General features: G+C 36.9%; 5 protein-coding genes and 2 long non-coding RNA genes across 10 annotated transcripts in view; 3 read left to right on the top strand and 4 right to left on the bottom strand.

Moving 5' to 3' along the window:
* LOC149658821 (uncharacterized) overlaps positions 1-1,070 on the top strand; it is a 2,299-nt gene extending 1,229 nt beyond the window's left edge. Inside the window, exons 2-3 of the long non-coding RNA XR_016369948.1 lie at positions 1-140; positions 214-1,070. The exon at positions 1-140 is cut by the window's left edge and continues 536 nt beyond it. This is a non-coding gene — a long non-coding RNA (uncharacterized LOC149658821). The remainder of the gene's footprint in view (positions 141-213) is intronic.
* Positions 1,071-33,661: 32,591 nt separating this feature from the next.
* LOC149658819 (chymotrypsin B-like) lies at positions 33,662-68,152 on the bottom strand. Of its 2 annotated transcripts, XM_089844456.1 has the most exons (11): positions 68,012-68,152; positions 67,889-67,932; positions 66,060-67,818; positions 65,779-65,951; positions 63,906-64,143; positions 62,160-62,276; positions 53,094-53,313; positions 42,727-42,856; positions 37,850-38,003; positions 35,780-35,925; positions 33,662-33,979 (listed from the first exon to the last, which is right to left on the bottom strand). In XM_089844456.1, exons 3-11 carry the CDS (start codon positions 66,100-66,102, stop codon positions 33,809-33,811), a joined length of 1,392 nt encoding a protein of 463 aa, XP_089700582.1. In that variant the 5' UTR covers positions 66,103-67,818; positions 67,889-67,932; positions 68,012-68,152; the 3' UTR covers positions 33,662-33,808. The 2 variants fall into 2 exon arrangements, with proteins under 2 accessions (XP_089700582.1, XP_089700581.1); XM_089844455.1 differs by having other exon boundaries at positions 66,060-68,114.
* Positions 50,945-52,011, bottom strand: LOC149658820 (uncharacterized). 2 transcript variants are annotated; one of them, XR_016369950.1, is made up of 2 exons: positions 51,940-52,011; positions 50,945-51,859 (listed from the first exon to the last, which is right to left on the bottom strand). It is a non-coding gene; the product is annotated as an uncharacterized LOC149658820 (long non-coding RNA). The 2 variants fall into 2 exon arrangements; XR_016369949.1 differs by having other exon boundaries at positions 50,945-51,854; positions 51,940-52,001.
* Positions 56,199-75,819, top strand: LOC149658818 (fatty-acid amide hydrolase 2-A-like). Its single transcript, XM_089844452.1, has 8 exons — positions 56,199-56,245; positions 68,108-68,336; positions 69,860-70,079; positions 72,542-72,751; positions 72,821-72,940; positions 74,138-74,295; positions 74,488-74,586; positions 75,174-75,819. Exons 2-8 carry the CDS (start codon positions 68,151-68,153, stop codon positions 75,759-75,761), a joined length of 1,581 nt encoding a protein of 526 aa, XP_089700578.1. The 5' UTR covers positions 56,199-56,245; positions 68,108-68,150; the 3' UTR covers positions 75,762-75,819.
* A 2,648-nt stretch (positions 75,820-78,467) lies between these two features.
* Positions 78,468-89,794, bottom strand: LOC149658817 (dehydrogenase/reductase SDR family member 7-like). Its single transcript, XM_089844473.1, has 8 exons — positions 89,375-89,794; positions 82,769-82,918; positions 81,935-82,044; positions 80,053-80,245; positions 79,935-79,981; positions 79,741-79,860; positions 78,934-79,100; positions 78,468-78,869 (listed from the first exon to the last, which is right to left on the bottom strand). Exons 1-8 carry the CDS (start codon positions 89,499-89,501, stop codon positions 78,806-78,808), a joined length of 978 nt encoding a protein of 325 aa, XP_089700599.1. The 5' UTR covers positions 89,502-89,794; the 3' UTR covers positions 78,468-78,805.
* A 5,263-nt stretch (positions 89,795-95,057) lies between these two features.
* Positions 95,058-96,853, top strand: mRpL49 (mitochondrial ribosomal protein L49). Its single transcript, XM_089844445.1, has 4 exons — positions 95,058-95,206; positions 95,314-95,545; positions 95,605-95,732; positions 96,660-96,853. The coding sequence occupies exons 1-4, from the start codon at positions 95,102-95,104 to the stop codon at positions 96,807-96,809; spliced, it is 615 nt and encodes a 204-aa protein (XP_089700571.1). The 5' UTR covers positions 95,058-95,101; the 3' UTR covers positions 96,810-96,853.
* A 14,720-nt stretch (positions 96,854-111,573) lies between these two features.
* On the bottom strand, positions 111,574-132,658 carry LOC149658815 (uncharacterized). Of its 2 annotated transcripts, none has more exons than XM_089844437.1 (8): positions 132,411-132,658; positions 132,263-132,334; positions 131,502-131,633; positions 131,284-131,411; positions 130,033-130,121; positions 129,281-129,937; positions 114,677-117,063; positions 111,574-112,977 (listed from the first exon to the last, which is right to left on the bottom strand). In XM_089844437.1, exons 1-7 carry the CDS (start codon positions 132,474-132,476, stop codon positions 115,877-115,879), a joined length of 2,331 nt encoding a protein of 776 aa, XP_089700563.1. In that variant the 5' UTR covers positions 132,477-132,658; the 3' UTR covers positions 111,574-112,977; positions 114,677-115,876. The 2 variants fall into 2 exon arrangements, with proteins under 2 accessions (XP_089700563.1, XP_089700564.1); XM_089844438.1 differs by lacking the exon at positions 111,574-112,977 and adding an exon at positions 113,052-114,033 and having other exon boundaries at positions 114,422-117,063.
* Between the last annotated feature and the right edge of the window lie 11,521 nt (positions 132,659-144,179).

Here is a 144,179-nt window from a genome sequence, read left to right as displayed (position 1 = left end):
TACGTAATTTAATTAGTCAAATAAATTACGTGTGGAGATCTTTTCAACGTAACCATGTGGGAAACAGAGGGTTACGTTCGCTATTTACACAGTCCTCATTGCCGTTTGTTTATATGTCAGAATTGCTATGAATTGTTTAGGTATTTGATTTAATTACTGGTATTTAAGCGAAACTATGGAATCACATCATTCATTAAATTGTAACCTTTGTAGTGATCCGTTGTAACCGGCTCCCCGGTACAACATATTTTATTGTTAATCTTCACGTTACCGCAAATTTATCACGGGGCTATGTGTTGGAAATAATTAAAAACTCATCTAAACAAGCTCAATTTATAAGCTAAATTAATATTGCCAAACCATAATCCATCATTAATTTCAACTCAATTAAGCCTAAAACCTTTAAATTAAACTTAATCAAGATTAAACCTTTAAATTGAACTTAATCGAGATATACCTTTAAATTAAACTTAATCGAGATATACCTTAAAATTAAACTTAATCGAGATATACCTTCAAATTAAACTTAATCGAGATATACCTTCAAATTAAACTTAATCGAGATATACTTTCAAATTAAACTTAATCGAGATATACCTTTAAATTAAACTTAATCGAGATATACCTTCAAATTAAACTTAATCGAGATATACTTTCAAATTGAACTTAATCGAGATATACCTTTAAATTAAACTTAATCGAGATATACTTTTAAATTAAACTTAATCGAGATATACTTTCAAATTGAACTTAATCGAGATATACCTTTAAATTAAACTTAATCGAGATATACCTTAAAATTAAACTTAATCGAGATATACTTTCAAATTGAACTTAATCGAGATATACCTTCAAATTAAACTTAATCGAGATATACCTTCAAATTAAACTTAATCGAGATATACTTTCAAATTGAACTTAATCGAGATATACCTTTAAATTAAACTTAATCGAGATATACCTTAAAATTAAACTTAATCGAGATATACCTTAAAATTAAACTTAATCGAGATATACCTTCAAATTAAACTTAATCGAGATATACTTTCAAATTAAACTTAATCGAGATATACCTTTAAATTAAACTTAATCGAGATATACCTTTAAATTAAATTAAACTTAATCGAGATATACCTTTAAATTAAATTAAACTTAATCGAGATATACCTTTAAATTAAATTAAACTTAATCGAGATATACCTTTAAATTAAATTAAACTTAATCGAGATATACCTTTAAATTAAATTAAACTTAATCGAGATATACCTTTAAATTAAATTAAACTTAATCGAGATATACCTTTAAATTAAATTAAACTTAATCGAGATAAACCTTTAAACTTAAATAAAATTAAGGTGAAATTAACCCAAAACACGATTTTTTGGTTCAATTCATGGATACCTTATTTAATTAAAATTAAAACTAAATTTATCTTTCACCCAGTCTCAATTTTCCATTTTAATCTTTACAATTAAATGAGGATTCAAGTTGATATTTACACCTATTTCAAATCCATATTTACACCCATTTCAAGTCGATATTTACACCCATTTCAAGTCGATATTTACACCCATTTCAAGTCGATATTTACACCCATTTCAAGTCGATATTTACACCCATTTCAAGTCGATATTTACACCCATTTCAAGTCGATATTTACACCCATTTCAAGTCGATATTTACCCCCCATTTCAAGTCCATATTTACCCCCATTTCAAGTCCATATTTACCCCCATTTCAAGTCCATATTTACCCCCATTTCAAGTCCATATTTAGCCCCATTTCAAGTCCATATTTACCCCCATTTCAAGTCCTCATTTACCCCCATTTCAAGTCCATATTTACCCCCATTTCAAGTCCATATTTACCCCCATTTCAAGTCCACATTTACCCCCATTTCAAGTCCACATTTACCCCCATTTCAAGTCCATATTTACCCCCATTTCAAGTCCATATTTACCCCCATTTCAAGTCCATATTTACCCCCATTTCAAGTCCATATTTACCCCCATTTCAAGTCCACATTTACCCCCATTTCAAGTCCATATTTACCCCCATTTCAAGTCCATATTTACCCCCATTTCAAGTCCATATTTACCCCCATTTCAAGTCCATATTTACCCCCATTTCAAGTCCATATTTACCCCCATTTCAAGTCCATATTTAACCCCATTTCAAGTCCATATTTACCCCCATTTCATGTCCCAAATTAAAACCCCTATTTATCTCATATCAAACCCCTGTTCACCCCATTTCAGGACCATACGCATGATTTACAGGATAATTCATAGTCGTGTTCAGTGGGACTTCACTACCTTTCCTATTGTGTATGTACACGTTGAAGGCTTTCTTATTATATCAATCCTGAATGAACACGATTATAAGTTAATGCCGTTAAAATTATCCAAATGAACTCTTTTGGGCAACAACTAATGGAGTCAGATTGGTTTTAATAATGAGCATGTTTTACTTTTTAAAACATCACTTAGAAACCTTTCTGAGTTTTGTATGCACAATTTTTTAAAAATACATGCTTTCAATTATTGCTTATTGGAAAATATTTCATGGCATAAAAATTTTATTTTTATTTTACAAACCGATATTTAATATTAGGTCATTACTAAACAACGCGTGAACGCGGGCCTTTTCCAAAAAAAATCGTTTATTTTTCAAGGTCCTTCAACTAAAAACGTTGAAAATATTGCTTGTTTTATAGGTCGGGTTAGGTAAGGCATATGTTAGTTAGGTTACGTTTCATTGAGACACAAATTTCAAGCATTGTGCCTCTTAATAGGAGAAGTATTTATCCTATAAATGCTATAAATTTAATAAAAAAATAGTTCAATAATAACATACGTTTTATCGTTGACAGCGTTTAAAAATAAAAATATTTGCTTTTAATAATATGTAATAATATAGGCACTATATTACGTTAGAAAATTATTTTTGGGAACTCATTCTATGTTCAAACTTCGTTTAAGTTCGTTACAGTGTTACGTAATTTGACTTAAAAATTAAAATAAGCGAATCGCTTTATAACGGTCCATTTCTGCGACTTAAAAATATTTCATTCTTCTAAACTATAAATTTTGCTTAATGTTTTACAAAATAGATGGGATTTTTGCTCATTTTACGTAACCACTCAATCTTTATAAATTAATCAGACCTAAATGGGTCAATAGGGCCTTAAAACGGGGGAAATAGGGTCTTTAAATGGGTAAACAGGGACTTGAAATGGTGTATTAACGGGTTTGTTTTACACCATAAACGTGGTGCTAAATATGGAAAAAAAATATTTAATAACTATTTTACAGTTTTTCACTTCACTTGGTTTAATAATGTGACATAGGTAGCGTACTTTTTCCCTACTTTTAACACCATTAAACTAAGTAATATTAGAAGTTCAACAGATTGCCTAAAAAAGATGTTAAAAACCACTGTAAATGGTGCATAAATGCCTAATATTTCCTTAATACTTGCAAATAATATTAGAAAATGGCGTCAATTGATCATAAAAATGGGGTTAAAGTACACCATAAATGATGTCTTTTTTGGCACCGGAAAAAACAGCATAAATGGTGTTTGAATGCACCGTTATATTTTAGAGTGCAATGGTATGACGGTAATGCAAACATAATTATTCAAAATTTAATTACATTAAGACTGAAGTGACAGATATTATAAAAAAATGTCTTGGTTTGGACCAAGGCCGAAAAAACAAACGATATGTGTGAGGTTTATCAATTGACTGAAGTTTCAGATATTGAAATTTTTTTCTAGTTATTTCTATCCACTCAATCTTTAATCAATATTTAATTCAATCAACTGATTTTACTGTTAATCGATCTAGTCCCTCTAAATTAATTGAAAAAATTACATATCTACGCTTTTTCAAGAACAATTACATTTTCCGAAAACATTTTATCATGAAATTAATTATTTTGAAGGGATTTCGTGTCGATGCTCACTAACTTGTAAGCACCTTGACCGACATAGTTTTAATTGTTGCTGGCTTGACAAATTTTCAAGTTTGCACCAAAAGAAGTTTAAATCTGTTTTAAATTGTTGATAACTGTCGTTTACAGTGAATGTCGTCTACTTAAGACAAAGCAACAAAGTTTATCCTGTGTGGTAAAGGGTAAAGATCACATAAACAGATATACTTCTCAGTACCAATGACTTGTTATATTCATTTCCCGCGGAAATAATATGGTTAAACAATCCATTCATTACTAGATATGCCAAGAAGGTCACATTTAACTCCGACACCCCTTCCCTTCCTCTATTTTCCCAATATATGGCGTATTATAATAACCAGTGGTTCCAGTGTATGGGTCATATGAGCCGTCGCAACACACTCAGCCAATAGATCGAAACCTTTTCACATTAGTAAACGGTACATGACACTCCGGACTTGCCCACCAACCTTATTAACCCAACACTATAAAACATTCGTGTACATGAATGATTATGGTTATGGCTTGACACTCGCTAGCGCTCGAACGACCGATCACTCAGTGTAATCGGTGTACATTTGTAAGTGAGTAGACCATTTTGGAAATTACATACAGAGAAACTAAAACACAGGTGTGATCCCGCCATTGGGGTGTTTTCTCTCATTCTCTCGCTCGCTTAGAAACACCGCTATAGGCAGTGCTAGTTGACTAGCCTCCTGCCCGTAGTGAACTTTGGCACCGTCTGGCGATGACCCTTGGTGCGAGGGAGAATACACCTCGCCCCTGATCTTTGCGCTTGCTAAAATGATTACGCGTAATACGTAACCGGTGTAAAAGTAGCGCCAACAATGTAGAAAGGGGTGGTGACGTTTCAAATGAAGACTGAGTTATGACCAAGAAAAACTAAAGTACGGAAATGGAAGTTCCAGTGCAACTTTACCTTCATAGAGGCGGCAATAGAAATGAAGAATTTCTATATACGAAATTAAATGTATAAATTCGCGCAACACCCTGGTTTGGCATCTATTAAATATTTACATTTTCCATTCGAGTTATACCAAAGTTCGCTTGCTCTTTTTGGACATCCAGTAGAACATTTCAAATATTCAATACTAATACCTCAACACGTACTCCCTTCAAAATAATTAATTTCATGATAAAATGTTTTCGGAAAATGTAATTGTTCTTGAAAAAGCGTAGATATGTAATTTTTTCAATTAATTTAGAGGGACTAGATCGATTAACAGTAAAATCAGTTGATTGAATTAAATATTGATTAAAGATTGAGTGGATAGAAATAACTAGAAAAAAATTTCAATATCTGAAACTTCAGTCAATTGATAAACCTCACACATATCGTTTGTTTTTTCGGCCTTGGTCCAAACCAAGACATTTTTTTATAATATTACCATGGGATGACTATTTTTTATTAATTTTATGCAGTACTAATTATAGTTTTACATCAACTACCTAATTAAGTTAAGAAACTGTATTTTAATGACACTTTAATAATGGTTCAATAAATTGATGTTTAAGTTAGAACATTTACGTGGAGGCTTGTTTATTACAATTACTAAATTTAACATTTTATCAGAGTTCATTGTTTAGTGTGTAGTATTTCGAGAATTTATTTCTAAATTTAGTTAGGGATTCGGTGTGTTCGTGTCTTTCATTTAATCCTATCCTTACAAAAAGAGGCCACTCATTTTTCTTGTGGTGATTTGAAATTAATTTAGCTATTAAAATTTGGGGAAAATTTAGATTCAAGCTTTGTTGGTACACTAATTAAAAAAGCACCACAAATCATAGACGAAACATTATTGGTATAATGAAAAAATACCTCACTTGTCAACTATGTTTTGTAAGATTATTAAAAGGTATATTTTAATTTTAAAATAGTTATAAATATGCAGAAAAACCTAGTGCTCAAATTTTGTTTTGACCCTTTGATCAAAATATTTTTTCTCGGAATGACAGCTTGTCCACAACACTCTGTCAATTCAATAAACGGTCTCTTCATTGCTGGTAGGTTTTTACATTCGGTTTATTTTAACATCAGTTTATATTGATTTAATCACCCGTTCTCTTTGTCTTTCACAAAGAGGATGTAAGTAGCGTCGTCAATTTGGAACTCGTATTTACTCTATTCCCCAAATCGTTCATCACCATTTATAACGTAGACTCTTTGGACGCTTTCCGTTTTGGAGCAGGCGTCAATATTTGTTCTAACAGAAAGAATATTCAAGCGGAATAACAGAACCTTGCTTTAAACCAAACATCCTGGTTTGTGAAACTTTTCACACATGTACAAAGAGCAAAATATTAAAGTTATTTTCAGGATGTTCAAAGAAAATAGTTACCAGGCATTTAGTTTGCCAGCATCGATCGTTACGCTTCTTCCATATATAATATAGCCCACTTCCTCTTTGGCAGTATTAAGCCAGTCTCGACTTTGTGAAGTTTGTGCCCTTTGCACTCTTCCCTACGTAAACATAAAATTTCATAAACAACACAAACCCTGCAAAATCATTGACTAAATACTGTGTTAAAGCATGATTTTCACTTGACCGAAAAAAACTACTTTGCAGCTGGACGTCAAACTTCAGATTTGTCTTTTACGTAGTCGCCCAGAGTTATAGCGTTGACACTTAGCGTAGTTCCAGCAAATAATGGAACCAAGGCTTACCAGATAAACTGAACATTGCACCAATTGCGGCCCATCTATTGTCTTTCTTCTTTGGCCTTTGTAATCTTTGGTTCCCATATTTAAAAGATATGGATGGTTCCGAACCTATTGAATAAAACTTTCAGCATTGAACTTTGGCATTTTCAGGGATTTTTATTAGTAACTGACTCAATTAGGAACTAAATAAATAAAAGCATGGCGGACCACACACGCGTGGTCGAATATGACGTCACGACTCAATCTTATTGCTCATTGGCTCGTGCTGAGCGTTAACGTTTGAACGCGGCTGAAAAAATAGAAAGCTAATATCGCCACACTCAACGTAATTTCGGTGCAGCGTAACTAGGCTTTTTTTTTTTTTGGTTGTCGCGATAAGTCGTGATATACGCCAAGTGAAAACCATGCTTAAATTGAAGTTTTTCCCTGCTGTTGTTCATTTATAGAAAATCAATCGCGCAATATTGCTTGGCCATTATGAAATAATTAGCTTGTTCTCGTTAAAAACCAATTATTTCGATAATACTTTCTGAAAATAGGAAAAAGCCTTTCAACACCCTGTACACCCTGTGCTTGGGGCTCTTTATGTGTCGGCTAATAGCTCTTAATATAGCATTATACCACGTCGAAGGACTTTGGAGAGAGAGAGAAAACAGGGTCGCGGGAGTTTCGAGAACTCTTGGCACCATACGCAGTTGGGAGCTTGAGAGAGAGAGAGAGAGAGAGAGAGAGGAATGAATACGGCAGCCCACAGTCCGATGGAATCTCGGGCGTAATTATCATAATAATTATATGCCAATTTTGAAATGGGATCATGGCGTGTAAGTAAGGTACGGAAAGCCGCCCCTTCCTTTCGTTCTACCCCCTCTCCTCCCCCTTCTGCGCATAACTGAGAAGTTGGCTCAATTATTTCAATTGAAAGGGGGAAAGAACAATGTACGCGCCTGCAGAGGAAAGGGCCAACGTAATATCTAGTCATTTAAAAGGGGAAAATTACGATGGAAGGGAGGAAAGATCAGAAACATTTTGGGGGAAGATTTCCTATCTTAGTGACAGCGTTTCCGGAAATGAAATGGCCGATTATTGATCTGGGTAAGACATAGAGTGTCATATGAAAGAGTGTGTCACTTTGAAATTATGGAATTAAGTTTTGGTTTTGTTTTACTTGACAAAATACTAAAGATAGCCGTTAGAAATTACAACGTGAACAAAAACACTCTTCGAGACATACCATCAGTCTCTGCATAATACATACAACTGAGCATCTCAAACAACCACCGGCACTCTAACACACTTCATGTAGGGTCGTTTCCAACAAGATATCTACTTTAAGGCCAGTTTACATTAAAGGGACTGTAAAGAAGGCATGGGGGCGAGTAACGTCAGATTCACGTGATTAAAGGAAGGCGTGGTTCAAAGAAACTTAGTTCGTTTTATTTCGAAATGCAGAACTTTGGGTAATTGGCGGTGCAATCTCGCGAAAAACCAAGGACTAAGCGTTCAGTCTCACTTCACGTGGATCGAGTCTTTGGATCATGGTGTCACGTGGTGCCTGTGACGTATTTCAAATAACTTTTAGCCACCCACCGATGCCCTCTTTACAGTCTCTTTAAGGTTTCCAAACTATTTTCATGCCAATTTCCGCTCTTCTAATCGCAGGTAGGTGTGCAATAGACCGATCCATTGATTACATGCCAAGAAACCATAACATAGGGGTTGTTTCCCCTAGCGCCGAAAGGCAACGCCAGACGGAGTCCGAGTTTACTATACGTGCGGGAGGCAGGCGAACTCGCACTGACAACGATGCTAAGATGGGCATGGACTCTCCCTCCTGTTCCTCTTGCTTCTCTAGAGGAATTAACGGAATGTTCTATGTATTCTGTGACTCGGATGACGTGAAGCTTCAATTTGAATCTAATTTTTTCCTGGTGAGCTGATGCGCGTAGGGGCAGTCCGACTTGAGACAACAGTGACAGTGGCAACATGCCCGAAGATGAAGAGGTGAATTTCTTTACCATCTTCTTACTGGTTTTCACCCGTTCTCTAACAAGGCTATAGTCTGTCAAACGAAAGAAGAGCCCTGAGAAATTTGTCCAAATTGGTGTCGCCACCATCGACCCCATAGTTCTTTATCAACTTGTTTTGTTTTGTCAATAGTCGTCTGTAATATAGTCTGCTATTATGTCATTAAAATATATTGCAATGCTAGTTCAACAAAGATAAAACTGGTTTCTTGTCGTTAATTTTGTTTTATATTCTTTAATACTCGATGATCGTAAAAAACCATGAAACATAAACATATTAAATATATATTGCAAAATGTATTGGTTCAATTGCGATTAAGCCTATCTGTTTATAGCAGACTATATTACAGACGACTATTGACAAAACAAAACAAGTTGATAAAGAACTATGGGGTCGATGGTGGCGACACCAATTTGAACAAATTTCTCAGGGCTCTTCTTTCGTTTGACAGACTATAAGACCTTTAAAAAGACGAATGGTAATTGGTCAGCCCGTTGAGAAGAAGTCAAGAACAATGCTGGTGGGGTGAGCCTTTCCTAAAGTTATTTTCAACGACGTTAATTTCAACTCCGATAAATATTTATGAATTACATCTTTGAAAGAAGGATTTCAAACGGCGTCATCAAGATATTAAATAACACAAACAAACTCTTCAATATAAGTTAAGGGTGAGCTGGTCTTAATGAAGTTATATCGTATAGGCAACGGTACAGTACGCCTTTATGTAAACTCACAATAAGCCATCACGTATGCGCGTGATCAAATGCCTGATAGGGTGTTTCTATTTCCTCATCAGTAACGTGTCCTCTTCCATATTCAAAATATAGCCTAACATATTCACGTGTTTTCTAATTGAAACAATTTCATCAGTCGTGCGCTCTTTCCCGTTTGCAGTCTGTATCGATTTGACTCGTCAGCGACTGTTTTCCTCGTTATTTAATTTATACAATCTCTCCGCTCAGTCCGCTGTTCTTCCCTACCGAGCACCGGCTGAAAATGCAAAGCGAGGGACTAGTCATTCGCCAAAATTCTGTACACCTGATTTTTGATTTCTGAATTTTTATACGAATTCCGTTGATTACTGAACGAATTCCTTGATTTCTGTGATTACGATTATTTTAGGTGATTTCCATAATCTTTACACTGATTTCCCGTTATTGCCGCAGATTACTTGTGATTCCTGTTTGAATTCCAGAGATTTTTTGGTGAATGCCGTGATTACCACTGAATTCTTCGTGAATTTCGATGAATGCAATTATTATTTCATTTCTATTTCAACTGATTATGATTTTTATTTTGGATTTTCGAATTTCTCGATTGATTATGTGTGATTATTTCAAGAAATGTGTAATTACCGAGACTTATATTACTAGTAAATAATGTGATTATTTCAGATTTTCTCAAGATTTCATGTGATTTCCAGTGATTATCGGAGATTTCTGATTACCTTTGATCACCCACAAAAATTATTGTGATTACTGATGATTTTCGAAGAATTCTAGAAATCAAGTAATCGATTTCTTCGGTTTTGTACACCTGATTATTCAAGTGACTAACCCCTCGATGCAAAGTGGTACACAGGGTGAAAATCAGTCTGGATACTTCCCCTAATGCGCTGCATGGTGTTACGCGAGGATAATGTGTAAGGGATTTACGCGCTCTTATGGAGCAATTAATATGGGATCATTTCAATTCCGTTCAGTTACACAACACTACACAGATTTAATGTATCTCGTGAAACAATGGGTTACTAATATATGCTTTGTAAGTCCGGTAACCAGCTACTAAAGGTACTTCTCATTTAATTGCTCTACTAGCGTCTGAGAATATCGTTCAAATTATCCCTGAAAAACCGCAATGTTAGTTGAAGAAGTGTGTAGAAATTTTCCACCCTGTACAAAGCTTTTTCTGAAACATTTGGTCACATTCCGGTGATTTATTCTGATAACTTATTCTCTCATTATTTAAAGAGGAAGGAAATTTGGGCTTGGAGTAGAGAGATGAAATCTCCATACGTGTAACGTAGCCTCAGGACCCCCCCTCCCCTCTACGGCAACAAATTCCTCCCAGCATCCTCGGCGTTTTTTTAGGGTTGTAGGTACGAAATTGTCGACAATGCCACCTGTGTTTTAAAAACAGAATCTAGTTCGTGAGAACCAGCTTCAATTTTCAATTGGCGCTACGTGGCAGCGCTTAAAGATGCCCCTCCAAAGGTAGGAACATGCGCAAGGTATACTGGGAGACTCTCATTGACACACGTGAACCACGAACATTGATACTCCGTCTCACCTCTCTCCTCCAAGGTTTGGGTCTAAGGTGGATGTTCTCTCACCATGTTTATCAAATTTTCGGGTACTTACGTACCATAGCATGCGTTTCGACCACAAAATTTTAGTTAATTAGTACACTCTTCAAGGAAACTTTAATATAATATACAAATCATTTCGAGATGATTGTGCGAAAACTTAAAGTTGTTGGATAAGTTTGAGCTTAGATTATGGAGAAGACTCAGAGTTTATCATTCGTTTTAGGACACCATAATTGTTTATATTTTATGTCTGTTTTCCGTTTAAAGGAAACTTTTAGGTAACATAACATTATACCTTAAAAGCACGACCTTTTTCCAAATATAATAGGAAAATTTAAAAAATTATTATCTCTAATTACAAAATAATTAGCATTTAATTGGTCTTGAAAACGAGGGCTACTGTTCCGCCATTGATTTAGTGGCGTCTGCTACCCAAAACCTCTTACCTCTCTCAGCCGGTGAGAATTCAACCAATTCCGCAGGGGTAAGAAGTTCGGTTTAGCAGACGCCAATAAAAACATCTTGACACAGTAGTCCTCGTTTTCAAGACTAATTAAATAGTAATTATTTTTTAATAACAGATATTTTTTTTTGACATTTTTTCTTTTATACTTAGACAAAGACCGTTCTTTTAAGATATAATCTTATGTTACCTGAACTTTTCCTTTAACATAAATTAAACAAGAAAACCAGGATTTGATTCGTTGTGTCGTAAACTTTCATTAGTTCTATTTGATGGTTCTGGCTGGACAAAGGAACCATTTAGTTCTTAAAATTGTACATATAGAAACGCTTGTAGTTTCTAATGGGCATGTAATGTCAAATTTGCTCTGACAATATTAAAATATAACGTAGGTCCCATCCATTGAGCGTCCATAAGATAATGTTAATTTCTGATGAAATTTCCTTAAATTTGAAAAGAAAAAAAAATACTTCATACTCTCCATTAATTCACTCTTTTTCAGGATGGAATACGGTTATGTAAGTAAATGTTCCCCAATTAGGTTAAGGGGTACTTTAAATTATTGGGAACTGGCGCGATGGTTTGTGGCGATAGTGAGACAAACCATTATTATATCTGTTAAAAGGCTCCTCTCACGACATATCGGAGAGAAAGGGGATCGATACGTTTAACTCGGCTTTTCTCCATATTACCTAAGTGCTACGTGACCAATTAGACTCCAAATACATTTCTAGTATACGTTCCGTGCATGATTCTAGAAACGTTTTAAGGGTGATGAAATCTGAAAATCCCAGCACGAAACGTAGTAAGTCGCCTTTTCATAGAATTCAATCCACTTACGCCTATAATTGGATTTCAAATCTACAGTTCCGTAATTTATATTTTAAAATGGAAATCCAATAAGTTTAATGATTTCGTGATTAGAAGTAAGACAGTCTTACATTAAGTCAAATATGTTTAAAGGCTCCTATTCCATCTGAATTTTATCAGAATGGACCGTTCCATTAATAACTTGCAGAGATACCATCACACAGGCAGGAGGCCGTTCACTACACGCGGAAGGCTATAGTCTGTCAAACGAAAGAAGAGCCCTGAGAAATTTGTCCAAATTGGTGTCGCCACCATCGACCCCATAGTTCTTTATCAACTTGTTTTGTTTTGTCAATAGTCGTCTGTAATATAGTCTGCTATTATGTCATTAAAATATATTGCAATGCTAGTTCAACAAAGATAAAACTGGTTTCTTGTCGTTAATTTTGTTTTATATTCTTTAATACTCGATGATCGTAAAAAACCATGAAACATAAACATATTAAATATATATTGCAAAATGTATTGGTTCAATTGCGATTAAGCCTATCTGTTTATAGCAGACTAAATTACAGACGACTATTGACAAAACAAAACAAGTTGATAAAGAACTATGGGGTCGATGGTGGCGACACCAATTTGAACAAATTTCTCAGGGCTCTTCTTTCGTTTGACAGACTATAGTCAACTCGCACTGCCTCTAACAGTGCTTCTTGGCGCTAGGGAAAAACCTAAGATGGCGGCCTCCACTCCTAAGTGTTTGCTTCTCTGTAAGAAGTAATATAGTGGTCTGTTGCACAAAATAAACCAGGATTGTTGATTTTTCAAAAAAAATCAATAAAGTTGATTTTTTTTTTAAATTTAAATCGGATTTTTTTTTATTTTTATAAATTTTATTGATTTTTATTGATTTATTTTATTTTTTTTTATTTTCATTGAATAACTAGTTAGTAAATTACTGAATCTGAAAACCTTTGAGTCAAAATGAACCAAGAGCAAAATAGTCGTCTCAAAGTAGTAAATATTTTTAGTATTTTATTTATTTCCTTTGTTGTTAAAGAACAACTAAGTCGTTTGGAATGTGTTACAACTTCTCAGACACCTCTAATCATCGTCTTTCTTAGACATTTTCTTATTAGGCATGACCAGGAGTTCATAATAGCCCGAAGTACGAAACTGGTCAAAAAGCCCGTAACAACAAAGTTTCGCCGTAAAGCTCAGCGGATTCATACACCGCTTAACTACCAAAGAAATAGTTACCCCATTTTTTAGCGCCCACGCGCATTAACTTACACACTTCCGCTTTAGCACTATTTTTATCTTGTGATTTTGGGAGCGAAAATGGCTCACGTCTGCTTCTGTCGGAACGGTGTAAATTAAGCCTTGGCTAAGAAGTTGGCTTTTAGTCGGGGTTTCTAGTTTTCTACAAAACACTTAAACGATCGTCAATAATGTTTTGTTGTGATATGTGTGAGTGAGAATTCCGTGGTTAAATTAAAACGGTTTTCTACAAATTTATTCCCAGTATCTTTAAAGGGACTGTAAAGAAGGCATCGGCGGGTGGGTACAAAAAAGGAGAGGCGTGGTTCAAAGAAGCTTAGTTCGTTTTATTTCGAAAACCACCACTTCATGGAATTGGCGCTGCAATCTCGCGAAAAACAAGGACTAGATGTCCAGTTCCACTCCATGAGGAGTCTTTGTATCTTGGCATCACGTGATGTCTGTGACTTATTTCAAATAATTTTTACCCACCCGCCGATGACTTCTTTGCAGTCCCTTTAATATAAGAATTGCAACGTGTTTCTACGTCCATCATATCGCCATTTTTCTTTTCGACGGAGGTCCCAGCCAACGGAAGTTTTGGAACGAAAACCTAGCAGCATAGATAGCACTACGATATACTGTAAGGTTACATGTCCATAAACAGGCTAATCCATTCTATGCACAACGACAGAATCTTGTTGTTCGCGACTTTTACCATCAGCTCTATGGCCAGTTTCATACTTCCCCCCGAAGGGGGGTTATTATGAACTCCTGGTATGACTAAGTTATGTTATTTTTTAAATATGTCGCACTTAAGTCACTCATAATTATTTACACGAAATAATGTAGCTTTCATGGAATGTTTTACAATGTATATTTATATTTTGTAGCGTTGTCACTATACTGAAACGATGATATTTTGATAGTTTATATACGTCTGATAGGTAAGGTAGGTTACCGTAAGTGAGCAACGACTTATCCGTTTGCGTCCAGCAAATATTCGATAAGTGCAGTGATGTGATATTACTTCATCAATATATAATCGACGTGTCTCCAGCGCCATAAAGAAATACGAAGAAGAAAGTGCTATTTACTCAAGGTGGGCTTTCAAAGGTGCGTGTTCAAAACTCTGGCTTTTTTCTCGCACCTTCATGATTTAAGCTCTCAGCACGCGCCTTTGAAAACCCACCTTCAGAGTAGCAAAAGTGTAGTGCCGTCTACACGGACTCTAACGTAATAAAATCACAATATAGTAACCTTTGCTAGTGGTAAACGTTTCTCGACTAGCGCAGGTGAGCTTTAATGTTGTTTTATGGAGTTTAATATCGACATTTTTGACATGGTATGCAGGATACAGTTGCTGTCAAAATTGGTAAACATTAGGTCCCTGAAGGTTATTATATGGGGTTAATAAAATACCACTATATTTTGGGCAGTCAACTGCAATGAAAGCTTTTGCCTTCGACCTTATAGAGGCACGCTTTAGGAATGGAGCGTATTCAAAGGGGTTAAGCAAATTAATTCGGTGTAGAACACGGTCATAAAACAAGAACGATATAGGAAGGGAATTCCTTTTTAAAAAGATATAGCCATTTCGAAAAGAGAAGGCCCGTGGAGAATGAGATGCCTGGTGTGTATATACGTAATAACTAAATCAATAATTTAAAATAAGCTTCTGATAAATGGGCCAGAAGATACTTTTCTTCGTGGAGAAAGGGGCGGATTGAGACCTGGCCTTACTCTTGCGGGTCCTCCTTTCTTTACCGTATACAACGTACATACACTGATACCGTGTACCGATGGGTGAAGAAACATTTGTCTGCCGAGTCATTTTTACGTCTTACAAGATGTTAGTAGCCCCGGATGTTTCATTCGTGAAGGGACCGTAACCATAGAAACGCTGTCAATCTTACTATAAGAGGAAAAATAGAAAACAAGCTAAATAAGTCGCGAAACATATCCCTCGAACCATGCACCAAGTTCATTTTAAAATCTCCGAGTGCTGAACTTTGCAAGATTGTTTTCGTGTAGAACGGTACAGGTCTACGAGGGTTTTTAAATGGAGTAATGTTAAACATACCATGGATAGATTTAATTTTAGAAGTAGGAATGGAGGGCAGAGTAATCTGGGCGCGCATCAAAGTCCCGGACCCCCTTCCCCGGGACGGGGGGAGGTATGAAAGAAGAGGCGGTGTCATCCCTTACAAAAATCTTCTTAAGAACTCTTAAGAAAATTCCTTGGGAAATTTCTTTGGAAATCCTTAAGGCGTTCTTTAGGAAATTGGGGAATATTGGCCTCTTTTTCTTTGGAAATTACTTTGGAAATATCTTTGGAATTTTCTTGGGAAATATCTTTGGAATTTCCTTGCGAAATATCTTTGGAATTTTCTTGGGAAATATCTTTGGAATTTTCTTGGGAAATATCTTTGGAATTTTCTTGGGAAATATCTTTGGAATTTTCTTGGGAAATATCTTTGGAATGTTCTTGGGAAATATCTTTGGAATTTCCTTGGGAAATATCTTTGGAATGTTCTTGGGAAATATCTTTGGAATTTCCTTGGGAAATATCTTTGGATTTTTCTTGGGAAATATCTTTGGAATTTCCTTGGGAAATATCTTTGGAATTTTCTTGGGAAATATCTTTGGAATTATCTTGGGAAATATCTTTGGAATTCTCTTGGGAAATATCTTTGGAATGTTCTTGGGTAATATCTTTGGAATTTTCTTGGGAAATATATAGAGAAGTGGGTAAATTAATTTAGCCACTTGAAACGAGGATAGTTCTTACATGCAGAACCATATCCCAATACAGGAAGTGTAGTTCTTTTACGCTGAACTACACCCCTTATAGAGAGGGAAGTTCTCGCATGCAGAGTTGAAGTTGCTTTAAAAGTCAGACATTTAATCGACTTATTAAAAACATCCGTAAACGGCAGAAAGTTTTAAACCTTGTGCAATTGTATGGGGTACTAAGTGGGTTTTGGAGGCTTTAACGGCCAAGCAGTAGATACAGACGTCGTTGTTAAATTTAATAATGTATATTCACTGATAGTTTTTCGAGTATCAGAAACGCGTTTAACCTAATTTCCTCTACAATGTTTTTAAAAAAATATTTATTTTGGACTCTAATTACGCTCGAAATAAAGATAAAACATGCCATAAGAGAATTAAGCAAAAATTCCGACTGACAGCTTAGATTCCCTGTAAATCTAAACATAACGATTTTAATTACTCTTATTTTACTTTTAATCTATTTTATCCTTTACATAAACACCTCACGGATTATTGAAGGCAAAAAAATATAATAAAAAAATAGGTAAATGTAACATTCCATTTCAGCGCTTGCCTAGCCTTAGCTACGGGACAAGCCTTCGTGAAACGTTTTTAATTTTTTTAACCATCAAGTTAATGTCTATCTAGGAAAACTTTAGCTAAACAATTTGGGTAAAAATATTTTGAGATAATTATATGTAAAGCATAATTGCAATATATCTGGCCCTTTGAAATTAATCTCTTGAATTCCAAACGAATTTCGTTGGAAGATAAACCCTAGATCTTCTCTGGAAAACCAACCCTAGAGCTTCATTGGACATTTATCTCAATAATGCTAACGAATTTCTTTTGGAAATAAACCATGGACCTTCTTTGGAAATTGATCTGAAGAATTCTAAAGAATTTCGTTGGAAAATATTCCCTAGACATTCTTTGGAAATTTATCTCAAGCATTTCTAAAGAACTTCTTTGGAAAACAACCCCTAGACCTACTTTGGAAATTTATCCCTAGAATTCCTAAATAATTTCGTTACAAAATAATACCAAGAAATTCTTTGGAAATTTATCTCTAGACTTCCAAAAGAGTTTCTTTAGAAAGTAATCCCAAGACATTCTTTGGAAATTTATCTCTAGAATTCCTAAAGAATTTCTTTCGAAAATAATCCCAAGACCCTCTTAGGAAATTTATCTCTAGAATTCCTAAAGAATTTCTTTAGAAAATAGTCCCTAGACCTTCTTAGGAAATTCATCTTTAGAATTCCTAAAGAATTTCTTTAGAAAATAGTCCCAAGACATTCTTTGGAAATTTCAGAATTCCTAAAGAATTTCTTTAGAAAATAATCCCTAGACCTTCTTAGGAAATTTATCTTTAGAATTCCTAACGAATTTCTTTAGAAAATAATCCCAAGACATTCTTTGGAAATTTATCTCTAGAATACCTAAAGAATTTCTTTAGAAAATAATCCCTAGACCTTCTTAGGAAATTTATCTTTAGAATTCCTAAAGAATTTCTTTAGAAAATAATCCCTAGACCTTCTTAGGAAATTTATCTTTAGAATTCCTAAAGAATTTCTTTAGAAAATAATCCCTAGACCTTCTTAGGAAATTTATCTTTAGAATTCATAAAGATTTTCTTTAGAAAATAATCCCAAGCCATTCTTTGGAAATTTATCTCAAGAATTCTTTAGGAAATTCCATGGAAGTCTTTGGAAATAGTTTCTTTGGAAAATGATCCCAAGGGCTCCGTAGGGTTCCAAAGAAATTCCTTTAGAACTCTTAAGAAGATTTTTGTAAGGGATAGCGACAGAAGCAAAAAGGAATTACGTATTTTTGGCCGTCCCCGTCAGAAACGTCATCAAAACGTAGTTTAAAACTGAGCCAATGAGATAATTTAAACTTTTCGTTACGTGTTGGAGGGAGGGGCTCTATACTGGGCTATGAGTCGGACAGAAGTAAATACTAACCGTTCTCCATTCCTACTTCTAAAGTTAAATCTATCCCTGAACATACTCAAACCCAATTTTACAATCTAAAGAGGCAGGGAGCATTCTGATGAGCAACTAGAAATTTATTGTGCCCATCGACAATTAAACGAAAATTCTGATTTCGATCACGAATTAACTGACTATCTGTGATTCAAATATATTTATGACAAGCTTGACATCATTATATTAATCGCTTTTCTATCTTTTGATATAGAAAAGCCGACCCATGAAAAAACCAGGATTTTCTGCAGCGATTCCTAATCATCTTGTATGCTCTCGTAAGACCTCCTTTTTATTTTGCTCGAGGCAAAGACTGGCTTGTTAATATTAGATCCACTTAAATATCCTTCCTGGTAGGAAAATTCATCCCATGATCTCACTAACCGTTCTAAAAAAAGTACTTACTAAATCATATGGCTGGCTATAGTTTATTTTCCTTAATTGGGAAGACAAACAGGGAAATCTTGATTATGGATACGATCCCCTTACGATAAACAAACTATTTTCTTAGAATTAAATACAAACGCATTGAGACTAAATAAGGAAGACAACCTCGCAATAGGCAAAATGGAAGGCATACACGTGTACCCTAACCGTGAAGGCAGTATTATAACTTAAAGGGACTGCAAAGAAGGCATCGGCGGGTGGGTAAAAATTATTTGAAATACGTCACAGACATCACGTGATGCCAAGATACAAAGACTCCTCATGGAGTGGAACTGGACATCTAGTCCTTGTTTTTCGCGAGATTGCAGCGCCAATTCCATGAAGTGGTGGTTTTCGAAATAAAACGAACTAAGCTTCTTTGAACCACGCCTCTCCTTGGTCACGTGCCTCTGACGTATTTCAAATAATTTTTACCCACCCGCCGATGCCTTCTTTACAGTCCCTTTAATGGGTCTAATAACTGTGCTTAATCTGAATATATCTCATTCACTACTTTGAGTTAAGGGCGGCGATTATCTTCAAAATCTATTAAATATAATTTAAGAAAGGTCAATCTTCGGTAAAGTGACACCTTCCCATTATAGTCCTGGTTCTTTCTGCTACGGTAGGTTTCGAGACAACTGCGATGAACGAAATTGTACCCATTAGCTCCTATGAGACCTTTAACAATATTTACTCATCGATCTCCACATCCAGAATGAGAGTTTGACCATGTGGTAATTATTCCAGCTGTGGATGGGTTTCTTTAGTTCCAAGCTGTGACTCGCTTTTGCCAATCATTAACAATGGTGCGGTCGATAATAATCCGTCCCCGACATGTCCTGCAATGCGAATGCGGTAGTGACACTCTGGGATAGAAGACATCCATACGCTGGGTGTCCAAAGAGATAGGCATATTGCAGGAAAACTACGCCTACGTAGCGCTAGTTCACTAGAAGACACAAGTGTCTGCTTTCTGGGATTTAGCACTACGTAACGTGAAAACCTTTCCATAAATTCGATCACCATGTGTCCGAAGAGGGGTATATTTAAGGTAACACTACCACCACGTAGCGCTGGTTCGAATGAAGGCACAATTGCCTTCTTTTTGTGACCTAGCCCTACGTAACTTGAAAACACTTCCATAGTTTTGAGCGCCATCTGTCCATTTGCTGGGAAGCTACAACTACGTAGCGCCAGTTCACTTGAAGGCACAAGTGTCTTCTTTCTGTGACTTAGGGCAACGTAACCTGGAAACCCCTCCATAAATTCGAGCGCCATGTGTCCAAAGAGAGGTACATTTGCAAGAAAACTACAACTGCGTAATGCTAGTTTACTTGAAGGCACAAGTGTTTTCATTCAGTGACCTAGTACTACTTTGCCTAAAAAATACACTTCAATTCATGATACTGCCAACAGGCATCAGTGCAGAAGATTTCATGAAATCTCGGAGCTTTCAAGACATAAAGGAGTAAAGAAATTTATATATAGGTGGCGCCATTAAAAGCATTTTGCTGTTCAGATACAGAAGGTTTCTTTTGTAAACACGTTCCAAACGCGGAGCAAATAAAAGGCGGCCGTGACGCTCGGAAGCCGCCCACCAGAAGAAAAACGACTCCTTGAATCGAAGCTGCTTTGACGTTTACATCGCTTATTGAAAAAACTCTAGGCCATAAAGTAGGCGTTACATTTTTTAGACACTATGGTATGCCGCTACTGAGCGAGTTATTATTGATACATTTTGATGAATCTATATGGAAAAGAACCTAGAGCAAAACTGATGTTGCTAGCTGATATACGCACCGAAATTGAAGAAAAAATGCATTTTTTTATATATGTTTATATTTTTCCGCCCCTCTTTAAGATCTTGGTATAAAAAGGTCATTTTTATACCATGATCTGAGCAAAAACGATACAGTTTTCTGGCTTCAAGGTGCCGGCGAATGACCGTATGCATGGATTTTCTTTTAAAGCAAATGTTAATTTTAAAGGCCTACTTCTTAGACAACGTTACAGTCCATCGTAGTGCTAAAATGCACAGAGGAGAGAGCTATGCTAGGACTATTACCAAAAGCATATAGATTTTAAAGCGAAAAGTATACTTCGTTGAACCTGCTCACGTCGTGTAATATGAGAAGCCCTTCTTTATCCAATAATAATGTCGACCCCACTCTGCGTATGATTACCTTCCCGACCGAGGCATAGGGAACAAGCTGTTAATAGGCTCATAAAGCAACAGTACCAAAAATTAACGCTTGGATCGTCAGTATCATGTATTACTTTCTATAAACCTGTGACGTCAAGAAGCTCTTCCCTGTGATTGGTTAGTTTTTGTAGGCGGTTGAGCGGAGGGTAGTTTGTTTCACATTTACAGCCAAAGGCAGGGAATTGCTATGAAGAGTACTTTTTGTTTTTATTTCTATATACTTTTGCTATTACTGGATCTTTGAAGAACAAAGGTGTTTCCACAAATCCAGTGTCTAGTACACTACACTACATGGGCCATGTCGCGTTTTGGTTATTTTGCTCATCAAAATGGCTTGCGGACAAATATATAAAATACAAAGACCTGCTATAGAGTATAGCTAACTATTGTGCAAAATTTCAATCGAATCGGTTGGAACGTGGATCTGGGGTGGGTTGGGAATTTTTGCTCGCAGCTTTGTAAAATTTAGTCACGTGACAAACGAACCATGGAACGTCCTAGAATCTTAACCAGAATACTCTCCAACTTGTGGGCCTAAGGACTGTCGGATGAGTAAAGAAAGAACACCCCATTTCCTTAAAGTTTTTCGTCCGTTTTTAGAACCATAAGTTCATATATTATCTTCCATAAGTTTGTCACTGGTTAATGAGAGTTTGTCATGAAGTGACGTAGGAGAAACGTCATAGATTCTCGTAAAGCGACGCCTGGTGAGGATCTGTCAAAGGTTTAATATGGACTAAATAGGAAGATGGGCTGCGTGTAATCAAATCACGCTTGTCGTTCTCGAACTAGCTCTCAGTAAGTCTCAGGCATTACGAAGTATAAGAAGTGTCATACTTATGGAACATATCTTATGAACTTATGTTAGAACATACGCCAGCCACTTTTGAATTTTCCTAAGATAATCAGATTTTGGAACTGTAAGTGAGGCCCTATGGTAAAATTTGTCCAGAGTCTTAAACTGTCAAAAACGTCGTTATAAAACAGTATCAGAGCGAAATACGCATATACTATAGGTTTCTTACGATCTTCTTGCACTATTAAGGAGCTAGGAAAACCTTTCGGATTATTTTCTCATTTTGTTTTTCGCTTTAAAATCTCTAAACTCCTCTTGGGAGTGTAAAAAAAGATGGTAGGAAAAAACCTTTAGCTTAAAGTCTCTCATACGCGGTAGATCTAATTTTCTTTTGTTTCGCCTGTGGGATGTCTTTGCTCTGAATTATAGCTCCCTCTTCCGTAGCTATGTTTCCTTTTTACCCCCATCTAGAAAGAGGTATTGATTGTACACCCACTTAGTAATGCTCTTTGGTAGTATGTTTTTTCTTGGCTGCAACGTCGACTCAAGGATCGCGTAGACATGATCTTTTAACGATTCTAGGGTACGGGGCATTGTATTTGAAGCCGATAAGGGTTTTTCATTCAATTCCCATTTACCCGAGGTTCCTATTATTCGTGGAATCATTGTGAGACTGCGGTTTGCTTTAATGGAAGGTCTTTCATAATAGCAGCAATTGAAATTCAAACTGCGAATCTTTTTTAAATGTACCCAGTGATGGTTTTCGTAATGATAATTTTTGTTTTAATTGCCTTCACTTTTAATGAATTCGAGGAGATGATTATTTTGATTTAATCAGTCATTTTCTGATTATGTAAGGACTAATTATGGTTTTTAAACACTTCATGTCAGATGAATTAATGGCGCCATAACGATGGTGACATAAGTCTGCCTTTTATGGTTGTTTTAATGGTAATATCAGAAGGGGGATAATGGAAGAAGGATGACACCCTGTATCCTCTTAATACTTTAGTTATGTAACGTCATTCTTCTCAGGCTTTCCCGCTCATCAAACTTCAAATGGGCATCGCACCGTGCTAGGGTGAATTCTATAAGTGCTTACCACTAAATCCCCAGCAATCAAGCCACAAACCTTGATTGTCTTGACGTGGGACAAAAATCCACAAGCGCATGCACCTTGCCAAATAGTAAAACGCCAATAGAGTAATGATGGGGGAACTATTTATCGCGTATGTGATTCGGTTTAGTAACCTTGCTCCAAATGGAAAATAATGTCGGTAAGAATCACGTTACAATTACCCCACTTTATGGTACACTTCTCTCGAAGAAAAGTATTATATACTTCTGTATATCTGCCTGAATTTATTTTTTTTTCACCAAGAAGTACCTAACTGACTAACCAATTTGAGGTAGACCAAAAGGTTTTTTTTAAATAATTGCCGATGTTAAATTTTCATCTAATTTAGGAGTTTTTTTACATCTTCCTCATATCAGCTGACGGATAGTAAAACGGTCCATAATTATCCAAGTTATTGGCAAATGGCGTAAAACAGTTATTTGGCAAAAAATATCCTTTGCGGATTACCCCGCATAGACCATGAGATTTCGGAGGTTGCTGGCAGAGAAAGCAATTCCTTCAAGTTTTAAGGTTCGATGATAAAAAATAAAGTACAAGGCAGAGTTTTCAGCTGTAAAACTTTTAAGAAATGGGGAGGGGGTGGAGGGGGGTTGATAGATGGTTATTTCAACTTCCGGCGTCTCTCCTAATTGTTCTTTCGGATATCGTCTGGATGCGAGAAAAAGGAAGAAAAACGTACAGCGTTAACATTTGGCTATTTTGAAAAAAGGTTTCGTAGAAATATTTTTATTTTTACCTCTCCGAGTGACGTATGTCACGGAGAGGTTCTAATTTCGACGTGTCTGTCTGTGTGTGTTGTTATTGACTTACACTCCAGGGGACCGCGTTCGCAGTTTTCAAATCGGAGCAAACGTTTTCCCAAATTCCGGACCGCATTTACAGTTCCCGGAAATTTGGAAAATTGAATTCCACTTACAATGGCTATTATCCATTGCCTATCTAACACCACTATCCTCAGGCCATTTGTTCATCTTACTGACTTCTATAATCCACCTTCATCTGCTCTTTGTCCATCCCACATGAACACCAGTCTGTACACACTGGCTTCTACACACCACCGTTTTCTGGTCTTTGTCCATCCCACTTGGACACCAGTCTGTACACACAGGCTTCTACACACCACCATCTTCTGGTCTTTGTCCATCCCACATGGAACACCAGTCTGTAAACACTCCCCTGTAACAAAATCGACGTTGGACCGACGTAGTCGGGTCGAGGTCCAACCAACACTGACGTAAAAGCGACGGTAAACTTTCATTTCGACCGTCGAAATGTCCTATCCGTTTAAGCGTCGGCCCGACTTCCGGTCATAGAAATTTTGCCAGCACTTTAACCGACTCTAAAAAGTAAGCGTGTCCAGCTCTTACCTTATCAAACAAGAAGCCGGCTTTGTTATCTGGTTCTGGTCGGATTATTAATCTAATTGAGGTCGGATTTATGGCTTGTTTGTGGTCGGATTTATGGCTTGTTTGTGGTCGGATTTATGGCTTGTTTGTGGTCGGCTTTATGGCTTATTTGTGGTTGGCTTTGTGGCTTGTTTGTGGTCGGCTTTATGGCTTGTTTATGGTCGGCTTTACGACTTGATTATGGTAGGCTTTACGACTTGTTTATGGTCGGCTTTACGACTTGTTTATGGTCGGCTTTACGACTTGTTTATGGTCGGCTTTACGACTTGTTTATGGTCGGCTTTATGGATTGTTTATGGGCGGCTTTATGGATTGTTTATGGTTGGCTTTATGGATTGTTTATGGTCGGCTTTATGGATTGTTTATTGTCGGCTTTATGAATTGTTTATGGTCGGCTTTTGGCTTGTTTATGGTCGGATTTTAAGCTTTTTTATGGTCGGCTATAAGGGTTGAAGTTACTGTCTTCTAAACACCACTTTCATTTGGTCTTTTGTCCATCCCACATGGACACCATTGTGAACTTACTGGCTTCTTCTCCTTCATCATCGTTAAGGTTAAGATGTACGCGGCGATCGGCTAGGGTTACAAGAAACTTCCAGCCTCCCAATGGTGCAGTTTCCACCAAAGGTTCACGCAATTGTGCTGTTCTTATCCATTACTAAGATTCGAAACCTTATGTACCGATTTGTGTAAGACAATAGGCGTATGCTTCATTTCAAACGTCAATAATAGTCTAGTATCTTAAACGATGTAACGCGCAATAAGGTTAATAGTTATCGAAGAAAATATATAATATTAATTATATTTATTTTAATGTTTAAGATAATCTTAAACCCTTGATACACTAGTGCACTTTGATAAAAACCCATTTTAGTTGGTAAGGAGTCGAGCAGCCAACATAATCCTTCATTACATTAACCGACTTAAAATGTAACTATCAGACTACTCCATTGTATTGTTCTCAAGGCCACTGCAAAGCGGAGTTAGCAACTGAAGTTGAAGAGTCGGATTTCCGTTGTACGTGCAAACTAGACCATAAACCGACGAATCTACCTCGAACCGACTCAAACGCGGAAGAAGCTTCATTATAACCAGAAGTGAGATGAGACTAGAAGTGAAGGGCTCTAGCATTGATAGTAGATCCTGGCACTAGTGAACAAATTTGAGGATTTTATGCCGCTTCCCACGCGCCTACACTACTGAGAAAAAAGTTGGTCGAGTTCCAAAAACATTTCCTATCCCCTTCCCCTCAAACTAAAGCGGCCGAACACGGACGCAGCTCCTTGTATCTAGTTCGGCCGTTTACCACCGGGAGCGTCTCATGTTTTGGAGGGAAAATTCAGAAACCGCTACTAGAGGGCCAACCGTTCTTGTGTTATCAAGAATATTCACTTTCGCCGAGTGAAGAATTCGGTTAGCTCAGTACTTCTGGTCTCATCTCACTTCTGTTATAACTATTCTTTAGTATGATCGGTAGGTAGTCGGTAATGCCGACCTCTCGTCCCTTGTTGTTATTTTGATAAAAACCCATGTTAGTTGGTAAGGAGTTGAGCAGCCGACCTAATCCTTCCTTACACCAACCGACTTAAAATGTAACTATCAGCCAACTCTATTTGTTTGTTCTCACGTCCGACTTCAAAACGGAGCTGGTATCTGAAGTTGGATAAGAGGCGGACTTTAGTCGTAAGTGCTGACTAGGCCATAAAGCGAAGAATCTACCTCGAACCGACTCAAACGCGGAAGAAGCTTCATTACAACTAAATCTGAAATTTTCAGTGTGATCGGTAGGCCGTCGGATATGTCGACCTCTAGACCCATATTGTTATCTTTTATTTGATAGAAACGCGTGTTAGTTGGTAAGGAGTCGAGCAGCCGACTTAATCCTTCATTACAGTGACCGATTTAAAATACAACTATCAGCCAACTCTATTTAATTGTTCTCACGGCCGACTGCAAAGCGGAGTTGGTAACTGAAGTTGGATAAGAGTCGGATTTTAGTCGTAACTACCGACTAGACCATAAACCGACGAACCTACCTCGAACCGACTCGAACGCGGAACACTCGTGTTACTGGGGCTGGCTTCAAATCCCCACCATCTTCTAGTCTTTGTCCATCCCACATGGACACCAGTCTGCAAACACTGGTTTCTACACACCACCATCTTCTGGTCATTGTTTTAGTCCATCCCACATGGACACCAGTCTGCACACCTGGCTTCTACTCCATCATCATCATTAAGGTTAAGACATACGCGGCGATCGGCCAGGGTTACGAGAAACGTCCGGCCTCCCTAAGGTGGGGCTTCCACCAAAGTTTCACGCAATTGCGCTGTTCTTATCCATAGCTGCGATTCGAAACCCTTCTATACTACCTATTTTAGTAAGGCGAAGCAACCGGCGTATGCTTCATTTCAAACGCCAATATTAGTCAAGTCTCTCAAGAATGTTTAATTGTTCTTTTTTAAAACGATGTAACGTTCAATAAGGCGTATAACTAACGAAGAAAATATTAAATATTTATTATATTTATTTTAATATTTAAGATAATCTTGTTTCTCAATTCAAAATTAATACGGAAAGAGTTAAAAAGCAGTCTATGTTATTGTCTGTGCGTGTCCGTCCGTTATTACACTAGTGCCGCAGTGCGCTGCGTTAGAAGTTCGTTTTGTTTTGATGTGTAAAGAAATCCTACAGAACCATAATATTCCCTTTATCCTTTATATAAAGTGAATATGATGAAATATTTTTCGTAATTATGATGCATTTAGTGCTTTTGTAGCTTTAAAGCTCTGTTTCATTTTGATATTCCAAAGATTTTTTTTAATATTATTATTTGAAATGGCTGTTTATATATTACTTAAGCTATACTACATATGTATATAGAATAATCCTTGGTTTAGTAATTTCATGAAGAAAGCTAAGATCTAGACTCCGGCGGGTATATCTAGTATTACTTGCAATAATATTAGTGAAATATAGAGTAAATAATTGAGGCCTGAGGTGAAGTAAACTTTGGGTTTTGATTTTTGTGTCTGAAATGAAGAGACATCAACGGTTCAGAGTGAGCCGAAAGTTAAATACACTCTCAAATAATCAGGTTAAGATTTTATAATAGAAGAAAAGATCATGGTGGCAGTTAGATTAGTAGGGCTAAGCTACAGAGTTTTTATTCTCTTTATGGTGCGCATTGGCTATCAGTGCGTCTAGCTACAATTTAGCTTTGGTATTATTTAACGTTAACACTCATGTTGGCAAACTAAGAATATTGTTGAGGTGAGACGAGACGATAGTGTTTACACTGCTAACCAGTTGTGAATGTAGCTATCAGAATATAGGGTAAACAGCTGAAGCGTAGACTTCATTTCCTGTTCTTTTTGCCATTAACTGATTTCCATGTGTCCAAGATTTATCCTTATTGGATGTAAAATGGCGTCTGCTTTACTGTATATTCGCTATGCTTGGAATACTGCTTCAATATTTCGTAAATTTTTACTTCAAAAATGAGAAATAATTCCATATCTAGGTAAATAACTTTGTAGTAGTAGACCTCTTGACTCGGAGAGGTAATATTTTGGTTTTCCCAACTTGTTATTATTTACACCAGCTTGACCAGGAAGTAAAGTCCTCAAAACACTTCCAGTTTTGAGGAGAAACGATGGAACTAAGATGGTGCAGTATTATTTTTAATTTTCTCTTGCATGGAGAATCCCCATGTTTATAGTAAAATAACAGGAATCCATTTAATTTTAGAAGCAGGAATGGAGAACAGAGTAATCTGGGCGAGCGTCAAAGTCCCGGACCCCCTTCCCCGGGTGGGAGGGGATATGAAAGAAGAGGCGGGTCATAGCGACAGAGGTAAAATGGATCTACGTATTTTTCGCCGTCCTCGTTAGCCACGTCATTAAAACGTAGTTTAAGTGAGCCAATAAGATAACTTAAAATTTTCGTTACGTGTTGAAGGACGGGCTCTATACTGGGCTATGAGTCGACTGAAGTAAGAACTAACCATTCTCCGTTCTTGCTTCTAAAATTACATGGATCCCTGATAATAATAATATGCATAGTATTTTGTTCCATTAGGTTGTAATGCAAAATATCAAAGCTTATCGAGAATTAAGTAAAAGCTATTAGATCAGATGCAAACTTGGCTAAAACTCCATTCCCCTAAGCAGCACGTTAAAATTGGATGGTTTCATAATCATTAAGGAGAGTTTAGAAATAGAAGTTCGTAAAATTTAAACTAAATCCATCTATACTGTATATATATAGATGAATGTAGTGGATCCGATGGCAATGAATCTTTGTTGAGTTGCGCACGCAACAACTCATCACTACGTTTAGACTATATACAGAATGGTCAAGATCATACCAACACCTTCCTTTGTGGACAACCCCCAATACTGTTAACGGATGTCTTCACTATACTAAATTATGCAGGGTGTAAATAAATATTTGGAATTCATGTTTTTTTATGCAAGTGACAAGGCACAAAAAGAATAAAGCAGAATAAGCTTGAATGCAGCAAAACGATTTAAAGCACAGTCTTAGAACTTAAGCCTCAAATTACAACCTCTAATCTGTTTGGTAAACACCTCAACGTAAATATTAGATGTGTCAACCATTGTGGTGGAGGCACTCTTCAAAACGACTGTCCATGTCTAGCAATACATTTGAAAGCACTAAACTCATGACGCAGGAAGTCCAAGTAAATGTCTCCAGTGAGGTTCTCATCGAAGAAGGGTCCGATAATTCAGTTTCTAAGAATTCCCACCCAATTATTTACCTTCCATCGCATTTGATAGTAATGATGTCGTAATCAGTATAATTTTATTGGGTCCAGTAATGTACGAATATGCCGGTTTACCATGCCATCCCTGAGAAATTTAGCCTCGTCAGAAAATAGTACCTTTCTCAAAAATATGAATCGGCTTCGATTTGTTCACGCATGGTAAGACAAACGTCTTGCCGTCTTAGGTAATTCTCGTGCGTTAAGGCGTGATGTAGGGGGATAGGATAATGCCGGTTGTGATGCCCTTGTAAACTGGCATGAACAGTATAGAATGGCTTAGTGCTATATGTGATATAGCCGGAAGACTAGTGCATCGTGGTTGCTAGAAGTGAAAACGTACAGATAGTGTCAAAGTGGGGTAGACTGTTGAAAAAAGACGAATAATAGACTTAGACATAACCTTATCTAGTGGAATGTTGATAATAGACGAATAATAGAATTAGACATAACCTTATCTAATGTAATATGTTCAGCTTCAGCCCCTATGGCATGTTAGAATCGTCTGCTTTTGGATATGAGTGTGTGAAAAATAATTTATTAATTTTTAGTCTTGATTGAAAATCCGCCTAGGATAGTTATCTTGTTAAACCCAGTAAATTAATCAGTTCGTGCTCTTTTTATAGTTTATAGTTTATACTAATTTGCTAATCAGACTAATAAAGTTACAACAGTTATATATATATATATCTAAATGGACCACAATTTTATTATTAGTGCAACTTCTTGTTCTATGTGATATAGCCGGAAGACTAGTGCATGGTGGTTGCTTGAAGTCAAAATGTACAGATAGTGTCAAAGTGGGGTAGACGATATCCAATGGATGGTAGTATTGCATGATTGCTAGCCTATACAGGGTTTATGGCTTTTTAAGTGAGATAGATTACATAATGAACTTTTTTCGAATTTCTGTGAACTATAAACGTGGTCCGGAAAATGCGAACACGTTTGATCCAATTTGCCAACTGCAAACGCGGTGACGGAGAGGTAAAACCTTGCGTTTTTAATCTATGTTAGATCATGGGAAACACGACAGACCCAATATTTAAAATGGAACTGGTTTCCAGAATTGAAATAGATCCTTTTCAAACTATAGGCAAGCCACCTGTTTCTTTTAATTTAAGGTCATATTTAAAATCTCCGATACTTAAACTTAGTATATTTTATGTGATTCCAGTACAGTACAAGTACAACCTATAGTCTAAATCTTGAAAACACTTGACCAAGTACGGTGCTTATTGTTGGCTTTACTTGAGAAATAAATGTTAAGATTTTCATCCCCCATCTCATACATTCTTGCGTAGTATGTCTTGGACAGGCTGTTTCAACCCAATTATTTTTAAAATTATATTACCAGGAATAGCAACACTTTATTCCTCCTGGCTTTAATTTTGAAGGATTCCTTAACATACATCAGAAGTAAGATGAGACTAGAAGTAAAGAGCTGTAGCATTGGTAGTAGATCCTGGCACTAGTGAACAAATTTGAGGATTTTATGCCGCTTCCATCGCGCCTACACTAAAGAGAAAAAAATTGGTCGAGTTCCAAAAACATTTCCTACCCCCTTCCCCTCAACCTAAAGCCGCGGAACAAAGACGCGGGTGATTGAATATAGTTCGGCCGTCTACCGCCACGAGCGTCTCACGTTTTGGAAACGGAAATTAAGAAACCGCTACCAGAGGGCCAACCGTTGGTGTGTTATCGAGAATATTCACTTTCGCCAAGTGAAGAATTTGGTTACCTCAGTACTTCTAGTCTCATCTTACTTCTGCATACATATATAGGCCTAGAAGCTCGAGAAAATCTGTAGCACTCTTGGAGAAAATTTGAATGAGCTCTTGAAATTATACCATCATGGATGAGTGAAATTCTCGTCTCTAAACACAGTGGGCAAATATTGTAGAAAAATTCCCTGGACGATTAATAAAGGCGTCTCGATAAATTCTCCCCCAAGTATTCTAGCGTGTCATTAATAATATTCAGAGTAAAGGCCGTTTTGATTTAATTAAAATTCTAAAACAAATTATAAAATTTATATCCCATCAAGCTTTGGGAAAGTCGTTCATTATATTACTGTCGAACGGATACGCGTGTACTGAAAGAGAAAGGCGGACATCGGAGAACGAGGAAATCGAATTGTTAATATAACTAATATGCCTATCATTATACGAGAGGACTTACACTGATGAAATAAATATTCGACTATCTTACTGCCAAACAGATGTAACTCCTATTAACGGCCCTAATATTATGAATTTACAATTTGTATCTACATAGAATCGGGGATGTATACAGGTAATAGGAATCAATTGATTTTCTAAACGTATCTAGGCGGATTATGTGGGAAGAGATAGGCTAACAATTATCAGAAGGGGATAATAGAAGAAGGATGACATTCTGTAACGTCATTCTTATCAGGCTCACCCTTTTTGTTTGCTTCCCCGCTCATCAAACTTCAGATGGGCATTGCACCGTGCTAGGGTGAATTCTATAATTCTTTGGCACTAAACCCCCAGCAATCAACCCATAAACCTCGTCTTGGGGTGGGGCAAAAATCCACAAGCACGTCTTGCCAAATAGTTAAACGCTAATAGAGTAATGATGAGGGAACTATTTATCGCGATTGTGATTTGGTTTAGTAACCTTGCTCCAAATGTAAAATTTTGTCGGGAAGAATGACGTTACCCCACTTTGTGGTACACTTCTCTCGGAGAGAATTATTATATGCTTCTGCAATTATGTATAATCTATCTCACTGCACGTTGATACTTGACCACGCGCCTGACCTCGCGTTGCTACCAACCAATGAAATCACGGCTAGAAAGACGTCAGAATAGATCTATCTCAGAAGCCTTAGTGTGACGTCACCCATACTATTTGCGAATAGAACCAAAGCAATACCAAACATGGCCGCCCACTGCCAAAGCTAAGCCCGTGACGTTTTACCTAGGCACTGGTAGCTCTATTATGAGATGTGACGGGTAGTACTCGAGCCCTTCTCACAAACCTGCATAGAAGTTAACAAACGATATCTTTGCATCACAATTATTCCTAATGGCTGTATGTATTCCTGACTGGTTGAATCAATAACTGCCGCTTTCGCAAAATGATTTCGATACAAAAGGATGGATCGTTACTGCTCGTCCTTTGCATCAGCGTAATTGCGAGAAAGGCAATTGGGAAGGGGTCATCATCCTCATCGCTTTAGAACCAGTAAAATAAAAGGCCCGTGTTGAGAAATTTAGGTGTTGTCCAGCTGCTCCATCGAAACACGTCTATGCAACTACCGAATAGTCCATCAGAAAACATTCTTTATACCTGGACGTGACAATTTCTACTACTCATTTTTTGTGTTTTTATTAGAAATCGCTATCTTCTAAAAACCTTTCCTTAAAGGGAGGGTGAAGTGGAAAATGAAGTGATTTTTATCGATATTTCTTCTAATTATAAGACCAGTCTGCATGTAGTGAAACATTCCGGAAATACCTCACAAGGATTTTAAAATTCAAATTAGGCTCAGATCTTAAGGATATTTTTAAATAAGTACCCCCGACCAATTTGTTAAAAAAATTCTCGTGGCACGCTCCATGTCGAATGAAATTTATCGCGAGATTTGATAAAATTTGCGCTCGATGTGACAATCGTGGCGCGAGACATGGAGTGTGCCACGAGAATTTTGTAAACAAAAAGGCGGGGCGTTATGCGATTGGTCGGAGAGGCTTATTTGAAATTGTCCTTAAAGTCTGAACCAAATTTGAATTTTAAAATCATTCGGAGATATTTCCTGGACGTTTCACTATGCAGATTTTCCACTTCACCCTGCCTTTAATTAATTTCGTTTCTATATCTTGGATACTCAAACAAATTGAAAGGCATATTAGAGTCATTATTCTGAATGCCTACTAGCTAATAACATAAGTTCAAAATCTATCATTAAGTTTGCATACATCTTCAGCGAACTGGTCTCACCACATACTGTCTCCTCACCTGGTGTTAGATTTTATAATACCTCTGTGTACGCCTTTCCTTTAGTGTATTCATAGTATGACACGCGAGAGCTGATAAAATACCCCTCTTTAAATGCCTTCTAGGTTTTTGATCTCCACCTAAATGTCCATACAAGAGTTTATAAACCATGGTTTAAAGACTTGTTGACCTTTAGCTGGTGAAAAGGTCCTGTGCCATTCGGGTAGAGATAGAGGGGGGAAAAACCCACCTTGATAAGAAACACCCTAAACTAAAAATACCCCACCTAGGGAGTCAGGCCACCACGATAAATTCTTCTCTTAGCCATGGAAAGATAAATTTGTTGTATTTGAGGTGATTTTTAAAGGGAAAAGAGCACGTTACGTTTCACCAAGACCTAATGATGGAGACTTTGAGAGGGTTATTCGCTTATGCTTATAATATATACTAACGAAAAACGTTTCATGAAAATTTTCCGATCAAAATTGAAAAATATATTTTATATTCAAATATAATCAATTTATCAAGATCAAATTCATCGATCGGTAGAACTTTTCAACACACTCTATTTAGCCTATCTGATACAAAACCAGATTACGATGTGATTCAAGTAAGAATAGAAATAAGCTCCATTAGAGGCCATTAGGTTGAAATAAAGTATGACTGGCCTAATTTCCTAAGGATAAAAATGGATGTAATTTAAAACCAAAAACAAGAAAAACCATAATTGCTCGCAACAGAAATTAGCCTCAAACAAGAGTCGAAAGTCTTTAACAATTATTTAATTTTATTGCAGTTCTTTAATTTTGTACTTAAAATTTAGTTTTCTGATAGGGTTTGCTTTATAAAGTCAGCAAAATCGGCCACTTTAGTGTAAACAGTTGGGCTGTTTGCTTCTCCGCAAACTGAAGGGCCCCACGAGACAACTCCTTGTATAACCCAACGATTCTCAGTCGAATGGATTTTTACCAAAGGTCCACCACTGTCACCCTGAAAATAAATATACGTTCTATTAGTTTATAGGCTACCATTAATAGTATGGCGCTAATGTTTTCTGTGTGATGACTATACAGATGGTATTTCTAGTTTAGCAACATGTGATAGACTATAGAAAATTTTTAAAATCCAAGAAGGGTACCATATCATGCTCTATAGACAATTCAATTAATTTCTGGCAGAAAAACCAACACAAAGTACATTCTTAAAACTCATGGGTTGAATGAATTGGGCTATTTTCAATTTTAACTACAACTTGGTTAAAAATAACCCAGTAGTAGTTGAATAAATATTTCCTGGTAGTTTGGGATGGGGTTGTTTCAAACCCACTTTGGGTCAAAAACAACCCAACATTTTTAAGAGTGTAGGGAGGCAGGCATCTTAGGTTATTTCGCTGGCAACAAAAGGCATCGCCAGACCTAAGACCATTAACAACACCCGGGACTCGCAACGCAATAAGATCCTCCTATTGAAATTTCCGCCTCTAGGAGTTACGGCTGTTTTCGCGACAAGGGTGCCACCAAGCGGCAACGGATAGAAACTTATAGGGTGCACAGAACTTCCGGTTCGGGATATCGCTTAAAAAAAGAAATAAGATCATCTTCTTCTAAATTCGGAGGCCGAGGCCGCAACGGTTTAATGTACAATTATGATAGAATAGCAAAATAATATATCGCTAAATTAGCTTCACATATGCAATATGGTAGTTTAAAAATATGTAAACGTTAACATTTTCATTCTCGTCTTCGTTTTGATCCGCCATTTTTAAATAGCAAAGAGGAACCTGTAAACCGAAAATTCGGTACACCCTAAAAGTTTCCTCAATATACCGCAAGGGTCGCTAGGATAGCGCGTAACAGAAAACCACGAAAAGTAGAAAGCTTGCGTTGCGAGTCCCGGGGGTTGTTAATGGTCTTAGGCCAGACGGAGCCCGAGTTCACTACACGCGGGAGGCTAGCCAGCTCGCACTGCCTCCTGACGCGAGGGAAATAACATAAGATGGTTGCCCCCACCATTGTGTGTTTGCTTCTCTCAAAAGATTAATAGAATGGTCTATTAATCAAAATCCAAATTTTGTGTCACTCGGTGAGTTGAGCGTCAGAGGCTTTTCTACCGCTGGGCAAATAGGGTGATTCGACCTATGAAGTCAAAAAGTTACTGGCCCATGCGAAATTATTTTCTCAGTCTGCCTATTATGCGACCTTAAGGTGGACATCCATATTCAAAGGGTCAATAGACCAGCTACTATTGTTTGTCCCCCCTGAATCCATCAACGAAGACCCTCATTTTCTTGCATTTTTCGCTAAAGGAAAGTTTCCTTAGTATTCGCATTCGTTAACACCTACCTCTTACTTTCTTGTCAGTTTTTTTATGGTTTCCCTTTCTTATTCTTAACTTTTGGCATTTTAGTGTATAGTATTTTGAGATTTCAAGATTTTCAGTAAAATTTCAGATATCTTGTTATATTTTCTAAGATATCCAAATTCTAAAGCCATTTTCGACCTTTTGAATGAGATTTTAACATTTTTAACGAGATTTAGAGGTCAGAAGGAGATTTTGAGATGAGATTTCGGCACTTTGGACGAAAATTATAGCTCAGATTTTGGGAATTTGAGAAATATTTAGAGGTTAAATTTCGGGAATTTGAATGACATTTTTGAGATCCGGTTTCGGGAATTTGAAGGAGATTTTGACACCAGATTTCGGGAATTTGAAGAAGATTTTGCCAATTTTTGAAGTTTTAACTGTTATATCAGAAATCTTGAAATCAAGTCTGTGTTATATAACACTTACGAAGCAAGGGTTCCTTCCTCCTTCGGCATATCCAGTGCACATGGTTTTATCTGCTACGTCTCTGAAGTTACTGAGTTGTTTCTGGCAAATATCGAAAGGCACAAAAGGAGCACTGACTTGACGTAGACGGTCATACACTCCTTTTACTGAAAAAAAAAAAAATAGTTTTCACCTAAGCCCGAAGCAAAGGTAATCGCCTAATCATTAACGAAACCTTGAATGACTTCAGGACGCTACTGCCCAAAGTTTACTAGAATATTTTTGTACCTAAAATTACTAGTTGTATCATTGTTTCACTAAAGCCATAAGTTTATCATGCCTCTAAGTAGAGATATGGCTGCGACTCCTATGGCAAGAGTGTTTGTCTGGCTCCCTTTAAAGAAACCCTATACTCTCTCCGTATCATTTATCACCTCAACTTCAATTCAAAATTGTGCTGCTTGGTCTAGCTATTCTTTTCTCCCCTTAGAATGTTTCAGGACTGAAACCGCCACTATCTCACGAGAGAGAGGGATTTTGGGATTGCTTAAGTAAAATTCGTTCCCCCCAATGCCTGCCTATACGAAACGTAAAAATCTCCATTCTTCCATTGGATGATATTTTTTCATGTGACCCATTTAGTAATCTCGACCGCGACAGATTTTTCAAAATTTTCTCTCTTCGGATCTTAGCGCTATACGAGTTCTGACGTCACAGCAGCCTGCGGAAGATGCCTAGTTGCAACCCATATTTGTGTACTTAGAGGCATGATAAACTTATGCTAAAGCTATTTGCTCTACAACGCGTTTCTGATAAGTCTGCCATAAATTAAAGAGTGTGAACCTTTGGGTCAAACTGAGTGGAAAGCGTCAAAGAACAAGGAGTCTACAATATTTAGTTACGGAGAAATTGGTTCTCAAACATTTTGAAAAATACCGACCAATATTTATACCGACGAATTATTATACTGGGTGCTGTGACACCTTCAAACTTCCAATTAGTTTTGCTTTACCAAAGTGCGCAGAGATAAAGGTTCAGTAACGTTTTTAAATCTTATTCCCATATCTCTGTAACTAAATGTTGGAGACCCATGTTCTTCGAAACTTTCCACTCATTTGACTCAAAGAACACACCCTTTAATTTATGCCAGTCTTATCAGAAACAACCTTGATACACATTTTAAAATCCTAAATCCACTCACATACAGAATAATCATTGTATCTCTAGAACACCCTTGGAATAAATTCCCTAAATTTTATAGAGATGTTAATCTTAAGTTCTAGATGCTCTAAACTGACGCTCTTTAATTTTCCTTGCGCCATAACTGTCGTACCCTATTAGACAAATTACGAAAACTTAATTGCTGCTTTCTTCTATAACACTGCTTTTTCGAACCAAGAAGAAAATATTCTAGTCTGGAAATGTCCTTTAAGAATTATTATATACATTCTGATCGTTTCTTGTTATCTAGCACTAAACAGTAACAATGGGAGTAGATTCTGTTTTTAATAACTTTCATATATACCTTGAACTATTTCATAAGTTTATAATGCCTCTAAGTAGAGAAATGGCTGCTTCTCCTATGGCAATAGTGTTTGTCTGGCTCCCTTTAATGAAACCCTATACTCTCTCCGTATTATTTATCACCTCAACTTCAATACAAAATTGTACTGCCTAGCCCAGCGTTTCTTTTATCCCTTTTAGAATGTTTCAGGACTGAAACCGCCTCTATCTCACGAGAGAGAGAGAGGGATTTGGGGTTGCTTAAGTAAAATTCGTTCCCCCCCCATGCCTGCCTATACGAAACGTAAAAATCTCGACCCATTTAGTAATCGTCTCGACCACTTGGTGGCTGCACCGCGACAGAAATTCCAAAATTTTCTCTCTTCGGATCTTAGCGCTATACGAGTTCTGACGTCACAGTAGCCTGCGGAAGATGCCCAGTTGTAACACGTATTTGTGTACTTAGAGGCATGATAAACTTATGACTATTTATATTATTATTTAGTAAAACTGTCAGAAGAACACGAAGCAGGAAAACCTTGCTACTTTGTTAGTATAAGTGTCAACGTTAAAAATTAAAATAAATACCCATCGTTTCGCCCCAACCAGTGGCAAAAAGTCTTTTAACTTTGGTGTTTTCTACGTTGATTTCTTCCTTTTCAAAATAATGTGGTAAACATGCTGGTTGAATTGTAGAAGAATAGTCAACAGGAGCTGCTAATTGAATCAACGCAAGATCATTCTAAAAATTCAAAATTGAGGCGTTAACAACGAAATTATGTTTCAGGCATGGTCCTATCATTTAGGTGATCCCTGCAAGGAATATGGAGATAGGGAAGTTTCGTGTAACGCTATAACTCCGGTCGCCCAAAAATCCCGTTTTCGGCGTGGATGTGCATGTGTGCACGCGCCGCACTTTTCTCGCGCATCGTGCTGAGGATAGGCGGCACTACCGGTTTCCTGCGCAGTTCAAACTAACGCCGAATATAAGTCACGTGACCTGCTACATTTCGTGAAGAGAGATTCCTATACTGACCAAACTTCCCAATCTCCATGTTTCTTGATCCCTGTTCCCTTTTTCCCTGGTTTATGGGGCGCATATTGCCTCGCACCCCCCCCCCCGGGTGCAAAATTCCTTAATCCGGCCCTGATTAAGTAGAATCGCATTAAACCAAATGACGCCGTAAATCGCATCTTGTTAGACCGATTCCGAGTAAACCTCATTTTTAGTTTTTAGCGCCATCTATTGATGGCTAAAAACTAATGCATTTATACCGAAAATTTACTACCCCCACTTTTACCCCTTTCACCCCCACTTTTTCCCCCTTTCCCCCCTCTTTTCCCCCCATTTCCCCCTTTTTTTAGTGCCTTTCCCCCCTATATTACCCCCTTTTTTCCCCCATTATAGCCTATGTTACGGCTGGTTGGGCGTCTTAACCCCGCCTTTTCGCGTTAATTTATTCAAATTTATTCATAATTCATAAATAATGCTCTAAAACGCTAACAGATGGACCTAGGGTAGCTAAGCTTCATATTATTTTATTTCGTAAATTTCCAAATCCCCAACGGGACTCGAACGCTCCAACGTCAACGCTACGGTTCGGAAACCCGGTACGCTAGAACTGCGCCACAGAATGCTTATATAAACCTTTGCTTTCATGAGATATAAGCTGGGATAGAAATCCATCTCGAGTCTAGGCGCGTTTGCGGCGTTTCGCGCTAAGAGAGAGAAATTAAATAATCGCCCACTACCACGTTAATATGACGTTAAGTCGTCCTCAAAGTCACGTCTGAAGCTTAGAGTTCTTTTCCTAAAACCTTATCAGTCTTGAATGTAGAGAGAAACGAATTAGCAGGCAAAGTTCACCATGAGTTAACCAATGAAATCGTCTCTTGAAAACTCGTCTGCTACTCTACTTAGTTAAGCGAGCAGTCCACGTTTACAAGTGAGATTAATGATAACTTTATAAATAATGATGTTTAAAATTAACCGATTGAGGAAGTTACAATAGTTCAATATATATTATTCTGTAATTTAATTAAGATTAAAATAAATATATATTCACGAGTGAGATTAATGATCATAATGGTAGATAATGATGTTTCAAGTAAGTTAATTGAGGAATTCACTGTAGATTAATTAATATTATACTTTAATTTAATAAATATTATACTTTAATTTAATTAATATTATACTTTAATTTAATTAAAATTGAGGAAGTTACAATAGTTCAATATATATTATTCTGTAATTTAATTAAGATTAAAATAAATATAAATTCACGAGTGAGATTAATGATAATTATAAATAATGATGTTTCAAGTAAGTTAATTGAGGAATTTACTTTAATTTAATTAATATTATACTTTAATTTAATTAATATTATACTTTAATTTAATTAATATTATACTTTAATTTAATTAATATTATACTTTAATTTAATTAATATTATACTTTAATTTAATTAATATTATACTTTAATTTAATTAATATTATACTTTAATTAATATTATCATGATACTATAGTTTATGATAACTTTACAAATAATGATGTAGTTTAGTTAAGTTTAAAACTAACCGATTGAGGAAGTTACTATAGGGTTGGTACTGGTAATTATGGACACTTTTTGCAAATCTTTGAATAACTTCCGTGGAGCTAACGTTAGACACCAGAAACTTTCAGGATATGAAATATGATTCTTTATACACAATTCGCTGTTTTCAGCTTTTTAACTCTCTTAAATTTTGCACAATATCCTATTTCCCAATCCCCTCGGAGGACCCCAATTGTGAACAATCGCTGGTAAATGTAAACACCCTGACCCTAAATACTGAAGGAGGTAGTGAATGAACACTGGACCCAAATGTGAACAACAATGATAATCAAATGGGAGGAATAAAAAAGGCCCTAGGAAAGGACAGGGTTGCCACAGTACCTGGAAATCCTGGAAAATCTGGAAAAGTCAGGGAATTTAAAAATGGGCCGAAAAGGTCAGGGAAAAGTCAGGGAATTTGATTTTAGTGGGTAAAACTTCTGGGAATAAGTCTTTATTGAAAGAGTAATGAAAGTTTCTCCTCATGCTCTCTCAACACAGAAAACTCTAGATTAATCCTTAAAAATGTCTAGAATTGTTTTTGTAAAGTAAATGCTCTCTTAGACTGTTATTTATAGTTAAAATGTTTCTTATTTGTATTGGTGCAACAAATACATGGGAAAATTTAATGTTGAGAGTTTATTTAATTATAACCACTTGAAACGTGCAGTAAACATTCACTTTTTCGGCCTAAAATGTCAGGGAAAATCTGAGAAAAAGGTCAGGGAATTTGGTTCTGAAAATTCCGTGGCAACCCTGAAGGAGCTACCATTACGTAGGGCCTAAATCCATGCACCTAGATTAAAGTTTACGCAGATGTGATAAGTGATAATAGGATAATATAGTTAAATCAATACCCGAGTCAAAATGTTCAATAATTTGTTGAGAAGTCCTATTTATTTCGATACCTCGCATAACAGCTGTCTCATTTTCTCGCTTTCCCGCCCAATAAGTAGTCGTAGCTACCGCCCTCTTACCGCTAAATTGATAAACTTACTAATGGCGCGAAATTTGAGTCTTTTTTGGGTCAATGATGTATTTTAAAGTTAATATTATAACTTTTACTTTTATTTTTTAGTAAAATAGCTTAAAAAGGATTCTAATTAACCTTGAAACAATTGAATTTTTACCTGGTTTTTTCCAACTCTAAAATCGAATTCCGAATCGAAACCACAGATATTAATATCAATTTTATAGTGAAAAACGTGATCTATCTAACGATTAAAGGTTTGTTATCGTGGGATTATTTTAACTCTTCCTAGAGCTTATTCCCCGATGGTATTGTATTAAGCAACACCTAAAATTGGCATCAACTTAAGTTGATTAGTCCGAGTTGGTGTGTATATAGGTTCGTATCTTTCATCCACGTATTCCTACAATGTTCATACCATTTTTATCGTAATCCTCAATATTCAATCTACAAATAGAGCCCTTTTAAAAGGAATTTAAGTTGCCCAAAAATTAGCTACAAAATGTTAAAGCAAAAATAGAATCGTTCACATTTACCAGTACCGACCCTAGTTTAAAAAATATTATTCTGTAATTTAATTAAGATAAAGTTCTGTAGGTTAAGTTTAAAATGAACCTAATGAGTAAGTTACTGTAGTTTATTACTAGATTGATTTTATTCATAATAGGAATGCTATTTTACAAACAATGAAAAAAAAAACCCGAAATGCTAAATTAGCTGGGGTCATCTTATAATGCATATAGTAATACTAATTCTTGTCACTAGAAGGCGGTAAAAACTATATGACTGGGTCATCTTGTTATATAATGTGATTTTTGAAATAAAATCCAATTTGCCGTTTTTGTCTATTGGGAATTAGATTTAAATAATAAAGGCGAATTTGGGAATTTGATTTATAAAAGATCTCTTCTCGCCGTGGCGTCAAGGTAGAATTTCAGATAATCAATCGAGAGATTCTGGAGTCAATCCTCGCAAAGGAAGGTATATTTCTTGGTAATGATATTCATGTAATTATTTATTAATCATTCCAGGACGGATAACATTAAATTAATAGTTAAAAGTATGCAGGTGTATCTAGACGTTCACTAGCCGCTAATTAGATTTAAGGTAGGTTAGTCTAGTTATGGTGAGGTAGGGTTTGGGTTAGGTTAGTTGTATGCACTTCTGTTTCTTAGAAAATTACATGATTTTTAATTCACCCGACAAAAAAGTACATCATTTAACAATGCGGAAATGTTTAATGCGAATTTTATGAAAATTGACCCGCATATTTTGGCGGTATTAGATCTAATGGGATATGGCTCAATGGGGCCCTTGTTTCAACGGAATAAGGTCCAGTGGGACATTCGGTTTAAACGGCCCAATGGGACATTCGGTTTAATGGGATATTGTCCAACGGGACATTCAGTTTAATGGAATACGGACCAATGGAATGGGAGAGTTAGAATTGGGCTGGATTGCGTTACAGATAAACAAAACTAGCAGGCTCCTTGTTTTAGATCTAGCCTTGGAGGAAGAAAGTTTGATTCTGGAGTGAACTGTTCTGGGCATCATTGAATACAGCTAGTGGAAATATTTTAGTACCTTAGTCACGTGTAAATAAAAGTTCTAGTCTTTATAACCAATAACCAACTGGCACCTAAAGCTTATGCCGAACCAAAAACTAGGGTACTAGGCCTGTCGGTATATTTTACTTCCATGCATGGGAAGGGCCCTCTCGTTCTGGAGGGCTGTTATGCTATACTCCAGAATCAAACTTAACTCCTCCAATATCTCATCCCTATGGTTTTTCACAAACCGTTATTCTTTTTCAGACGTTTACTATAGGCGTGCGCTAGGACCATCCAAATAAAATAACCATGGTTGAATATGTTTTAAGACAATTTTTAAGTGTACATACCACACCGGTAAAACGGTTGTATTCTGGGTGAAATACGACGAGTTTGACACTTCTTATGACAGAGGTAGCCTCGGGTTGAAACTGACTATGAAGTCCCAGTCTAACCCGTAAAACTTTCCAAAATGTTCCGCTATTAAATAAAGAAGAAACTCCAGCTTTATAAATGGATACGTGTGTTACGCAATGTCTCAAATGACCCATCTTTCGAAAGTTTGAAAAAATAAAAAAACACTAAGGTTTAAAATATCTTGGATATGTCCTCCTATGACCACCCTTGTTATTTTTCATGACCTCATATCTTTGTATAAAATGGGTCTTTTTCAACCGACACGATGTTATTTGGACGTTTTAAAGACGTATGCTCTACAAGAAGAAATTACGCTATAAAATCTGAGGCGAAAGGATGCTCAGTTGTCTTTGAAGGAAATCAAGGCAAGTATATTTTAAAATATCAGATAAACAAATCTAGAATAATTTTTCTTTAATTTGACCAGAAGTGAGATGAGACTAGAAGTACTGAGCTAACCAAATTCTTCACTCGGCGAAAGTGAATATTCTTGATAACACACCAACGGTTGGCCCTCTGGTAGCGGTTTCTGAATTTTCCCTCCAAAACGTGAGACGCTCGTGGCGGTAGACGGCCGAACTAGATTCAAGCACCCGCGTACGTGTTCCGCGGCTTTAGGTTGAAGGGAAGGGGGTAGGAAATGTTTTTGGAACTCGAACAATTCTTTTCTCTCTAGTGTAGGCGCGATGGAAGCGGCATAAAATCCTCAAATTTGTTCACTAGTGCCAGGATTTACTACCAATGCTAGAGCCCTTCACTTCTAGTCTCATCTTACTTCTGATTTGGCTAATAAAAGAGGAGGAGCTTATAGAAAATGTTTTCCCTCGACGTCATATTCAACGTCATCTCGCTTATGCGAATGAAACCCGTCCGTTTCGTAAAGCATAGCCTATTATATCACGCTGGTTGCTCGAGCAACAAGCTTGATCAAGTGTACTATGCTTAAAATGAATACTTTAATATTTCCGGTTCAGAACTGATGCTAGGCTGCTAGCAGCTTGAAAGAGAGAGGGATGGAGTGGCGTCGTGGCGTCGTGGCCACAACATACTTATAACGTACCTATGTACTCCCACCTACGGCACCGTAGTCCTCAGCGGTTAGGTAGGGTCGTACTGGATGAAATTGTAAAGGACGCGCCCTCTATCTTAAAAATAGAGGCTAGTTCTCATACAAATAAAATGGCGCTACGCGGCAGCACTTAACAATCGCCTATCAAAGGGCAGATACGTGCGCTAGGTACACTGGGAGAGTTACGGTGCCGTGGGTCGCCCATCATCATTTTCAAATTCCAATCCATCTCACCTCACTTATCCCTGCTAGCAGATTGTCTGCATTTGGCGATCGTGCGAAACCGTTAAGCCTTGTCTAGGTAAATTTATTGACATTCTTTTTGAAATTAAAGTACAATAATGAATATAAATCAGTGTTAAATTTAGTATTATAATTAATTTACAAAGATCATCTTTCATGCTTGATAAGGAGCCATCAAATATTCGATGGCTGATCAAAGCGACTGGCCCCTAAATATTTTTTAAAGGGAGGGTGAAGTGGAAAATCAAGTTATTTTTTATCGATTCTTCTTCTAATTATAAGACCAGTCTGCACAGTGAAACATTCAGGAAATATCTCCGAGTGATTTTAAAATTCAAATTAGATTCCGATTTTAAGAATAATTTGAAGTAGCCCCCTCCGACCAATCGCGTAACGCCATGCCTTTTTGTTAACAAAATTCTAGTGGCACGCTCCATGTCTCGCGCCACGATTGTCACATCGCGCGCAAATTTTATCAAATCTCATGATAAATTTCATTCGACACGGAGCGTGCCACGAGAATTTTATTAATAAAAAGGCAGGTGTTACGAGATTGGTCGGAGGGGGATACTTCAAATTATTCTTAAAATCGGAAGCTAATTTGAATTTTAAAATCATTCAGAAGTGTTTCCTGAATGTTTCACTGTGTAGACTGGTCTTATAATTAGTAGAAGAATCGATAAAAAAATCCCTTGATTTTCCACTTCACCCTCCCTTTAAAGTGAAAATGCTACCCTGCAATACATCTAAGTCACATGACTTGGAGACGAAGCAGTATTCCAATAACATGGCCAAGACCATAAGGTTTTTTATAAAAATCTTTAAGTATCGTTGATCACTTGCTCATGAACTTCAGTAGTTCACGCAGTATTAGACGCCCTTGTTTACATGGACAGTAAATGTAATGTAGTATAAGTTTGGAAGACAAGAATGCAGGAAATTTAAATATGAGGGAAAAACGCTTAGAGGATGCGATAAATAAAATTTGCTTCTTTGTAACTACATACCAAATACATCAACTATAGGTTAAAAAAGTAAGATATTTTTACAAACAAAAACTTATTTTTATATTCTAGAGGTCACAGGGAGTCAATATACAGGGTGTTTCTGATAAGTCTGCCATAAATCAAGGGGCGTGTTCTTTGGGTCAAACTGAGTGGAAAGTGTCAAAGAACATGGGGTGTACAAGAATTTGCAACGAAGATATGGCCCCCCAAACATTGGCCCCTAAAACAAGAAAATATTCGAAAATGTAGACTAAAACAAATTCAGCCTTATCAACTTGTTTAGAAATAATGAGACAATTTCAATAGTTTCCCTCTAACATCGTTATTGAACTTTCACCTGGCAGAAGTGTATTAAATGAGTAGAAGTATGCCTACTCTAGTAAAGTAAATTCAAAGTATCATGGACGTTACAGGTATTGTTCAAAATGTCCACCAACGGCGTTAAGACAAACATGAACCCGTCTTTCGAAAGATTCTTGGACATGTTGGAAGATTCCTGGCATGTTCGCCAGTTACTTTATAGCAAACCACCGTTTAGTTTTTACGTTTGCGTCATGACTGTCAGCATTGTTTTTTATTCACAAACGTAAACAATAAACGGTGGTTTGCTAAAAAGTCTTTGGGGTCATCTCAAAGATTTTTTTGACATCGTGTACAAGAATGAAGTCCGTGAATAAAAAACAATGCTGACAGTCATGACGCAAACGTAAAAACTAAACGGTGGTTTGCTATAAAGTAACGCGATGTTGTTGATAACGTCACAGTATCACTTCGAACGAACGTGTGGTAGTACAGTATGGCGTATACCAATGCAGAATATGCAGACATGCATCTCATGTATGGACTGGCGCAGGGCAATTCAGTGGAAGCACAGCGGCGATACCAGGAACAATTTCCGCAACGACGCATACCAAATCGTCGTACGTTCGAGGCTGTTGACAGGCGCTTGAGGGACATCGGACAAGTACAACCCAACAACGTTCGAGAGCGAGACATTCCAGAAGACATGGAGGAAATCGAGGAAGACGTCCTTGCCATGTTCGATGAGGACCCCTCGACAAGTACCAGACAAGTTGGACGACAATTACATGTTAATCACGTTTTGGTCTGGCGAATTCACCCGTATCATATTCAAAAGGTGCAAGCTCTTAACCCGGCAGATTATCCAAGACGCATCGACTTTTGCGAGTGGTTTTTGGCCAGAGTAGAGGACAATCAATTTCCACGGGTCCTTTTAGTAACCGACGAGGCACATTTTTCCCGGGATGGAATTCTGAACTATCACAACCACCACGAATGGCGCCAATTAAACCCACACGCAACTAGTGTTAGAAGTCACCAACAGCAATTTTCTTTAAACGTATGGTGCGGCATTGTCGGTAATCATTTACTAGGTCCGCATTTTCTTCCACCCAGACTAAATGGTGAAGCATATCTCACGTTCTTAAGAGACACTTTACCTGAACTACTCGAGGACATACCGTTAGCATTACTTCGTGACATGTGGTTCATGCACGACGGGGCACCCCCACATTTCAGCCGTGCAGTTAGAGAACATCTTAATGCTACGTTTAATTTGAGGTGGATTGGGCGTGGAGGACCAGTTGCGTGGCCAGCCAGATCTCCGGATTTAAATCCGTGCGATTTCTATCTTTGGGGTCATCTCAAAGACATCGTGTACAAGAATGAAGTCCGTGATGAGGAAGACTTGCGAAGACGAATTATTGAAGGTTGTCAAACAATCAGGAACATGCCAGGAATCTTCCAACATGTCCAAGAATCTTTCGAAAGACGGGTTCATGTTTGTCTTAACGCCGTTGGTGGACATTTTGAACAATACCTGTAACGTCCATGTTAACTTGTTAAGAATAAAAGTAATACCAACCGAAAGGTACCATGATACTTTGAATTTACTTTACTAGAGTAGGCATACTTCTACTCATTTAATACACTTCTGCCAGGTGAAAGTTCAATAACGATGTTAGAGGGAAACTATTGAAATTGTCTCATTATTTCTAAACAAGTTGATAAGGCTGAATTTGTTTTAGTCTACATTTTCGAATATTTTCTTGTTTTAGGGGCCAATGTTTGGGGGGCCATATCTTCGTTGCAAATTCTTGTACACCCCATGTTCTTTGACACTTTCCACTCAGTTTGACCCAAAGAACACGCCCCTTGATTTATGGCAGACTTATCAGAAACACCCTGTATAGACGAAATTTGCAACTTTAGAACAGAAAATTTAAATAAGCGTTCATTTTAGACCCATAGTGTAAATATTACTGAAGTCAGAATGTTTGGTAAGATTTATCGCCAAAATCAGTGAGTACGTATGAGAAGGAGGATCTGAGAAATCAAATTCTCCGTCAGCGTCCCCCCCCCTTTCAAAACCGGTGCCGAGCTGTGGCTCGGTATCAGAGTTTTGCACCTGCACATTCGGCGCAACAGAAAGGAAAAAAAGAGAAGTTCCTTTAGGGCCAATATTCTTAACTGATCACGTGACGTCTGGCTTTTCGGCTGTGCGCCGAGGAAGGTGCGAGTGAGAGAGAGAGAGAGAGAGATCGGGTTGGGCCCTTACAGTTGGTTACCTTCCCCTTTCTATCTTTGATTCTCTTTATAATTGCCAAACTAGACCGAGAGATGATTATTTGATGATTGAAATAGGCCATATCTTATAGCACTTTGCATAACCCCCACGTAGAGTCGAAAAAGAACAATTCTTTCCATTTATGCTCTTTTTCCCGTTCTACTTAAAGAGTTAAGCCAAGAAAGAAAGTAGACTTTATAATATCGTCTGTTGGTATCATCATGAGTTATTTATCGATTAAGTGGAAAAGCAACTATATTATCGAAAGATCATAGATTAAAACCAAAAGTATACTTCGTTGAAGCTTGCTCTCGTCGTGTGATAAGAGAACCCCCTCCACCTTTACCCTCAGAATAGTGTCGACCGCCTATATGTATGATCAACTTCACGACCGTAGCACAGGGAACTCGCGTGAATAGCCTCAATATGATAGCTCTAGTACCAAGAATTAGCCTTGGGATCGCTGCGATAGAATACTACTTTCTATAAACCTTTGATCTCAAAAAATCTCTTATTAGTTGGTTTGTGTAGGGGTTTAGAGGAGGGTCGATTGCTTCCCATTTTTCAAGGCAACCTCAGCCAAATACAGGGAACTGTGAACGAGGTATACTTTTGGTTTTTATCCATGAACTTTTGATAGTATAAGCTATTCTCTCAAAACTCGACTCTTGGTGCTTGTCTACTTTTTATTATAAGAGAATGGAGTTCAATCAGTGTGATATTAAAACATTTAGTAGTCGAAAGGAACTAAGCCTGTGAAAGCCTTTGCAGCTTAACACAAGCAGATGTGGACTAACGGGTATCCGAGACTGAATTATTGACTAGATGGAGATAGAAGCGACTGAAATTAACTATTAAGAGGCAGTTAGTCTTCTCCAAGAAGAAATATACCCATAGAAGAAATAAATTCGCCAGACTTTAGGCTTTTACTCTTAGGCCGGTGTAAGTGGACAAGTAAGCCCCACCCCTTCTACGTCCATCACTGCTCTGCGCTTTCCCATTGGATTCCGTGACAGACGCGAATGACGTATTCCGACTAGAGAAAAAACTCGAGGAAAGTAAACAGAAAATGGAGGCTGCTCGCGGTGCTGAAACGGTACGCTTAAGGTTTTAATTGCTTTTAACCAGCTACTTGAAGATTTTGAACCCAACTTGCTGGATTTGTAATATGTGTCCCTTCGTCAAAACCGTTCTTTAATTATTTCAAAAGTGAATCAAGTTTACTATTTAGTTGGTTCCAAAAACCAAATCAAGGCTTAACGAAAGATTGATGGTCGAAAACATAAGAGTAAGATAAAATACCCTCGGTTTCCGCCCCCCCCATGGGTACTATCACGCGAATACCCGAGGTGCATTTAAGTCTTCTTAATAGGTACACAGAAAAAAATGTGTTAGGAAATTGAACACAATCCCTGAACATCTTCATGCAACACTCTCCTAAACATGTTCAAAAATGAGAACATGTTCAAATAGAAATCTGTTCTTTTTTCTAATGCATTCAAGCCATTTTGTGTTTGATTTTGAACGTGTTTTTATTTAAGTGTTCTGCCTCTGAACATGTTAATTATGTAGAAAATGTGTTCAGGAGCTGAACACAATCCCTGAACACCTTCATGCGACTCTTTCTACTATACATGTTCAAAAATGAGCACATGTTCAAGTGAAAATATGTTCACTTTCTAATGTGTTCAAGACGATTTTTGTTTCGGTTTTGAACGTCTTTTACGTGTTAAGCATACACTCTAAGAAAATGGGGCGCGTTTTAACACCTTTAAAAGTAGTTTGGGGCCAAATTTGACATCATTACAGGTGTTCATTTACACCCCTGAAAGGGTTTAATAACACTTATGGAGCAATTGGTGCTATAAAATGGTGCAACAGAGGTGCAGTTTAACACCTTTTTAACTCTTATATCGAACTAAAACTTAATTTTTACTCTCACATGAGTGTTGTGCAATTCTTTAAAGGGTGCGGCATAGCACCTTTCAGAGTGTCGCATAACACCTTTCAGAGTGTCGCATAACACCTTTCAAAGTGTCGCATATCACCTTTCAGAGTGTCTCATAACACCTTAAAGAGTGGGTGGTTTATTAGCAATCAGTGGTATATTCACAGCAAGGTTCCACTTTGAGTTAAATTAAGAGGAAAGTTCTTACATGCAGAACTATACCGCTTTAAGCAATGCTTGCAGGGCCGGATTAAGAGGGGGGCGAGGGGGCACTGGCCCCCGGGCGCAAGTCTTGTTGGGGGCGCATAGAGTTAAACTATTCCCTCTTAGGGACATTTGCTGTTCTGTTTTTTTCGACTAAAGGGGGCGGCCCCCGGTGCAAAATTGCTTAATCCGGCCCTGAATGCTAGTTCTAGCATTCAGTGTGAAACTGCATAAAAGTTGGTAATTTTTACCGACTTAATAGCCTCTGAAAAAGGCAGAAAGTTTTTAATTACTATAATTTCATCGGGTATTAAGTTGGTTTTGGAGGCCATAATATCCAAGCAGTAGATATAAACGTTCTTGTTAAATTTAATAATCTCTTTTCACTAAGAATTTTTCGAGCACCAGAAACGCGTTTGACCTAATCTACTCTACAATATTTAAAAAAAAATTTCATTTTCTACTCTAATGATTCTCAAAATAAAGATAAGACATGTCACAAAAGTTGGCGTCTGTAGTCGCCCTACTAACATAGTCTCGTTTTTTTGTGTCGCACAATACTTTTAAGAGTATCGCTTAACACTTTCAAGAGTGCAGTAGCGTTGCTAGGGTTTGAAATTTGGGGGGAGGGGGGGTGGGGGGTTTAAGTTTATTATTCGTATATTAAAGATTTACAAACTTTTATTAATAAAGAGTACGGAACCGATCAGTTAGTGACTATGAGACAATTGTGGATGAAAGAATTTCACTCGTCTTTTATAAGTTCAGTTTCCGTTTGCTTTTAGTCCCCACTACTGTTTGATATTGAAATTCATCTCTACAAAGATGAAACTGAACGAAATTATCATAATAATTTTTTACACTATATTGCTACAAAATTTTAGGGGATACGAGCAATTTTTTAGTAGAATTTACGGATTATTTTAAGGGGGCTAACTTTGAAATTTTAGGGGCGCTAAAGCCCCCAAAAAGACTTAGCGACCCCACTGCAAGAGTGTCGCATGACGCTTTTAAGAGTGTCACCTAACACGTTTCAGAGTGTCGCCTAACACGTTTAGCAGTGTTTTACAAAAGTACAATACCCTCTGATTACGAATTTCTTTGTTAATTTTATTTAAAGGATAAAAATATATTCTTTCATGAATATCATCTTTAAAAAATGCTTAACAATCAAGTTTTTCAATAATTTTTTACTGTTTGTATTGACTTTAATATTAAAACATTAATGAAAATGAAAGACCTTATTTAAGAAACCCGCAGTACTATAATTTTCCATTTTTAATTTCAAAACGGTTTTAAAAAGTTTTATTTTACACCGAATTTACACCTTAAATTGGCCCCACAAAAACTCAAGGTAATAAAACTCTCTTTGGGTGTTTTTAGGTGTAAAAAAAGTGTTTTCTTAAATTACACTTCCCTTTCTTAGAGTGTACGAACATGTTAAGTACAGTCGCCGCAATTAAAAACTTTCTCTCTCGCGACGTCTTGTTTCAACAATAAGCCGCAAATTATTGATCTGATACAATTGATAAAAAAACTTATCGTATATTGTTGTTTTAATAAAGATTTGCGGCTTACTGTTGAAACAAGACGTCGCGAGAAAAAAAGGTTTTAATTGCGGCGACTGTACCTCTCTCATTCTAGAGTCCAAGAGAGATATGTACGAGAATTTCTTACTTGTAATTAATAATTAATAGGTATTACTGTACTGAGGTTTAAGTTATTTTGCTAGTAAAAGGACTATTAAGTATTGAAATATATTTTTGTCTTGTAATAGTTACTTAAAACTTACCCACAAAAAGGATTACACCTTTAATATTCTGAAGGGCCAAGGCTTAAAAATCCTGCCCAAAACTTATGTGCTGTTACTTTCGGGATCGGTTTTCTTATTAGCACATTAGCAGCAGTAAAGGTTGCAGACGAATTTTAGGGAATATTAAAATTTCCCAAACATAAGTAAATGCAATTGCAAAAATGCTTTGTCAGAGAGTTCGTCTCATCGTCTGCGCTTTGCCAAGAAACGTTTTCAAGGCGTATAGTTAAATTAAATTCGCATTCCAAATATTTATTATTTAAAAATATGCTTACCAGTCTGGTGATTATTTTAGAGGGGTCTAAGTTTGAAATTTGGGGGGGGGGGAATAGGGGGCTTTACCCCCCCCCCCCCCCGAAAAAAAGGCCTAGCGACGCCACTGAATCATTGAATTGTATAATTACTTCAAGTTTAAATTCATTCCTGGGCGACAAAGAAAAACCATGGATATAAAGAATGCGCGTGAGGAAATAGGTTTTCACGCTATATGATAAGCAACTTCCTATCTCCGACGGGACCTTATTCGGTGTATACTCTGTTCCAGCTTTAGTCGTCAGCACGCACAAAGCTACGTTACATAGAGATCTAGCTTAGAGTGTGCTGAGAACCAAAGCTGGAACAGAGTATATATCGAATAAGCTTCGACGAAGTACGCCTTCAACTACAAGGTTTACAGAACATGAAAACAAATGATCGCGTTCGCTGTTCCTAAATTTTTAATGCGTTCATTGTGAAAGTGTTAAGATTTTGTGTTCAACTGTTACAATTTTTCCAAATAGAAACAAAAATTAGAAGTTGAACGCCAAAATTAAGCGAAGTGTTCAATAAATTACACTTTTTCATCACTTAAACATATCAAGAAACCAAAATCTGATTTTTGAACACAAAAATGTGTTCAAATCATTAACACACTTTTTTCTGTGTACATTTCTTCTTGTTTCTCCCAACGAGAAAATGTTGATGCAAGTTTTGGTCTCTATCATAAATCGTTTTGAACCCAAGATAATTTGTATCAAAGTTTACAAAATAATTATAATACCATGACTTTAATTTCCATATTAATATACACAGCTAGGGTACCCGGCGTTATTTAAGGGACCAGAAACGTGGAAAGCTTCCTGTCTAAGTAAACACTAATCTTCTCAATATTCTTTGGGCCCACCAGTATATTATACCTGCATGATATTGTTTTAAAGAAAAGGCCCAAGGGATGAGACTTAAATTAGCTCCTCCTCTTTGTGCCAAAATGGCGACAAGCTTTACAGAGTGGAAGGCAAGTTGGGAAATGCGCCTGATTGGCTAAGCTCGGTCTGACGTTTAGTAGGGGAGATTTTCACCCCTTCACCCTCTCCCTATAGTAAATAAGATGGTCGTGTAGTCGGCTAAGGAATGAAAATCATAGAAAGTAGTAGCAATGTAGTGTACTCACGCAAGGCAATGGCCAGCTGTAAGAACCCATTCCTTGTTTATTAAAGTCCCTCCACAAGTGTGTCCACTTGGAAAAACGTAATTTCCTTGAATGGATATTTGCCAAGGCCAACTGTGTGGAATAGCTTCTTGACCCCCGACAATACGGTCGCCGTCGCTAGTGTCTGGAGGTGTTGGAGGCTTTCCGCAAATGTCCTTTGGCTCTAAATCTCTCTCTTGGGCTGTAAAAAGAGTTTTCTAACTAGCTTTCTTTAATTAGAAAGATTCAGCCCACCCCCCATAATTTTGAATTGTTATGTCGTATGATCCAACCTTGGAAGGAGTATGGTTTAAGTGGCTTATAAAATAGGAAATGGTTTTCAACGAGAAACGTTTCTGCTTCCAAGGTTGGAATAAAAAACAGTTATTACAACGAATAAATCAAAGATTGATGTGACCTTCCGTAGTAGTTTAGGGACCTCCCGAGTTTCTACTCCAGGGGTGTAGGGTTAATATAGAGGATTAACACCCTGTGTTTCTTTTGACCTTTCCCGATCTATATATGGGTCGACTGCTTATCATTATAAGTCAGTCATTCTCCACTACTAAGATGTAGTAGTTCGCTCGAGCGTAGGGCTTTGACCCTGGTTTTGGACTTCATCACAATAAGTAATTATTATTTAATTTCTTTAGTTTTAATAACTACAAGTCGGTATTTAATTATCATCTAGTTAGTTTAATAAAAGTATTAATGAACATAAGGAACCTGAGTAGTTTATTTTTAGTATTAGCTGGTATTAGCCAAGGCTTTAATGGCCACGTGGGACGACTTTAGAAATCTCTAAAGCGAGGTTACGTTAGTATAGCCTAAATAGAAATGGTTGCTTCTTTTTTCGAAAGCCGCAATAATCTGAAATATGTGAAGTATATGGCACTTCACATATCCATAACGGTTTATGGTTGTAACATAACTTTTATCAGCCTCAAATTGGCTTCCCTTCACTGATTGACTAACGAGCTGTCGTCATCGTTTTGTAGTTGAAAGTAATGAGGGAGCAGGTGGAGAACTAAATAATTATTGAAGGTGTAATCTGCCTTCTTTAAATAAAATTGCCTGGGGTTAGCTTAGTGAAACAAAATCTAACCATTCACACTGTAGCACACAGGGGAAAGTTAAAGTGGCGTTACCTAGAGATTATTTTTCTTGTATGTTTCACGCTGTGAAGTTTCGCGAGTTATCAGGGTGTTTTTACCTCTCCGAGTGACGATGACGTCACGGAGTGGTATTGCTATGGACGTATATGTGTGTCCGTGTGTCTGTCACAGCGTTCGCAGTAGGCAAATCGGGGCAAACTTGTTCGAAGAAGCAATATTAGCTTCTACCCATTATCATCGTTAGGGTAAAGATTTACTCGGTGATCGGCTAGGCTTCCACCACCAAAGGTTCTTTTCTTTTACAGTGAATCAATCGCCTTATATACCCTAAACTTCCAAAAATTGTTGAAGAGGCATACGCTTAAATTCAAACGTCAACATTAATAATAATAATGATAAAAATAAAATAATTAATATCAATTATATTTATTTAATTATTTATGAAAAACATCTCAATTGCTTCTCGACTCGAAGAGGTATATTTTGGTTTCCCAACTTGTTTAGGTTACAAATCTGTACCCATATGGCTCACTTTTTTATTATTTTCCTCTGATTAAACCAATTCATTGTTATCAGCAGTTTTAATTAGCACACAATTAGCAAATACATTCTGTTAATTTCAGTATTGGCATAACGTTGCCACAGTCTCAATGGTGTAAAATATTGAAACAAGTGGACGAAACAAAATAATTTTAAATAGTAAGATGAATAAATATTTTATTAATTTGCCCAGAAATTTAATCTAGATAATTATCAGTTTGCAAGTGTTGAATTTGTTTCCCCTGATATTATAAAATCTTGGTACTAGTAATTTAGTAAAGAATGCTTTATTCCGCACAAATACACCATTTACAAAGGGGGACAACAGATCATCTACTCGAAAGGGTTAATGTGGAACATATGGTATGTGGATCCAAAGACATTATATAGGGCTTCAAACAATAAAGACTGAAAACTTTGAAGCCCTATTTAGACGGAACATCCGGTATGAAGGACCAAAGACATTAAACGGGACTTCAAACAGTAAGGATTGTTTACTTTGAAACCCTGTCTAACGCCTTTGCATCCACAAACGTAAGACTCAATTTACCACCGACTTTTCAAAAGGCTCTATTGCAAACAATGACTTTTATAAATTTCATTATACTTAAAAAATACTAGATTATTCTAAAAAACACGAGAACACTTTTCTTTTCGAAATAAACAAGGGGTTTATTATTTAAAAGCTTCTTTTAACGTATTATTAATTCACTTATGCTTTTGTTTGTACGATGCGTTTTTTGAATATTTGAGGAGCGTATGTGGAATATTTCTGAAAAACAACCGGCTGAAACATCTATAAATAGTATTCTTAAAATTTTAGGTGAAAACGGTTCACGGGATTTAACGATAACAAGAATTTTACTAAATTATTGGCTCAATATTACAGTTTAAAATCTTACTCATATGGAGGGTCTACGCCTATTAACTATTCATTTAAGTTTTCTAAAATCGACTTTTTGGGCCAAAGCTCTATTTAAAAGTAAAAGTTCTGTTGTGAGTGGCGTTTTCGGATATTTTTAAGATTTTAAAAATAAATATAGCCTATTGACGCTACTCGCTCTAATTCTATTCATAGATGAAGTAAACAAGTTTATTCAGCTTAATATGAAGGTTACAATAAAAAATATAGGGTAAATTTTATCGTATGCAATATTAGTTTGATTTAGGTCTAAGTTATTTTAACTTTTTCGCAGAATTTTAAATTTTCAAAGGGTTTTTTAAGAAACTATGATTTTATGTCTAAAATTATTCAAAAAGCGTTGCGATTTCTATTGGTTTATATATATATATCTCCCGTATATGTCTATGCATTTACAGGCAAAAAACACCTGTACAGTAAGTACAGGCGTGGAAACGTTCATGAATTCATCAGTTCCATATCAACTAAACCATTAGTGAGCATTTTGCTTTTGTCCTCTCGACCAAACAAATATCGATTCAGTTAATTAGAATCCGGCTTTTGGCAAAACAAACAAGGTAATAAGATAAACTTATATTTATAACTAGTTACGTAAATCACGAGATCAATATTCCAAAGAGGGGGACATTTAATATAATTTTAGGTAATCGAATGAAGTCAATCAAATACTATTTTCTCAAATTTCTGAGCCTCATAATCCAATAGGCCTAATTGTCTCATTTGTTTTAGCATCATTCGACCGAACTCTAGTTAAAAGTATCCAAAATGTCCACAATAACTTAAAAAGAGGGTGAAGTGGAAAATCAAGTGATTTTTTATCTATTCTTGTTCTAATTATAAGACCAATCTGCATAGTGAAACATCCAGTAAATATCTCCGATTAATTTTAAAATTCAAATTAGGTTCAGATTTTAAGAATAATTTGAAATAAACCCCTCCGACCAATCGCGTAACGCCCTGTCTTTTATTTAAAAAATTATCCTGACACTTGATTTTCCCCTTCACCCTCCCTTTAAAGGAATACGCCAGCCTGGGTTTTGTTTTTTAAACCAAAAGAGTGTGCAAAATAATACAATAGTAAAGAAGATACAAGCAGTTAAGTTTTGTTAAGGGACACTACACGTTTGGCTTTTCCGTGAAGCACTGGACTCCATTGGACGAATTCTTCAGGTGGTACTAATCGTCCAATAGGGGTAGCCTCCCGTGCTTCGCGGGGAAGCCTGACGCGCAATGTCCATTAACAAACTAAATTGCTTGTATCTTCTTTAATATTGTAGAGAGAAATATGATTCAAATTGATGTATTCATTATTTTGTATGCTCCTTCGATTGAAAATGAAAAACCCTAGCTCTAAGTATCCCTTAAAAGAAAAAATAGCCTTAACAAATTTTTCAAATCTATGTACAAGCTCCCTTATACTATAACTAGCTCTTCCATATTAACTTCCAACTTGCTTGAAGCCTTTGGCCCTCACGACTAATGCATCTGCTGCTTTTGAATAAGTCGCCCGCCTTGTACAACCACAACTTGCTTATGTATACTTATTTGTTTATACAATTTTCCAGTAATAAAAACGACCCTTAGAGAAATTTTAGTTAGCTAAGTACACCATCATAAGACCTACCACGGTTCTGGTAGCCATATAGAGAGCTTTCAGTTGGAGGAGGAGCTGAGTCTCGTGACATAATTTACGCTGCCATATAGGTGGGTTTAAAGCAGGAATGAAGCTGAGACCACCCAATATGGCTACCAGAACAGCGGTAAGACTTGGGAGGGTATGACGTACTACTATCTCATCTGAAAGCTCTCTATTGGTGTGTTTCAGCTTGCCTTCTGCTCCATCCCCAAACAAAAGCTCTCTTTTTTTTGTTTTTTTTTTGGAAATATTACACTTCCTTCCTTAATAGACCCTTGCAAAATTCGCGAGTAAAATAGAAAATGGCATGTGACTCCAAAGAGGCTAGATAATGCTTGAAAAAATAAGGACTAGTAACGTCTTTGCATCCATATACCGTATATTCCGCCTCAACTCCATCATGCAGACGGTACTGCGCCCCCCCGCTTTTGAAAAGGAATTAATTTTAATAAAAATTAAAAATTTAAAAAGTTTACTTTGAATCCATTTCCTATTCACAAATAATTTATAATTTTTGAAGTAAATTTTTAATGTGTCTGCAAAAGCCTCAGAAAAGCTCAGACGAAAACTTAGCTTCTTTTAAAATAAAAACAATTGTAAGTATGGCTTTTCTACAGCATCTCACACTACTCAAGCATATAAGACTGAATTTTCAAAGCTAGACTCTTTATTCCTGTTCAAGCGCACTTCACAATAAGGCGAAAACCAAAAATGGGTTAATACGTAATGTTAACCCTCATAGAGAAGAAGTAGTGTTTGCCAAGGGTACTTGAACAGGAGAGAAAAGCCCCTCTCGCATTGATTTAAGACCCGAAGAAAGAGGGTAACCGGAAATTTAGTATAATCTGCTATCTCATAAACATAATATTTTATGGAATAATCAAATACTAAATTTTAATAATAGGAAACAAGACGTACCTCAGAACTAGTAATTTAGAAATATATCCTTTTCAATATTTGGGGGGGGGGGGGCGTTGCTTGATAGGGTTAAGAAGGATCATCCGTTATGTGGATTGAAAGACGTTATATAGGGCTTCAATGTTACCAGTCTTCCAAAGTCCTTTGGTTTGAAGGAATATTTAACGTCTTTGGATACACGTACCGGATGTTCATTATTAAGCCTATATCGAACAGACGACAATACTATATTGTGGTTGTTAGTACAATATTTTCTCTTCAAGCTCAGTAAAGCATGATTTTCACTTGCCCGAAAAAAAACTACTTCGTAGCTGAACGTCAAACGTCACATTTGTTTTTTACGTTGTCGCCCAGCGTTATAACGTTTTCACTTATCGTAATTACCGCAAATAATGAACCTAAGGCTTACCAGATAAACTGAACATTTCACCAATTGCGGACCATCTATTGTCTGTCATTTTTGGTCTTTGTAATCATAAAGATATTTATGGTTACCATAACCTCTTCAATAAAACCTTGAGCATTGAACTTGGGCATTCTCGGGGATTTGTACTAGTAACTGACTCGATTGGGAACTAAATAAATTCCAACATGGCGGACCATAAACGTCCTCTTCGGAACACGCGTGGTCGAAAATGACGTCACGACTCAAGCTTGTTGATTGCTGATTGGCTCGCGCAGACCGTTAACGTTGAATGTGGCCGAAAAAATAGAAAGCTAATATTGCCACATTCAACGTAATTTCGGTCCAGTGAAAACCATGTATTTTTTAAAGGTTGTCGCTTGACATTGGGCGAAAAGTCGTAATTTACGCCAAGTGAAAACCATGCTTAAAGCTTAAGTGGTTTTTACTGTGAACCACTCTTGGAATATTTCTGAATCGAGAAAACCTTAAGAATAAATGTAACCCAACATGAATTAAGTTTCACTGTTCGTGATTTAATAAGGTATAGAATAAAAATACAAAAAATGTTATATATAAAAATGCATAGATAATTTTCCATGGAAATTAATTAAGGTTTCTATTGTTAAAACCCCGGTGTTAAATAATTAAATTTAGTCCCAACAGATTTTAATTTAACCAGATACCTATTTACGATATTGGTCTTGAGAGCCATTTATGCTGGGTTATAGGTCGAAAGTCCTACAGGTCAAAATTGATAATTTTCAGTTGGGTTTGATGGATATTTCCTAAATTATTACGATAAGTGAAGAAGTGTTCTATTCTTAGACTTATCTTGCTCGACGTAACTAGTCTCGTGGAAACCGTAAATTGCACACCTTTCTCTAATATAAAATTCAATCAGAATTTACAAGAAGACATGACTGTGCATTTTCCAAAAAACGAATCTGTTCACAATCATCCAAGGGACTTTTTCCTCATTGATCAAACTGTAAATCGATGAAAGTGAAATCGATCTTTCGTTTAAAACCTCCCTCTATATGTTAACCTTGAACTGATATTTAGACTAAAACTTTAAAGGAGAATTATTTCAATATCATAAAAGATTCACACCATAAGTTAAATTATTTTGATCCTACTTAAATTACTCAGAATTATAGTCTCATATGAGCTATGGGATAATGGACTGTGTCCTTTTAAAGCTCCCTCTTTGAGTTTGAATGTTATTAATCTATTGTTTCTCAAGCCATCAGGTTTCTTTAGTAGTAATAATGTAATTACGAATTGTAACGATAAACTGCTCGATACACGGTAATAATTTAACGTACTTATAACATTTTCTATTGTCGCTCAATATTATCGACATGAGAAACGTTTCGCCAACTAACATGAACGTAGCCTAAACAATTTACAATAAAGGCGTCCATTTTCTAAAATGGTCGTGAATTTAAATTAAAAAATATAAGATAGGTGTTAACTAAATGTTCAGTCGCGACTAATGTGTCTTCAAAGAGGACACGAAATAACGCCATTTGCGGTGTAGACGAATGACCACTAGAGGTGCATGGTGTTAGAAGCCAATAAGTACAGATTGGTATGTTTGCGCGGAGTGTAGATATACACGAAAGACTAGTGCATGGTTAAGTTGTTAAAAGCCAATATGTGGGATATATATATATATATATATATATATATATATATTAGAGCTCGGCATTTTCGATCAATTATCCACTTTATTTTATCTTTATCCATACCCGAAAATTATCCACAGAACTTACATGTTAAATCGTATTGTAATCCACAAATTTGTTTATAAATAATCGGTTATCCACCAATTTGTGGATAATTGATCGAAAATGCCGAGCTCTAATATATATAATAACTATTGAAAGAAAAAATTAACGGATAGCTAGCCGATGAAGGTCGCTTGCAAGTTTATGAGTGGCGCTTAAGTGAGATAAATAACGTAATGAAGTACAATTTTTTGAATTCCTGTGGACCGCCAACGCTGTCCTGAAATTGCTCCGATTTGCCTAATGCTAACGTGGCGACAGGTCCAGTTTAATAGTTCTCCGTATCGTTATCGTCACTCGGAGAGGGAAAAATAGTACTTAAGATTCATTAACGAAATTGACATAACATATTACAGAAAAACGTTTGTTAGTTTTAAGTAATTTTTTACCTAGAAATATTTATTCTCACTGTCTCTTGCAGTCTAGTCACCTTGATCATATGTTCACCAGTAATTTTGGTATAGGGGCGGAAAAAGCAATATTTCAAAATAAAGATCTCTAACGTCCCAAATTTCAAGGAAAGATGTGTCATATATATAAGAGCAACTTCGAAAACAGAGCGTAATTCTTATTCTCTTATCACGCCAAGGTTTTGAACTTCTGACAAAGCGTAATTCTTATTTTCTTATCACGCCAAGGTTTTGAACTTCTGACAAAGCGTAAATACCCTATTGAAAACGTACGCCAAATTTTTACTAAATCATCGTGTTACTCATTTTTCTCAAATATACATAGTTTCCACTTAAATGAGATTTTGACGTTAACCTAGTGTTGCCCGGCGGTTTTTGAGTCAAAATATTGCACAGAAGAAGATCAGCAGTTGATTTTAAATTTGACTAACTTGACTCACAAAGGGCCTGACAACACTGCAAGCTGAGAGATTGGGACGAATTTTCTCAAGCCCCTTTTAGTGAAAACTATTTATAGTGCGAATAAAATTACGAATGTTTTAATGAATTGTTCTTCAGTCATCCAACAAGTAATTGCTTGAAATTAACGTCAAAATTAAAAAAAAAAACAATTTAAATTATGAATTACGAAATTAAAATGCGCGAAAACAAAAAGATAACGGTATGGAACGAGACTGAAATAATAAATACACTATAACGGCACGAAAAATATATTTTTTTCCTACTTCCTCTACATTGGGTTTGAAACCAGACGTAAAACTTATTATACAATAGTTTCAATTTTCTTTCTAAATCCCATAACAATTCTAAAATCCTTAACAAGTAGGGAAACCAAAATAACCGTCTCCGAGTCGAGACGCAATTAAGAGGTTTTTCTTAAATAATTAAAAAAATAAATATAATTGATATTATTTTAATCGTCCTTAATTTACCTTAATTCTAGTTAAATCGTTTTATGAAACTTCATTCCTAAAATAATTTAAAACATAGCTATTGTTGACGTTTGAATTCAAGCGTATGCCTCTTTAACAATTTTTGAAAATTTATAGGCTATGTAAGTTGGCCGATTCCCGATAAGGGTTAAGAACCTTTGGTGGAAGCTCTGCCATTGGGAGGCTAGACGTTTCTTGTAACCCTAGTTTACTTCTTAATCCTAGCGATGGGAGCAGAAGCCAAGAATTGCTTATTGCGAACGCGGTGACAAACACTCAGACACATCTAGTGTACCTCTCCGTGACGTCATCGTCACTCGGAGAGGTAAAAAGTGTTAAATAGTGAGAGCTCAAACAGAACTTATCTTATGAAACGTACCTGGACAGTTTTCTTCGTCGGTGCCATCTTGGCAATCTGCAACGCCGTTGCATTTTAAGCTCGACGAAATGCATTTAAATGGGTAGTTGCATTTGAGTTCCTCTGTCCCACATGAAGCTATTTAAATGAAAATGATTTACGTAAATAAAAATTAATGAGAACTATCATTTGGATAAACCCATGTTTCCAGACCATTTTTTATCATATTATTTTAATATTTTATAAATATATCCTTAAAGCGAGGGTGAAGTGCAAAATAAAGTGATATTTATTGATTATTCCACTAATTATAAGACCAGTCTGCATAGTGAAATACCTCCGAATGATTTTAAAATTCAAATTAGGTTGAGATTATAAGGATAATTTGAAATAAGCCCCTCTGACCAATCGCGTAACGCCCTGCCTTTCTGTGAACAAAATTCCCTTTGCACGTTCTACATCTCGCACCACAATTATCACATCGCGCGCAATTTTTATCAAATCTCGCGATAAATTTCATTTGGAATGTAGCGTGCCTCGAGAATTTTCTTAACAAGAAGGTAAGACGTTACGTGATTGGTCGGAGGTGCTTATGTCAAACTATCCACAAAATCTGAACCTAATTTCAATTTTAAAATCATTTAGAGATATTTCCTGGATGTTTCACTATGAAGACTGGTCTTACAATATGTAGAAGAATCGATTAAAAATTACTCGATTTTCCGCTTCACCCTCCCTTTAAAAATAGATGGGTGCTATAAACAATTTCTTAAAGCAGGGAGTTATGTTCGATGTGCTATTATCCCTTTAAGGCTTGACTGTTAGATTTATTTGCGATAACCCTGAAAACTTTGAGGAAATTTTCCGTATAATTTAAAAAAAATTATCTCGACGTCAGTATATTTACAAGTGTCTTCCTGGAAATTAAAATACCGATCATTTCCATATGGTCCTTTTAAACTGGAAGGCGTACTTTTGGTAGCCGTTTCAAATTTCTTCATTTGTGTTAATGTCGTCACTTAAATCAACACTACTCAATCAGCATAGTAAGTAAATATAAATAGTCCTTATATAATTAATTTTAATTATGCATTGAAGTCTAGGATTCAATTTAAATTCGGCTCTAAATTAGGAAATTGCATGTGTGTATTAGTGTCTTTTAAAGGGAAAGTGAATATCAGAAATTCGATCAATTATTCACATTATAATAGTACAAACTTAATACGCTATAAAGTGCGAACGCGCAGATTTTGTGATCAAACTAATAATAATACTATTAGGAGGAGGGATGAGGGATCATGATCACAGTCAGAGCTAGAGGAGGGTTCTTTTGGTTGCGTTCTTTAAATCAATATGACCTAATATAATACGCCTATTTTGAATCGGTTCAACAAACCGATCGGTCAAATTTGAAATTTTTAACGATTAATGGAAGCGAATTCGAATATTGATTTAAGAAACAATTATTATATAAAAACTTGTTGAGATATAGAAGAGGTAAAAAGGAATTACATATTTTTCGCCGTCCCCGTCAGCAAAGTCGTAGTTTAAGTGAGCCAATAAGATAATTTAAACTTTTCGTTACGTGTTGGAGGGAGGGGCTCTATACTGGGCTATGAGTTGGACTGAAGTAAATACTAACCGTTCTCCATTCACTTCTACAATTAAATCTATCCCTGCTGAAGCCTATCGATGGGGATCTAATTCGGCCGGTTCATCTTGTTTATCCTGATTAGTTTACCCCTAATTGGATAGAAATTTACTTACGTTCGCTTTCCACGACTTCTAGAGTTAGCTTGAATCCTTTACCCTGGCCGCTGACTCTGGATGAATGGAAACTAATTGTTGGTTCTTTTTCAAATGGAAGAGTGACAACTTCTGTCGCGGAATTGCCGCAAAATCTTAAGTAAGGTCCTACGGAATCCAGGTAGTTAAATTCTAGATACGATTCGTCGCATCTTTGATGCTCTGGCAAGTCGATGTCTGTTATGCTGATGCGGACAAACTGAAATTCATATACATAACATGACGCAACATAAAACCATGCATGGTCTTTGAGAAGCTTGCATGTTTTCTCAAAGAGCTAGGTTTTCAAAGACAATTTTGGGATTAAAACTAAGTCGCTCATTCAGTAGTGTTCTCGGGTCATACACGGAACCTTCCAAATGCAACTCGAGAGTCAAGAGCGGTGACCCAACTGAATTATATCTTATAGAAGTTTTGACTCAACTATATAAGTCAACTGGAGTCGAGGAAATTCGTAGGGTCGTGTGTGTTTCTTAAGTTGAATAACCAGAAGACTTGGTGAAAAATTTGATCAGTGATTAATTTTTTTTGACTCATATATGACCGGGGGCTAGTCAAAATTTTGTGCACCTGATTTCTAATTTCTGAATTTTTATGTGAATTCCGTTGATTACTGAATGAATTCCTTGATTAAGATTATTTTAGGTGATTTCCATAGTTCTCATACTGATTTTTGTTTATTTCCGCAGATTACTTGTTATTTCTGTTTGAATTCCAACGAATTCCAGTGATTTTTTGGTGAATGCCGTGATTACCACTGAATTCTTCGTGAATTTCGATGAATGCAGTGATTATTTCTATTTCAACTGATTCCAATTTTTGTTGTGGTATTTTTGAATTCCTCTATTGATTATGTGTTATTATCTCACGAAATGTGTGATTTCCGAGGTGATTACAAAAGATTTCTAGTAAATCATGTGATTATTTCCGATTTTTTTCAAGATTTCACGTGATTTCCAGTGATTATCGGAGATTTCTGATTATCGTTGATTACCCACAAAAATTATTGTGATTACTGATGATTTTCTAAGAATTCTATCAGTAATCTATTTCTGCGGTTTTGTACACCTGATAATTCAAGTGACTAACCCCTCATATAATGCCTTTTCAGACAATACAACTTTTTGATTCATTTAGATGGGTAAACTTGAGCTGAGCAAACTAGTTCGGACGTGTGAACAAGTTGAAGAATCACCAAATTGAAAACTTATCACTGACCAATTTTTGCTGACTCAACTTTTTGACCCATATAGTTGAATCAGAAGTTTTATCGTCTAAAGGCTTGTTAGGATGATCCAACGTTTTGACTCAGCTTGATGGGTCAACTCGAGTTGAATCAAGTAGTTGAATCCTGTGAATAGACGCTGGATGAGTTGAGTCACCAAAAAAGTTGGCTTGGAAAAATTGGATCTGTGATCCAATTTTTGCTGACTCAAGTTTTTAAGTTCATTTCTCCAGCGAATCTAAATGAAGTACAAAAAAAGCCATTTTCGCGGCTTATTTCGTAAGTGCCAAGGTAGGTGGCGCTTGAAAAGTTCCACTTGGCTGTAAACGTTTAGTCGTGTGAATAGGAAAGATTTATTTCACTTTTCCCTTCAAAAGTTGGGCAAGTTGATACAACGTTTTGACCCATCGAGCTGAGTCAAAAAGTTGGATCGTCTGAAAGAGCCTTAAAAAGGCCTTTAGTTAGGCCAAAAACGAGTGGGCTGAGAACCAATCTAAAGTTGAACCAAAAAGGTGTCTATTTTTTACTATTAAGTAATTGTTTACCATTTGAACACCATGATTTTGACTCCATTTAATTATTTGTCATTAATAACTTTATCATTCTTACTTTGGTGCTGTCCGATGCGGGTTTTAATTTCCAAATGCAATATTGACTTGGAGAGAATGATCCCTTTTCGTAACCAGGGCTTGCTAATGATTTGACTGTATCGTCAACAGTGATTTCCCTTTCGCTGTATTCACCGCATTCTTCCTCAGAGTAAGGAGCTGACGCGACGAATGCTATCAAAATTAATTTAAAAAGTTAAGATACCAATTGCTAAAATACCAATTACGAATTTGAAACTATGATTACTGCAATATTTCTCTATTCCAAGAATATTATCTTACCGAAAAAGGCAAATCCTACGAGTACCACTTTTAATTTGAACATACTTGGTGTCTGGTTTGGTGTGAACTGCTGAGCTAAATATATTTTTATATTGAATTGAAAAGATATTTTCCTAAAAACATGTGTTTAATTCTCGTGGGATTTTAAAGATTAAGAACATGTTTCAGCCTATCAGTTTTTAATATCACGGATGTGCTATTTTATATAATGGGAATTTTTTTCTGAAACCACTCAATAACAATTTCAAATTATAAAATACTGTTTCAAGCAAATTTATCTGGTCTAACCTCTAATATGACACGAAATTGCGAAAGAACCCTTATAAGTGATTAAAGTGAGAAAAAGCAGAATACTTTTCTTAAATTTATAGGGTCATAACATTTTCATGAAATATGAATATAATTTTGGAAAGAGCTTGAAAAATAATTCCTAAATGTGATATCAAATTGCAAGAAGATGTTTCGTTAGGCACTTTAATTTGAACTTCTGAGAAAAACTAGAATATTTTGAGGGTGTAAAATTAGACTTTTTTATTCATGACTTGGTTTCAATGAAAGAAATTAATAATACTGCTTAAAATTAACGTCCCTGCAAATTTCCAGTCTTCTAGGAAAAGCGGCCTGAGCGTTGATTATCAGTCAATCAGCAGTTAGACTTAAGTATGGATTAACTTTGCAGCACCACCCTATTTTAATCCTATGTATCTTAGTCGAGAATTTTGCTGTACATATCATTTTATAGTGCACCGTTGATGTCAAGTGCGTCCTACAATTAACACTGTCTCAGCTCATTTACCAGTTGCTGCGATAAAGCTTGTAAAGATTTATTATCGATATGCGATGCACAAAAATGTATAATATCAAATGTGGATGAGAGGGAAAGTATGACAATGCCCATAGAGCCTGTGTTAAAAAACGCGGACATCAAACTTTCGTCAATAACTATTTTGCCTACTAGTGACTGATGGACTTGCGAACTCGCGACTGAAAGTAGTTCAGACATTTATGCTCCTTGGTTTAACCATAGTCCACTCGATCACGCGCATCACGACGCAAGCTGCTCGCGCTATAGCTAAATTACCGAGATTTGTTTTAAACGTATCTAGTTTTATGTGCTCTTCTATTGCTTCAATAACCTTACTTAAATCCATATTATACCTTCAAATACCTTTTAAAACATTACCAGCTACTCTGTCCTGACTACAAACACAAATCGAGGAAGTTCTAGCATACAAAATAGCAGACAACGGTAACCGCGTAACCGCGATTTAACACATTTTACAGAAGACCTATTTTAAGGGAGTGAACAGGCCCAGTATAGCTACGCCAATAAAGCGGTCAACTACGGCAAAACTATGATGACTCGCGACTTTTGGCCATTTTCATACTTTTCCTCTCATCCACTTTTGATTATATACATATATATATATTTATGACTGTCTGTCACTCTGTAACTAGAGGAAAATGGCTTTTGTTTAGAAGAGATAGGTGTTGCTTCTAAGCACTGGTACCAACTTGCCCATGTTGCTTATTGACTGATAGAAAGTGTGTGTCGGTTCCCGTATTGTATGATATGCTTACACCCAAAGCACCTCGTATGGAAAAGAAAGTCGGTACACTTATAGCGTACAATCTTGGTTTCCTTGCCTTGAGCAACTTTCTCATATGAACCGTGGCTAAGGTTTTTCCTGCTCCATTTTCACCTCCAATTGCAGCCGTAAATCTTGACTTTTACTGACGCTAAATGAAGACTTCTACACTATTGTTAGAGTTTGATTTGAAGAATTTCTTAGTGCGAGTTGGATTGAAATAAATTATTCGGAGCATACGGAATGGGTCACAGACGAATTTCCTTTTCAGTTGGTAGCGCTGCCTATATTCAATCATAAATTTCAAGGAAACTAATTTAACACACATGTAGATATAACTATTAAGTAGTCGTAATTTAATACTTGTCTCTCTGGCAAACTTTCAAGAAATAATCCCTTGTGTATTTATTATTAGTGTACTACACCCTCTTGAGATAAGATATATTTTTTTTCCTCCAGTTTAGAATTGTCGCCGAAATCTTTGTCACACCGAATTGAAGCCATGGTGTCGTCATCAGCGTCCAACACTTTGAAGCTTCTTAATTTGATTTTCAAATTATTGGAATATGTTTGGCACATTCTTTTAGTAGTTATTGTCGGAAGTAAGACTAAAACGCTGCCCCCGGTTGTTGACGATATTCTTTTGCAGTCCGCGACATGTCTGGCTGAAAAAATTAGAACAAAACAAGTAAGATACGATTTTCTTATCAATTTTCTCTGTCGCATAGAAAGTACTTTTACTTCTATTTTATTTTCTACGTGTAACGGAGAATGTAGGGCGGCCTTGAAAAGTTTGTCTGTGCGTGGATCGAAAACACGAAAATCAAGAAGGGTAGTAGGGATGATAGGTGCGTTAAGAAAAGATCCGCTTAAGGTCGCATTGCGAACGAAAGTGTGGTATCATTTTAGTGACCACACCAGAGCAGTTAGATGACGTGGAAATTTCTTAGATAGACTAGCAAACCCTAACAGGGCTGGATTAAGCAATTTTGCACCTGGTGGCCGAGATAATGTGATCCCCCCTTATGTCGGATAAAAATAAAAGCAGCAAATGTTGCTAAGGAGGAATAGTTAACACAATGCGCCCCTAACAAGCCTTGCACCCGGGGGCCAGTGCCCCCTCTCACCCCCCCCCCTTTATTCCGGCTCTACCTCACAAAACAGATAGACCTGGCCTTAGTCGCTCAAATCATAATTAAAATTATAGACAAACACGCATTTGAAAATGGAATTATTAATTATTTTATACGTTTAAGATACGCTCTTTCAAAGGAAAGGTAAAAAATCTACCGAGAGTCTTTCCTTACGTCTTATGAAAATTAATTTCAGTTAAAGGGAGGGTGAAGAGGAACATCAAGTGATTTTTTTATCGATTCTTCTACTAGTTATAAAACCATTCTGGATAGTGAAATATCCAGGAAATATCTCCGAATGATTTAAAATTAAAATTAGCTTCAGATTTTATGGATAGTTTGAAATAAGGACCTTCGACCAATCGCATAAAGCCCTGCCTTCCTGTTAACAAAATTTCCGTTGCACGCTCTACATCTCGCACCAGGAGTGTCACATCGCGAGCAACTTTTATCAAATTTCGCGCTAAATTTCATTCGGCATGGAGCGTGCCACGAGAAGAAGGCTGGTCGTTACGCTGTTGGTCAGAGGTCCTTATTTCAAATTATCCATAAAATCTGAACCTAATTTGATAATTCGTGGATGTTTCACAACGCAGAATGGTCTTATAACTAGTAGAATGACGAATTAAAAAATCGCTCGAGTTTTTACCTAGATGGTTGAAATTTGCAGGGACATTACTCATAGGTAGTAGGCGCGCAGTAAGAAAGACGTTTCCCATCCGCCGCCATCTTGAAAAAAGGGTGACCGGACAAAAACTATTTACGGAATAATGTTGATTGCGCGTTTCAACAGATTTCACTAATATTTAGTACACCAGGAATACATAGTAGAAGAATCTATAGCCATGTTCACACGTAATAAAAATGTCCCGACAGGTTGACCGGAAAAACCGTGTGCCTTTGATGCTGTTTTTATATTAATTCCTGTGCATATAGATAAGATATAGTGTTGGTGCTCGCTTGTGACTTTCCTTCATTTTATTTATAATTCGATTAATTTCTCTGACAAAAACAGTATCATCGAAAGCGCATTAACTAATACTATAATTTAAGTAAATGAAATAATTGTCTATTGCAGTTGAAATCCGAAAACGTTGTCCGTGCTTACATCAGAAGAATAAAGCAAGTAAATCCTTCCATAAATGCGGTTGTCGACGAAAGATACGATGAGGCTTTGGAAGAGTCGAGAGAGATTGATAAATTCATCGAAACCACGGATAAATCGTTAAACGTTCTAAGAGAAGAAAAACCTTTCCTAGGCGTGCCATTTACAACCAAAAACTCCATTGGGATTAAAGGTATAAATATGATATTATTTAAAGACTTAAATATTCACATTAAGAGGGAAACAAGTTGGGAAAACCAAAATATTACCTCTCCGAGTCAAGAGGTCCACTACTACAAAGTTATTTACCTAGATATGGAATTATTTCTCTTGTTTGAAGTAATAATTTACGAAATATTGAAGCAGTATTCCAAGCATAGCGAATATACAGTAAAGCAGACGACATTTTACATCCAATAAGGATAAATCTTGGACACATGGAAATCAGTTAATGGCAAAAAAAAAACAGGAAATGAAGTCTACGCTTCAGCTGTTTACCCTATATTCTGATAGCTACATTCACAACTGGTTTGCAGTGTAAACACTATCGTCTCGTCTCACCTCAACAATATTCTTAGTTTGCCAACATGAGTGTTAACGTTAAATAATACCAAAGCTAAATTGTAGCTAGACGCACTGATGGTCAATGCGCACCTTAAAGAGAATAAAAACTCTGTAGCTTAGCCCTACTAATCTAATTGCCACCATGATCTTTTCTTCTATTATAAAATCTTAACCTGATTATTTAAGAGTGTATTTAACTTTCGGCTCACTCTGAACCGTTGATGTCTCTTCGTTTCAGACACGAAAATCAAAACCCAAAGTTTACTTCACCTCAGGCCTCAATTATTAACTCTATATTTTACTAAGCTTATTGCAAGTAATACTAGATATACCCGCCGGAGTCTACATCTTAGCTTTCTTCGTGAAATTACTAAACCAATGATTATTCTATATACAGATGTAGTATAGCTTAAGTAATATATAAACAGCCATTTCAAATAATAATATTAAAAAAATCTTAGAATATCGAAATGAAACAGAGCTTTAAAGCTACAAAAGCACTAAATGCATCATAATTACGGAAAATATTTCCACATATTCACTTTATATTAAGGATAAATGGTTCTGTAGGATTTCTTTACACATCAAAACAAAACGAACTTCTAACGCAGCGCACTAGTGTAACAACGGACGGACACACACAGACAATAACATAGACTGCTTTTTAACTCTTTCCGTATTAATTTTGAATTGAGAAACAAGATTATCTTAAATATTAAAATAAATATAATTAATATTTAATATTTTCTTCGTTAGTTATTCGCCTTATTGAACGTTACATCGTTTTAAAAAAGAACAATTAAACATTTTTGAGGGACTTGACTAATATTGGCGTTTGAAATGAAGCATACGCCGGTTGCTTCGCCTTACTAAAATAGGTAGTATATAAGGGTTTCGAATCGCAGCTATGGATAAGAACAGCGCAATTGCGTGAACCTTTGGTGGAAGCCCCACCTTAGGGAGGCCGGACGTTTCTCGTAACCCTGGCCGATCGCCGCGTATGTCTTAACCTTGAGGATGATGATGGAGTAGAAGCCAGGTGTGCAGACTGGTGTCCATGTGGGATGGACAAAAACAATGACCAGAAGATGGTGGTGTGTAGAAACCAGTGTGTCCAGACTGGTGTCCATGTGGGATGGACAAAGACTAGAAGATGGTGGGGATTAGAAGCCAGTGTTTACAGACTGGTGTTCCATGTGGGATGGACAGACACACACACAGACAGACAGACACGTCGAAATTAGAACCTCTCAGTGACATACGTCAGTCGGAGAGGTAAAAATGGTCAGACAAATTTAATGGGTTCAGATTGAAAAATAGCATCGTGTAAATTATCGTTTATAGAATATATTTTGAACGTGGTGATCAATTGCTCTTTATAGACCATTCCATTTAATTCACAAAAAAAAAGAAAACCAAATACCATAGGACTGAATCTATTCGGTTGTTTTGATAATTATTATCACGTTTGTTTATCAAAGTAGTAATTCAGTTTAAAACTGGTCGTTTAGTCATATCGTTCGACATTTAAAGGGAGGGTGAAGTGGAAAAGAAAGTGATTTTTGTCGATTCTTCTACTAATGATAAGACTATTCTGCATAGTGAAACATTCAGGAAATACCTCCGAATAATAATATTAAAATTAAAATTAGCTTCAGATTTTAAGGATATTTTGAAATAAGGACCTCTGACCAATCGCGTAACGCCCTGCCTTCCTGTTAACAAAAATTAGAGTTGCACGCTCTACATCTCGCGCCACGATTCTCACATCGCGCGCAAATTTTATTAAATCTCGCGATAAATTTCATTTAACATGGAGCGTGCCAAGAGAATTTTGTTAACAAGAAGGCAGGGCGTTACGCGATTGGTCAGAGGTCCTTATTTCAAATTATCCATAAAATATCAACCTAATTTTAATTTTAAAATCATTCGGAAATATTTCCTGGATGTTTCACTACGCAAACTGGTCTTATAATATGTAGAAGAATCGATAAAAAATCACTTTATTTTCCACTTCACCGTCCCTAGTAGTACATTCAACCGGCCAACAACATGGCAACTTGCAAGATATGTACTGTTCTATTTGAATAGGTTTAATTCAAGATGCGGGTTTGTTTCGAGTGAAAGGTCGGAGAGCGGAGAAAGACGCCGAAGTTGTTCGTCTAATGAGAGCCGCGGGAGCCATTCCACTGGCGATAAGCAATGTTCCTGAAATCTGTATGTGGATGGATTCAGCCAACAAATTGTACGGTCGCACTAACAACCCATATGATCTAACAAAGGTTCCCGGAGGAAGTACTGGTATGAATTTCCACTAAAGGGGATTGATTGGAAATTAACTCAGATGTCAATAATGGTATTTAATATCAGGTGGTGATGCAGCTCTTATTGGCTCAGCTGCCTCTATATTTGGCATAGGAACTGATATAGGTGGAAGCATTAGAATACCATCGTATTGTTGTGGAATTTTTGGGCACAAAACGACGAAGAGTAACAGATTATAAAACTTGTTTTTATGGAATACTAGCTTTTAAGTCATTGAGACCAAGAAGGAATTTACTATAAGAAGGCCTAAAAAGGCGTCCGGTGCGCGCGTGATAGTCGACAAACCCACCTCATGGGTGGGGGGAGGCTGGAAACGGAGGCGGGACTTAATATTTTATCTTACTCTATGTTTTCCACCAGCTATCTCTTTTACCTTTTCGTTAAGCCTTGGTTTGGTTTTTGGAACTCACGAAATCATAAGTATAGTATACTTGATTTGATTTAGAAACAATTCTAGAACGAACGATTTTCACGTAGAGACACGTATTCAAAATCCATTAAGTTAGGTTCAAAACCTTTAATTAACTTGTTAATGGCAATTAAAAACCATTCCCTAACCGTTTCAGCACCGCTGGCAGCCTCCATTTTCTGTTTACTTTACTCGAGGTTTTTTTCTCTCTTCGGAATACGTCAATCGCGTCTGTATGACCTATCCCCAAGGGATCCAATAGGAAAGCGCAGAGCAATGACGGACATGAAAGGAGTGGGGCTTACTTGTCCACCAACACCGGCGTAAGAGTAGGAGCGTAAAATCTAGTGACTTAGGCATTCTTATAGTAAATGAATTCTTGTTGAGACTCTATAGGAGGGGTGTTGTTGACTCTGTTGAGAGTCTAAAATGTATGTAGCGCATCCCGGTTATCGTTACTATCTCGAGTTGGAGGAAGACTGCATTTTCGTGCAACATATTTTTGTAAGTGCTTGACTGTATGGAGGTAGTGGCTTAACCCAGAACGCCTAATCAAAGACTTCCCGGATTAAAGTTACCACAAAGAAGGCAAAAAATATTTGATATACGTCACAGGCACCACGTCACGCCATTCAAATACTCCGTGGACACCTAGCCAATTTGTAGCGTGAATTCCCTGAATTCGAAATAAAACGAAATAAGTTTCTTTGGACCACGCCTCTTCTTGGTCACGTGCCTCTGACACCCAATATGTTTAGAAACCAGCAAAATGTAAACGACCACGTTATGATTTCTCTCTTTTAACGGAATGCGGCAAAGGACACGCTCGTGAGATTAATTATGACCTTTTCGATAAGTGCCTTCAACATATTCTTAATAACTCCCCCTATAGATTCTCCTTGTTTAAACACTTATTTCAAGAGTTTTGTTGTAAATGTTTTATTCTATCCTAGAAATCGTCTCAAATGAAGGCCATTTCCCGTCGTCGTACCAGACTGAATTAGACAACTACAAAGTTGCTGGACCAATGTGTAGATACGCTGAGGACCTTGCACCGATGCTCCAGGTGTTGGCTGGGGAAAATAGAAAGTTACTTAATTTGAACGAAAAGGTATACATTGTGAAATATTTATTTATTGTAAGGAAGGTCAATAACGAAAGAGTAATGCAAGAGCTGTTCAGTTCTTCTAATTTTTGATACATTTACCATTTTATTCGCTTCCATATGCTTCCACAGTGACTTTCATAGCTAACAAATGGATTGACGACGAAGGTTCACAAATTTTGTATATTTTAATTCTAGATTGATTTGAGAAATATTCAAGTGCACTACTTGGAAGAATATGCTAGTGACAGTGGAATTTCGAAAATTGCCGACGAAGTAAAAGCAAACGTTACAAAGGTATGTTTGCGAAAAAGAAATATTATGTATTCTATTTAGCTCTAACTACAGATGTGAAATTACTGTAGCTTACTGAACGGTAATCTACCGATTCAAGGTGTTCGACAAAAGTAATCACCTTTCTATGCGAAATTCGTAGAAAGTTAAGTACACTAAAGGGATGTGTAGTCCGTTATGTGGGAGCGTGTTAAGAACTATATTTTGAAGTAGAAGTGTGTTACTATTTACTGGAGTAGTGACTGGGCAATGCCACGTGACTATCAGTGTAAATAGAATCAACGGAAATGCACTGAAAGCGCTACGGACTTCACGTGTGCCCAGTAGAGCTCAATTTGATGGAAGATAAGCTTGAAATAGGCCCCGCCCCTATATATTGAATAGTAATTCCCTTTAACATAGTTGTACTCCCAAAGCATCAGCATTCTGAAAGTGAAAAATACCAAAATTAATTGAAGTAAATTGCCATCCATGGTAAAATTACTATAACAATTAACTTTCGGTAATTCGTGAAAGTTTTATTCAGACTCTTACCTCTAGCCCTGATCAAACCAGCAATTCCAGTTAATTGCTATTCAACTTATCCACAGGTAGTTAGTCACCTTCGTGACAAATTCAACGTCAAAACAAAAGGATTAGAATTCTGTGTACCTCAATCAATCTACGAGTCTATATTTCTCACTAAACTCTCCCAAGGAACCAAAGAAGACATATTTAAGCTAGTCACAGGAAAAGAAAGAGCAAAGTTCAGCCTAGCTCTCGAATTCTTAAAATACTTATTCGGATACTCGAATCATACTTTCTATGCTTTGATCTATTTGGCCATGAGAGATTTGGGAAACCGAACAAAACTCGAAATTTTTCATCGCAATAACCAGTTAGTGGAACATTTGCAAGAACAGTTTAGACAGACTCTTGGCGAAAACGGAGTACTTATTATGCCGACACAGCCTCAACCTCATTACTATCATCAAGAGACGGTTTTCAAAGCGAAATCAGTCTGTTACACTCACATATTTAATATATTAGGCTTTCCCGCAACTCAGTGTCCGACAGGATTGAACAAAGATGGATTACCAACTGGAGTTCAAATTATCGCTTTACCCAACAACGATCGCCTTACCATAGCTATTGCCAATGAATTGCAAAAGACATTTGGCGGTTGGAATTCACCGTGAAGTTTTGTAATCAATTGAAATTTCTTGTAAAGCTTAGTAATAAATTTACGAAAATTAAGTAGTTATTAATACAATAGTACCAAAGGGGCCTGGAATTGACCTTTAGGACTTTTTTTACCTCTCCGAGTGACGATGACGTCACGGAGAAGTATTACACTGGACGTCTCTGTGTGTGTCTGTCACCGCGTTCGCGGTCGGCAAATCGGAGCAAACGTGTTAGCAGAAAGCAATATTAGCCTTTAGTTGTTTATCAATAAATAGCTAAAGTTGAATTTTCAGGTAATTGTTTAGATAGCCCTCGTCTCGACTCGGGGAGGTAACATTTTGATTTACCAACTTGTTAAAGGTTTCTGTAAACAACCAGACCTATCGTATACGAATTAGTCACAACTAACCTTTAGTTTACACCTATCATTATTTTTACCCCTCCGAGTGACGATGACGTTCACTGGACGTGCACCGTTCGCAGTTGGCATATCGGAGCAAACGTGTTCGCAGAAAGCAATTTTTACCTCTCCGTGTGTCGTAGTCCAGGAGAGGTTCTGTAACGGCCGTGTCTGTGTGTGTGTGTGTGTGTCTGTCTGTCTGTCCGTTGTTACACCCACGTGACCGCGTTCGCAGTTTGCGTATCGGAGCAAACGTGTTCCCAATTTCCGGACCGCATTGACAGTTCACAGAAATTTGGAAAATTGTATTTCTCTCCGTTGGCTACTCTATACTTGAGTTCTCACACCATCTGGTTTGGTCTTCGTCCATCCCATATGAACACCAGTCTGGTACTTTTCTGGCTTCCACCACCACCATCTTCTATTCTTTGTCAATCCCACATTGACACCAGTCCGCACTTACACTGGCTTCTAACACCACCATCCACTGGTCTTCCGTCTATTCCATATAGACCCCAATCTGTATCATTGGCTTCTAACACCACCATCCACTGGTCTTCCGTCTATTCCACATAAACACCAATCTGTATCATTGGCTTCTAACACCACCATCCACTGGTCTTCTGTCTATTCCACATAGACACCAATCTGTATCATTGGCTTCTACTCCATTATCATCGTTTGGTTTTAGGATATACGTGGCGATCAGCTAGGGTTACGAGAAACGTCTAGCCTCCCTAAGGTGGGATCGGCCACCAAAGGTTTTCGCAATTGCGCTTTTTCCTTACTATTATAATGGAAACGAATCGTATATATACCCCAAAATTTGAAGAAAGCGGCAAGAGGGGTACCCTTCACTTTAAACGTCAATATTAGAAAAGTTTGAGAAGATAATAGGTATAACTTTATTTTAAACGATTTAACTATTATTAATGTTAATAATTGAAGATTAAAATAATTAAAAATAATTATATTTATTTAAATATTAAAGATAATCTTGTTTCTCAACTCAAAATTCATACGGAAAGATTTAAAAAGCAGTCTATGTTTTTGTCTGTGTGTGTCCGTCCATTGTTACACTAGTGCGTCGCGTTAGCAGTTAGCCTTGTGTTGATGTGTTAAGAAATCATACAGAACCTTAATATACCCTTTTTCCATAATATAAAGTGAATATGTGGAAGTATTTTTCGTAATTATGATGCATTTAGTACTTTTGTAGCTTTAAAGCTCTGTTTCATTTTGATATTCCAAAGATTTATTTTAATATTGTTATTTGAAATGGCTGTTTATATATTGCGTAAGCTATACTACATCTGTATATAGAATAATCCTTGGTTTAGTAATTTCATGAAGAAAACTAAGACCTAGACTCAGGCGCGTATAACAAGTATTTTCCGCAATAGGCTTAGTGAAACAAAGAGTAAATAATTGAGGCCTGAGGTGAAGTAAACTTTTGGCTTTGATTTTCGTGTCTGAAATGAACAGACATCAACGGTTCAGAGTGAGCCGAAAGTTAAAAACACTCTTAAATAATAATAATAAGGTTAGTAAAAGGGCTAGTGGTAAACGGCTAGTAACTACAGACTTATTATTCTCTTTATGGTGCGCATTGACTATTAGTGCGTCTAGCTACAGTTTAGCTTTGGTGTTATATAACGTTAACACTCATGTTGGCAAACTAAGAATATTGTTGAGGTGAGACGAGACGATAGTGTTTACACTGCTAACCAGTTGTGAATGTAGCTATCAGAATATAGGGTAAACAGCTGAAGCGTAGACTTCATTTCCTGTTCTTTTCCCCATTGACTGATTTCCATGTGTCCAAGATTTATCCTTATTGGATGTAAAATGTCGTCTGCTTTACTGTACATTCGCTATGTTTGGAATACTGCTTCAATATTTCGTAAATTTTTACTTCAAAAAAGTGAAATAATTCCATATCTAGGTAAATACGTTTGTAGTATTAGACCTCTTGACACGGAGAGGTAATATTTTGGTTTTTCCGACTTGTTGGCTTTTACTCCCATCGTTAGGATTAAGAAGTACGCGGCAATCGGCTAGGGTGACGAGAAACGTCTAGCCTCCGCCTCCCAATGACAGGGCTTCCGCCAAAGGTTCACGCAATTCCTAGTTTTCTTATAATTTATAGTGAGTCAATCGCTTTATTTATCATAAATTTCCAAAAAATGTTAAAGAGGCATACGCTTGAATTCAAACGTCAACAAAAGCTATGTTTAAAACGTTTTAACTATAATTGAACTAAATTAATGACGACTAAAATTATTAATACCAATTATCTTTATTTAATTATTTAAGAAAAATCTCTTAATTGCTTCTCGACTCGGAGAGGTTCAATTGGTTTTCCAACTTGTTTCTGTAAATTTTGCATTCAAATTGATATTTGAGCTTTTAATATATTTATATTTATAAAATATATACATTTCATACTTTTAATATATGTAATTCAAACGGAAGGTTAAAGATAATTTAATGAAGAAGTGAAAAGATATTTTGAGTGATAGTGAAGTTCTTAAAGAATTTTTTCCTAAAATACTTTTAGAATACGCGTATTGTTGCCACGCATAAGAGGTTCTGTTTACATATCAAAGATAAATTTCTTCAGAATTTGTCCTAGATGCTGGATTACTGCAAATCTCTTTAAAACATTTTGCGTCCGTCTCTAATTGCATCCGCGGAATCGGCAAACCGTGACGCGATGAACCTTAAAAAATTCAATGAAGTTAGGTTATTTCACTAATTTGGGGTAGTATTTGGCTTGGTAATACCTTCTAAACAATGTTGGTGCATATTGACACAGGTACAATCCGCAGAGAGACGGCTGACAAGCTGGCCATATTTCTTCTAACTTGTTTGCGGCAGCAATAGCCATTAAATGAGCGCATCGCTGAGCGCTCATTCGCTTGTCGGTTGGCTTCATCCCCTCCGTGTAAAACTGTATTGTGAACCAAAAAAAAAATATTTACTTATTCTCTAATTACATAACCCTACAGTATTTTAGTGGCCTATGCGAATTAAAATTTAAATATAACCTGCATATGATCTTAACTAAGGTTAGAATAATAACTAAAGATTAACTAAGAGATAAGTTCATAAGGTGTGTTCCATAAGTTTGTCACTGGTTACTGAGAGCTTGTCATGAAGTGAAATAGGGGATATTTCTCAGCATGCTGGCTAATCTTCTGGACACGAATTTTACCTTGCCAAGGGCAGGAACCAATCAGACCTAATGCACTAGGTCCCATTGGTTCCTGCCTTTGGCTTAACTACCCTTTACCAAGCTTAGCCACTTTGTAGTAGAAAAGAAATCATTAAGCGGCATCAACGGAGCCGCTTTTCGCTATAAAGTGACGCCTAGTGAGGCACTGTCAAGGCTTTGTACAGACTAAATAGGAAGATGGGCTGCAAAACCGAGTGTAGTCAATTCTCGCGTCGTTCTCGAACTAGATCGCAGTTAAGTCTCTAGCATTACGAAGTATACGTAGTGTCAAACTTATGGAACATATCTTATGGACTTATGGTAAGATTAATAAACTGAGAATAACATGTATCCAGTGAAAACAAAAATTACTTACTTTCCCCTTTTCATTTGTGAAACAATGATCATAGAGGTTTGAAAAGACATGCGCAGGACACACAAGAGTGACACCTATGTTTTTGTTGCTATACTCAACACGCAGTGACTCAAAATATCCCTAAAATATTATTTTTTTGGAATATTTTTTACTAAAAACGTAAAAACATTTTCTCCTAATTTTGTAATAATTACCAGAAGTGCAAACTTGCTGGCGACGTACGAGGAAGCTCGTGGAAATGCTGAAAATTAATATTTATTCAAAATCAATCTTGATTTTGTGCTAATTTTAAATGAGTGTGGAGGGCCTTACCACATTTGCCTAGCATGCTGCTAGTAATAACAAAATGGCCGCTTCCATTTTCAAGAAAATGTTTCAACATCAATCTGGCAAAAGCCACGTGACCAAAAACATTGACACTAAATATAGATCTATCAACTTCGGATGAAATATCGACAAAATCCGCCCTTTGCGTACATCCTGCGTTGCTGAATACCAAATCAATCTGAAAGCAATAGTATCTGATAAATTACCGTTATCTAATTAATTTCATCGTAACTTAGAAAATATTCAGCTTTTCATCGATGGGCATGTATATTCAAAGTCTGTGAATTTTTAATTAAATACTGAGTATTGAATTTTTCCAGAAGTAAATAGGGGGAAGTACGTTTCTCCAGCTTTAGCTAGTGTAAGGCGTCCCTTTATTGTAAAATCACGCTTTGCGGCCCAAAATTTGAATTCGTCCAATGAGAGTGAGGCAACTTATCCAGGGAAATTTTCTATCATGCGCCACCACTCGGTCATAAAGTTCACTATTCAGGCTAGTTGTGTTGTTAAGCTTAGGCAGAGGCTTAAGTTCATTTTAAAATTTTACGCATCTGATCATTCTGATTCTAATCACATCTAAATTAATATAACCAGTAAATATTTAGTTTTATTATTCTATTTTTTTATTTAGAAAACATTCAGTTATTATTAAAAATGTACTAAAACAGGATATCAGGCCGAATAAAATTTTACGCTGTTACTAGGGCCAGGCAGTCGACTCCGTACTCCCGGTCCCGGTCCGTAGCTTGCCGGGCCGACTACAGAGCGAAGGTACGGAGCCGACTTGACTCAGGAGCAGAGGAAAAGAAAATAGTTTCGGGGAAATGTATTCATCCGCGAGTTCCCGCCAAAAACGCGGTTGCGGAAAGGCGCGAAAAATACCATAACTCGACGCCTCTCGAAACCCCCTTTGATACGTACTTCCCCCTATTTACTTCTGATTTTTCCCATTGTGTTTGTTAACCCCATCTACATTCGTCAAATTGTCTTACACATAAATAAACGTAATCTGACTTAGCAAGTTTTGACTATTGTCCCGATATTTACAATAATTATGGCGTAACATCGGTGTATTATGTTGGAACAAAGAGTTAACGACTACGTTAAAGGAAAAGTTCTTGTAACATAATATTATACCTTAAAAAAACCGCCTAGTTCTAAATATAAAAGGAAAAATTTTCTAATAAATAAATGATTACTTATTACAAAATAATTAACAAATAATTAGTCTTAAAAACGAGGAATGCTGCGCCGCCATTGGTTTAGTAGCGAATGCAAAATCGAACCTCCTACCCCTTATATCTCTCAGCTTGTCAGAATTCTACTCCGTAAGGAAAAGTTGTTCGATTTAGCAGACGCCACTAAACCAATGGCGGCGCAGCATTCCTCGTTTTTAAGACTAATTAAATGCAAATCATTTTGTAATAAGAGGTAATTTAAATTTTTAAAAAACATTTTTCCTTTTATATTAGAAAAAGGTCGTTCTTTTAAGGTGTAATGTTATGTTATCTGCACTTTACTTTTAACAAAAAAAAAGTTCTTTCCTTGTAAATCAATAAGGAAAAGTGTGAAGTTTCTATATTTTGTTATAATGTATTCAGTAGCTATAAACTTTGACCATAATTTTGTAATTTAGCAGGAAAGAAACGGGTTATAATCTCAAGGACTAATGACGTTTTTACAAACAAGAGAAATATATTTTTTAAAAATTGCAAAAAAAGTCACACTATTGCTATTTTCAATATTGTTTGCTCGTTTTATTTCAAGGTTATCTATTTCGCAATATTCCTTCAACGGGTTATAGCAATTTATGTATTAAAATATGAAAGGGAAGTTATACAAATTGGAAACAAATTATATAACTTACCTGTCCAAAATGTTTGATCGCCTTATCAATATTCGCCTGAAAGGATTCATGCTTGGTTATATCCAAAGGTAACAGCAGAACATCGTTTTCATTCACGTTCTTGTAATTGGCTTGAAAAGACAGGATTTTTTCGTGACTATTACGTAAATTTTATTTTAATAATAAATATTATATTGACCATGAACCCTTGGAGCCAAATAAGATTAACAACGGTGATTTTTGAAGTCTAGGGAATTTATAGACAGTAGTACCATAAGTTTATAAGACATGTTCCATAAGTATGACACTACCTATGCATTGTAATGTTAGAGACTTAATGAGAGCTAGTTCGAGAACGACAAGCGAGAATTAACTACACTCGCTTTTGCAGTCCATCTTCCTATTTAGTCTGTACTAAGCCTTTGACAAGCGCCTCACTAGGCGTCGCTTTACGAGAATCTCTAACGTTTCAGCTACAAGCTCTCAGTAACCAGTGACATACTTATGGAACGTATCTTATGAACTTATGGTAATGTAAGTGGGTGACTATTAAACTTGAGCAAACACATAATTTTTCTTTTTTTTCTTTTTGTAATCATCTTAAAGATTCTGATTAATTGGCCGATTAAAAAGACAGGGAGATTTTAAATTGAAGGGAACAAGCTGGCCAATACATAAAAAAGAGAAATCTAAAATTATTTTCTGGATACCAATCTCCATTTTGTTTTGTAATTTTTAACAGTTTTTAGTCAAGTTTAGTTTCTTGACTGAGACAGTTACCACATGTTCCTCAATATTTTACCTTCGGTGTGGTTTGATTAAATAAATATGTCCTCGATCATTATAAAATCTTACCAATGCACTTAGATTTGACCTGGTTCAATTCTGCTTCTTTAATATCGGATAGAATTAATTTAACACCATTCGAACTGAGTTCATACGCCAAAGCTTCTCCGATACCACTGGCGCATCCCACAATCCACGCCACTTGTCCTTTCAGACTACCTGCAAAATAAATTAGAGAAACACTTGTGAGATAATAATTCTTCAAAAGAAGGTTTATGAAATATACAGAAAAAGAAGAACAGAAAACGAAATTGTCCGAAAGAAAATTGTAATTTTTGCATTACAAAATGACACAACCCTAGAAAAATAACTGTTTTATCAGAATCCAATAAGAACATTCTAATCATAACTTATAAACTTTGACTCTTAAGGTAAAATGACATAAAACATTTTCGACTCAAAATAGCCCATAGAACCCACTTTATCTCGATTATTTATATGTTTGTCTATTAGCACATACGAAAAACACACGACCTTCCCACACCTAGCTAAGTAGAAATAATTTCCGTGACTTGTTTCTCAATATTCATCTTTTTGGCAATCTCATGGAAACCTAACATGTGTTGCATATACTCTCTCGAGTCTAAAATATGTTCTTGATCGAAAGCTATTTAAACAACTATAAATATTGAAGAAAAACGTTAACAAACAAATCAGGAGACAAACAAGAAATAAAGAGGGTCAAGACTGAAAAATGGAAACTAGCGGTTGACACAGTAAGCATATGCTGTTACCACTTGGAGACGAGAGAAAAATGTGAATGAATGAATGAATGTTTTGGTGTCCCAAAAAATGAATCCCTTTTGAATCAGGGAGGAACCCGCAAGGGGTTCAAAGGTCAAAAAAATGTACCTGTAAGTAAAGAGGCTGCCAAATAGTACAATAGTCACCTCATGGATTATTATATCCTTATTAAAATTGAATATAGTGAATTTAGAATATCATATAATTTCGGTGTGGTTTTGTACTCAAACATTAGCCATAAATATTTCTCTCGAACGTTTGACAAAAAAATCCCCATTTATTTATTTTTTTTCGACAAATTTGTTCTCCATAACTGTTTATTTCACGTTTATTCTACGAAATTATGTCAAATGCATTGTAAACATTTCACTTTCTCCACTTCGATTAATTTCTCTCTATAAAATATGGTAAAAAACCGGGCCCTAAACGTTTTTTATCACTTACCGCCAGGTTACCACTTATACGCGTTGAATATTTTAATAGTTTCGTAGAGGTTTCCTGTAATTTGATTTTAACGTAACCTTTTAAGAAAATTATAATCATCACAAGCTAGAGAGGGATTTTTACCTCTCCGTGTGACGTAGTCCAGGAGAGGTTCTGTAACGGCCGTGTCTGTCTGTGTGTCTGTGTGTGTGTCTGTCTGTCTGTCCGTTGTTACACCCACGTGACCGCGTTCGCAGTTTGCGTATCGGAGCAAACGTGTTCGCCATTTCCGAACTGCTTTCACAGTCACGGAAATGGCTCCTCTACTTGAGTTCTCACACCACCAATCTTCTGGTCTTTGTCCATACCACACGGACACTAGTCTGTTCTTACTGGCTGCTAATCACCACCATCTTCTGGTCTTCGTCCATTCCACGTGGACACCAGTCTGTACATACTGGCTTCTAATCACCACCATCTTCTGTTCTTTGTCAATCCCACATTGACACCCGTCTGCACTTACACTGCCTTCTAACACCACCATCCACTGGTCTTCCGTCTATTCCACATAGACACCAATCTGTATCATTGGCTTCTACTCCATTATCATCGTTTGGTTTTAGGATATACGCGGCGATCAGCTAGGGTTACGAGAAACGTCTAGCCTCCCTAAGGTAGGATCGCTACCAAAGGTTTTCGCATTTGCGGATTTTCCTTACTATTATAATGGAAACGAATCGTATATATACCCCAAAATTTGAAGAAAGCGGGAAGAGGGGTACCCTTCACTTTAAACGTCAATATTAGCAAAGTTTGAGAAGATAATAAGTATAACTTTATTTTAAACGATTTAACTATTATTAATGTTAATTATTGAAGATTAAAATAATTAAAAATAATTATATTTATTTAAATATTAAAGATAAACCTCTCGTGCAAAGAGAGAGATTATCATTGCCTCCTATATCTACCAAGGCCCGTGCATGCGATATATTTCCTTCATTGCCTCCTATATCTATCAAGGCCCGTGCATTGTGATATATTTCATTCAATGCATAAACATAAGCGAGATTGTTTTGGGAAAAAAATACTGCTTCCACTAATGGGTTTATACTCCTTGTTACTGTTGTATAGAGTAATCATGATAAAAGCTTAAAAAATTACGAGAGGACAGACCTTTTTTATCCTCATTCAAAAATATTTTTTGGTGCTAAGACTGCTTTAAAAAATCCAAACGGTTAGGCATTGGTAAAAAAGACAAATGATATTTTTCAAATCTTATGAGATAACGCCCACCTAGTTGAAAATTGCCGTTTTTTATCCGCGGGAGCCATTCCTTATGAGAATTTCGATGCTAGTAGGTTGTCAATTAAACTACCGGTATATTATTGTTGTTGGTAATTGGATATTAAGTCAAATTAAGTGGTTGTAAAGAGCCAGCAGGTTTTTGCCACTTCTTTTTGTGAGTATTTGATTTTTATATGTAAAATGGAGGAAGATAATGTTGAGAGTAAGGATGAAATGCGGGAGCGCAAAGCGCGGGAAAGGATGAGGGCAAAAGGTCGACGTTTTCATTGGATACTTAAGGTTATATAATCTTCTCGACACGGAGAGGTAATATTTTGGTTTTCCCGACTTGTTTTAATTGAAGAGGTGTGACCCACTTGGAAATATGATTTTATAAAATTTTAATAAACAAACTCAGCTGCTTTTATTAAATTTAAGTTTAAGACCTTCCAGTATCTTGGTACGTTTTTTTGATTTTTATTAAAAGTTTTCTTAGGGGTAAACAGGTTGTTACTGATAAGTCTACCATAAATTAAGGGGGATATTCTTTGGTAGATTTTGAGTCAAAAATGTTGTATGACATTTTCTCATCCGGACCTTGTTTTCAAGTTATGATTGGAGTATTTTAGGAATGACTCTGTTAAATTCTTAGAATTGGGTTTAAATTTGGTTAATGTTTTAATTGTACCAGAAGTGAGATGAGACTAGAAGTACTGAGCTAACCAAATTCTTCACTCGGCGAAAGTGAATATTCTTGATAACACACCAACGGTTGGCCCTCTAGTGGCGGTTTCAGAATTTCCCCTCCAAAACGTGAGACGCTAGCGGTGGTAGACGGCCGAACTAGATTCAAGCACCCGCGTCCGTGTTTCGCCGCTTTTGGTTGAGGGGAAGGGGGTAAGAAATTTTTTTGGAACTCGACCAATTTTTTTCTCTCTAGCGTAGGCGCGATTGAAGCGGCGTAAAATCCTCAAATTTGTTCACTAATGCCAGGATCTATTACCAGGGAGGAGGAATGTTTTAAAGGAGTGGTCTACGCACGTTGTAAAAAGAGAGAGAATTCTCGCAGATTCCAGGTTAGAGCTCTGAGACCTAACCGAGGCTCTTTTTTTTCAGGCGCATGCGCGATTTTTTTCTCCGGACCGTCGGCCGCTAAAATTTACTCTCGCGTGAGTCGCGACGGCGCGAGTCGTTAGGCTTAGAAATTTGAAACTTGGTTTTTTCTCTCTCTAACGTCAGTGATGAGGTACTTGCGCCCCCGCTGATGCGTAGTAGCTACTAGTCGGCCTCGGGTGATCTCTCTCTCCAGACCGATAAATGGAGACCTCTCCGTAATACCTTTGGCCACTCCTCTACATTCCTCCTCCCTGCTATTACCAATGCTAGAGCCCTTCACTTCTAGTCTCATCTCACTTCTGATTGTACTAATTTTGTAATTCGTAAATTTTTAACGCTTTTATATTTCACATTTATCATTTTGTAAATTCGTGTAAACAAATTAGGAGAGAAAAATTGGGAGTTGAAAAATAGGGGTTTTTGAAGAGAGAAAAAACGGTAGTTTAAAAAGGGGAAAATTTTGCGCGGTACCGTGGTATGGGTTAGCTAATCCATACCAACGGTTCTTAAATTACAAACAAAATGTTTCCGTTTTCGTAAAAACTCCCAAAGGTAAAAACCTATTACGTCAGAACGTGCAGCCAATAAAGAAAGGGTTTAGCCTTAAAAGCTTATTATCGAAAAAGCTCTGGAGATAGCCAGATGAAAAAAAAAATAAAGTAGTTCAGATTTGTTTAGCGCCTAAAAGATGCGAGTCATATGGAGCGGCTCTTGAAAAATAAGAAATTTAGTGCAGAGTTAAAACTAAGAAATTATTAGCCCGCGCAACACTTTAAAACTTTAAGGATCAAATTATCCCGAGAGATCCACCTTAAATTAATTGTAAATATGTTCTTCTTTTATTATTAAATCGTTCTTTGTTTCAAAATTGAGTTCGTTCATTTCACATTCAAATAATCGCGTGACCCCACGAACCAAGGGCATTTCTTTTTCGCACGGATAAGTAGTGTTTTCAGTTCGCTAACTTATACATAAACAAAAACAAGCTTTAAAGGAAAATCGGTAACAGACCCCTTAAACTTAATTAAGAAACTAATTTAGACAATGATTGCTAGTTTAATTAAGGGGTCACCCCTAAAACACTCAAATCATAATTCAAAAACACAGGCCCGGACGGGAAAATGACACAGAACATTTTCCACTCTAAATTACCCAAGAAAATCCCCCTTAATTTATGGCAGACCACTATGGGCAGACTTATCAGAAACATGCAGTATATCTAGACTTTACTTGAATGCAAATTGTATTTTTACAAAAGCGCAGACTATACTTTAGAAAGTAAAACTCGTTTTTACAAGTTTTATGGTATGGTCGAACAACTCAAAATGTTCGTCAAATTTGAATTGGCCCCGATAATAGATTTGAAGGCTTATTATGCGTAATACCGATGTGAAGCGCTTAGCAGGCTTCTCATGTATTAAGTTCATAAAACATTCTCAAAAGTGAATTTCGAGTTAAGTTAACTGTCTATTATTTTAATATGGAAATTAGGTGTCTTTTGGTGGTAATTGCTGATCAAATTTTATGTTTGAGAAATAGTATTTTTGAGGCTATTTTAACATAATTTTAACCGTATTAATTATAAGTTTTATTTCACGTGAATTCTGAGAACTAGGATCTCTTTACCCGAGGGCAATGTTTTCAATGTGTCTCTCTTAATCATCTTTGCTATTATGTCACTTTATTTCCACTGCACACTTAACTAAACCCTGTTCGGTTTCACTCTTTATGACAGGATCCATTCTTGTTTCTGCACTTTCCTACATCATTCACTCTAACCTTCAATATTGCTTTCCTTTGTAGTTTTAAAAGTGTCCCGACAAAAATATTTATACAATAGTGCTGGGCAATCCTGCAACTAACCACTAGCTTTACTAAAAATAGTCAAAGTTGCCAGCTTCTTGTTTCAATTTCTCGGGATATTAACCATCATGATCAACTCAACCCCGCCCCCATAGTATTCATGGTGTGCTAGGCAGGGTTATGTTCAACAATGGTCATTGGCCGTTATCCAGATCTATAAATTTTTAAATTTAAGTCAAGTCCTGAACTGTAAATTTTCAGAAACGTTACTCTTAAAGGGAGGGTGAAGTAGAAAATCAAGTGATTTTTTATCGATTCTTCTACTAATTATAAGACTAGTCTGCATAGTGAAACATTTAAGAAATACTTCCGAATGATTTTTAAATTCAAATTAGGTTCAGATTTTATGGATAATGTTAAAGAAGGTCCTCCGACCAATAGCGTAACGCCCTGCCTTTTTATTAACAAATTTCTCGTGGCACGTGCCGTGTCGAATGAAATTTAGCACGAGATTTGATAGAATTCGCGCGCGACGTGATAGTTGTGGCGCGAGACATGGAGCGTGACACGAGAATTTTGTTAATAAAAAGGCAAGGCGTTACGCTATTGGTCGGAGGACCTTCTTTAACATTAACCATAAAATCTGAACCTAATTTGAATTTTAAAATCATTCGGAAGTATTTCCTAAATGTTTCACTATGCAGACTAGTCTTATAATTAGTAGAAGAATCGATAAAAAATCACTTGATTTTCTACTTCACCCTCCCTTTAAGTAGTATACGCACGCAAAGAAAGATTTTTACAATCCACTTCCACCCTGAAAAATGGCGCCCATAAATGTAAAAAGAAAAATTCTTTGTGCAATAACTTATATTTCAACTGATTTCCCTAATATTTAGTAAACTAGCTCTCTATATCCTATAGAAGGGCTTTGTGACTTTTGGGGCTCAATTTGCCACCTTTTTTAAATGGATGGTGCCCCCCCCCCCCCCGAAGTCTAATAAATATGTCCCGACGGGCTGATGGGCAACGCCGTGTGCTTTTGCTATTAATCTTAATAAAATGTACCTATTTAATTCATAAATCTAAACATTTTATAGTATCATTCTAGGATAATGTAAAATAATAAAAAAAAATTACTACCATTTGTGACAGCTAAAGAAATATTACGTTAATTCTTTGTACGAAGTTATAAGAAATGAAATAACACCATAAACAATTAATAATAATATAATCACTTACTAATTGGCTTTCCATACTTCTCGACGAAGGTTAAGGAGAGATCGCAATCAACACGCGTTATAAACCAACTAATGGAAGCTAAAAGCGTGATGCCACCAATTACGATGATAGCCTCAAGTAGAACCATGACTTTCAAAAAACAAAATTAAAACGGCGATCGTGCGCTTTATTGGTTGGATTTCAAAGTTATTTCTACGCTCTGTGAATAACTAATTCGCGCGAAACTGAAAGGGAAACTGATTGAAAGCGTATCGAATAAACGAAGAGGCAAAAGTTTTCCACGCGGTATGTTTAACCGTGTCGAGGTCAGACTAGCCAAACTTTCTCCCCCGCCTTTGATACCACGAAAAACATATTGAGAAACATTCTCGCGATTTTGACGATTCCCTGTGGGTTGGTGTTTCCCCTATCCGCCCAGTACTCCCCTAACTTATTTACCCTAATCCACAAATCATTTGAATTTTGTTATGTTTGAAGAAGTCTTCGATGAATGACTAAATAAATGTAATGTTTCCCGCTGTAGTAGTGGACAAGTGGTAAAAACGTTAGTAACTATGCGTGTATAGATAACTGGCTTCAAAAGGAACCGGCATTTCCCGTCCGGACATTTAAATCATGGCGGAAAATTAGGACCCCAAAGACCATAAAGCTCGTCTGTGGAACAGAGCAAAAAAAGTATAAATTTTTTAATTGAAATCGGTTGCATCTAGCGGACGTTATTCTATAAAACGGTTTTATAAATTTCTAGTCGCCATTTTAAAAGATGGAGGCAAATCGCAGTCCAAAAGCCATGAGTGCCATCTATAGGATATAGAGAACCATAATAGAAGTAAAATCAATTAAAATGGCGGAAGTTATTTCATAAAGAAGATTTTTTACATTTCTAGCAGCGATTTTTAAGATGGTGGCGGATTGAAACAAGTTGGGAAACCAAAATAAACCTCTCCAAGTCGAGACGCAATTAAGAGGTTTTTCTTAAATAATTAAATAAATATAATTCATATTAATTATTTTATTAGTCATTACCTTAATTCTAGTTAAATCGTTTTAAGAAACTTAATTGCTAAAATAATTTTAAACATAGCTATATTTGACGCTTGAATTCAAGCGCATGCCTTATATTTAGGGTATATAAGGCGATTGATTCACATTAAATGTCATTTGCTCCGATTTGCCAACTGCGAACGTGGTGACAGACACAGACACGTCCAGTGTAATACCTCTCCGTGACGTCATCGTCACTCGGAGAGGTAAAAATCTTTCTTGATAAGTGCTTATTGCTTAGGAGTAACGTCTATGCAAAATTTCAGCATTGAGGATCACATTGCGATTTGAGTAATTTAATTTTTTTATCAAACTGTTATTAGATTTTGAATCACATTGCTCTCAAATTAATGTCGGTTTTCATTTAAGGTTACTATGATTTAAAATTCTTGATCAAATATAAAATTGAAGCGCAATTTGAAGATTTATGATCAAACTGAGATCAAAAGTCTAATTTTCATCACATTCTTTTATTAAAATATTTTTCCTTTGTCAAAGCCGCGTACCGTTTCGTAGACAAATCGCATCTGTAATGGTTTGTTACCTGTTGTTGCTGATACTGAACATGCGGGAAAACACCTAAGAACAGTGAGGTATAGAGCTATTTCAGTGGGGGAAAACTTTCGTCTGCTACGAAAATTGGGCCTGCCTTTGAGTGTAGAGGGCGGCCATTTTGTGAGGGTTTCTCTATGGGCAAATAGCATTGGTGACGTAGCCATTACCCCCTCTGAAATAGCTCTATTTTGAAGTAAAATAATTAGCACTATACTTTTAAGTTTTTATTCCAACTGATTAGCAGAAATAATTTGTTGCCAGAGGTTATTATACTGGAAAACAGTCAAAATTTCCAACCCTTGACAAACTAAATTGTAAATCATAAAAATATGGTAATACCGTCTTGTTTTTAAATAAATTTTTCTTAAGCGCGAAATTTATTTGATAGTTCAAACTTTTATTGGTTAAGCGCCTTAGGCATAAATTCCGGTTGTCCATTCTCCAAATTCTACTTTAAAACCTTTTGTTATAATATTTGTATAAATCGGTGAAGAAAGCATTCCGGCGTAGGTACTGTACATGTAGGTCAAAGACTCCATATGGTGCTTTATAAGTACCACAGAAAATAAGTGTGACAGACACTTTCGCTTAATAGTACAGGGCATCGAAAATAGGTCCATTGAAAAATGCTGTTTACCGTTCGGTAATACAGGCGAAATTAATTTGAAAGAAATTATCTCCATAGAAAAGGATTTTTTTCTGGTGTCCAAAAATGTGTCTCAAATGAAGAGATGTAATTGTAAAATCCAAGAATGGACCCAACCGAGGGGGAAATAACTCCCTGAAAAGGTGTACACCAGATTAAATATTACAAAGTATTAATAAAAAAATTTGGGATTATTCAACAAAAAGTCGGATTAATAATGACGAAGTAAACTCTTGGCGGTTAATTTGATATTAGGCAAGATTAAATGGGATTACACTTTTAATTCGAAGATTCATTAGGATTAATAAGATTAAATCGGATTAAATTTTCAAGCTGGGATTCACTGGTATTACGCTTTTTGGGAGGGATTCAGGGGTTTATTACGTTTTTAAAGAGGGATTCACAGCGATTCACACGTATTACGTTTTTAAACAGGGGTTCACCGGTATTACGTTTTTTTGGGAGGGATTCACCGGTATTACGATTTTTGGGAGGGATTCACTGGTATTAAAATAAGAATCCATCAAATATTTTAAGTTTTATTTGGGACTAACGACATTTTTCATGGATTAAGGGGGATTATTTGCTATTAATTTATGATTATAAAAATAGTAAGGATTATCAAAATTTTTCTGGGATTCACGAAATATTGTGATTTTTCTTGGGATTAACGGCAATTTTCAAGTATTAAGGGAGATTAATACGGTATTAACCTAAAGTTTTAGTATTAAGGAGATTATTTTGAAATTGCAGATTTTTCTTGAGATTGTTAAAATTATCTTGGATTACTGAATTTTATTCGCGATTACGCAACGAGTGTACACCAGATTAAACAAGTAATTACCCCCTCGGACCCAACCCACAATTAACCTAATCTTATATAACCTGGCCTAATACGAACTAAAGTAAAAACGGTATCATTAATTTATCGATTGTCTAGGCCTAATTTCTGAAATGTTAAAAAATTAAAAAAAAAAAAAAATAAAATGTTCCGCTGAATTTTTACCTCTCCGAGTGACGTATGTCACGGAGAGGTTCTGTAACGATCGTGTCTGTCTGTCTGTCTGTGTGTCTGTCTGTCTGTTGTTACACCCACGTGACCGCGTTCGCAGTTTCCAAATCGGAGCAAACGTGTTCGCCATTTCCGAACTGCTTTCACAGTCACAGAAATGGCTCCTCTACTTGAGTTCTCACACCACCATCTGCTGGTCTTTGTCCATCCCACACGGACACCAGTCTGTACTTACTGGCTTCTAATCACCACCATCTTTTGATCTTCGTCCTCCCACATGGACACCAGTCTGTACATACTGGCTTCTAATCACCACCATCTTCTGGTCTTCGTCCATCCCACTTGGACACCAGTCTGTACATTCTGTCTTCTAAACACCACCATCTACTGGTCTTCCGTCTATTCCACATAGACACCAATCTGTCTCATTGGCTTCTACTCCATTATCATCGTTTGGTTTTAGGATATACGCGGCGATCAGCTAGGGTTACGAGAAACGTCTAGCCTCCCTAAGGTGGGATCGCCACCAAAGGTTTTCGCAATTGCGCTTTTTCCTTACTATTATAATGGAAACGAATCGTATATATACCCCAAAATTTGAAGAAAGCGGGCAAGAGGGGTACCCTTCACTTTAAACGTCAATATTAGCGAAGTTTGAGATGATAATAGGTATAACTTTATTTTAAACGATTTAACTATTATTAATGTTAATTATTGAAGATTAAAATAATTAAAAATAATTATATTTACTTAAATATTAAAGATAATCTTGTTTCTCAACTCAAAATTAATACGGAAAGAGTTAAAAAGCAGTCTATGTTTTTGTCTGTGTGTGTCCGTCCATTGTTACACTAGTGCGTCGCGTTCGCAGTTAGCCTTGTGTTGATGTGTTAAGAAATCATACAGAACCTTAATATTCCCTTTTTCCATAATATAAAGTGAATATGTGGAAGTATTTTTCGTAATTATGATGCATTTAGTACTTTTGTAGCTTTAAAGCTCTGTTTCATTTTGATATTCCAAAGATTTTTTTTAATATTGTTATTTGAAATGGCTGTTTATATATTATTTAAGCTATACTACATCTGTATATAGAATAAGTCTTGGTTTAGTGATTTTATGAAGAAAGCTAAGACCTAGACTCCGGCGGGTAAATTAAGTATCATCCGCAATAGGCTTAGTGAAACAAAGAGTAAATAATTGAGGCCTGAGGTTAAGTAAACTTTGGGCTTTGATTTTCGTGTCTGAAATGAAGAGACATCAACGGTTCAGAGTGAGCCGAAAGTTAAATACACTGTTAAATAATAAGGTTAAGGTTTTATAATAGAAGTAAAGATCATGGTGGCAATTCGAATAGTAAAAGGGCTAATGGTAAACGGGTAGTAGCTACAGACTTTTTATTCTCTTTATGGTGCGCATTGACTATCAGTGCGTCTATCTACAATTTAGCTGTGGTGTTATTTAACGTTAACATTCATGTTGGCAAACTAAGAATATTGTTGAGGTGAGACGAGACGATAGTGTTTACACTGCAAACCATTTGTGAATGTAGCTATCAGAATATACGGTAAACAGCTGAAGCGTAGACTTCATTTCCTGATCTTTTCCCAATGACTGATTTCTATGTGTCCAAGATTTATCCTTATTGGATGTAAAATGTCGTCTGCTTTACTGTATATTCGCTATGCTTGGAATACTGCTTCAATATTTCGTAAATTTTTACTTCAAAAAAGAGAAATAATTCCATATCTAGGTAAATAAGTTAGTAGTAGTAGACCTCTTGACTCGGAGAGGTAATATTTTGGTTTTCCCAACTTGTATTAAAGTTTTTCGGTATATTTAATCACTCTTAAAAAACTATTAAAATAAAGCTTGTTAGAATCTTCATTCCCCTTTAAATCGAGCAATTCTCCAGTTGATAATGAACGTACTAGGCCTACATAGTGCATTCCTTTGATTTTGAAGAGCCCGCCAGTTGTGGTGCCTCGTTAGCCTCTCCATGGCCTCTCTTTTCTGGCCTTGAGAAATATGTCTCATCTCTCTTAAAACACCCCTAGCTTTTAGAGATTTAATGCTCTGTCGTGCCGGGAGTGTGGCGCACTCCTGTAAGCCACGCTTCTGGGCGGCAAAGTTTGAGGGAATACGACACATGTCGGCGTTCCTACCCTATAGGTGCCGACTGTCCCGTGTCCGCCGGAGGTGACTTACCCCAATGCCACCTTCCGTCGCCTCCCAAGTAAACCTCATTTCCTTCCCTGCTTACACACATACGATCTAGCGGCCCCCGTCAGTGCTGGGCCGCGTAGGGTCTCCCGCTCAATTCTTCCTGGTGCTCAAGGCCTAACGGCTGGCTAAGCACTAGTGCTAGTAGGTGGAAAAAAAAAAAAAAAAAAAAAATGCTCTGTCGTCTGCTTCAGTGACGGACACTCGGACAGCGGATTCTTTGAAAAAACACCGAGTTTAATTTAAAATGACGACGTTTCATAGAACTCTTTTAAAATTAAAGAATTTAAATTTAGTATATTGTAAAATCGGAATTCCAAGAAGCTACTACGTACCACCTCTTTCAGAAAAGGTTAGCTCACCAATATTTATAAGCGTCTTATCCTAAGCATTGAAATTTTACATTAAAAATCTTACTTCTTTGGTTAAATCTTAAATAACGTTATTTTAAATTTGTAGGAGATCCCAAAAAGACCGTTTGAGGAAGCTCCAGGCAAAATAGAAAATAAAGAGGACGTATGGGACAGTTCAAATAGTTCAAGGTACACGAAAGTTCGATTTGTTGAAGGATATTGGGAATTTGTTGAAAGGTTGAAACCAAAGTTTCAAGGCCTGAGTGGAATTGAAAATCTTAAACCAAACAAAACCAGGGAAGGCAATTTGGGTCCATTAGAATGGAGACCATCAGCTGGTAACATTCAATGATTACAATAAAATAAAATCTGTTGAATAAATTGTTCGTATTTTTAGAGACACCTCCAAATCATCGATACTTTGTTGGTAGAACGAAGAACGACCTCCTTCCTGTATACTTCACAGTCGAAGCTAGAGGACCAAGGCAACTCACAGAATTGCGAAAAATTAAAGGCGATATTTGGGTTAGTTTCTAGACATAAGCCATGGATAAAGAATGCGCGTGAGGAAATTGGTTTTCACTCTACAGGATCGGCAACTCCCTATCTCGGACGACAGCTTATTCTGTATATACTCTGTTACAACATCGGTTTTCAGCACGCGCAAATATATTTCTCTAGGGAACGTAGCTTTGTACGTGCTGTCAAGAGACGAAAAACTTCAGGATCTTCAGGATTTAAAATATCCGCGAGTTTTTTAGCTCGAGTGCATGGGCCTCTAGGCCTTAGTTTCAAATACGTGTGAAATTGCCTACAGCCTACTACACGCATTTGAAACCAAGGCCTAGAGGTCCGTGCACTCGACCTAAAAAACACTCGCGGATATTTTAAACCCTGAAGATCCTGAAGTTTTTCGTCTCTTGACAGCATGTACAAAGCTACGTTACATAGAGAATGAGTTTTACGCCTGCTGACAACCGATGTTGTTACAGAGTATATACAGAATAAGCTGTCGTTCGAGATAGGGAGTTGCCAATCCTATACCGTGAAAACTAATTTCCTCACGCGCATTCTTTATCCATGCTATGACTATCTAAATAGGTTTAATCAAGCACGCATCATCTTGAATAACGGTATCAACCGAATTTTTTAAAATGTAGTCTTTTTGCTACCAAATTTCAATAATCTTACTAAAGGAACTAAAAAAGTGGTGTTCGAATTCGATATATTTGAAATACATCAAAGTCACATGACCAAGGAGTAGAATTGCTCTATTAGCTCGTCTCCTAGTGTGTTTTGATACTGGAGAGTTATTAGTGGATGGGCTGAATCATACACGCCTAGCTATAATAAATTTGGTTCAGTGTCAATTTTGATAAAGCTAATAAATATAATGCAATTACTGTTAAGTGGCAATTTAGAGAGGATAATTAACCATTTTGGTTTTTGCAGGAATTGGAAAAAGAAATTCGATCATATTTGGAAGCAAAACACAACAACAAAGAAATAGATACCCAGGTTAACGAATGCGCTGGTTTCATCAGGTTTAAAGGATCTTACTTAAATGACATAAAATGTTGGCTGTATGAAAAAGGATTTTAAATAAAATTATAGTGTATTTATAGTAAATAAAGGTTTTGTCAATATGTCTTCGGTGAATTCATTGACCATGAATGTAGATTTACTAAATGAGGTTCATACTTTAAGGTAAGATGGGGGGAGGGGGGGCGCGTGCTGGTGAATTATTTTTAAAATAGTTCAGAGGAACACATGATAGGCCTACCAATCACTAAAAAGTCCATAAAGAGTGGAATTAATCAAGCATGGAAGGGTAGTGGCGTGCGCGCGGTACTCTGAGAGACTTTCATTGCCCCACATGTCCCACCAACATTTTACTCCAGCCCACCATCTCCTCCAAGTTAAAGCATAGCGCGGCTCCAGTGGATCCCCTACAAGTTGCCTTTCCTTACGAACTCCAGTTTTGACTTGACGAAGCTAGAGGCATTTGTGGGCGGGATTTATACTTGCAACCCGGAGTTCAGGAGGAAAGTCCACTTGTAGGGAATTTAACCACGGAGCTACTCATTGAGCTCCCATGGAGCAATGAAATAAGTATTTGCTGTTATGGTTAAAGACCCTTTCAGCAGTATCAAGGTCTGCAATTTTTATTGCTCCTTAATAACGCTGATTCGCCTTGAGAAGTACAGATTTACAATTGAATAATTCTCTCTTTGAAGTACTTTATTTAAAATTTCAAAAGGGAAATTAAGGAATGCCCGTGCCGGGGACACTGCCGGACGGTGCCGGGCACTGCCGGCGTTCCGCCGCCAAGTGCTCCACTCACTGAGTGGACCACTGCTCAGACTTGTAAATAGTGATTTCATCGGGAGCCCCACGGGCTCCCGACCCCCCCAAAGCCCAATTTTCTAGGGTACCCGGGGCTCCCTAGTGAGGGAGGGAAGGATGCATTTCGGCCACAGTTTTGACGGGAAATATTCGTCATTTTATTTTTTCCCCTTTTTTGAGAGCTGTTTTGAGGGGAAATATTCGTCATTTTATATTTTCCCCTTATTTGAGAGCTGTTTTGAGGGGGAGAGTTCTCATGGCCCCGAATTTTTCAGGGTACCCGGGTGGTACCCGACCCCCCCTAAAAATATTTTTTCAGGGTGCCCAGTGAATTTTCTTGGGTGTCACAGGCTCCCTGGTACCCCCTATTTACAAGTCTGCCACTGCTCCCTTACTTATACCATCGTCTGCTACCATGACTGCTACACAATTTAAACCGAAATTGGGGCAAACACTATTTTACCCCGAAATTATTTTTGCCGAACTTTTGCCGAATTGCCCCAAATTCTAAAATAGTAGAAATCTCCCATGCGTCGTCTGCTAAAACATCCTAAATGACTTATGGCTTCGCCTTCGGCTTTTCGGGGTAAATTAGTGACCGTTTCGGCACTTATCGGCACAAAAGAGTGGGGTAAAATATAAAAATACGGCCCCCACACTAAATGTCGCAATTAAATCAAGCAATCATTCAAATCCATTTCAGAAACTAAATAAGCCTAACTACCCTCTCTTGCCCCCAATGACACTTGAAATAATAAATAGAATTTTTTCGGCAAGGATTGAATTTTCAATTAAACATTGATATTAATGAGAATTCTTTATTCAATCTCAATTTATAAGCTAAATCTACTCTACCGAACCACAATCCAACGTTAATTTCAACTTAATTAAGTATAATTAAAGTGAAATTCGACCAAAAACGTACATTTTTGGGACAAAAATTAAAATAACTTTTAATTAAGCTACATAATTAAGACTAAAACTAAGCTAGAAGTTGGTAAAGCCCGTTTTTTCGTATTTGACACTGAAATTAATTATTATTATCTTTTTAATACATTAATATTCAGGAAATTCGAAAGTTTGGGGTAAAATAGGGTTTTTTCGGCAGGGATTGAATTTTCAATTAAACATTGACATTAATGTGAATTATTTATTGAATCTCAATTTATGAGCTAAATCTACTCTGCCGAACCACAATCCAACGTTAATTTCAACTTAATTAAGCATAATTAACGTAAAATTCGACCAAAAACGTACATTTTTGGGAAGAAAAATTAAAATAACTTTTAATTAAACTACATAATTAAGATTAAAACTAAGCTATAAGCTGGTAAAGCCCCTTTTTTCCTATTTGACACTTAAATTAATTTATATTATCTCTATAATAGATTAATAGTCACGAAATTGAAAAGATTGGGTTAAATTAGGGATTGTTCGGCAGAATAATGCAAAAATATGCCGAACCTTTGAAGAAGCGCGAAATTCCAAAGTTTGGGGTAAAGTAGGGATTGTTCGGCAAGGATTGAATTTTCAATTAAACATTGATATTAATGTGAATTATTTATAGAATCTCAATTTATAAGCTAAATCTACTCTGCCGAACCACAATAATACGTTAATTTCAACTTAATTAAGTATAATTAACGTAAAATTCGACCAAAAACGTACATTTTGGGACAAAAATTAAAATAACTTTTAATTAAACTACATAATTAAGATTAAAACTAAGCTATAAGCTGGAAAATCCCCTTTTTTCCCATTTAACACTGAAATTAAATTATATTATCTCTATAATACATTAATATTCAGGAAATTCAAAAGTTTGGGGTAAAATAGGGATTGTTCGGCAAAAACTCCACTAAACATTGCAATTTTTTGTGAAATATTTATTGAATCTTAATCAACACCGCCGAACCACAGTCCAACGTTGATTTCATCTTAATTACGTGTACATAATTAACGTGAAATTAACGCAAATTTTTGGGTAAAAACATAGATAACTATAAATAAATTAACAAATTAAAATTAAAACTACACTTATCTTTCACCCAGCTTCCATTTTCCTTTTGATTATTTACAATTATCACTCAGAAGTACTTTTTTCCACATTGAAAGTGAGAGCCATTGAAATTTAAAGGTTGTACCTATAAGCTTACGTTTAATCTTAATTATGTAGTTTTATTAAAAGTTATTTTAATTTTTGTCCCAAAAATGTACGTTTTGGTCGAATTTTACGTTAATTATACTTAATTAAGTTGAAATTAACGTTGGATTGTGGTTCGGCAGAGTAAATTTAGTTAATTAATTGAGATTCAATAAAGAATTCACATTAATATCAATGTTTAATCGAAAATTCAATCCTTGCCGAAAAAAACCCTATTTTACCCCAAACATTGGAATTTCCTGAATATTAATGTATTATATAGATGATAATAATTAATTTCAGTGTTAAATAGGAAAAAAGGGGATTTACCAGCTTAAAGCTTAGTTTTAATCTTAATTATGTAGTTTAATTAAAAGTTGTTTTAATTTTTGTCCCAAAATGTACGTTTTTGGTCGAATTTCACTTTAATTATACTTAATTAAGTTGAAATTAACGTTCAATTGTGGTTCGGCAGAGTAGATTTAGCTTATAAATTGAGATTCAATAAAGAATTCATATTAATATCAATGTTTAATTGAAAATTCAATCCTTGCCGAACAATCCCTAATTTAACCCCAAACTTTGGAATTTCGCGCTTCTTCAAAGACTCGGCATATTTTTTCATTTCACGCCCATAATATTTTGCCGAAAAAACCCTTTTTAACACCAAACTTTGGAATTTCCTGAATATTAATGTATTATAAAGATAATATAAATTAATTTCAGTGTTAAATGGGGAAAAAAGGGATTTACCACCTTATAGCTTAGTTTTAATCTTAATTATGTAGCTTAATTAAAAGTTATTTTAATTTTTGTCCCAAAAATGTACGTTTTTGGTCGAATTTCACTTTAATTATACTTAATTAAGTTGAAATTAACGTTGGATTGTGGTTCGGCAGAGTAGATTTAGCTTATAAATTGAGATTCAATAAACAGTTCACATTAATGTCAATGTTTAGTTGAGTTTTTGATCTTTGCCGAAAAATTTATTATTTTAAGTGCCGTTGGGGGCAAGAGAGGGTAGTTTAGTTAGGCTTATTTAGTTTCTGAAATGGATTTGAATGATTGCTTGATTTAATTGCGACGTTTAGTGTGGGGCCGTATATTTATATTTTACCCCACTCTTTTGTGCCGAAAAGTGCCGAAACGGTCACTAATTTACCCCGAAAAGCCGAAGGCGAAGCCAGAAGTCATTTAGGATGTTTTAGCAGACGACGCATGGGAGATTTCTACTATTTTAGAATTTGGGGTAATTCGGCAAAAGTTCGGCAAAAATAATTCGGGGTAAAATAGTGTTTGCCGCCAAGGGCAGTTTAAATTGCGTAGCAGTCATGGTAGCAGACGATGGTATAAGTAAGGGCGGCACCAGGGTGGGAAATAAGGATTTTTTTTAAACTGGACATTGGGCCAGCGACCCCTCTGGCCTGGAATAAATAAACTGGTTCATGACCACTGACCAGAGCGCGTCGTCTGCTAAATTGAAGAAGTGGATAACTACAATATATTAGCTAATTTCTGGACTCTGGAAACCCTTGAATTTTCATAGTGGTCCTGTGGACCACTGACCCCCTCCGATTTAATTTTTAAAGTGGTCCAGGCAATTTTTAAACTGGTCATTTGCCCTGTGACACCGCCTTATTTCCCACGCTGGGCGGCACGCCGGCAGCCCGGCACGAGCATTCCTTAATTTCCCTTTTGAAATTTTAAATAAAGTGCTTCAAAGAGAGAATTATTCAATTCTAAATCTGAACTTCTCAAGGCGAATCAGCGCTATCAAGGAGCAATAAAAATTGCAGACTTGATACTGCAGAAAGGGTCTTTATCGATGACTGCAAATACTTCCCATTTTCATTGCTCCGTGGGAGCTCTTGAGGTAACTTGGTGGAGATGATGGGCTGGAGTAAAATGTTGGTGGGACATGTGCGGCAATGAAAGTCTCCCAGAGTACCTTGCGCACGCCACTACCCTTCCATAGCCGCGTAGAACTATTGTATTTGTATGGAGTAGCTTCTATTTCTATTCTCACCCCCCCGGGTAGAAATAGGCGGAAGCCTATTCCTACCCTAGGTGAAAATAGCGTAGAGGCTATATCCACCCTACCACGTGACTAAGAATTGAGGTAAGGACTGCGGTAGGGTGAAAATAGCTTGGCTGCTATTTCCACCGCCCGGTGAAGTCTACCCCGGGTGAACATAGCGTCGAGGCTATATCCACCCTACCGCGTGACTAAGAATTTAAGTAAGGACATCGGTAGGGTGAAAATAGCTTGGGCGCTATTTTCACCGCCCGGAGAAGGGAAAAGTCTACCCCGGGTGAACATAGCGTAGATTTTATTTCCACCCTACCACGTGACTAAGAATGGAGGTAAGGGCCGCGGGAGGGTGAAAATAGCTTGGGCGCTATTTTCACCGACCGGTGAAGTCTACCCCGGGTGAACATAGCGTAGATTATATATCCACCCTACCACGGGAGTAAGAATTGAGGTAAGGGCCGCGGGAGTGTGAAAATAGCTTGGGCGCTATTTTCACCGTCCGGTGAAGGGAAAAGTCTACCCCGGGTGAACATAGCGTAGATTTTATTTCCACCCTACCACGGGAGTAAGAATGGAGGTAAGAGCCGCGGGAGAGTGAAAATAGCTTGGGCGCTATTTTCACCGCCCGGTGAAGTCTACCCCGGGTGAACATAGCTTCCAGGCTATTTCCACCCTACCATGTGACTAACCCTTGTTTTACGTATTTATCAAAAGTACGCCATACTTAAAGATTACGCACTGTATGGAAATTATTACGAGAAGTTTACAAAACATGTAAATAACGCTAGAAAACTTAAAACAACTTATACCATAAGCTATTTTTGGACACCATAGGTTAATTTTAGACCACGTTAGGATTATTTTTGACACTAATGTCATTTCGGTAAAAACTTGCTTTTATAATTAAACCATAGAAACTGTTCATGTTGGAAGAACTTTTGAATACATAAAAAGATCCTTAAATATGACTATAACATACTCAAAGGACATCCCCGTATCTCTAATATAACCAGAGCTATGAGCCTTCAAAGTTAAGTGTAATGTTAATTCTATGGAGGGGATGTTTATGAACATTTTGTTTAATTAGTAAAAGGAATGACCAAAATATTCTCGGCCGCATGGCGTCACGCGCAAGTGCGGTCACGTGGTAGGGTAGGAATAGTAGTTCTCCATCCCACTATCTCCTCCAAGTAGAAAAGTCATAGCCCACTCGATCATACGCTCACGGACGATTCCATTGATTCGAATGACCTGAAATTTCAATAGAGTAATTTATTTCCCATATACGGCAACGTCATAACCCTCTATCTCTTACCTTAGTGATATCCCCCCTCCCCTTCCCTTCCGGGGGCAAATAGTATTCTCTAGTACAAAGTTGCCCCTAACGTAGGGGATACACAGTTCACTCCCCCTCTCAACCGAAATTACTCTATACATTACATTCTATTTTGCCATAAGTAACATAGATTATACTGAAAAGGTTTCGAAGTCTTCCAGAGTGGATAAATAAAAATTAATTCACAACAACCAAATTGTAAATTCAATGGATAGTTACACACACAAAGGTTTAAAATCTTTAAACATAAGAATTTTATTTGTCAAAATTACTTGCTAAACGAAGCTAAAATGTAACGGACGGAAGGCTTAATTGACTGTACATAAAGAACAAGCATACATGTAACGTATCATCAGTTAAGAAGTTCATTAGTTTTATTACGAAATTTCATTTTTACCTCTCCGAGTGACGATGACGTCACGGAGAGGTACGTGTCTGTCTGTCTGTCTGTCAGACCTCACGTGACCGCGTTCGCAGTTTACAAATCGGAGCAAACAAATACCCGATTTCCGGAACGCGCTCGCGATTCACGGAAATTTGGCCATTCATCTGCCAACACCAGTCTTTACTAACTGGCTTCTAAGGACCACAATCTGCTAGTCTTTGTCCATCCCACATGGACACTAGCCTGTACTTGCTGGCTCGTTAGCACCACCATCTTCTGTTCTTCGTCAATCCCACATTGACACCAGCTTCTATGCACCACCATCTTCAGGTCTTTGTCCATTCCGGCTTCTTCTCCATCGTTATCGTTTGGTTTGGTTTTAGGATATACGCGGCGATCGGCAAGGGTTACGAGAAACGTCTAGCCTCCCAATGGCAGGGCTTCCACCCTCGGTTCACGCGAAAGCGTTTTTATATATTAATATAATGGAAACGAATCGCATATATACCCCAAAATTTGAAGAAAGCGGGCAAGAGGGGTACCCTTCACTTTAAACGTCAATATTAGCAAAGTTTCGAGAGATAATAGGAACAACTTTATTTTAAACGATTTAACTATTTTTAAAGTTATTTACTGGCGATTAAAATAATTAATATAATTTATATTTAATTAATTATTTAAGATAAACTTATTGCTATGTAATGACACAAGTGAGAGTTTATATAGAACGAGTAATGGAGATTGCATCCGAATCGAAACACTACACGCACATCAAAGTTAATATAAAGCGAGTAGGATGATAAGATCTCTTACAAAACGATAACATTTCCTTTTTGCAGAATATTAAATGGAAATATTTTAAATATTTTTCGGCATTACGATTCTTTAAGTAGCTATAAAGCTCTGTTTCATCTTAATATTCCAAGAACATCTTTTTATATTAACATTTCAAATTTGGTGTTTACTTTTTAATTCAGCTTTACTACATTTATATATAGTGTAAACGCATTTTTTATATTCATTAGATAATATGGATGTTAATTCTTCATCTATTCACAAGTGTTTAAACGATTGGGTCTGTGAAATAAGATACCCTAGATTTATACTAGAAATGACCTTGTTTCGCCTCATCTTATAGGAGGTGTTAACGGTTCAGAGTGAGCCGAAAGTTAAATACACCCTTCAGTGATACATTTTAGGTCCTCATTAGAATTATTGAGGATACAAAGGAAATTGTTAAACGCTTAAGCCTTTGCTAAAGACCTTGGCAATATTTCGCCGATTTGAACTATGTATTTCCGGTTTTTCTCATTGGCTGGTGGACCTGTGTTTAGAAAGTAAATTCGTCTCGGCTCGGAGAGGTTCATTTTGGTTTCCCAACTGGTTGGGTTATTAAGGTGTTTAACTCAATTTTTTATTTTACTAATTCTGATTAAACACACTTGTCAAACGCGTACATTGTTCAACCAAATAACCTTGAGAGAAAGCGAGATTTGTGTCGTCAACATCCGACCGTACTTTGGAAGGCTTTCATTCACTTTAGCTCTCAATAACTTTCTGTTACTTTTATTTTTCTTTGATGTAACGTAACGTTACTTATAAACTTGAATTTCAATCTAAGAGGTTTTCTTTGATTTCAGGCTGTTTGCAAGTCCATAAACTAATGGAACCAAAGTTAATTAAGAAGATTAATGTTCTGATTAAATTGCGTAACAATAATAATTATATGTTATGGGTTATAAAATAAAGCAAAATACAAAATATATTCTTCCATTTTTTGTTAATTTATATTCGACTAGCAATTACCCACGGCGTCGCTCGCGTGTAATAAGAACTTCCATCAAAATGATATAAAAAATGGGTAAATTTTACTGATGACTAATATTTTTGTAGCACCCTAGGAGCGAAGGCACTCGGCGTTGCCCGTAAGCCCGTTGGGACATTTTTTTATTACTTTTCACGCGGACATTATTTCATAAAGAAGGCTTTTAAGTTTTTGACCGCCGTTTTAAAAGATGGCAAAAAATCGAACCCGAAAAACCATTCAGCCCGTCTATAGGTTAAAGAAAAGCATTGTACCAAATATTTGTTAAATCGGTTGAAACGCGCGGAATTTGTTTCATAGAGATGATTTTTCACATTTCTGGGCGCCATTTTTTAAGATGGCGGTGGATTGGAAAAATCTTTCTTAGTACGCGCCTACTACTTATGAGTAACATTCCCGCAAATATTCCACTTTCTAGAGCAAGCGGTTTGTGCTGGGCGATGATTATCAGTCAGTCTGTAAGTCAGGACTTTGACTTATATAGATACTAGCTGTTACCCGCGGCGTCGCTCGCGTGTAATAAGAACTTACATCAAAAAGTTATAAAATGGGTATATTATACTGATGACTAATATTTTTGTAGCACCCTAGGAGCGAAGGCACTCGGCATTGCCCGTCAGCCCGTTGGGATATTTTTTTATTACTTTTCACGCGGACATTATTTCAAAAAGAAGGGTTTTAAGTTTTTGATCGCCATTTTAAAAGATGGCAACAAATCGAGCCCGAAGAACCATTCAGCCCGTCTATAGGTTAAAGGAAACCAGTGTACTAAATATTTGTGAAATCGGTTGAAACGCACGGACTTTGTTGCGTAGAGAAGATTTTTTTACTTTTCTGGGCGCCATTTTTGAAGATGGCGGCGGATTGGAAAAATCTTTCTTAGTACGCGCCTACTACGTATGAGTAACATCAAGAATTTATTTACTATAAGAATGCCTAAGTAGCGAGATTTTACGCTTCTACTCTTACGCCGGTGTTAGTGGACAAATAAGCCCCACCCCTTTCATGTCCGTCATTGCTCTGCGCTTTCCTATTGGATCCCGTGGGGATATGTCATACACACGCGATTGACGTATTCCGAATAGAGAAAAAAAAAACTCGAGAAAAGTAAACAAAAAATGGAGGCTGCCAGCGGTGCTGAAACGGTACGCGAATGGTTTTTAATTGCCATTAACAAGTTAGTTAAAGGTTTTGAACCTATCTTAATGGATTTTGAATACGTGTCTCTACGTGAAAATCGTTAGTTCTATGATGTTTCTAAATCGAATCAAGTGTACTATACTTATGATTTCGTGAGTTCCAAAAACCAAACCAAGGCTTAACGAAAAGGTAAAAGAGATGGATGGTGAAAACATAGAGTAAGAGAAAATATTAAGCCCCGCCTCCGTTTCCAGCCTCCCCCACCCATGAGGGTGGATTGTCGACTATCACGCGCGCACCGGACGCCTTTTTAGGCATTCTTATAGTAAATAAATTCTTGTCACTATTTAATTCAATCAACTGATTTTACTGTTAATCGATCTATTCCCTTTAAATTTATTCAAAAAATTGCATATCTCCGCTTTTTCAAGAACAGTTCTATTTTCCGAAAACATTTTATCATGAAATTAATTATTTTGAAGGGAGTACGTTTAGAGGGATCAATAATTAATATTTGAAATATTCTACTGAATTTCTAAGAAGAGCACCCATACACTGCAAGCACGGATGACTGCAAAATTTTATATCATAACTCGTTTAGAGTGAAGTGGTTTATGTATTAATTCCGCTGAAAGGAATATAAAATGACATTGTACAGTACTGAGAAATTTTTCTTTCTATGAAATCTTTACCCTTATCTTTGGTTATGGTTATGCCTATATAATATTTTTCCAGTCCATGAAAGGAGAGCTACCTACTAAAAGCAACCACATGGGACAAAAGTTGTTCCTTTTCCTTAGGTAAACGACATTATTATATTAGTCCGAGCAAAATAAATTACTCTTAATCATATTTTATCGAATATCAGTCTTCTCAACAAATTGTAACCGCTGAAAAAACTTTTTTTGGTGCAAACTTGAAAATTTCTCAAGTCACTAACATTTAAACCAATGTCCGTCAAGGTGCTTACAAGTTAAGGAACATCGATACGAAATCCCTTCAAAATAATTAATTTCATGATAAAATGTTTTCGGAAAATGGAATTATTCTTGAAAAAGGGGAGATATGCAATTTTTTGAATAAATTTAGAGGGAATAGATCGATTAACAGTACAATCAGTTGATTGAATTAAATAGTGATTAAGGATTAAACTACTAAAAATACTTAAAGAAAAATTTCAATATCTGAACTTCAGTCAATTGATAAACCTCACTCATATCGTTGGTTTTTTCGGTCTTGGTCCAAACAAAGACGTTTTTGTATAATATCTTTCACTTCAGTCTTAAAGCGGTAGTCAACTCTTAACAGGCTGAAAAGGGTCATTTCCCGTCCCTATTATCTAAGGAACAAAAAATGCTATTAGTTAGCGGTTTTGAATAAAATATAAATCGAAATCATCTTTGGTTTGTGATACATTATTGATAATGATGGCACTAGATATTAGTGAGTATTAATTAAAATTAATAGCCTTTTCAAAATCGTAAAATTATTAACTATTTAATTTCGCAGAATTGTTTACTTCTTAAATAAGTGTGTTGAGAAAGTTACGTGTGTTAAACTTTACAAAAAAAGGAATGTGCTATAATCTATTTAAAAGCTGTCTGTAAAATCATGCTTGCAATCAGCCTATGCAAATTCCCCTCTAAGAAGATCATGGGTGCATTGATTATGGCTAAAAGAAAGGCAACATACGAATGGCTAAAAGTGCGCCTCTTTTTAGGGTAGAAAGAAACTAAAATACCATTTTTTTAGAAAATTTGTGGCAATAAACAAGATAATTAGCAAAAATCAGGGGTAAAAACAAATCCAATTTAGTAAAATTTTGGAAAAGGGGAAATATATTCAGTTGATAAAACTTGATAATTCCAAAAACTGGTGAACACTTAGCCGCTCATAACAACCTAGTCTAACATAAGCTTAATCCTGTATCTAAACCTAACATGATATATCACATCATTAATCAAATGGGTCTCAGATTGCCAATTTATACCCTTGATGATCTATACATATTCTGGATTATTATAATAATTTGCCCTAAAATGTTAAACTTACAGTTTTGGAGACTTGGGAGACCACAAAAATCCGAAATTGCGATCTAATATATGAATGCTCACTGAGAACAGCCAAAATAAAATTAATATATAATTAAAAAATAATGAAACCCTGTACACCTCATATGGAAGTGTTGAATTAACTGCGCTTACGTAAACACCACTGTCTTAACTGCCAAAGCGAAAACACATTAAGCTTTTTGTCATCTTTCCAGTAGTATTGATTTCAACGCCTCAATAAATTGGATAGTTATGCCATTGTTTACTTCAAATTGGAAGCGACATCGAATACAAATACAGTGTAAAACCTAGGGTAAGGAACTTAGGAATAGGATATGTTTCTAGAATTTTTTTTTATTGCTCCGTTTTGCAGGACGAGCTAGGGCTTCATACAAAGCCTTACAGCTCCAAATTCGTAAATTCGTGGGGATAAACTAAAGATCTAAAAATTTTTTGATAGCCAGTTTGAATTGGGAAATCGAACGTAGGGAAACGATTTCATCAGGAAGGGAGTTCCAAACGGGGATAGTTCTCCTGAAGAAAGAGTGTTTTAGTGGGTCTTTGCGGGATGGCGGGAGAAAGAGTTGGCGACTATGGCCGCGGGTATAGTGCGTGTGAGGGAGGGAGACAAAGTGGGGCTGATCGGAGGAGTGGAGTACACGAAAGAGGCTGATTAGATCCATGTAGGTTCGCCGACTGGACAGGGGGCCCAACCGAGGGAAGTGAGTCTGCTTTCGCGAGGTAAGTGGCGTAGAGATTTTGGGATTTTTGAAGCGCGACCCTGAACGTCGTTGAGGAGTTTTATATCACCACCAGAGGAGGGATTCCATAGTTGGCACCCAAATTCAAGGGTCGGACGAACATAGCAGTTGAAAAGTCGCGTAAGAAAGCGATGGGAGAGATTAGGAAAGTTGGCTTTGATGGTCGCGAGTAGCCCATTGGAACCACTACATGTCCTAGTAATATGGGTGTGGAATTTAAGGTTATGGGAAACTTGCACTCCTAAATCCCGACATTCGTTTACCCGACGTATATTTTGTCCACTAAGGTATACGGAGACTCGGATAGGGTAGATCTTCATCAGCTTTCGTACGGTGAATGGTTAGTAATAAGCTTTTGAGTGTTAAAAGAGAGGCCGTTACGCGAGGTCCATGTTTCAAGCCGATTGAGGTCAGACTGAAGGGTTTGTACATCTTCATAAGAGTGGATTACACGAAAAATTTTAAGGTCGTCCGCGAAGAGGCACAACTTAGAGGATAATTGAGAGGGAAGGTCATTTATGAAAATGAGGAACAGGAGAGGTCCAAGAACGCTACCCTGAGGGACGCCCAAAGAACTTGGGGGACGCCACTAGTAACTAGTAGGAAAGTACTAAGGAATTCGCCAACGCGGACTGACTGCGTGCGGCCAAGTAAGTAGGACTTAATCCACTTGTAGATATTGTTAATTAAACCCAATACCCGAGTCAAAGGCCTTAGCTATGTCTAGGTATATGACGTCAACCCTATGTCCCTCATCAAAAGCTGAGAGCCACGTAGAAAAAGCCGAAAGGAGGTTTGACTCAACAGATCTGTTGTTAAGAAAACCATGTTGGAACTTACTTAGATGTGGGGCTACAAACTGCAAGAGGGGCTACAAACTGCAAGAGGGGCATACGGATGCACTTTTCAAGGACCTTGCAAACTGTCGACGTTAAACTGATGGGTCTGTAATTGATGGCATCGCTTTTGCTAACTTTGCCTTTGTATATGGGTGTGACGTGGGCAACACGCCAGTCCGAGGGAAGTGTCCCTTCCGTTAAGGTGAGAGAAAATAGGATTAGAAGAGGTTTAGCAAGCGAGGAGGCACAGTTCTTCAGGAGGCGGTTTGGAATCCCATCAGGACCCGAAGCACTTTTTGAGTCAAGGTTGCAGAGAATTTGCTTAAGTTCTACTAAGTTTGGAATGAAATCAGGCATTTGAGCTATAAGACTTTGGGGTAATACAGTTAGATCAGGGGGATTTGAATTAAAGTTATTGGCTAAAGTGTCATTTAAAGTGTTCGCCATGGCTTCATCCGAGTCGGTTTGCGCAACATTACTGAGGCGAATATTGAGACGAGCCGGGAGGGAATGGATTTGACGGCGTATGAAACGGTAGAAGGCACGAGGGTTTGTCTTGATTGTGGATAGTTTACGAGCATGGGACTGTGAAGTTGCTTTGCGTAACAGAGATTTGACTAGACAGACTTGAGACTTGTAGAAGGGTCGGAGACGGAGTTGTGCGTGACTGTTGTTAGTGGAAATGGCGTGGCTCAGTTTCTTCCATAGTCGTTCTTTTTTGCGTATGGTACGTTTTGTAGAGCGAGTAATCCAAGGCCGGGATGGGCGCGACATTGAGTGATCATAAAGCGGAATTGCCTGAGAGATACAGGTAAAGAGTTTGTCCTTAAAAAACAACCAAGCCTCTTCGGTAGGGAGCTGAGAGATAGTGGACCAGTCCGTAGCTGCCAGCAGGGTGTTGAGTTTGATATAGTCTCCCCGACTATAGTCGAAGTCGGCTCCCAAATCTGGAACCCCTCCCACATCCAGGATATAGCGTCTCTCGATAGGGTCCAAGGCCGTGCTTCTCGGCTTCGTTACAGTCTGAAATCCCGACCAAGGGAGCAACGCGTGTCAGCCCTCGGTTGGCCCTCCCTTACTCTTCGACGTTCTTACCTGGACCTTATTAGTTTATTCAAATTTTTAATTGACCCCTCCCAATCTTATTTTATTCAAGCACCCCGTTCCATTAACACTAGAGGTCATTCCCGCAAATTGTTTCTGAAACCTTTCAAGACCGATGTCTTACGACATTCATTCTTCCGACGCATAATTCCCATTTGGAACGCCCTCCCCGCGGATGTGATATCTGTCCGGTCCATTGCCCTATTTAAAACCCGACTACGGGCTTACTTGAAACTTGAAGATTTAACTAGGCCTACCTATTTTTTGCTGTGATATGAAAATGTGATATGGTATGAACAATGTGATGTGATATGAAAATGTGATGTGACATAAAACTGTTATGTATGTAGAGAGCTGTCCTCTGCTATAAAATAGGTAATTCGAGGCATAATTAATTAGATAAATTACGAAAATTAGACTTCATTTATTTAAAAACTAAATAGGTAAGTTTCTCATTTAGTAAATGCTTGTTAATTTGAAAGTATTCCGAAAACTAACTTCGATGTAGTTTTTCCGTATCGCCAGAAGGCCATTAAATTAGCCTAGGAAGTAAACAATTACAATAGCTGGCATAGCGTACGTCTCTGCTGGGGTAAGAACTCCTTTTAACTCCTTGGATAGGGGGTTAAATTTTTCCCCCTTTTCTAACGTTGTTAGAATTCCCGAGCTCCTCTCTTGGAAGTCTTTCTTGACGTGAGCGGGGCGTGACTTCCTCAGCCCAGGGATAAGGGAGTTGAGATGGATTGGAAATGATGATGGGCGACCTGCGGCACCGTATCTCTCCCAATGTACCTCACGCCCCTACCCTTCGGTAGGCGATTGCTAAGTGCTGCCGCGTAGCGCCATTTTATTTGTATGAGAACTAGCTTCTATTTTTAAGATAGAGGGAGCGCCCTTTACAATTTCTTCCGGTACGAGTGACGTACGACCCTACCTAACCGCTGAGGATGCTGGGAGGACTATGGTGCCGTAGGTGGGGGTACACAGGCAACGCTATAGGTATGGGGGTTTCCACTCCATTCCTCTCTCCTTCAAGCTCAGCCCATGAACGCTGGATGTCTAAAGGGTAGATTGTTTGCTTTATAAAAAAATAAAAAAGGGAACGGCCACGGTCGTTAAATAGTTTTTTTTCAATAGGTTTATGAAGAGTCATAAAAAACTGAATGCCATTGACTGTTCCAAAATCCACCCCCCCCCATCACTTCTCCTAATTATATGCTGAAGAGGGGGTTTTAAAGTGGAAGGGAGCGTTTTCCGGTCCCTTTAGAGATCCAGCCTTCATTTTTAGCCAATAGTTTTTTGAATTTTTTCACTCACGATAGGGCAAATTTTGGCGTACGAGTCGCACCTAAACCGAAGATCTGAGAAAAGTTATCGCGAGGTGGCGAATGTGTCGCCCTTCTCCAGTATTGCTACACAAGAGAGGGGAGTTGCAAACCCCGCTTTTGGTTACTTCCTAGGCTAATTTAATGGACTTCTGGTATCGCCTATGACAATTTCCCTAAAAACCGGGTAAAATGTAATACTTTTTCTATGGGACGCTAATCCTAGAAAGGTGATTTTTTCGTTTAGCATTACAAACGGGTATCAATTCATATCTACTACAAGGGCCTACCGGCCCTGTAGAATATCATTTTAATATTAAATATTTTTAATGAATAAATTCATGGTCATATTCAATATTGTTCGTGAAGGTTTTAAAAATAACTAACACAAACATAGTATCACTACCAGTTTCTCGTTAAGACGCTAGTTACATTCCACAATTTTGTAATATCATATAGCCGGTCCGGTGACTATTCCGTAACCTTCGCCAACATTATTATCCAGGCCTGAGCGCGCTATCTCGGGAAAGGGAGTAAAGGCGTATTTGGGCACCACGCATAGGTGGCGCTTTTGAGAACCTCTTACCTCCCGCGAAATTTAAAACCCAGAAAAACTGTGGGTAGAGGGATGAACTTGGGTAATTGAAAACTACGAATTATTAGAAATCTAAGGGAATGGTTTTAAGTAATATATTTAAAATATAAAATAAGTCATTTGTAAATGAATTTTTTTTATTTCTTTTATGTTTGTAGCAAGTTTTTCATCACATTTCAAAAATAGGAATGTTAAAACATGAAATTTTTTTTGACTTCTTTTAAACTAGTATCACATTTTTAAGCAGTGTCACATTTTAAAAATATTTGAAAATTCAAATTTAATGGTTGACACATTTTTTTCCCTGCTTTCACTGTTTCCAGTTGAGTTGACTATATGGTTTTTTGGATTTTCATTACCACTAAGAGATTCATGGTGCCCAAAAGAGCAAGGGACTGTGGCAGGAGAAAGATCGTCATGGGTCTCGTTACATCTTGTAACAGGAGAAATGTTACTATTTGGTGTAGGGGACAAAGTTTCGGTGTTGGCCGATTCATTTGAAAAATTAAGCGTCCTTGAAATTGAATGTCTGGAATTTGACACATTCTCAATTGACGATAGAGGGGTTCTAGTACAATCCAATTTTGTTCTTTTGGGTGATAACTGCCTAGATGGCGAATCTTTATTGAAAAATACTGGGATTGCAAAAGAGAGTAATCGTTTAACTTTAGACGTTGAAAAACTGAAGTCCTCTACTTTAAAATGTTTGCTACATATCCTGTAACTTTCAACATTTTTTTCATAATGACTAATATCATCTGTAGGAACTTTTTCAAATATTGCACAAATCCATTTCTTTCTTGTCTCAGGTTCTTTAGGAAATGAATGAAAACTGTACTGTACTCTATCTTCATTTTGGCTTCTCTTTTTACTCTTCGTTCCAGTACTTTCATTACATGAGGGTACTACGCATTTTATAGCCATCCTGTCTATACTTACGAGCACTAGAAAATATTACTATTTTACTCAAGCTAATAAGTAGAACCACGCACGAATAACTTAAAAAATTAATACGCTCCAAATTTAGAGAGGCCGATTTAGAGTTAATGTTGCAATATTTAGGAAAAGTATCAGGGTAAAAACAAATCTAATTAGCAATATGATAGAAAAGGCTCCAATTTATCTATTTTGTTAATAACAACCACCAAAACAAGTTAAAAAGACTAAGAATTTCGCTAAGCCTTAGCTTAACTAGTTATTTGAAAATTTGGATTTCCTTCACAACTTATATGTAAATATTACTACATTTTCTACATTAAAAATATTTACTGATTTTCAATTTTAATATACATCGCACTTCTTAATTTATTTTACAACGAAAATTTAACTTACACTCTGCTGAAACTTTCAAAATTCATCCACCGTCCCAACTCCCAAGACGTAAATGTTGACGAAGAAATAACCGAAAAGCGACGCAAATATTTTCAAATTTTTGCTCGTGACGTCAGTTTGTGACGTCTGTCTGTGACGTAGGAGTATCTGAAAAGCGCCCCTTGCGGATGCATTCGGCGAATTCAAAGATACCGGAAAAAATCTCGGAAAAGGAGCGCGCTCAGGCCTGGATAATAATGTTGGCGAAGCCGTAACGATAGGTTTTTACAATTTTTCAACGAACGAAAACTTTGTCTTAGTGAGTATCTACTACAGTTTTCTAGAACAGTAATGTGTGAAACGAAAATGAAAACACGTTGCGCAAGGGATAGACTAATCTGCTGAATGTCTGAACGTCTGAACTGCTGAAAATAGTAGAATTCCTACTATAAAATTCTCCCATCCTACCAAACCGTAAACTGTCTGAACCTTTTTGACTATTTTGCTGAAATGCTGAATTCTGAACCGTGAACTTTGAAATTAATGTAAGATAGAGACCGTCTGAACTTTTTTGACTAATTTTCTGAAATGCTGAATTCTGAACCGTGAATTTTGAAAACGAAGTAGAATGGAGACCGTGTGAAATTTTTGGACTATTTTGCTGAAATGCTGAATTCTGAACCGTGAATTTTGAAAATGAAGTAGAATGGAGACCGTCTGAACTTTTTTGACTATTTTGCTGAAATGCCGAATTCTGAACCGAAATTAATGTAAGATAGAGACCGTCTGAACTTTTTTGACTATTTTGCTGTAATGCCGAATACTGAACCGAAATTAATGTAAGATAAAGACCGTCTGAACTTTTTGACTATTTTGCTGAAATGCTGAATTCTGAATCGTGAACTTTGAAATTAATGTAAGATAGAGACCGTCTGAATTTTTTTGACTATTTTACTGAAATGCTGAATTGATAATATGCCGGGGGGAGGGCAACTAAATGAACTTCAAGGACTGGCGACAGAAGTATAGCTATGATATATTTAGGACATACAGAATTTACCAAAACCATTCATTTTTGGTAAAGTAATCTGAGAAATTTCCAAATTATTGTGTGAAGAAAATTTTAGAAATTCCAAAAATAAGGAAAAGGAGAATATAAGCTGGAAATTGTGAAAATTACATTAGTGATATTTTAGTTTCTAAAAAAAGCATTAAACCAATATTTTGGGAAAATGGCACTAATTTCAAAGTTCACGGTTCAGAATTCAGCATTTCAGGAAAATAGTCAAAAAGGTTCAGACAGTTTACGGTTTGGTAGGATGGGAGAATTTTATAGTAGGAATTCCACTATTTTTCAGCAGTTCAGACGTTCAGACATTCAGCAGATTAGTCGATCCCGTTGCGCAATCAACACATTTTGAAATGGTTCTATCAAAGTTCTAAATTTCTGAGTATGCTTAAATACAACCCACTTAATTAGTCCATATGATTATAACGTTGATGTCTGATCAAATTACTCTTCCTCACACTTGCATAGTCACACTGATCACATTTGAAGGGTTTTTCACCGCTATGAATGCGTTGATGTTCGATTAAAGTACACTTACGGGTACTAACATAATCACCCTCGTCGCATTTAAAAGATTTTTCACCAGAGTGAATGCATTGATGTCTGGTCAAATCATCCTTTCGCGCACTTGCATAGTCACAATGATCACACCCGAAGGGTTTTTCACCACTGTGAATGCGTTTGTGCGTGATCAAAACATTCTTACACTTACTTGCATGTTCACATTGATCACTTTTGAAGGGTTTTTCACCACTGTGAGTGCGTTGATGATTGATCAAATTTTTCTTCTGCACGCACGCATAGTCACACTGATCACATTTGAAGGGTTTTTCACCACTGTGAATGCGTTTGTGTATGATCAAAGCATTCTTCCGCGTACTTGCATAGTCACACTGATCACATTTGAAGGGTTTTTCACCACTGTGAATGCGTTCATGTTTGATCAAATCACTCTTACACGTACTTGCATAATCACACTGATCACATTTGAAGGGTTTTTCACCACTGTGAGTGCGTTCATGATTGATCAAATTTTTCTTCTGCACGCACGCATAGTCACACTGATCACATTTGAAGGGTTTTTCACCACTGTGAATGCGTTGATGCCTGAGAAAAACATCTTTCCGTGTGAAAGAGTAATCACACTGATTGCATTTGAAAGGTTTTTCACCACTGTGAATGAGTTGATGTCTGATCAACCGATTCTTCTGCGTGCACGCATGTTCACACTGATCACATTTGAAAGGTTTTTCACCACTGTGCATGCGTTTGTGTATGATCAAAACATTTTTCCGCGTACATGCATAGTCACACTGATCACATTTCAATGGTTTTTCACCACTGTGAATGCGCTGATGTTTGATCAAATTAATCTTCTGCGAGTACGCATTGTCACACTGATCACATTTGAAGGGTTTTTCACCACTGTGAATGCGTTGATGTCTGAACAAATCATTCTTCCTCGCACTTGCATAGTCACAAAGATCACATTTGAAGCGTTTTTCTTTGGTATCCTTTCGAATGTCAAGTTCAAGATCCCTTTCATATTTAGGTGAATATTTATATCGAGTTGAACATTTTTTCTTGGATTTTCCTACAGAAAAGAAATAAATTAAAACCTCAAATGAAATCATAACAACGCTTCAAAAACATTGTACTGTTCAAAAGCAATTGATAAAACAAGTTATGCTTAGGCTTGAAAATACACAAAGACAAAGAAAACAAGTTCGTAAAAAAAAATAATCTATGTCCGAGTCGAACAGCGGTCTCCAAAGACTTAACCTTACCTAAGTCAACGTGGAAAAAAATGATAAAAACAAATTGTAAAGTATAAAAAATAGACATATAAAACAGATTCTATATTTATTTGTTTGACTTATATTCCACGTAAATCTAGGAGGTGCACAAATCTATGACTGTTGAATATATTTGCAGTGATGTCACCGGTTTCGATCAAGGAGGAGGAATGGAAGTTTTCCTCCTGATTAGATTAGTTTGTAGCGGTTCAGCTACTGAGCCTACACACACGCATAATTCCATAAATTAGGCTTAGCGTTCAGGCTCCTGCCTATCTAACTTGTGACTAGGCCTATATCATAAGATAATTTTGAGTCTCGTCACTTGAGGGCGCACTATTGCAGTCTTTGCGCACCCCCTTGTGAGGATAGGCCGAACTACTGCCAAGTCAAATGGGGGTAGCGCCATAGGGTTTCTTCTATTTATACATTACCATAAGGACATCACTCTCTCCAAGGGCCCAAGATTCAATGTTACGGTTGAAATGTATGTATGTCCGATTTGGTCAGCCATCCGTCTCATCTCAAGTGGTATAATAATTGTATAGCCTAAACAGAGGCCGAGCGCATTCGCTACATAGTAACCCGGCATTGAACATTTTTCCCTCCTTCAAAGATTTCTCACGACAGCTCTTCGTGATTTTTACTAAGCGCGAATTTACCTCTTGTGTCTGAGAGAGCTGGGGGGTTCTGGAAATTCTCTTACTTATTTTTTCCCCTCGGTCCTTCCTCTCTCGCCTCCCCGCCTGTTTTAGTTTGATACCCAACCGCTTGGGAGCGTTATCTCAGAGCTCGCGTCTAGACCACGACCGGCTTAGGATATCGGTCGTGGCTGATTTTGAAAATTATTTTTCTCTCCCGCGAATTTCATGAAAAATTCGGAAGGAGCCCCTATACAAAATTTACGTCACATCTAGCAGAACTAGATGTTTTTGCTAATAGATGCGCTTGGGCCCTTAGAGAGATGATATCCTTATGACATTACACTCACCGAGGTATGAAGAGCCATGTTGTGTTCAATGTATGGTCTTGGAAGCAAGCGGGCCTAGCCGAATACGTAGCGCGCGAGAACTAAACTTAAACTACTAGAGGGTCGTGAAATCCGTACCATCAACCTCGCCGAAAATCAGATGTTGACTTGACCGGTGTAGAAATGTTCCCTTGGACTATGCCAGTTGACCTGACCACTAACTAGCGCTCTCACCGCTACTTAGTAACTAACTCTCTCGCTCTATGGCTTTGACTATTTATAGCATCTAACTTAGCAGTAGTTCGGCCTATCCTCACAAGGGGGCGCGCAAGGACTGCAATAGTGCGCCCTCAAGTGAGGAGACTCAAAACAAGTTGGGAAACCAAAATAAACCTCTCCGAGTCGAGACGAATTTACTTTCCAAACACAAGTCCACCATGGACGAACCAATACTGAAGGACGGATGGCAGAGGGAGAAAGTTGAAAAATACTTGTTAATTCGCCTCCTAGCGGCAGATAGTAGCAAACCGGACAGTGGGGGAATCAACGTTCTAACGAGGGAAGTAGCTAACGTCTTATTTTGTCTAGATGGCGCTAGCGTTTTCCGGGATTTGACTCCGCATTTTCATAACACCCTCCATGTTGGGGCTGAAAAGAGGGAAGTAAGCTTTACATTGGTTGTTAAGTCGCTTAGTAATGGGCTGCCATTGGTCCTTCAGTATTACTTCGTCCATGGGTCCACCACCCAATGAGAAAAACCGGAAATACGTAGCTCAAATTGGCGGGATATTGCGAAGGTCATTTGTAAAGGTTTAATCGTTTAACATTTCCCCGTGTATTCACATAATTCTAATGATGACCTAATATCAGAAGAAAATAGGGGAAGTACGTATTCTTAGCTATTTCGCGAGACGTCACTTTATCGGTTTTTTCGCGCCACTGAATATCCGCTTTTTTTGGCGGGAAACCGCGGATGAATACAAGAAACTATTTTCTTCGAAGGTTCGTCTGCTATTGTTGATCCTTCTGGTAGTGTCTTTATATTAGACTTCTTCAGTTTACTATGGCCGAGGCTTAACGAGTCACTCGAATTTGGCGAAAAATCTACTTGAATACCTTTAGTTTTGCCTTTAAAACTTGTCTGGCTTTTCTTGTCACTATTTTCACGATATACTAAATTACACTGGACAGAACTATCCATTTTTAACTCTTAATTGAACGATAACTTTCAATATCAATCTACCCGGCCGAAAGAAGGACGGAAATCGTCGTCTATACTCTGTAGTTCGGTTTCTCACGGTATGGTGGCGCACCTTCAAAAATTTCTATCGGTTCTCTGCCTATCTCTGATTGGCCAATTTAAAGCGTAGCTTGTTTCTGGGAGAGAAGGACGACTTGCACTAGCTAAAGGTACGAATACGTACTTCCCTATTTTCTTCTGCTAATATCTATCACTTCAGTGTGTATTTAACTTTCGGCTCACTCTGAACCGTTAACACCTCTTGAAAGAGGACACGAAACAAGGTCAATTCTGGTTTAAATATAGGGTTTCTTATTTCATAGACCCAATCGCTTCAACACCTATAGAGACGAAGTATTAAAATCCATATTGTGTAGTGAAATTAAAAGTTGCGTTTACACTATATATAAATGTAGTAAAGCTGAATTAAAAAGTAAACACCAAATTTGAAATGTTAATATAAAAGATGTTCTTGGAATATTGAGATGAAACAGAGCTTTATAGCTACACAACTACTAAACGAATCGTAATGCCGAAAAAATATTTAAAATATTTCCATTTAATATTCTGCAAAAAGGAAATGTTATCGTTTTGTAAGAGATCTTATCATCCTACTCGCTTTATATTAACTTTGATATGCGTGTAGTGTTTCGATTCGGATGCAATCTTCATTACTCGTTCTATATAAACTCTCACTTGTGTCATTACATAGAAATACGTTTATCTTAAATAATTAAATAAATATAATTATTTTAATCTTCAATAATTAACATTAATAATGGTTAAATCGTTTAAAATAAAGTTATTCCTATTATCTTTTGAAACTTTTCTAATATTGGCGTTTAAAGTGAAGGGTACCCCTCTTGCCCGCTTTCTTCAAATTTTGGGGTATATATACGATTCGTTTCCATTATAATAATAGATAAAAACGCATTCGCGTGAACCCTTGGTGGAAGCCCTGCCGTGGGGAGGCTAGACGTTTCTCGTAACCCTAGCCGATCGCCGCGTAAATCTTGAAACCAAACGATGACGAAGGAAAAGAAGCCAGAATGTACTGACTGGCGTCCATGTGGAATGGACAAAGACCTGAAGATGGTGGTGCATAGAAGCTGGTGTCAATGTGGAATTGACGAAGAACAGAAGATGGTGTCGCATAGAAGCTGGTGTCAATGTCTAATTGACGAAGAACAGAAGATGGTGGCGCATAGAAGCTGGTGTCAAGGTGAAATTGACGAAGAATAGAAGATGGTGGTGCTTGGAAGCCAGCAAGTACAGACTAGTGTCCATGTGGAGTAGAATAGCCAGCGGAGACAAACACAATTTTCCAAATTTCCGTGAACTGTCAATGCAGTCCGGAAATTGGGAACACGTTTGCTCCGATACGCAAACTGCGAACGCGGTCACGTGGGGTGTGACAGACAGACACACACACAGACAGACACACACACATGTCCAGTGTAATACCTCTCCGTGACGTCATCGTCACTCGGAGAGGTAAATTATCCTATGATATAGGCCTTGTCACAAGCTAGATAGACAGGAGCCTAAACGGTAAGCCTAATTTATTCAATTATGAGTTTGTGTACGCTCAGTAGCTGAACCGCTACATCCCCCCATACGTTGAAAAAGAAGAAACCCTTTAAAAGTTTTGAAGTCATTAATAAGGATGGAAAAAACGTCTTGAGGAAGGCAGGAAGACGTTTTTTCTGTCCACTCTCCTTCTACACGGACAGAGATTGTGGAAACTTAAAAAAAAAATAGAAAGGTAATAAAAATATACTTATAAAACACATTAAAGAGTAAGTAAAGACATTTTCCTGGAAATGTTAATTCCTTCATTTTTGGTAAATATGAACTGTAAAATGTTCATTTCTAAAGTTTTATAAAAATCTGACGAGCGGTTATTGAATTATAACGAAAACAAAACGAGATTTAGAAAAGGCAACTTTTGTAAACATTGAACACGTGCAATATAGATCTGACGTCAAGAGAGCTGGCTCCGTTATTGGCTGGTATAATGCATTGGTTAGTTATGGGAAGGCGTGTCTAATTCAGTCCCTCTAACAAAATATTTCTGACTGGATACTACCAAATACTACCGCGGCTAGTGAAAAACTCCCACACCGCTTCGGTTTCCTACTATATCTCAATATTAGCCTTTTCACACCTTATGGCCGCGCATCAGCAGTTGCAATGTTTGGCGCCATGAGTTTTACGCTTGTAAAATAAACTACGATGGACGTGTTTTAGAACGTTAAGAAATAAACAGTGTTTGAGTTCTAATGGAAACGGTGCAATGATAATAGTTGGTTGAAACTCACTAAGCCTCGGCGACCGTATGGGATCATCGCTTCATCGGCTGACATCGCCGATGCTGGGCCGAAAGCCCGAAAGCGCCGCGTTACCCGCGTATAACACGCTCGTAAGCAGTAGGAGGCGAGATACTAACTGGTGGGAAAATATGGAAAGAAAAGTACCAATTTTACTACTATCAGAGCGGTCTAAATCCCTAAGCTATGACGTCAGACAGCAGAGACAAATTCAATTCTATTTGGCGGCAATTTTAGCACCTCTTTTTTTATCAATATTTGAAGTTAATTTTTAAATATTTAGAGGTGGATTTTTGGTGAAAATTTTTTTTATTCTGAATGAGGTCGTTGAAATCTATAGAAATGTATGATTTCTATAGAAATTTAAGGAGAAGTCAAAATGTCTTTACTTACTCTTTAAATATTATTTGTTTGAATGATATCCCACGTAAACCTAAGAGGTGCACAAATCTGACTGTAAAATATATTTGCAGTGATGTCACAGGGTTCGATCAGGGAGGGGAATGTAAGCTTTCCCCCTGATACGACTAATTAAACTTACAGAACCGTCAGAGTCACTATTTAGAGACAACGCACATTCTGCTTTATGCCTTTAAATGTTTAGCTCGTGTGAATTTTAATTTAGATCCAGCCCGAGCCGTTAAATCTTTGCGCATTACATTATCTAGAAAAAAACTTTGTTAAACCGCCCGATGTGTTTCTATGGAGGACTTATCACCGCTATGAATGTATTTATGCGCAATCAAACAACTCTTCTGAGTGCATTGCACTCTGATCACATTTGAAGGGTTTTTCGCCACCGTGAATACGTAGATGACAGATCAAATGATTCTTCATTGTGCTGGCATAATCACACCCTTGTGTCCCATTCGACCGAACGCGTTTCCCATTCAACCGAAAACAGCCCAAATGTGCGGTTTTGGGAAAATATATATCAAAATTTAAAAAGCAAACGTTTTCACTTTTTTTAAGCAATTTTTTACCCTACAGTTTTCGTTGTATATATATATTGATGTTTGAAATGCAAAATTTAATTTTAAGAGTGATTGATAATGGAGAGAATTGCATTGTTTTGGAAAAGGTGGCAGCTAACTATTAGGAGAATATTTTGGAAAGGTGGCAGCTAATTAGTAGGAGAATGTTTAGGAAAAGGTGGCAGCTAACTATTAGGAGAATATTTTGGAAAAGGTGAGAGCTAATTAATAGGAGAATATTTAGGAAAAGGTGGCAACTAATTAATAGGAGAATATTTTGGAAAAGGTGGCAACGAATTATTGGAACCATTGTTTTGGAAAAGGTGGCAGCTAACTATTAGGAGAATATTTTGGAAAAGGTGGCAGCTAATTAGTAGGAGAATGTTTAGGAAAAGGTGGCAGCTAACTATTAGGAGAATATTTTGGAAAAGGTGGCAGCTAATTAATAGGAGAATATTTAGGAAAAGGTGGCAACTAATTAATAGGAGAATATTTTGGAAAAGGTGGCAACGAATTATTGTAACCATTGTTTCGGAAAAGGTGGCAGCTAACTATTAGGAGAATATTTTGGAAAAGGTGGCAGCTAATTAGTAGGAGAATGTTTAGGAAAAGGTGGCAGCTAACTATTAGGAGAATATTTTGGAAAAGGTGGCAGCTAATTAATAGGAGAATATTTAGGAAAAGGTGGCAACGAATTATTGTAACCATTGTTTTGGAAAAGGTGGCAGCTAACTATTAGGAGAATATTTTGGAAAAGGTGGCAGCTAATTAGTAGGAGAATATTTTGGAAAAGGTGGCAGCTAATTAGTAGGAGAATGTTTAGGAAAAGGTGGCAGCTAACCATTAGGAGAATACTTTGGAAAAGGTGGCAGCTAATTAGTAGGAGAATGTTTTGGAAAAGGTGAAAGCTAATGAATAGGAGAATATTTAGGAAAAGGTGGCAACTAATTAGTAGGAGAATATTTTGGAAAAGGTGGCAACTAATTAATAGCAGAATATTTTGGAAAAGGTGGCAACTAATTAATAGCAGAATACTTTGGAAAAGGTGGCAACGAATTATTGGAACCATTGTTTTGGAAAAGGTGGCAGCTAACTATTAGGAGAATATTTTGGAAAAGGTGGCAGCTAACTATTAGGAGAATATTTTGGAAAAGGTGGCAGCTAACCATTAGGAGAATACTTAGGAAAAGGTGGCAGCTAATTAGTAGGAGAATGTTTTGGAAAAGGTGAAAGCTAATTAATAGGAGAATGTTTAGGAAAAGGTGGCAGCTAACCATTAGGAGAATACTTTGGAAAAGGTGGCATCTAATTAGTAGGAGAATGTTTTGGAAAAGGTGAAAGCTAATTAATAGGAGAATATTTAGGAAAAGGTGGCAACTAATTAGTAGGAGAATATTTTGGAAAAGGTGGCAACTAATTAATAGCAGAATATTTTGGAAAAGGTGGCAACGAATTATTGAAACCATTGTTTTGGAAAAGGTGGCAGCTAACTATTAGGAGAATATTTTGGAAAAGGTAGCAGCTAATTAGTTGGAGAATGTTTAGGAAAAGGTGGCAGCTAACTATTAGGAGAATATTTTGGAAAAGGTGGCAGCTAACTATTAGGAGAATATTTTGCAAAAGGTGGCAGCTAATTAATAGGAGAATATTTAGGAAAAGGTGGCAACTAATTAATAGGAGAATATTTTGGAATAGGTGGCAACTAATTAATAGGAGAATATTTTGGAATAGGTGGCAGCTAACTATTTGGAGAATATTTGGAAATGGTGGCAGCTAATTAATAGGAGAATATTTAGGAAAAGGTGGCAACTAATTAATAGGAGAATATTTTGGAAAAGGAGGCAACGAATTATTGGAACCATGGTTTTGGAAAAGGTGGTAGCTTACTATTAGGAGAATATTTTGGAAAAGGTGGCAGCTAATTAGTAGAAGAATGTTTAGGAAAAGGTGGCAGCTAACTATTAGGAGAATATTTTGGAAAAGGTTGCAGCTAATTAGTAGGATAATGTTTTGGAAAAGGTGGCAGCTAATTAATAGGATAATAACGTAACCTAACCGAACCTGACCTAACCTAACCAAACTTACAATTTCCTTCTCTGGGTTTGAACCCGAGCCTCTGAATTAAAAGCCTCATATTCTACCATGCTGCTGCGGTGATTCGAAATCATCACAGACATTTAATTAACTAATTCTTTCAAATAAATTCCCATTCAGCAGAAACCCGCCATTGGGCTGGAAATTTAAATATATTCTCCATAAAAAACCAAAATGCGGTTTCGGTCCAATGGGACTATACCAATCCCACTGATCACATTTGAAGGGTTTTTCAGCACTGTCAATACGATTGTGAATGCGTTTGTGTATGATCAAATTACTCATACGATTACTAAAATATTCGCACTGATCACATTTGAAGGGTTTTTCTCCACTGTGAATAAGTTCATGCCTGATCAATGAACTCTTCTGCGTACTTGCAAAGTCACATTGATGACATTTGAACGGTTTTTCACCGCTATGAATGCGTTGATATGATGCTTGCATGTATAGTTATACTGATCACATTTGAAGGGTTTTCTTCGTTACCCTTTTTTACGCGACGTTGTAGGCCTAATTTATATTCAATTGAATATTTGAGCCCCGTTGTACGTTTCTTCTTCAATTTTCCTATAGAAAACATAGAAACCACAAACAACACTTACAATTTATTATCAATTGAACTTCATAAAAAAAGGTAATGCGTTCGAAAACGCGGTGTTAAAGAAAAAAAGGTGTGTTGAAACGGTGTTGTTCAAGGGCGTTTTCTGATGAATAAACGCGCATATCAACAAAAAGGGGATGAAGATTAACTTAAATGGCCAGAAGAAACCTTGGCTCGAAACCTAAAAGGTTGTACTTTCAGCTGATTTTGAGGGAATCATATGCTTGGTGACGCTGCGTAAAGACCAGTTGCCAATTTATTTCGTTCTCCCCTCTCTATATTGTCAAAGAATTATTGCTCGAAATAAGCACCAGCTATGATAAGAGAAGAGTGAAGACCCTTGGAAAAGGGGTATTTTATGGGTTTGTTTCAAATTTCAAAAGGATGAAAGGTCGTTTAGTGCTACAGTTCAAAGTATCAGAAGATAATAGAAATCTATTAGCTTCTGAAAGTATGTAGAGTCTTAAAAATAACGTAAAAAGTGTGAACGTTTTGTCCAACACATGTTACAACCACAACGACTGAAAGTTCAATAGCACTTGATAAAATCGGTCATGCCGAGTACTAAAATGACACAAAGTTAAAGAAAACAAGTTCGGGAAAATAAATTAATACCGCTCCGAATCGAAATGACTGTCTTCGAAAGTATCAGTGGAAACTAATGGTTGTTAATTATTAAGAAAATATTTAAGTTTTTAGTCTATTGCAATATAAATATGCTTCTAAAATAAATTGGAAGGGAAAATGATCATTGAAATGCGTTATAATGTCCTCTCTTTTTTTTCTAGGTGACGGAGTTAAAATGTAAGTAACTGCAATTCGTTAACACCTAACTCCAAATTAACTCACGACTGTGCGGGATACATTTGGCCCTGGCGTTACCCTTATGAACTGAATATGATAGTATAGAAAGTGGAAAATTTTGGAAGAGCCGGATATCATCATAATTTAATAATATGGCGTAAGCGGTGGGTGTGACAAAGTCGAGATTTACTTATTGCAACGATTAAGTCAGAAGAAAAGAGAACGTCTTGGATAGTTTGCAACGACTAGGGATGCAACGATGCATCGGTCAAGAATCGGCTTCGGCCAGAATCGGCCACTTGGCCGAATAATCGTATCGGCCGATTTTTCTAAGGTAATCGGCCGATTTTTTTCGGCCGACTCTTTTTGGTTAGATCTGATCTTTTGAGCTAGTATAAAGGAACTAACAAGTTTGCAATTTAACGTAACGTGTCTGTTACTTTATTACTCCCTCTCGCTACCTCGGAGAGCCCAAATTCTCCGTCAGCCCCCTTTCAAAAACGTCACCAGTACCAGTCGCTCTCTAAGAGCGTGGCGCACATGCGCAATCGGCGCAACCGAGAGAGAAAAAATCGGAGAAGTTTGTTTACGTAATTACAAAGCTACAGTAACCACGCTGAATGCTGATCTCTAGTCTAGTGTGATCCTCTAACCGTATTTTCGGGTTTACCCTCTTTGAATTTCCTTCTCAACGGATCACGTGACGTATTAATCCTCGGCTGTGCGCCGAGGTAGATGCGCGGGAGAGCCATGGTGCCCAGCCGTTATGGTTTGCCTTCCCCCTTCTATCTTTGACTCTCCTTTCGATTTGTGCTCACTGCTACTTCCCACCCGTTCCACAAACAATGGCGCTCTATCACACTCTGCATTTTATTATTGTCAGCTATCCCTCTAATGTGTTTGGTCACTTTGGTGTCATTGTATCTAGCGTGTATTCCTGCGGTCCCTTGTTTACTTAAAGAAATAATACTTGAAGTCTTGAATGCTACTTCTTGTTTTTTAAAGGATGGGAAAGGAAAGGGTTTTTAGGAAATGAAACTTAAAACTCACGCTCAAAATTATTTTTCTCTATCCGGAATGCAAAGAAAGAACTAATCAAAAACAAGTTGTAGCAGAAAGAATGGACAAAATGTTTGTTGAACTAAATGAACTAGTATCTCGCAAACCAAACCAGATAGATTATTGTCCTTAGACATTTTTGACAAGTAGCACTCCTATACTAATGCCTAAAACGTATGACCATGAGGCCGATTACGAAAAATTACGAATCGTTGCATCCCTAGCAACGACAACATTATTTTGCCGAAAGGCTCTACCCAAATCTCAAGGATGTTTAACTTAACACCATTTTCTCTTTAAAACCCTTGTTTCCCATACATTAAGTAATTTTCAATATATTACAAATTGTATCCTTTACATTTTCAATAATAAATCGTTTCATATTTCATTATAAGTAAGACCAAAAGCGGTAAAGCTTCACACGCAAAGTACGCATCTTGGGCCTAGGGGACCGTCCATAAACTACGTCACGCGAAAAAAAGCATTTTCTGACCCCCCCGTCCCCCCAGATCACGCTTCGTCACGCTTTTCTCAGACCTCTCCCCTAAAAACTACGTCACATTTCTTTAACCCCCCCTCCGCACTATGATTTGTCTTAATTTACAAATTAAATTTGATTAATTTCTTGAGTGATATGCCGCCCTCTCAGAAATATTTTGCTCGGCTGAAAATTCAAGTTCTCTTCCGTTTTAAGCTTTTTCCCTCTGATTGACCTTTAGAATTTTAATGTCTGGATGTGCTTTCTATAAGCTTCAAAAAAGTTCCATAAAGCTTAGTTAAAGGGGCACACTTTTTAGGTTTCGACACTGTCACCGAAAACAGTCTAATCGAGCTTGAGATTTAGAAAATTTGCCAAAGAATCGAAACCATTTCAATCGGCAGGGGAATTTGATTCATCCTCACAAATAATAGGGGCGAATAAACAAAGCCATAAGAGAGATTACGCAGTTTATTTTAAATGCGCTATTTAAATTGGCTATATAAAAGTGTAAATAGTTGATAATTGCATAATTTTCTACTGTTTAAGCGATGATGGAATAACAATTTTGGTAAATTATTGTAACGGTGGACTATGGAATGTTGTCTTCTTCCATAACATAAGAGAGCCAACCTGCCTCTTACTGACTTCGTAACAAAATCAATGCTAAATGTGACGTCACGCATCGAAGAACCCCCTCCCTCCCCCTTGTCACGGACCGTCACAAATTTAGAAACCCCCTCCCCCCCATAAGAGTGTGACGTAGTTTATGGACGGTCCCTAGGTGAGCTACGCGATATATTTGAAACGCCTCGCATAGAACCTAACACAATTATTCGGTGACGCGGTTCCTTCGGCACTAAATTAAGAACCGATTGACCACTTGCATAGATTCGAGAACAGCTATAAAGACGGAGTAGGGTCTCAAAAATATTCTTTAGATGAAATTATTCACAATTTCAAAGACCATTTGGGAGTAAAATACTAAGGTCTTATCAATCTGAGCAAAATGTGCTTGGGGTCTTTAAGACACCAAGGACGGCCGGGTACCTGTATTTTTAAAAGGGAATTTTTTCTCGTCCGGTGCCCACGGAGCTCGGGCCTAAAAGCATCAAGTATTGAGTTTAATATTATTCGTAGGAAAAATTTTCCGTTTAAATTTAAAAAAAAATCTTATAAAGCTAAACTCGTATTAATTTAAATGAGACAAAATTTTTAGAAACTTAAGCTTTAAAATGCTAAGGATTGAGGATTAGGTTGAAAATTCCCGGGGAAGACAGAAGAAATGAGGGTTAGAAAGGAAGGGGTTAAAAACCTGTTAGGGGAACTACCACTAGAATATTTCGAAACATACTCTGTTTTTGGTGAGGTTTCTACTGTAATTGGGTCAATTTTGACTATTTTTGAGTTTTATGTTCCAGTCCCGAAAATCGTTGCAGACCCTAAGCGTAAAATGACTTACCAATTTCCGAACTGGCAGAAGTTGTATTACTTTCGGAATTATTTGACGAGCTACTTTCGGATGCATCAGAGCTGGACACTGAAGTATTATCTGCAACTTCAATCGGCACTCTTGGTAAATCGCTTGGCAAGTACAGTTTCACAGTTTGATTTTGTCTATTATCAGTTTTCTTTGAATCGGTCAAGGTCATTTTGGACTGGTTATCATCAAGATTCTTCTCTGGAGCTTCTTCTAGAGAACTGTTTTCCATATTTGCGTCAAGCGACGACAATTCCCAACGTTTTTCAAGACACAATTTCTTGGATCGAGTTGCTTTACTCTCATTACCTCTCTTTGTCGAAGAAATTCGTGATTTAGGATAAGAATTGTGAATTTTAAGATTGTTCTCGAGAGGCGAATCTGTCGTTGGGACAGGAGACATTTCCAACTGTCTTTCGCCCTCAAGGTGAGGTAAATAAGGAACACAGTCACTGTATTTTAGTTTAGGAATACATAGTTTCATAATTCGCGTTCCGAGACCCGCATTCGAGGTAGTTTTAGTTTGGGATGTGTTTCCTTTGCCAACCTCCGCGTCACATTGAGGTGATTCTCCCTTAATATCTTCTTCTGTCAGCGTGCCTTGGACATTGCAAGCACCTTCAGCTTTTACCAACGAACCTTAATGATCAAAACGAAAAAATAACCCTAATAGTTTCATTAAACTGGAACTACATCAGATTGCGTGTCAGGATTACGATAATGTGACACCGTACCTAAACCAAATTGCTCGAGGTCCGTGGCTTCCGCTTTAAGCAGACTTTGGTAAATGTTGCTGGGTATCTCAGCTGGTACACTTAGCGAACTACGCAAATAAAAAATCGTCAAAACTGATATAGCAACAGTAATAGAAGATTAATACATTTTATCAGAAGGGGATAATAGAAAAAGGATGACACTCTGTAACCTCTTAATACTTTAGTTATATGTAACATGATTCTTCCCAGGCTCACCCAGTCACCCTTCTTGAACATTTGCTTTCCTGCTCAACAAACTTCAGATGGGCATCACAACGTGGGGTGAATTCTATAACTGCTCGGCACTAAATCCTAAGCAATCAACCCACAAACCTTGATTGTCTTGAAGTGGGACAACAATCCACAAGCGCATGCGCCTTGGCAAATAGTTAAGCGCCAATAGAGAAATGATGAGGGAATTATTTATAGCGTATGCACACGATTCGGTTTAATAGTAACCTTGCTCCAAATGTAAAATGATGTTGAAAAGAATCATGTTACAATTACCCAGCCGCTTTGTGGCACACTTCTCTCGAAGAATTACATACTTCTGATTTTATTCACGATTATCGTGGCAAGGCTTAACGAATCAAGTTTTATGAACGCGAATTAGTCAGTCAAATAAAAATTATACTTGAGCTTAAACTTAACCATAGCCGAGACTTGGCTGTGGTTTAGTTTAATCAAATGACACAAGATGCTCCCACAGTCGAGAGGTGGAGATGACGGGCCCGCCAAGCTTAGCAAAGGCTAGTTTTAGACAGGACTGTTCACGAGCTGAGCTGAGCCAGCTTTTTAAAAGCTCGGCTTGGCTCGATTCGAAAAAAACGGCGGCTCGGCTTGACTAGAGCCGAGCTGGCTCAGTTTACATGTATAAGTTCAACAAAAATTGCTTCTATCCACAGAAGACTTGAGAACGACTCTAAATGCTATCCCATGTTTAGGATTAAAGTGTGAAAAAATCGTTATATGTTCACGGTTAGAGGCAAGAGAAAGCAAATTTCCCCACTCTTTATTTCTTGTAAAAATACAAGGGAACGCTATCAGTAGAAAGAAGGACTAAAAAGAAAGCACTATTTCAGTGACTTTGCTCGCGAGTCGTAGTGGTTCGATGCCTATTGGCTCGGCTCGACCTTAAAAAAGCTCGCTCGAAGGTCGTCACGAGCCCCAAGTCCTAGTTTTAGATCCGCCCTCATGGACAAGTTCTCATTGGTTTTTTGCTTTAAATACCTTTGTATTTGTTCTTCTGTTTGTTGAATTATCAGAACAGGATGAGATAATTCCTGTTCAATCAGTCCTAAATCATTTTCAACAGGTTCTAACTTCACACATTCAATGTTGGCTCTTTCACTTTCCTCCTATGTTATAAACAAATAACAATAATTGAACTAATACTTTGAACCTGATTCTCTTTCACATCGACTATGAAAATGAAGAATGTCACAAACCATCAGGTCCTTGATTTCACTTTCCAACTCATTAATGACCCCATCGAGCCTTTCAATTTCATCCAGTTTCTCATTTATCGTAAACAAAGTTCTCATTCTCTCTTTTTTCACGTTTGATATTAAACCATTACACTGAAAAAATAGGCTGCATTACAAAATAGGACTTCCTTCTACGCAGAATGTCTTTAAAGTGTCCAGAAAGAAAACAGAGAAACCAATGACGTGAACAAAGGGGGGATCAGAAGGGGTTATTTTCGTCACGGGCTCCACCAGAGGCTTTGAGGCGCGATAGCTTTGCAAGAACTATAAGCAAGGCTGCAGTTTGTGTGTGTAGACATAGAGCTCCCACAAGGCTCTTGTGGTGCCCTTTAATAAATCTATAAATGGTCGAGATATGTGTTTATGGTGTGTTTCTAATCACCCACAAATAAACATTGGTTTACTTAAGGTTTTTCTATTGCGATTTATACTTTAAAGCAAATGTCAGCTCCTGTGGCGCCCGTAACACACTGATTAGCCTTCTACCCACCAATTTTATGCAGCCAAAGGCAGGAACCAATCAGAAATCATCCTCAAGGGCGGAGCTAGACCTAACCTTTGACAAGCTTATTGGGTCAGTCAACTCCACCCCTTGACTATGGGAGCATCTAGTGCCGTTTTTTATACTAAACCACAGTCACAGCTGAGACATGCTTTAAAGGGATACTAGATTGGAAGGCTCATGCTGTACTGGGCAAAACGCTATAGGCTTTGAAACTCACCTTGGCTTTTAGTTGCTTTATTTGATCATCTTTGCTTAAGTGATCACAGTTGCAATCATTCTCCTCCATTTCCTATAAACAAAGTCCAGTTTTTTGAAATTTCAAATTTCTTTGCAAACCACGGATAGTCCAATAATTTCTCAAGTACCTCTTTAAGCGCCACCCTTTGAAGACTTATAGAACTCATTTCGGAAATGTCTGACTCTAAAGACATAACTTTTCAAACTAGAGATATTTTATCAAAAACAAACAACAAATCCTTTACAAAAATCAAGTGTTGCCAAAAAATTGAGAGAGAAGATAGAAAAGCTACAAGTTACAGAATAATAAAATTTAATGCGAAAATTCAAAACCCCTTTAGGTTTGGGCCAATTTCGGTTTAAATTGTGTAGCAGTCATGGTAGCAGACGATGGTATAAGTAAGGGCGTCACGACTCACGCCGGCACTGGCAGGCTGGGAAATAGCACACTTCCTCTGGTCCAAAACCAGTTTATTCATTGCTTGGACTAGTTTTTTAATTCAAGAAGTGGGGGTTACTGGTCCTCGGGACCAGTTTATTAATTGCAAATCTATTGGAGAGCAAAGGCTGGGACCAGTCCGGAGACCAGTAAATAATTTCAGACACTAGGGGGTCACTGGTCCAAAGGACTAGTTTAAAAAAATATCCTTATTTCCCAGCCTGGCCGGCAGACGGCAGCCCGGCACGGGCATTCCGTAATTTCCCTTTTGAAATTTTAAATAAAGTGCTTCAAAGAGAGAATTATTCCATTCTAAATCAGAACTTCTCAAGGCGAATGAGCGCTATCAAGGAGCAATTAAAATTGCTGACCTTGATTCTGCAGAAAGGGTCTTTAACGATGATATCAAATACTTCTCCTATTTTCATTGCTCCGTGGGAGCTCAATGATTTAACTTGGAGGAGACGGTGGGCTGGAGGAGTAAAATGTTGGTGGGACTTGTGCAGCAATGAAAGTCTCCCAGGGTACCTTGCAGTGGCGTCGCTAGGCCTTTTTTGGGGGGCTATAGCCCCCCCCCCCAAATTCCAAACTTAGCCCCCCAAAATAATCCGTAAACCCTGCCAAAAATTGCTGTTAGCAACCTAAAATTCTGTAGCAATATATATAAAAATTTCAATATCAAACAGTAAAATTTTGAAGAAAAGAACAGATAGAGACAAGTAAAATGTTTTATGTTCTTTCGAAGGGAGTCCCAATAGTGTGGACTAAAAGCTAACCAAAACTAAAAATTAACCTAAGACGAGTGAAAATCCTTCATAATCGGTTCCGTAGTCTTTATCAATAAAAGGTTGTATATCTTTAAAATATGAATATTTTCAAGTTGACACAAATTTACGGAGAGTTTTAAAGATCTGCACATTTTCCAATGAACCCATTATGCAATAGACCCAACCGACAAATCTTTTGAATTTTTATAACGGCTCAGATCTCGTTCTCAGGTTTTGAGGCTTGATTTTGACATGCGCAGAACCTGTTTTACCCCATGAGTCAGACTCTAATCCAATCAGATAAATAAGAGATTTATTTTCGTCGCTCAACGACGGAAGGTACTACAGTCAACTTTGTTAACAACACGTGGTCCGTCCTGTCCCTTAGATGGAGACTTAAGGGACTTGACCATCCCAACTTGTTTATTTGTTGGTTGGGTCTATTTTTTATATTAAGTTCTTATAATAACTTACAAATAGTTTGCCCAGATTTAGCCCCCCCCCCCATTTCAAACCCTAGCGACGCTACTGGTACCTTGCGCACGCCCCTACCCTTTCATAGTTGATTATTATGTCCTGCCGCGTAGCACCATTGTATTTGTATGAGAGTAGCTTCTATTTTTAAAACATATCGGGCCTCTTTGACGGAAACGTCATAGCCCACTCGATCATACGCTCACGGACGATTCCATTATAATAATAATAATTTATTTACTTTTGTCCACTACGGTCTTGCCCGTTACAATGCAAGGCCAAGTCAAAAAATGACTTTTAGCCGTATTCCATATTTTATACATAGTTGTTAATCATGCCTTTTATTATATTTTCATTAATGTTTTGTTTATTTTTAATAATTTTAGGTGTAATATATTTAGCTTAAATATAAGAACAAAGGGAGTTGGACACTAGTGTATTAAATTTTAAAATTAGGTTTTAGCATAATAACAAACAAAAAAAATCTACAGTTAGTTACATATTAGTTTAAATGAGTTATAAAATTAGAGTTAAACATTAGAATAGATACATTTCTAGAGTTAGATTGAATTAAACATTAAGGTAATCCAATTCAACCGTTCTCATATGTTACCATTTTATGTTATACGATTTAAAATATACTGCCGCACTACAGTTTTAAATTTACCTATACTTATATTTAGGGAAGGGTTTAGGTCATTGAACTGCTTGGTCATTTTACAAAAGATAGAATTGAATTTTGTAGAAGTGCGCGCGTATTCTATTTCCAATAGTAGGTATTGTCGTGTATGGTGCTCTGAAGGTGTGCGTAAAAGAAACGGGTTAAATATGTTAGATTTTAGTGATTTAAAAATCAATAGTAAACAAGCAAATTCATATATTTGATAGATAGAAAGGACCTGGAGGGATTTAAATATCGGGGCGGTTGGTGCCAAATATGGTTTATTGTCCACTATTCTTAGAGATCTTTTTTGAAGTATTAGTAGTCGATTCAAATTGTATTTTGATGTATTGCCCCAAATCGCAATGCAGAATGTTAGGTGAGAGTAAATTAGCGCATAGTAGAGCTGCAGTCGTATTTCGTAGTTGAGAATCTTTCTGTTTTGATGGATCAAATATGTTCCATATGCAATTTTCTTTACTATGTTATCTATATGTGTATTAAATTTTAGATGTGGATCGTACCATATACCGAGGTATTTATATAAAACAACTTCCTGTAGTATCTTATCTCCTAGTCGAATTCTGGTATTGTTGTGGCGGGGCTTGTTAATGTTGGAGAATATCATGTACACGGTTTTTTCGGTGTTTAACTCAAGAAGATTAACTTTAAGCCAGGTATCTATTTTGACGAGTAGCTTATTGGCATCAGCCATAACATGATTCAGTTCTGATCCCCCGTTGACACTGACCGTGTCATCCGCATACAGGGTTAAAAAGTTCTCTTTATCGATCGCAACTATATCATTGATGAATAGGTTGAACAAAAGTGGAGAGAGAATTGATCCCTGAGGAACTCCACATAGCACCACATTTTCTGAGGAAACTTTACCATTAAGTTTGGTTTGACTCTGTCGCCCTTGTAAGTATGAATTTAGCCAGTTATGACTCTTGCCCCTCACACCCATGGAATATAATTTTCCCAGTAGAAGTGAATGGTTAACGGTATCAAAGGCCTTTCTGAGATCCAAAAATACTGCCAAAGCGTAAGAGTTTTTATCAAGTTGATCCACAATTTTTTTATAGACCTTTAGGTTAGCTACTTCTACACTAGAGTTCTCTCTAAATCCAAATTGCTTATTCGTTATCAGTTGGAACTTATTTACAAATTTTGCAAGCCTGTTATTAAAGCATTTATCAAAGACTTTGGCAAAGATTGAGAGGATTGAGATCGGTCTGTAATTATTGGGAGAATGCCTGTTACCGGATTTGTGTATGGGCACAATAATTGATTTTTTAAGACGTTGCGGGTATTGGCCTTTGTCAAAAGACAGATTTATTAGGTTTGTGAGAGGCTTTATTATCAATGGCGCTACAAGTTTTAGTATTCTTGGTGAGATATCGTCAAAGCCTGCAGCAGAGTCGCTTTTTAATAGTGAAACTATGTTTAATATCTCCGATTCCTCTACTTGGAAAAGGGCCATAGTATTCGGTAGGTTTTCGACAACTGGTGTGTTTTTGTATGCGTTCATAGATTGGCCTTGGTTAGTTTGAGGTGGGTTAAAAAATTGTTGAAGTTGTCTGGGGTGTTTTCAATCGATGTTTCTTTTTTAAGTTTGCCTTTCCCTAACAGGTCATTGATTGTTTTCCATGTCTTCTTCGGATCAGCCTGGCAGACTTCCAATGCTTTTTTATAATAGTTAATTCTTGCGTCTCTAATCATCTTATTGCAAAGATTTCTTTGGTCTTTGTATTGTCTTATATTGGCCTCAGTAGGGTTACGTTTCGATATTCTTTTGGTCCTTCTTTTTACTTTTATGGCACTGAGTATATCATTAGTAATCCATTTACTGGAATCACTTTTTGTCACCTCATAGTAAGGGAATGTAGTATCGTAAGCCTCAACAAAGAAATCATGGAATTCATTGAATTCAGTGTTTACGTCTACGGTATGTACCATGGGTTTCCAAACTTTTTTTTGTAGGATATTAATAAATTTAGTTATATTGTGTTGCGAGAAATTCCTAATTTTAATTTTAGGTCTACTTTCTTGGAGGCAGTGACAAGAGATATTAATTGGGAAATGATCAGATGCATCTATGTTGTTCATAACCTTGACTTGCGCGGTAGTATTAGTAAAACAGTGATCGATTAGGGATGCGCTAGTTGCCGTTACCCTTGTTGGTTCAGTCACCAATTGGTTTAGGCCATAGCTGCTTGTCAGATCTATTAGTCTCTGCGTTGTGGTGCTGGTTTCATTTAAATTTATATTAAAATCTCCAACTATGACTTTTCGTCCTCGCGGTGGTCCCATTTTTTCGATTACTGATTCAAGCAGTAGAAAAAATTCGTCTGACAAATGTCCCGTTCTATATATAACTGCTATGTATAGATTATTTACTCTAATTGTGTGCACTTCGCAGACTTCATTTAAGATACAGGCTTCCAGTACTACTTCGAATTTCAGCTCCTTCCTCAAATAAAACCCAACACCACCTCCCCCTTGATATGTACGATTCCGTCCAGTAAAAGTTAAGTTTGGATACGATTCAGAGTATTCGCCCTTGAACCAGGTTTCCGTTAAGGCGAATATATCAATATCATTTTTTAGAGACTGACATTCACTTAATAGGTGACCAAAATTGATTCGAATGACCTGAAATTTCAATGAGACGTGTGTTTCAATACATTCTAGATTATAGAGTGCTGTCAGTTGTGACGTCAGATCCAAGGTTAAACGTCACGAGTCTGCCTTTAGCAATGGGCGGCCATGACAGTAACCGTTTTTTCTTTATAGGAATACAGCATGGGTGACGTCACACCGGCGCTTCTGAAAAGGTTTCGAAGTCTTAGATTGGATAAATAAAAATTAATTCACAACAACAAAATTGTAAATTCAATAGATAGTTACACACACAATATCTTCGTTTACACTGGTCTGATGTCCTGTGTGTTTCAGTAAAATCAAGATTATTATTATAGTACTTTAATGGTTTAAAATTTTTAAACATAATAATTTTATTTGTCAAAATTACTTGCTAAACGAAGCTAAAATGTAACGGACGTTCTTAACAGGCTTAATTGACTGTACATAAAGAACAAGCATACATGTAACGTCACATCAGTTAAGAAGTTCATTAGTTTTATTACGAAATTTCATTTTTGGGTTATTAAGGTGTTTAACTCAATTTATTATTTTTACCTCTCCGAGTGACGTATGTCACGGAGAGGTTCTAATTTCGACGTGTCTGTGTGTGTGTGTGTGTGTCTGTCTGTTGTTACACCCACGTGACCGCGTTCGCAGTTTGCAAATCGGAGCAAATGTGTTCTCAATTTCCGGAAATTTCGAAAATTGTATTACACTTACAGGCTGTTACAGGCTGTTACTCCATTGCCTGTCTAACATCACCAGCCTCTGGTCTTTGTCCATCCCACATGGACACCAGTCTGTACACACTGGCTTCTAATCACAATCATCTGCTGCTCTTTGTCCATCCCACATGGACACCAGTCTGTACACACTGGCTTCTAATCCCCACCCTCTTGTGGTCTTTGTCCATCCCACATGGACACCAGTCTGTACACCTGGCTTCTAACACCACTATCTTCTGGTCTTTGTTTTTGTCCATCCCACATGGACAACAGTCTGTACACACTAGTTTCTACACACCACCATCTTCTGGTCATTGTTTTTGTCCATCCCACATGGACACCAGTCTGCACACCTGGCTTCTACTCCATCATCATCGTTAAGGTTAAGACATACGCGGCGATAGGCCAGGGTTACGAGAAACGTCCGGCCTCCCCAAGGTGGGGCTTCCACCAAAGGTTCACGCAATTGCGCTGTTCTTATCCATGGCTGCGATTCGAAACCCTTATATACTACCTATTTTAGTAAGGCGAAGCAACCGGCGTATGCTTCATTTCAAACGCCAATATTAGTCAAGTTTCTCAAGAATGTTTAATTGTTCTTTTTTAAAACGATGTAACGTTCAATAAGGCGAATAACTAACGAAGAAAATATTAAATATTAATTATATTTATTTTAATATTTAAGATAATCTTGTTTCTCAATTCAAAATTAATACGGAAAGAGTTAAAAGCAGTCTATGTTTTTGTCTCTATGTGTCCGTCCGTTGTTACAGTAGTGCGCTGCGTTAGAAGTTCGTTTTGTTTTGATGTGTAAAGAAATCCAACACAACCATAATATTCCCTTTATCCTTAATATAAAGTGAATATGTGGAAATATTTTTCGTAATTATGATGCATTTAGTACTTTTGTAGCTTTAAAGCTCTATTTCATTTTGATATTCCAAAGATTTTTTTTAATATTATTATTTAAAATGGATGTTTATATATTACTTAAGCTATACTACATCTGTTTATAGCATAATCCTTTCCTTAATCACAGTGAATACAAGCACAACGCTGCTATGTTAGACAAATGAACTCTCATTTGTCAATAGGTCTAGTGAACCATAAAGTAAACGTTTGGGTTTGGTTTTCGTTTCTGTATGCAGAGACATTAACGGTTCAGAGTGAGCCGAAAGTTAAATACACTTTTAAATAATTAGGCTTAGATTTTATAATCATGGTGGAAATCTGGGCCGCGTTCAGCAGAGCCCAGCGTTGCTGAACGCGGCCCAGGGATTTTGTTTTTGAATTTTGACGTCACGGTGCTTAGCGCTGAGCTCGCGCGGTCTTCAAAGAAAATAGTCGGCTTTTTGGATAACGTGACGTAAAACGCGTAGTTCTCAGCTTGGCGAAAAAACCATGGAGGAATTAATACAAATAGCTCTATGGGACTATAGCTATTTAATTGGCGTGAAACCAGTTGATCACGCGAGAATTTTAAGAGATATGTTAGTTTCTAATTTTAATTATAAAAGTTGTTATCTATCTCTATAAATATGTTATCCTACAATTTTTGTTAAGCCTTGGTACCTTGCACGCTTTATTGCGCTAGCGTCATTTATAAAACGCCGATGACCCGTTTTTCCCCCATCGGATGATTTTAATGTGTACAAGTATATCATTATTGGATGTAAAATGTCGTCTGATTTACAGTAAATTTGCTATGCTTTGTGCACTGCTTTAATATTTCATAAATTTTAACTTAAGAAACATTTCCATATCTGGGTAAATAAGTTTGTAAGTAGTCGTCTTGACTCGGAGAGGTAATATTTTGGTTTTCCCAACTTGTACTAATTCTGATTAAATACACTTGTCAAACGCGTACATATTCTTATAATTCAAAATATTCCACTTAATTAAACTGACTCCAAAATCACCTGATACAAAACATCCTTTTGAACTTTAAATTCTTCTTCATATTCAATAATTTCCGTGGGAAAATTTACAGGTAAAAAATCATCATCGTTCTCCATAGAATAATAAACCACATCATCAGATTCAAAATCATCCTCTTCGGTCATTGGTTGAAATTTCGTCATGACGTAATCACGACCGCAAGTGAAGTAAAACGCCACACTTATAACGACGAACAATAAAAGCAATCAAAAGGTTCGTTTTCTTAACCCTAATTAACATTTTAAACATAATTTCAGTCTCAATTATTGATTATTATTAAAACAAGTGATTAACGAATCGACTAGTGATGTATTTCTGTCAGCCATGAGTGGTTCGAGGCTGAATGTGGACCTAATCAATATATAAAATTTTTGCGATATAAACTCTATTTCATTTTCCATATAATTAATGTAGAAAACCAGAAGTTCATAACTTGAAGTAGGTAAATAGTAGTGTAATTATATAACGCTAGTAGAAAAGGTTCCCCTGCGTTACATGTGTAAAGCTATTTGGATACAATATAGGGACGTTATCCCTTTATGACGTTTTGATTACTTTTTTGGCCGCCATTTCCCAAGATGGCCGTGGATTAAAACCAAAAAAAACCCATATATCTCTGTTATGTAGTTACTAAGATTACACAAGCAAGCTTTCACATCTGCTAGAAGAGGACACGGTAAAAGTAAGTAAAGATGTGTCGTAATAGTGTACAACACTTAATGTTCGTACGTACAGCAGGTTATGATTAAGAATGATCCCACGAAAATAATTTCAACTTTTAAGAAAAACCACAATTTTTGTTAACTTCAGTGAAATGAAAAATTTATTAGAAAGGAAATTAAACCATTTTTCACACGATTAAGAGAAAAGTAACAATTTAATTGACACTGTTGAGGTAAATTTGAAAAGGTTTGAGTTTGAACGAAAATTTCCAATCACAGACTTTTCATAGTCCAGGAAGAGAAATATTGAAATTATGATTTTATTTAGAAACGGACAACAAACTAATTTCATTTCAAGCTCCATCATTAAGATGAAATTTTCAAGTATTTCTTTTTCTAAAGGGAAATTCATTCAATCTGTTTTAGGTTAGGTATAATTTTCATAATCAAAATGTTTGATAAAAAATCTCCAAGTCATTCAAATGGTGTAACAAATTTTGTTGTTAAATATTTAAAAAAAGATTGCTAATTAACTAACTAAAAATCATTTGCTATCTACCTGACATAATTGAAAATATTTTAAGAAATTTTCTTACCGTAAAATTCCAATTAACACCAATATTTTGTGTGAGGGGATTGTCACTTTGATTCGCGGTATACAAATTACAGATTACGTGTGATGTTTTTAGAACTATCAAGGCTAGAAATATTAAATATTTAAAAACAGTCTATGGTACGGGTTACTGCGATTACGCTGAGTGACTGCCCCCTCGATTTTGTGAAAGCCTGTTGAGAAGAGCTGTATCAAACCAATCTACAACTACATTTTTGCTAGGTGTGGTTATGTAACCAGATTTCACATTGATTTTTCGAATTTCCCGAGGGGTCGGACGTTTGTCAAAATCCCGTACAGTTCGTTTGAAATCTATTAAAATCTCTCTCTAAAATCTTGAAATCCCGAAATCTTACCCTTAAAATCTGAAAATCCCGAAATCTCGCGTCAAAATTTGAAAATCCCAAAATCTCACGCCAAAATCTGAAAATCCCAAAATCCATACCTTAAAATCTTGAAATCCCGAAATCTTACCCTTAAAATCTGAAAATCCCGAAATCTCGCGTCAAAATTTGAAAATCCCAAAATCTCACGTCAAAATCTGAAAATCCCAAAATCCCTACCTTAAAATTTGAAAATCCCGAAATCTTACCCTTAAATTCTGAAAATCCCGAAATCTTCACCTAAAATCCCGAAATCTCACATTAAAATCTAGAAATCCCGAAATCTTAACGTAAAATCCCGAAATCTCACCCTAACATATCAAAATCTGAAAATTCCCACGCTTACAATTACACGTTTTGCATCTATTTAAGAGGGTGGAGAATACGGGGTAAAACTCTGCCTTACATCTCGCTTTTTGGCGCCTGCGCTATATAAGAGTACTGTATTACAAATTAGACCATTTTTGTCGATTTTTCTCCGGTATTCATAACGGCAAATTAAAACAAATTTATAGTCTATATTTCAAAATCTCGAAATATCCTTTGAACACCGGAAGTTAATAGTAAATCTTGATATCCCCTGCAAATACCCAAAATTTCATCAAAAATCCGAAAATCTCCTTGAAATCTGAAAATCTCCTTCAAAATCTGAAAATCTCCTTCAAAATCTGAAAATCTCCTTCAAAATCTGAAAATCTCCCTCAAAATCTGAAAATCCTGAACAAAATCCCGAAATCTCCTTCGAAATCTGGAAATCGCGTTCAAAATCTGAAAATCTCATTGAAAATCCTGAAATCTTAAAATCTTGAACTAGATTTCAAGATTTCTAAAATCTCAGTCAGAATCTCAAAATCTGAGGAAAATCTTGAAATCTCAAAATCCCGTACACTAAAATGCCGAACGTTCGACCCCTCGGAATTTCCAGTTCTTTTATGATTTTGTGTTCAATTACAACATTTTAGATATTTTAAATTTTTCAAAAACTGGAGGTAATAACTTCAGATTTCACAACACTGAAAAGCTGTTAGAAGAGTACTGTCTCGGAATCTCTTATCGTCACCACTTAACCAAACCGAAAACTTTCAAGACAGAACGTTACATACGCAACGTTCTATCTGTAATTTATAAGAAAGCAGAAACAATTGCATTCTCGAAAGTTTCTGAGAGCCAAAAATAAGAAACTGCCATGTTGATCAAATTACGGTTACCTATAAATCGGTGTATATTGAGCTTAACTCATAATCATTCACGTATTAGAAGTAAAGTACGTCATTAGTATTTGGGTGTGTATTTTCCGCAATTACTATTTTGTTTCAAGTAAACTTTAGTGTCTAAAATTCTTACATGTAGAGCGCAGCGCCAAACAAGAGAACTGGTTTGGTGCCAAGATGTGGCGCTAGGTAACCACCCAAAGCGGCGAGACATCCTTGACCCAACATGGAAAAACCATTGATAAGAACGATATAACTTGGATCGAACCACGGTTCCACTTTAAAGCGAAGATATGAAGAAACGTAAGGGTTGATTCCACCGACCGTATAAAAGTTGCCGTAACTAAGAGCTATGATGAAACTTCCACAGATCGACATAAGTCCCTTGGTTTTGTAACTTCTTCCACTCATAATACAAGTCGGGAAAACCAAAATATTACCTCTCCGTGTCGAGAAGATTATATAACCTTAAGTATCCAATGAAAACGTCGACCTTTTGCCCTCATCCGCATTTCATCCTTACTCTCAACATTATCTTCCTCCATTTTACATATAAAAATCAAATACTCACAAAAAGAAGTGGCAAAAACCTGCTGGCTCTTTACAACCACTTAATTTGACTTAATATCCAATTTCCAACAACAATAATATACCGGTAGTTTAATTGACAACCTACTAGCATCGAAATTCTCATAAGGAATGGCTCCCGCGGATAAAAAACGGCAATTTTCAACTAGGTGGGCGTTATCTCATAAGATTTGAAAAATATCATTTGTCTTTTTTACCAATGCCTAACCGTTTGGATTTTTTAAAGCAGTCTTAGCACCAAAAAATATTTTTGAATGAGGATAAAAAAGGTCTGTCCTCTCGTAATTTTTTAAGCTTTTATCATGATTACTCTATACAACAGTAACAAGGAGTATAAACGCATTAGTGGAAGCAGTATTTTTTTCCCAAAACAATCTCGCTTATGTTTATGCAATGAATGAAATATATCACAATGCACGGGCCTTGATAGATATAGGAGGCAATGAAGGAAATATATCGCATGCACGGGCCTTGGTAGATATAGGAGGCAATGATAATCTCTCTCTTTGCACGAGAGGTTTAACTTTAATATTTAAATAAATATAATTATTTTTAATTATTTTAATCTTCAATAATTAACATTAATAATAGTTAAATCGTTTAAAATAAAGTTATACTTATTATCTTCTCAAACTTTGCTAATATTGACTTTTAAAGTGAAGGGTACCCCTCTTCCCGCTTTCTTCAAATTTTGGGGTATATATACGATTCGTTTCCATTATAATAGTAAGGAAAAACCGCAAATGCGAAAACCTTTGGTAGCGATCCTACCTTAGGGAGGCTAGACGTT

Source organism: Phalangium opilio, unplaced genomic scaffold (genome assembly GCF_054372755.1).
Source record: "Phalangium opilio isolate 3A_F unplaced genomic scaffold, DU_Popi_V2 ptg000075l_1, whole genome shotgun sequence".
NCBI lineage: Eukaryota > Metazoa > Arthropoda > Arachnida > Opiliones > Phalangiidae > Phalangium > Phalangium opilio.
The sequence above is the reverse complement of the archived record's forward strand: the minus strand, read 5'-3'. Positions and strand labels throughout refer to the sequence as shown.

Bases quoted from the DNA above. Each gene is read 5' to 3' on its own strand.
- LOC149658815 (XM_089844437.1), bottom strand. From the start codon at position 132,476: ATGTCTTTAGAGTCAGACATTTCCGAAATGAGTTCTATAAGTCTTCAA. The intron at 129,938-130,032 runs GTACGGTGTCAC...TTGATCATTAAG, and splicing joins CCTCGAGCAATTTGGTTTAG to GTTCGTTGGTAAAAGCTGAA. The intron at 117,064-129,280 runs GTAAGTCATTTT...TCTTTTCTGTAG, and splicing joins TTCTGCCAGTTCGGAAATTG to GAAAATCCAAGAAAAAATGT.
- LOC149658818 (XM_089844452.1), top strand. From the start codon at position 68,151: ATGGTGTCGTCATCAGCGTCCAACACTTTGAAGCTTCTTAATTTGATT. The intron at 72,941-74,137 runs GTAACAGATTAT...ATTCTATCCTAG, and splicing joins TGGGCACAAAACGACGAAGA to AAATCGTCTCAAATGAAGGC. The intron at 74,296-74,487 runs GTATACATTGTG...TTTTAATTCTAG, and splicing joins TACTTAATTTGAACGAAAAG to ATTGATTTGAGAAATATTCA.
- LOC149658817 (XM_089844473.1), bottom strand. From the start codon at position 89,501: ATGGTTCTACTTGAGGCTATCATCGTAATTGGTGGCATCACGCTTTTA. The intron at 79,982-80,052 runs GTAAGGCCCTCC...ATTAATTTTCAG, and splicing joins CAGCATGCTAGGCAAATGTG to CATTTCCACGAGCTTCCTCG. The intron at 79,861-79,934 runs GTAATTATTACA...ATAATATTTTAG, and splicing joins CCAGCAAGTTTGCACTTCTG to GGATATTTTGAGTCACTGCG.
- LOC149658819 (XM_089844456.1), bottom strand. From the start codon at position 66,102: ATGTTCAAATTAAAAGTGGTACTCGTAGGATTTGCCTTTTTCG. The intron at 62,277-63,905 runs GTAAGTAAATTT...TCATTTAAATAG, and splicing joins AGAAGTCGTGGAAAGCGAAC to CTTCATGTGGGACAGAGGAA. The intron at 35,926-37,849 runs GTATTTATTTTA...TTTTTTTTTCAG, and splicing joins TGGTTGGGGCGAAACGATGG to TAAAAGGAGTGTATGACCGT.
- mRpL49 (XM_089844445.1), top strand. From the start codon at position 95,102: ATGACGACGTTTCATAGAACTCTTTTAAAATTAAAGAATTTAAATTTA. The intron at 95,207-95,313 runs GTTAGCTCACCA...TTAAATTTGTAG, and splicing joins TACCACCTCTTTCAGAAAAG to GAGATCCCAAAAAGACCGTT. The intron at 95,546-95,604 runs GTAACATTCAAT...TCGTATTTTTAG, and splicing joins AGAATGGAGACCATCAGCTG to AGACACCTCCAAATCATCGA.